Source organism: Saimiri boliviensis, chromosome 17 (genome assembly GCF_048565385.1).
Source record: "Saimiri boliviensis isolate mSaiBol1 chromosome 17, mSaiBol1.pri, whole genome shotgun sequence".
In the NCBI taxonomy this organism is placed as follows: Eukaryota; Metazoa; Chordata; class Mammalia; order Primates; family Cebidae; genus Saimiri; species Saimiri boliviensis.
Genome location: NC_133465.1, coordinates 1509110 through 1625494, shown reverse-complemented (window position 1 = coordinate 1625494; position 116385 = coordinate 1509110). Strand labels below are relative to the sequence as shown.

The window sequence follows — 116385 nt, the reverse complement described above, 5'->3', positions numbered from 1 at the left end:
ACCACTGCACCCCAGCCTGGACGGGCCGATACTGCACCACTGCACCCCAGCCTGGACGGGCCGATACTGCACCACTGCACCCCAGCCTGGACGGGCCGATACTGCACCACTGCACCCCAGCCTGGACGGGCCGATACTGCACCACTGCACCCCAGCCTGGACGGGCCGATACTGCACCACTGCACCCCAGCCTGGACGGGCCGATACTGCACCACTGCACCCCAGCCTGGACGGGCCGATACTGCACCACTGCACCCCAGCCTGGACGGGCCGATACTGCACCACTGCACCCCAGCCTGGACGGGCCGATACTGCACCACTGCACTCCAGCCTGGACGGCAGAGCAAGATCCTAACAAAGAAACAAACAAACAAACAAGATTTGTTTTATGATCCAGAATGTGATCTATTTGTTCTAATGATGACTGACAAAGGCAGGCTGGGTCTCCAGCTGTAATTGCTGATTTGCCATTTCTGTTTTCAGTTCTGTCAGGTTTTGCCTCATGGATTTTGATGCTGTGTTGTTAGGTATATAGATGCTTAGGATTGTTACATCTTCTTTGAAAATGGACCCTGTTACCATTATGTAATGTCCCTCTCTATCCTTGGCAAATTTCCTTGCTCTGAAGTCTGTTTGGTCTGATGATATAGAGCTAGTCCAGATTTCTTTTAATTAGCATTTGTGTGATATAACTTTCTTTTGTCCTTCCATTTTTAATCTATACTATTTACTTAAAATGAGATTCTTATATAGTTGAGTCTTGAGTTTTTTTTAGTTTCTTACATTCAGCAATGTCTTTTTATTAGCATATTTCAACTTTTTAAATTTAATGTAATTGTTGGTATCTTTGGATTGATGTTTAATATTTTGTTGTTTTCTATTTGTTCTCTATTTTTCTCTACATTTTTCATTCCTGTTTTGACTTTTCTGCCTTCCTTGTGGATTTGAATTTTTTTGAATTCCGTTTTAATTCACTGATTTTTAAAGCGTATCTTTTTGTTTAAGTTGAAAATGTAGTTGCTTTAGGGATTACAAAACACCTAGCTTTTCATAGTCTATTTAGGATTAACACTTCAGTGCTTCAAGAGAAATGTAGAAACCTTACTATCATATAGAGCCCTTTGTCCTCTTTATGTTGTGATTTTTACATTTATTGCATCTACAGTCATTGAAAATTCCATCAGTGTTACCTTCTGTTTTCACTGGTTACACATATTGTAAAGAACTTAAGATGACAAAGATAACCTATTATATTTACCAAAATATTTCTCATTTCTGTTGCTCTTCATTTCCAAAGTTTAAAATTTCCCTCTGGTATAATCTTTCTTCGGTCTGAATAAATCCTTTTCCTTTATTTACAGCAGGTCTGATGGTCACAAATTCCTTTAGGTTTTCTTCGACTGAGAATGTTTTATTTTGCCTGAATTATTAAGAGATATTTGCGTTGTATATATAATTGTGGCTGGAAGTTCTTTTCTTCCAATCCTTTAGACATGGCCTGCTGATCTCTGGCGCCTCTGTAGTTTCTGAGGAGTTGTTTGAATAATCGTTCCCCTACATGTGATGTGATTTTTTTTTTTTTTTTTTTTTTTTTTTTTTTTTTGAGACAGAGTTTCGCTCTTGTTACCCAGGCTGGAGTGCAATGGCGCGATCTCGGCTCACCGCAACCTCCGCCTCCTGGGTTCAGGCAATTCTCCTGCCTCAGTCTCCTGAGTAGCTGGGATTACAGGCACGCGCCACCACGCCCAGCTAGTTTTTTGTATTTTTGGTAGAGACGGGGTTTCACCATGTTGACCAGGATGGTCTCGATCTCTCGACCTCGTGATCCACCCGCCTCGGCCTCCCAAAGTGCTGGGATTACAGGCTTGAGCCACCGAGCCCGGCGATGTGATGTTTTTCTCCGGATGCTTTTTAAGATTTTTCTTTGTTTTCGATTTCTAGAAATTTGATTGATTTGTCTGGCCATGGGTTTCTTTTATCTTGCTTAGGATTTGCTGAGATTCTTGAATCTACAAGTTTGGATTTAGCCAAATTTGGAAAATTTTCATCCATTATTTCTTCAAATATCTTTTTCTGTGCGACATATTTCCTCCTCTCCTTATGGAACTCCAATCACGAAGATGTTAGAACTTTTGTGTATTGTTCTGTAAATCTGTGAGGCTCTCTTCTTTTTCCTAATATTTTTTTCTTCCTCTTGCTCAGATTGGACAATTTCTGTTGATTTATATTCAAGCGTAGTGACTCTTTCATCTGTCATCATTGTCCTCCTATTGAGACTATTCAGTGATTTTTAAAAATTCCATTTGTCTCATTTTCAATTCTGAAGTTTCCATTTGGAGACTTTATTCCTATCTTCTATCTCTGCTGATGCTTTTTAAAAATTTGTTTCACAACGGTTTGTCTTTACTTCTTGGGATATGATTTTAACATATAATATTTTTTGTCTCTACCGAGTGCGGTGGCTCATGCCTGTAATCCCAGCACTTTTGGGAGGCTGAGGCGGGCAGATCGCTTGAGCCCAGTACGAGACCAGCCTGGGCAACATGACGAAACCCCGTCTCTACTAAAAATACAAAAATTAGCCGGGCATGGTGGTGGGTGCCTGTAACCCCAGCTGCTTGGGAGGCAGGTTCCTGTAATCCCAGCTACTTGGGAGGCTGAGGTGGGAAGATTCTTGAGCCCAGGAGTGTCTTCAGGAAATTGTGAGGTTCTCTGTTCTTTACAAGTCAAGTAATTATGGATGATATCCTGAACATTCGAATTCTGTGTTATGAGAATCTGGGCCATGCTGGAATCCTCTGCTTTTGCCTTAGCAGGCAGTGGTCCTGGTTAGGTTCAAGCTCCCACCTGCCTCCTGCGGGTTGTGGGTCAGTGTCAGTGAAGCTTCAGATCCGTCCCGTGTGCGCACCACCCAGTGGCAGTGATTTGTCCCACGGTTCAGTTCTCAAAGCCTTTGGTCAGATCCACACAGGTAGAGCCTGGGTGTTAGCCCAGGAGTTTATATACAACTTTAGGGCATCATTGCCTTCTTACCTTCCCTCATTGCGAAATCTCAACCCTTTACAGTCTCAGGGGTGTCTCTTTCCAGTCCTCTGGCGGGCAGATCGGTTTGTCAGGGTTGTAACTGTACTGCTCTGCCCTACAGTTTCTGTGACTGTGTCTGCCTCCACCACCAAGCACGGAAGGACGTATAGAGAAGAAAAAAGCCATGGGTATGCTTCCCTTGCTGCTGGGACTCTTCTTCCCCTGCCAGAGAGATGAGTTTCCTTCCCTTGAAGTTCTAGGCACCTGCCTGGCTGCCACTGTGCAGCGCAATTGCTTAGGGGCCAGTGTGGAGAAAATCGACAGCAAACAGGACTTCCCTGCTTTCTCTGACATATCGGGGTGCTGCACTCTCTCCTAGGGTCAGGAACAGAGGCTCAGAGCTCTTTGTATCTGCATCTAGGATGCAACTCCAGGTTTTGGCACATCTTTAGAGTCCAGGCCAGGGGATCCCAGAGGGGGAATAAAATGGCAGATTGCCCCTTTGGTGGTGTTTCAAGTTCTCTTTTGCTTCCTTGATCTTCCTGCTACTATTTTGTTTTCAAAGCTAACTGCTCCATGCCTGTGGTCCAGGATTCATAGCTGCATTCAGTGGGAACAGGATGGAGTATGACTGGAATGAGAGATGGATTTTTATTTAAAAAACAAAAGCATGGATTATGTGACCACTGGTAATGTTTTTTCTCACAATCCTTGCATAAGCTTGGTTAAATTTATTTTCAGGTATTTTATTATTAAAATTTTTATTAAAAATCAAATTGGTTATTGCTGATATACAGAAGAGCTACTGATTTTGGCATATTTACTTTGCAGCCAGCTGCCTTACAGAACTTTTATTGGTTTCATTACTTTCTGAATTGATTTTCTTGGTTTTCTGCATGCAATAATTTGTAAATTCACTCACTCACTCATTTTCTGCAAATGATAATTTTGAAGCTCTTTTTGAAAAAGAAACTCTGAAAATTTTGATTCTGGTTTATTGAATCACATGGCCATTAATTCCGGTAAGTATTAGATATATTGGTGGTATCATTCTTGCCTGTCTTGGTTCTGAGTCTTTTAGGGAAGTCCCTGTTGAGATAGATGTATTTTATTATGCTAATGAATTATCTTTCTGAACTTTTTCTGCCTACTGCTCTGAAAATTCAAGGAAATAAATACCTGACATTTACCGAGTGCTAGAAGCTGTTCCAAGAACTTTCTATGTATTAACTAATTCAATCATCGTAACATCCTTATGAAGTAGGCACTTTTATCCCCATTTTACAGATGAGTAAGGCATGAAGGGGTTAAGTAACTTTCACAGGTAGGAAGCTGCACAGCCAGGATTTAAACCCAAGCTCTTAACCACTGTACTGTATCAATGAAGCAAAGGCTGAATGAGCCAGAGTATTTGATTTACTTAGGTCTTACGCTGGAAAGATGGTGAGGTTTTGCTCATGGCCTTTATTCACACACAAATGCCAAAATCAAGGACACCTTTGCATCAGTGCTCTACAGGAGGTTTTTTTTTTTTTTTGTTCAGAGAGAGGGTCTTACTCTGTTGCCCTGGCTGGAGTGCAGTACTGCAATCACAGTTCACTGCAGCCTCAAAATCCACAGCTGAAGCAATCCTCCCACCTCAGCCTCCTGAGTAGCTAGGACTATATATAGGTGTGCACCACCACAGCCAGCTAATTTTTAATTTTTTTTTGTAGAGGCAAAGTCCCATTACATTGCCCAGGTTGGTCTAGAATTCCTAGGGCTCAAGTGATCCTCCTGCCTTGGCCTATTGGGATTACAGATAGGAGCCATGGCACCCAACCTCAGAAGAGGCGCTTTTCTGGAGTTCTGGAAGCAGGTAGGAATCAATGGTTTTATTTTTTACTGGTGACAAAAAAGGTTCAAAGAGCAAGGTAGGCAATGTCTCATAATGCTCTAATGGCCAAAGGCCCTAGTCATCTGTGCCTGAATGACTCTTCCTCCCAATTTTTAAGTAGTTAAAAACTAACTTAGAATTTGGCATCTGCATTAGAATTATGAATCAGTGGGGCTATCTGCTGGTTTTCATCAGCAGAAGTTGTCTTTACTATCTGTGGCTTCCTTTCCCAACAGCTGCTTTCTGGAGGCACCTGTGCAGGCATCTGAGAGGAGCGCCTGTCCGCTGGTGTCTGCGTACCTGCAATGCTGGAGAAGAGAATCGGCATTCTGTCCTGGTTCTTCTTTCGCACATGAACATTAACATCCACATCAGGATCTGGAAACCTTTAAGGGGCTAAAGTTTTAAAAAGAAAATGAATGGGATTTTATTCAAGATAAGCAAAAGCTAAGAGTGAATCAACAAATGAAGCCATGAGGCCACAAATGTTTTATAAAAAACTCACCTGAGACAACTCAAAGAATCATAGTAATAAGCTATATATGCCATATTTTTCCTTTTCTGAAAATGCCAAGAAGCTACTACTACGATGTATTCAAGAGAAGGGAGTTCCAAGACTCATCACAGGGTCAGGCGGGCCCCACTTAGTTTCCTGGGCCCTCTATAACACTTCATGTCCACAGTCATCTCCAAAGAAGCAATTTAAAGGCATCCAATTTGGGCATCTTTGCTGTGCTTACAGAAATTATTTCTGTGGAAACCGATATTCTATCAATGGAAAACTGAGCCTCTAGTGAACTTGAATACTGTTCCCCATCACTGCCCAGAGAGCAGTTTCTGAGCCTCCAACAATAGATCAGAGGCAGGAAAAGAGCAACTAAAAGGCAAAGGAGAAAAACAGAAGACACATGCCTTTAAGCATGTATTTTAAGCTAAATACGACGATTAAATATCACCAAAACCCGTTTTTTCTATCTTCTTAATTAATTGTCCCACATCAAAGATAAGTATGGAAAACTTTAATTTGTTCTTACATATCCCTAAATTCCAAATTGAAATCAATTCCAATAAACTGTAGGTGCTTTAAATAGAGAAATGTCAAATTTAAATATATGTATTCAGTAGAAATTACTTTCATAACTTTTGGGGGCATTATCAAAATATAATTTGAAACCCCTCTTTGTAACCAACTAAATTAACCAGATCATCTTTTCTTAAAGACACAAATTAAGAGGTGGCAAAACAACCATAATTTAGTGTGTGGGCTCACATTCTCCAAAAGGGCATCAGGAAATTCAGGAAGTCGATGTTGTGGCCTAGGCTAAAGGGCCCTGCTTGCTGGGAGTTAACTCTGGTTATTGGATTGTGGGAAGGGAGGTGTGGCAGAGAAGGTGGTCAGTGGGAGCATGGGCACTCCAGAAGCTCAGAGCAGCAGCTCCTTATCAACTGTGAGGAACTGTCAGTAACCCAGCGTCCAGCACGGCTGTGCCAGTACAAACTGGCTGAACCGCAGCTCTGCTTGCAGCTTTCTAGAAATACAACTTGGTGACAACAGGAGATTGTGGTCACGCTATTTCTCTTTAGTTTATTACACAATTACAGACATAATATACAATACTCTAATTCCTAAATCCTTTTTTTTTTTTTTCCTTAGACTAACTGCACTCAAAGCCACCCCGTCTGCTTGGCCCATAATACAATCTGACTCCTGGGCTCCTGGATGCACAGGTCAAAGGTTCCAAGAAGCCTGACCATGGCCAGTGCTGTGGAGCCACCCTGTGAAAATTTAAATCACTGCGAAGTCATTCTAAATAAATAGTGAATGGATTATTTCTGCCCCTAAGATGAAATCCCACGTATCTTTTGCTCAAGCTCAGGTCTTCCTATTGCCACCTTTGACATCTATAAAGTATGGTGGGATCTTCACTGATTCGTTAACCCTGGGAGTGCCCCTTGTGATCCAGATGAGTCAAAACAAACAGCCAGGATCTCTTCTAAAAAGCCCATGATGGCCCTTCTTGCTGTGTCTCCAGTCGGTGCCTGGACATTGCCCATGTGCTTCAGGGCCATCCTGACCATTTGGTCTCTTTCCTGTAGGCTGGGGGGTGCTCCGGTGTCCTCTCCCTCCACTCCTGATTTTAAAAACTGTAGGATATAGGATTGGACCATATTCCCATTCAGTTCAAGGGTTTCTTTGATACAAGGCAGATCCGAGGCACTGGCCAAACTCAAGAGGTGAATCAGTGCCTGGCAGATTTGGGTCCGTAGGCTGGCACAGTACTTGAATTCCAAAAAGTCTGTGGTGTCTTCGCTCTTCTGTAAGGCAGTGACCAATGCGTTCCAGATCCGAGCATACTGGTCAACAGACCCGTACTGCTCTCTCTTGCCCGGGATAGAAAGGGCAGCGGCAGATCTGATGCGCACTTTGAAGTTCTTGCATGATGTCACGACCGATGTCAGGGCATTGTAGGCCTGGGAGGTCCATGCGGCTGTCCCTAGAAAGAATCCACAGTCATTAAAACATATGCAGGCTTAGAAATAGAGGGGCAGAAGGAAGCATAAACACTAGTGCTCAAGACAGTCATTTCATGTGTTCACTTCATTCTCGCAATCATCCTGTAAGATCAGGGTGGTGACTGACTGTAGAACCCCAGGTAAGTGCCCAGCTGTCAATCCCCAAACCTCCCTTTTTCCCTGTGACCAGCCCGCCACATGCTTAGAGCCTCTGCTACCCAATGTAGGGCCTCTGGTGATCCAGAAAAAGGCTTCTTCTCTGGGAGGATTCTGTTCCATGGGGTAAGGCTTTGTGGCAGAGCACGGACTGAACTGCAACCCCACCTGTCTTCTGAGCTGGGCACTTGTGAGCAGTGTGCACACCACACACTGCATGTGGCAGCCCTGTTCATACAGCAAAAAGAATTATTTCCTCACTCGCAGCAGCTTCCAGACACTGCTCTGGCCATAGCAAATCATGTATTTTATTGCAAAGAAAAGGAAAACTTACAATTTCAAGAATAAGACGCCCAGATTTCTATCTTTTCTCCATTCCTGCAGGCCCTAGGAAACGAGCCTGCTTTCCTCCTTACCAGAGCTACTGCTATTCACTCCATTTTGGGGTGTCCTTACTCCTCAAGATGGGTGACACAGTAGAATGCAGCTTCTTTTAACTCTCCCAGCCCTTCCCTGCTTCTCTGTTGCCTCCGAAGACAGGCAAGCAGGCCCTTTCTACTTGGTAGATGCCACTGCCATTGCCAATGGGCCACTGCTAGAGCTGTGGGACTCTCACACTCCAACCTGTCAGTCACAGTCCTGTCAGTTTCTGGCTCCCGTTTTTTATGTGGCTCCTAATAGCTCTGCTATGATGCTTTCTAGTTCTCAGACTTCCTGCCTCTGGGGAGCTTCCCTTTTCTTCCAGGTCATGCAGTCCCCTCTCTCCAGGTCAACTTCTCTCTCTCTAGCAGGCTGAGGGCAAGAGCCAGATAGGAAGGCAGGCAGGAGCCAATCACCACTGAGGTGCCCTGGTTTCAAGGACCTCTTGGCTCTCCAGAAGGCAGACATCCACCTCAGTGAGCCCCAACCCCAAAGGTCACCCTTAGGTGACTTCCTCAGTGGAAGAAGCCAGGAGGCTACTTCTCCACATGCTCCCAGCTGAAGGGCCTGCCTGGATGCTCTGGGCAATAATGGGGAGCAGAGCAGAGCCAGACTCCCCTTGCTTGATGCATGCTCTCCTCTCCAGGAAGACATCCTTAGGTTTCAGATCTTCTGAGAGAGAGAGAGAGAGAGAGAGAGAGAGAGAGAGAGAGAGAGAGAGACGCAATAAAGTGAATGCTGGCATTCAAAGTGAGCAAGATTTGGAGGCTCTGATCCATACAACTAAGCAGCTGCTGGTCCTGAATGACAGCTCTAGGTGCACGGCACGCCACTAATTAGAGACAGATACCCTCCTTACATTTATTAATGGCATCCACTCTGTACACAGTTCATATGGGATTTCCAATTTATATCCCCTCTCAGTCCAGTTTTTTCCTTTATTTTTTCTTGACTTTATTAAAATAATATATGCTATTGTAGAGAACTGGGAAAATGAAAACAGAAAAAATTCTGCTCATCCAGAGGCAATCACTGTTAATAATTAGGACAATTTCCTTTCAGTCTTTTTTCTATCCATCTATAATGACTTAATATCTATTTTCGTTTGTTTAACATCAGAAGTATTTCTCCAGATTATCAAATTCTTGTAAGTAATTTTAAATGGCAATAAAATATCCCATTATACATCCCATTATACATTACCCATAGGTAATGATGTATTTCAATGTTCCCCTAAACTTGTTTTCAGTATGTCTCCATTTTTTCCTAATACTATGACATATAACATGTGACTAACGTCTTTAACAACAATGTAGACTGATGTGTGCTGTCCCAAGAGGCTTTCCACCAGGGAGAAAAGGGAAACTTTCTTACCTAATGGAAGGGCAGGATTTTTAAAGACATTTCCCATTGCATAACAAGCATTCCATCGGACTTTCATGGCAGCTTCTGTTAGAACAGTGGAAATTAGGGCCTGGATAGACTCCTCAATGATTTCTGCAAATGTGGGTTTTTCTATATGAGAGGGTTGCAGAAAATGAAGCAAATTTCCAAGGGCCCGGACAGCATTGCTTTTTACCTAGAAAAAAAAATGTAAAAGCTTTAGAAATCTGTTAAGCCAGAGAGATGTTTCCAAAAGTCTATATTTCAGCTTCAAAAAAACCCCAGGAGGTCTGAGACTTTTTTTTTTTTTTTTTTTTTTTTTAAGACGGGGTTTTCACCATGTTGGTCAGGCTGGTCTTGAACTCCCGACCTCAGGTGATCCACCCGCCTTGGCCTCCAAAGTGCTTGGATTACAGGTGTGAGCCACCACACCCAGCTGTTTTTTTTTTTTTTTTTTTTTTTTAAAGGTCCTAGACTTCTTAAAGCAAGTCCTTGGAACTCTTCAAGGTCTTGTCTGCTTAACATTCTGAACCATCAGAAAGGTGAAGGTTCTACAAAACTCTTCGGATTCTTTAATGATTTTATTTCGTGTTGGGACCTCAGAGAGGGCCATCTTCCTTGTTTCACTGAGATGGAGTGTAAGGACCGAGGACAACAGGACAAGGCTGGTTTATAGCTCAGCGAGGAGGAGAAGCTAGGTTCCATAATTCCAGCCCGAGACTTTTCTACTGGACTAGCCCACCAGAATCCTTTGGGGGAGGTTTTTCCTTTTGTTTTAAAACCAATTCACAGGCCCTAACCTCAGAACTTCTGAGTGAATTACTCTGGATAGGGCTTCCTGGGTGATTACCAGATTTTCAGAAGTAGTATTAAAAGTGAGCACATAGTATGGGTCAGGTACTGTGCTAGGTGCCTTAACGTAAGTCATCTTTATATTCAGTGCGGTATATGCCACGACCTCCGTGTTACAGGTGAGGAGCTGACCTTCAAAGAAGTTACATATAATATATCAAAGTGACCCAGGTACTAAAGGGCAAGCCAGGGATTGAATCCATGTATGTCTGACGTAAAGTTCAGACCTATGCTTTTTGAACTTAGTAGTTTAACAGGTGATATTCAAAGCCAGGAGCTACTCATCTTTCTGATTTGCCAATTCTACTTAAAGATATTTTTTTTGTTTTGAAAAAACCAGTTAATTTTAAAAGGAACCTGAATATGTCCTATAGTATGACGATGGGCACTGATACTTTTCAGAAGGCAGAAAACAGTGAAGAAACTGTACATGTGTGGAGTGGGCCATTTATAACTCTGAGCACACACTCAGTTTGAACAGGGGTGACATTTGGTGAGATAGTCTGAGGAACATCAAGCCACACTAAGCCACCACACTACAGCTACAATACATTAAGTATCTATTTGAGAGATACTGGGTTTTGTTGTGAATTTACCTTGTCTTTATCCTTGGATGCTTCTATAGCTGATCGTAACATTTTCAAGAGCAGGAGACCAGAGAACTCTTCCTGGAAACTTGGGTCTGGTGTTTCCCTGTTCCACCCAAAGCAGGCAAAACATGTTAAAAGGTAAATACACTTAAATATATATATATATATAAATACATTCACTTAGTATAACCATACAAATTTTAAGAAAACAGTTTAACAAATCTGTTTAGATTCTACCAAGAAACTTACAGTATGTATCTTTCAACCCGATAGTCCCATACCTAGGAATGTCTCCAAAAAATCTCAAAAATCTCAAAATCCAGATATCATGCACAAAAATATTCACTGAATATAAAAGCCTACAAGCATAAAGCCTAAAACAAACGTTCAGTAATAGAAAAATGGTTAAATCATCATCACACAGTGATAGTTATGTAATCATACATAAGGATTTATAACAAGTCAATAATAAAAGAGAATGCTTACACATTTTACATGTCACTTACACAGTGAAATGACAAAAAGCAGGACACTTGTGCATGAATAACAAGCTACCTCTGGGGAAGGGAACCAAGGTGTCAGGGTAGAAGAAAGGCTTCACACTGAACACTGCTTTGTACTATTTGGATTTTTTTTTAAGTCTGTGAATATATTACTTTAAGAAATTTTTAAAAATGTATTTTAAAAGTACAGTAACCATTACTAAGGTTTTGCTTTTACGTTTTCTATAATGTGGACATATTACTTATATCAGCATACAGTATTTTAAATACATATATGTCTTAATATATTCCTAATATATGTTAAGAACAGCTTATTAATTTTATTTTCTGAAGGAATATAAACTAAAACAAAGCAAGAACAATGACTGCGCAATATGGGGGAACCACTGCTGATTCTTTCATAGTAACGATCCAGGACATTCTTTTGGGATCTTAGTCTCAGAAATCAGCTGGGGAAAGCAAGCTGAGCCACCTACATGTTGACAATCAGAGTGTCTGTCAAGTTGCCCAGGGACCAGGCTGCTTTGGCCCGAACATTCAGAGACTTGTCTTCAAGTGACATCAATATTGCGTTTGCTGTGTCTGCAACAAATATGACATCCTATAAGACAAAACAAAACACTGCAGTTACTTTAGGAGGTCATGCTGCTACCTTTGAAATTCTCAAACTTATTTTCAGATAAATCTATAAGCATTCACCGCAAATTTCTCCTTGGAAATCAAAATTCATCTACTCAATCAACATACTGTTCTTATATTTTACAATTTGGACACTCAAAAAAATCCCAGGAGAAGCTCCCATGATTTTGGTATGTGCCATGGACACCCGAGGAGTCTATGGATTTTGCTCTTATGAACATGGAATATATAACCTGGCCTGGGGTAGGTATCCAGACACTCTGTGCTTGGTTGATTATCATCTCAGGAAGTAATGTTCTGAGAAAGAAATGCATTTCCAAAACATCCTCCAAAACACACCTCCCAGTGAGATAAATGTCACGAGAAAGAGAGAAAGAGGGCATTATTTCCTTCTTAGTAAAAACTGTATCAGCTTTCTAAATGATGACTACCACCTGGTAAAGCCTCATTTCATTTTTATTAGATCACTCATTAATTTAAACATTTATTGGGCACCTAGGGTCCCAGGCACTGTGCTAATTAAAAATAAATGAACTACAGGCATTACCATATATATGGTAATAAACATATATGGTATATATATAGTAATGCCTATAGTTGTTTATATAGAAACAATATAAACACTGCTGGAGTGTAATGGTGCTCACTCCAACTTTCACCTCCCAGGCTCAAGTGAGCCTCCCACCTCAGCCTCCCAAGTAGCTGGGACTACAGGTGCGCACTACCATGTCTAGGTAATTTTTTATATTTTTTGTAGAGATGGGGTTTCACCAAGTTGCCCAGACTGGTCTCAAAGTCCTGACCTCAAGTGATTCACCCACCTTTGCCTCCCAAAGTGCTGGGATTACTTACAGGCATGAGCCACCATGCCTGGCCCATGACCATGTTTCAGTAGCAATTAAAGAAATCAGATTACAAAGCAATTTAGTTTCCTTTACCATCCAATACAGGAGCTCTATATTCACAAAACAGGGGTGCCATGGACTACAAAAGGGGCACAGAACAGCTAAATAGGCTCACTCTGACCTGTCTGAGACAGGGAAAAAGCACATAGACTCCCAGGGCCCGCGAGGTTGCAGCTTTCACTAAGCGATTCTTGCTGTCATTCAGCCCGAGCAGCACTGTGATGCACAGGATCTGCCTGTCATTCTGCGATGAGAAGGTTGACAAGGGAAAAATGAGAATGAAATCACTGTAAGCCAAAGGCTTCCATGAAAGATGTGAAATATCTGTGTCTGAGAACATAATCAGGAGTTGAACACCACTGCGACCTTGAGGCTCCCCTGGTAAACAGCAGGTTCAATTCAGTTTCCATGATTACCTGAGCACCTACTTTGTGCAAGACACACACAGCATCTCATCATGTTTAACCTTTATAGCCATGTGAATTAGGTCATTTGTATTCCTCTACCTCATGAAAGTTGCCTTCTTTATAGAAGCTAATTTATGTAAACAAGAATAGACACAAATACCACTGAGGACTAAAGAAAAAAAGCAGTCTGAATTCTGCTATGATCTGAATGTTTATGCTCTTCCCAAATTCCTATGTTGAAATCTTCACTCCCAAGGTGATGGTATCAGGAGGTGGGGCTTTTGAGAGGAGATTAGGTCATGGGAACAGAGCCCTCATGAAAGAGATAAGCACCTTTATGACTGAGGCCCCAGAGAGCTGCCTTGCCCCTTCTACCACATGAGGACACAGCTCATATGGTGCCATCTGTGAGCCAGAGAGCGAGCCCTTCTGAGGCATGAAATCTGTGTCTGTCAGTGATTTGTTCTTAATTTCAGCCTCCAGAGCGATGAGAAATACATTTCTGTTGTTTAGAAGATACCCAATTTACGGTATTTTATTATAACAGCTCAAACAGACTAAGACAAATACCATATGTGTTGGGCACAAATCTAAGTATTTTCACATACTTTGTTATTTTTCACATGACTGCCATCTTATTGATGGTAACACCAAGTTTTAGAGAGGTTAAGAGTCAAAGAGCTGGCAAGTCGAAGAGCTGGGATTTAACTCAAGGCCTTTTTAACTTTGGATATGAGATCTTCCTGAAATCTCTCTGCCTTCCAAACTTCTGCTACCCTTGCCTCTACTACCCACATTCCAATGCACAGGGGGAAACAGCTTTCCTGATATACTAAGGCTTCAAATTTTCCTATTTGCTGTTCCCCAGTGCCCTCATCCCCAACTCAGGTAGAACAAATACCTCTTCATCAGAGATAATGCTGAATACTGGTTCAAAATGCACACCCATCAAATTCTAGCTCTGGTGCTCAAGCCATGATTCAAGGGTGAGAAAACACCCTCACGTTACCGGCAGACTGCTGAAGGCCTCTGGCAAGATGGAAGACAGGGCGTCACAGGCGCTCGCCTGGAGAGTTGGGTGCTCCGAATTCTGCAGGGCTCTGGGTAAAGGCCCATTCAGCATCATAGTCCAGAACATCACCACCTGGAACGGAGGCACAGGAAAAGCTGCAGCCCAGGACATAACAGGGGAACCAACTCAGAGCTAAGCAGAGCAGAAATGGCCTTAGCAGTGAAACGCCTTTCCTTAAAGTAGCAGCTTTCTGTAAAAGTTTTCATTGGTTCTTCTTCCACAGTGATGAAAAGGGCGTTAGAAAACAACCGCAGTGTGTAAGCCTTCCATTCAATACCTGTTGATTAGGAGACTGCAGCTTGATAAAGTCAGGCAGCAACAGTGATAATAACCAAGAGGAGGCTGCAGATGGTGATGACAGTAACAGCAATAGCAGCCGCAGCTAATGCTCTTCAGAGCCCGTCTCGTGCCAGGCACTGTTGTTCTAAGTGTTTTATAGTTACCGATTCATTTCATTCCTTGGCACAAATAAATGGAGCCTGTACCATTATCCCTACTTTTTCACACAAGGAAACTGAGGCTCAAAGAGACAACACAACTTGCTGATCAGCAGCAGGGGTGAACTAGAATTCAGATCCGTGGACACTCGGCTAGGGCTTTTTCAACTACTTTGCAGAGTCTGTTGATAATAAAATGTAATACTTTGTCAGGTTTCCAGCATGGGGCCTGGTACACAGTGGACACACTTAAACTGGGTAGGAGGTTCTGCTTTAAGCACTTTGAAAAACTACCTCATGTCATAGCCTCTAACACAGCCACGTAAACAGTTTCCTTTCCGTGCTTTATACGTATCCTGTGATTTCATGTTCACTTGCGAGTCTCTGTGGTTTTCGCGTGTTTTCTGTTTCTGTTCCATGGACCTAGTCCTGGGTTTTGCTGTGTATTTCATGCACCAGTTCGATCTTTCTCCTACTTTAGCTCCTGGAAACTCGGTCTGGGCCCTCCCTGCCCTACTCCAGAAGAATGTGGACAGAAAGTGGTTGCCAGTCTCCAGGATGGCCCACAATTATACTCACCTACTAATATTTACACCCTTCTGTAGTCCCCTCCGCATTGAACCGGCTGACCTGGGTAACCAATAGGATGTTGTGGAAATGACAGCATGAAACTACTTCCAAAGCTAGGTCATAGTAAGCATCACAGCTCTGGCTTGCCTTCTTTCCCTTGGATCACCTGCTGTGAAGGAACCTGGCTGCCATGTCAAGAGGATACTCGAGCAGCCCTCCGGAGACGTCCTCACAGGGAGGAAATGAGCTGAGGCCTTCTGCCAACAGCCAACACTAATTTGCTAGGTCTACAGGTGAGCCACCCTGGAAGAAGATCCTCCAACTCCCGCAAGTCTTGCAGCCCGTCAGTTGACTACAACCCTGGGGGCATCTTGATCCCAACCTCATGCAAGAACTAAGCCAGAATCACTCGGCCAAGCCACTCTTAATTCCTGACCCACAGAAACTGTGAGAAAATAAATGTATGCTGGTTTAAGCTGCTAAATGTTTAAAGCAGGCGTCCCCAAACTTTTTACACAGGGGGCCAGTTCACTGTCCCTCAGACCGTTGGAGGGCCGCCACATACTGTGCTCCTCTCACTGACCGCCAATGAAAGAGGTGCCCCTTCCTGAAGTGTGGTGGCCCCCCTGAGGTGTGGTGGGGGGCCGGATAAATGGCCTCAGGGGGCCGCATGCGGCCCGCAGGCTATCGTTTGGGGACGCCTGGTTTAAAGTTAATTTATTACTCAGTAACAGACAAGCAATACAGAAAACTTTTTTTTTTTTTGAGGCAGAGTCTCGCTCTGTCACCCACGCTGGAGTGCAGTGGTACGACCTTGGCTCACTGCAACCTCTGCCTCCAGGGTTCAAGTGATTCTCCTGCCTCAGCCTCCTGAGTAGCTGGGATTATAGGTGCGTGCCACCTCGCCTGGCTAATTTTTTGTATTTTTAGTAGAGACGGAGTTTCACCATATTGGTCAGGCTGGTCTTGAACTCCTGACCTCATGATCCACCTGCCTTGGCTTCCCAAAGTACTGGGATTACAGGTGTGAGCCACTGCGCCTGGCCATGTCTTTTATTTTATTTATTTATTTATTATTTTAAAACAGATGAACAATACCTGAATGTGAACAGTTAAGAGATTTGGCCAAAGTCACCTGTCTAACAAAGGGAGAAGTCTGGATTCAAACCTAGTTCTGTCTGATAGCAAAGCTCAACTCATCTCCCTGCGCATGTTATATGAAAGTTTTAGTGGCAGTCTAAGGCAGGGACAAGGATTAGAATTTTTAATACACTGCAAGGATGACAGAAATTGTGAAGGGAAAAGAACAGGCCAAATGGGGAGGGCAGAGGGGGCAAAGATCACCGACACTGAGATGATTTTGCTTTTGGCACTAAGTAGTAGCCTTTTTTGATGGGTCACATGCCCGTCATCCTTTAGAACTGGCACAGTGTGGGGGTAGCAGAAACAACCCGAAATCACAGGAATTTAACAGAATCAGGGCAGGGCAGGGTGGGGGGACACAGGTAAAGGAATTACCTACTACGTGTTAGCATCTGTACACGTCATTCGATTTTTCAACAGCCTTGTGACTGAAGGGTTATATCATGCCTATTTACAACTAGGAAACCAGGCTTACAATCACATATCCATTAAGTGGCTGGCATGGTTTGGATGTATGTCTCCTCCAAATCTTATATTGACATGTGACCTCCAATGCTGGAGCTGGGCCTAGAGGGAGATTTTGGGTGATGGGGAGGATCCCTACTGAATGGCTTGGTGCTATCCTTGTATTAATAAGTGAGTTCTTCCTCTACTAGTTCATACAAGAGCTAACTGTTTAAAAGAGCCTGGCATCTCTCTATGGCTTCCTCTCCCACCATGTGAGACACCTGCTTCCCCTTCACCCTCCACCGTGACTGGATGCTTCCCAAGGCCTCACCAGAAGTAAAGGCTGGCCCTATGCTTCTTGTATAGCCTGCAGAACTATCAGCCAGATAAACCTCTTTGGAAAATAAATTGTCCAGTCTGAGGTATTTCTTTACAGCAGCAGCAAAGAGATTAACACAGAAAATTAGTACCAAGGAATGGGGTGTTGTTATCAAGATACCTAAAAATTTGGAAGCAGCTTTGGAACTTGGTAACGGCAGAGGTTGAGAGTTTGGAAGGCTTGTAAGAATCGTAAGATAGGAAGACAAAGGAAAGTTGAGAGCATCTAAGAGACTGATTAAACAGTTGTGACCAAAATGCTGATAGAAATATGGACAGTGAAAGCCAGGCTGAGGTCATCTCAGTAATAAAAAAAGTCTGGAGAACTGGAGGCAAGGTCACCTTTGTTACACCCTAGCAAACGACTTGGCGGTACTGTGCCCATGCCCTACAGATTTGCATAAGGTTAAAATTAAGAGTAATGACTTCGGGTATCCGCTGGAAGAAATCCTAAGCATCATTCAACAGGTGACGTGGCTGCTTCTCACGACCTATAGTCAGACATAGCAAAGGAATGACTTAAGGTTGGAACTTATCATGAAAAAGTTAGCAGAGCATAAAAATTTGGAAAAATCCTGTAGCAGAGAAGGAATTCAAGTGGCCTGCAGAGCAACTACTTGCTAGACAGATTAGCATGGCTGAAAGGGAGCCAGGTGCTAACCAAGCTGTTTTCCCATAGCCAAGACTATGGGAAAACAGCCTTGAGGGCACTCCGGAAATCTTTGAGGCAACCCCTCCCATCGCACACCCAGAGGCCTAGGAGAAAAGTTTTGGGGGCCAGGTCCAGGGCCCCCCTGCCCTGCACAGCCTCGGGACACTGCTCTTGGCATCCCAAGCCTTGGCTCAAAGGGCCCCAGATACTGCTTGGTTTGCTGCTTCAGTGGGTACAAGCTGTAGGCCTTTAGTGACTTCCACGTGGTGTTAAGCCTGCAGATGCACAGAATGCAAATGTGAAGAAGGCTGGGGAGCTTCTACCTAGATTTCAGAGGATTCCCTGAGCCTGGGTGCCCACACGGAAGCCTGCCACAGAGACAGAGGCCCCACTGAGAGCCTCTACTAGGGCAGTGCCAAAGGGAGATGGGGGTTGGAGCCCCCACACAGCATCTCCACTGAGCACTGCCAATGGAACTGTGGGAATGGGACCACTGCCCTCTAGACTGAAGAATGGTAGAGCCATTGACAGCTTGCACCCTTAGCCTGAAAAAGCTAAAGGCGTGGGACTCCAACCTGAGAGCAGCCACATGGCCTGCACCCAGAAAAGCCACAAGGGCAAGGCTGCCTTGGAGGCCCACCCCGGCACCAGTGTGCACTAAAGGCAGGACATGGAGTCAGGGACGATTTTGGAGCTTTAAGGTTTAATGTCTATCCTGCTGGGTTTCAGATTTGTGTGGGGCTTCTTGCCCCTTTCTTTTGGCTGATTTCTCCCTTTTGGAACGGGCAAGTTTACCCAATGCCTGTACTACCATTGTATCTTAAAAGTCAGTAACTTGCTTTTGATCTTACAGGCTTACAGGTGGAAGGAACTTACCTTGAGTCACAGCTGAGATTTTGGACTTTTGAGCTGATGCTGAAAAGAGTTAAGACTCTGGGGAACTATTGGGGAGAGATGACTGTATTTTGCAACTTGAGAGGAACATGATATTTGTGGGAGTCAGGGACAGAGTGATATGGTTTGGATGCGTGCCTCCTCCAAACCTCATGCTGAAATGTGACCTCCAACACTGGAGGCGGGCCTAATCGGAAGTGTTTGGGTCACGGGGGCGGATCCCTCTGGAATGGCTTGGTGCTGTCCTTGCGGTAATGAGCTCTCACTCTATGAGTCCACATGACGGCTAGTTGTTTAAAAGAGCCTGGCATCTCCCTGTTGCCATATGACATGCCTGCCCCCCCATTTGCCTTCCACCATGATTAGAAGCTTCTGGAGAGGCTTCATCACAGGTAGATGCCGGCACCATGCTTCTTGTACAGCCTGGAGAATTGTGAGTCAGATAAGCCTCTTTTCTTCACAATTGCCCAGCCTCAGGTATTCCTTTATAGCAACACAAAATGGACTAATACAATCATGTTCCCTAAATTTGATCCCATGGCTTTGGATAAAAAAATCCTTGGCTCTTCCCACCATTCTAGTTTGTCTCTTGGGCAGACTGAGTAACCAGACTAGGTTTTATGCAAAAGAAAGAATTAGTTTTACCATTGCTATATGTTATACATAAGCCTACCACATTCTAAATTGCAAACAAACTGAAATGTAAAAAGAAAACCTATTTATACTAGTTTCATGTTTTCCTGGATTATAAAATATAATTTTTGACACTAGAAGAAACCATATCATCGACTCCACTTATCACTGAGCTTCAAAATAAAACTGCAACTGAAACACTAATAAAAGAAAACTATGAATTGACATTTATTTACCAAGAAGACTGGTATTCTCTGATCAGGTGCCACGGTAGACTCCGGTTTATACTGTTGTATTAAACCTGTGCCCAGTTCTTCCAGAAGCTGCCAAGAAAAAAGAATTATCAAAGCAGAGTATTAGAACTAACAGCTTCACTTTAGTTTGGAGGTCACCTGGAATCAAGGAGAAACATAATTTGCAACTAAGGTTCTTTCTTTTTTCAGTCACTCTTTTTTTTTTTTTCTTTTCCTTTTTTTGAGACAGAGTTTCGCTCTTGTTACCCAGGCTGGAGTGCAATGGCGCGATCTCGGCTCACCGCAACCTCCGCCTCCTGGGTTCAGGCAATTCTCCTGCCTCAGCCTTCCGAGTAGCTGGGATTACAGGCATGCGCCACCATGCCCAGCTAATTTTTTGTCTTTTTAGTAGAGACGGGGTTTCACCATGTTGACCAGGATGGTCTCGATCTCTTGACCTCGTGATCCACCCGCCTCGGCCTCCCAAAGTGTTGGGATTACAGGCGTGAGCCACCGCGCCCGGCTTCAGTCACTCTTTTAACAGAGGCATTCTTTCAAGGACTGAAATCAACAGCTATATATTGTTAATGTGTTACTGAATTAATTCTTGGGGTTTACATGTAAGAGCTGAAAACAGAAGAATGTATGTCTTCCTTACCTGAAAGCTCTTTAAGAAATCTCAGAATTGAAGGACATGTGGCAGAAGAATATAAAGTGAAGTAAAGGAAGGATATAAAGTGAAGAGAAGGAAAAAGCCCTGTGGCTTTGATGAAAATTACCTTTGCTCCATGAAGCTGAATGGATGGATCTGCTTCCCCCATGCACTTGCAAATCACCTCTCCAAGCTCCATCAAGTAGACTTGAGTCATTGAAAAGTAGCCCCTTGCCAGAAGAGCTAATACCTGCAAAGAGAGCATGCAATTAACCCTCTAAGACACAAGTGCAAGGCTGCAATATCCAGAAAAGTGTTATTAGATTTCAGACACTGCTTATAACAGGGCTCAAATCTACTGAATGAAATTACGAACCATCATCTTTCTTTCATAACATCAATTGACTGTATCATAGTTTTATGGTGCTTTAGTATAGGACTGTTTTTCAGTAATGTAATCTCATTTAAGTCTTGAAACTATTATTTAAAGTAGGTATTAACTGAATTTTACAGCTAAAGAAACTAAGCCCGACAAGGTTAAAGGACATGTTTCATGTTGTCCAGTTAATTAGCAGCAGATCCCAGGACCAGGCCTGGTCTCAGATCATATTTGTATACAAAAAGCAAACCCTTTTACTTAGAATTTCTTCCTTAGAAGGAACAATTATTTTGTTTCTCTAAGCAGATACAACACCAAGGAGAAGCTTAAAGAGAATTAAACATTTAAGTTGCAAAAACCAAAAATTAATTGTGTACTTTCTCCCAGAATTGTTCTACAATCTATTACATCCACCTGTCATATAGTAACTGAAGTGAGTAAAATAATTTGCAATCAAAGAACAAAAAGGAATGAATCTGCTATTTTACAACCAAGGAACACCTCCCAAAAACAAAACAACAGCAAAAACAAATACACCACCCATACCTAAAATACACCTCCCACCAACGTGACTGACACATGGCTTGGTTTTACCCGCTCACTCCTCACGGTCCCTCTGGAGGAGAATGGTTACTTACATTTCAGAGATGAGGAAATGAAACCTCCTACCTGTAAGGCCTCCAGTCGCATGGGGGATGGTTCGTAGGTACTTCCTGCTGCGGAGCTAGCATCGCTACCTGAACAGGAATCCTCCTTGGGCAGTATGACAGTGGAAATGCAGAATCGAATGAGCCAGCAGGGCTCTGAAGACCCCTTAGGTGAGCTAACTGATGTTTCTTCCAGAGAGGGTCCTGCAGGGGCCTTCTTCCACCAGTCAGGAGGGCTGAGGTGAGGGGTTGCTGAATTGCTACTACTGAGTCCAGAAGAACACGGCTGCTGCAGAAGTAGCTGGACTTCAGGTAAAGGTGCATGGGTGGACACTATAGCTCCCAAGAGTGTGAGACTTGACACACGAACATTAACATCTGTCAAAGGAAAGCAGAAGAAACTTACCACCATGGGAACAGCTACCATAAAGATGGTAGTTATCCCTGCAGGCAATTAAGAATTAGTAGTTCCTTGTGTAACCAGAATCTAATTAAACCTCTAGACCTCATTTCCAGTTTGGAAATACATGGGACAGAAGAATAAGTTAACACCATAAAGAAACCATCTGACAAATGGAGAATGTGATTTATTTTGTTACCTTTGGTGACAGAACTTAAGAGTTTACAATCTATAAGACAATTGGCTTGGATTCTTCCATAAATCAGTTTGATATAAAAAAAATGGGTGGAGGGACTCTAGATTTAAAAAGACTTACAGTGACATAATAACTAAATTGCAATGCATGCACCTTGATTGAACCCCGGATTTTAACAAGAAGCTATTTTCAAAAAACTAAAAGCTTTGTGTCTAGACTCATTTTTTTTGCATGTGATATCCAGCGGTTCCAGCATCATTTGTTGAACAGTGCCTGCTCCTTTGTTGTAGATCAGTTGACTATACTTATGTGGGTCTATTTCTGGGCTCTCTATTCTATTCCATTGATCTGTTTGTCTCTTCCTCGGCTAGTATCACATTGTCTTAATTACTGTAGTTTTATAGTAAATTTTGAAGTCAGGGAATGAATGTCAGTCCTTGAGTTTTGTTCTTCTCTATCAATATTGTGTTGGCTGTTCTGAGGCTTTTGCCTATCCACATAAACGTCAGAATCAGTTTGTTGATATCTGTAAGATAACTTGCTGGAATTTTGATTGAAACTGCATTGAATCTATAGATCAAATTGGGAAGAAGTAACATCTTTACAATATTGAGCCTACCTATCCATGAACATGGAATCTCTGTCCATTCATTTAGTTCTTCTTTATTTCATCAGAATTGCACAGGTTTTTTTTTATACAGATCTTAAACACATTTTGTTAGACTCATACATAAACATTTCAAGTTTTGAATATTTTAACGAGAAAAAAAAAGTTACTTGAGGATAAGGTCAGATACTTAAAAGGAACCTTTGACACAAGGTACACTATCCTCAGCTGAAGACGCAGATAATGAAAAGCTGGTACAGTGGAATGACCAGGGGTTGTTGAAAACAACTTGGATTGTTTTCATCTTACTTCTGCCATGAATGTGACAGGAAACCTTAGGGTAAGACTTATCTTTCTGAGTCCCTTTTTTACACAATGGTGTAAGCAGTGAACTGGACTTATTTACACCTCAGTATCTGATTTGAGCCCTCATAAAAATCTTATGACGTAGTTATAATTCTTGCTATTAGGAAGAAATCAGGGTTCAGAGAGGGCCATGGCTATCAGATGGCAAAAACAGGGGTGGACTCCAGACCCTTGGGTTAACTTCAGGTCCCATGTTCTTCCCACAATGTCACAGAAAACATCCACTCTTCCTTTCTTCTTATAATTCTGCCTGAAAAACTGAACTCATTAGAATGTGGTCTGATCTGAAAGCTTGCAAACAAAAGAAAAGCAAATCTTCAAAAGCAAGGTATTTATAGTACATATACATTATGTATGGGAGGAAATAAGAAATAAGACTCTGTAGTTAGTAAGGATTTGAAGTTCTGGGATTTTATCTGAACTTCACTGGAAATAACGTTAAAGAAGTTACATTTTGTATTCTAGTTTTTCTTTCCCAAAAGTAGATAATATCTATCTGTCTGTCTGTCCATCCAACCATCCATCCATCCTTTACCTACGCCGAAGGGATATAAACTATTATACGCCTGAGGGGGGCTGCCTGCACCTGGCTCAGCCCTAATTCTAAAGGAATACTCTGGTCACTGCCCTGGGCATTAAACAGGCATTAATTTTTACAATTAATTCCCTAGCTCTCTTCCACTGTGGCTTGAGGGGTCAAAAGTGGGATTCTTGCCAACAGCGAATACCCTGAAAAGTTGAGAAGAATAAGTAGAGATCTCTTAAGAGTTGTAAAACTGCTCTGAATATATACATATATCTAAATATTTTTGCTAATACTCTGCATCTGATTGATAAAAAGAAGCAATCAGTTTTAAGCCACTACCAACCTTTGTGGCGGATATAAGGCTTTATCTGGTTCCAGACTTTGGTCAGCAGGCTGAGTTTTAGACGATTATAAGGTGCATTTGATACTAAATTTGCAAGGCACTGTAAAACACAAAAAGCAGCTCATCAAAAGGCTTGATTAAACCACAGCATAGAAACAACTTTTACAGCATTTAATTTAAAAAGTTTTCACACAACTAAAAATCAGTCCTTTTTTTTTCTTTTAAGTAACACTTGCATTCTCATTGGTACAACTAAAACTAAAGATGAAGTATTTTTAGCAAATCATTTATTAGGACATACAGAGATTACAGGTAACATCAGACAGACTTCCAAATAGGGTATTTTAAATAAAATTATTGGCTAGTTATATTTTAAGTCAAGTCATTTTTGGGCTATGTAAAACAGTCTACAAAATTAAAACAGAGAAGCCCCCTCTGGAACCCACAGTTGGTACATTACCTTAATTATCTGAGTAAGGGTCTGTGAGGATGACTCTGCCACCAAAGCTAACAAAAGACATCTGTGCAACTCTCTAATGCTAGAAGCGATCATTACGGAGAAGGGGGTAAAAGCCCTTCTGTGGTCACTGGTATCTTCAGCAACAGAAAGAAACTGCTTTGAACCTTCCAAGACGGCAGATAAAACTTGCAGAGCACAGGCACGTGTCTGAAATTTTGTGATGATGCACATTGATTAGTTAAAAATCAGGAGTCAGATTCCCTTCTTCAGATACATATTTAATTTTCAAAGTATATGGAATCATTTTAATTGGAAGAATAAAGGCAATGGGATTATCTGTTAGTTCCTAAAAACTATGCCACTTGCATCCCACACCAAAAAAAAAAAAAAAAAAAAATCTTAATTTTATTTTTATTTTAGGGACACAGTCCCACTCTTCCACCTAGGCTGCAGTGCAGCGGCGCAATCACAGTTCACTGCAGCCTCAAACTCCTGGGCTCAAGCAATCCTCCCGCGTCAGCCTCCCAAGTAGCTAGGACTAAAGGTGTGTGCCATCACACCTGGCCCAAAAAAAAAAAAAAAAAAAAAAAAATCCAGGAACACATCGCTGTTAGGTTTCTCACAGTAAGAAATAAATCCAAGCTATATCATACCACGAAGATCTGAAATCCTAAGTATGAGAATAATTTAAGGATTAGAGGCCTGGTTTATTCAAGCAGAATAACTGAAAAGTCAGAACTAAACAGCCCATGGGGTTAAAAAAAAAATACACGTACCTAGAGTATGTTTCATATCAAAGTTCCTGGCCGGGCGCGGTGGCTCAAGCCTGTAATCCCAGCACTTTGGGAGGCCGAGGCGGGTGGATCACGAGGTCGAGAGATCGAGACCATCCTGGTCAACATGGTGAAACCCCGTCTCTACTAAAAGTGCAAAAAATTAGCTGGGCATGGTGGCTCGTGCCTGTAATCCCAGCTACTCAGGAGGCTGAGGCAGGAGAATTGCCTGAGCCCAGGAGGTGGAGGTTGCGGTGAGCCGAGATCGCGCCATTGCACTCCAGCCTGGGTAACAAGGGCGAAACTCCGTCTCAAAAAAAAAAAAAAAAAAAAAAAGTTCCTGAGAGCACTGTGCCTCATATTCCACTCTGAAGCATGTGTGCTCAATGTTAACTTAAATAGGACTTCAGGAACTTTGCGTACATACAACTTGGCAGGCATCATTAGTAATTCAACTTTTAAAAACAGTCTTAGGTACAGGAAATAACACTGCCTGGAGTGACGGCATTTGGCAATTAAAGAAAGGAAGACCATTAAAAACAATCTTATGCGTGGAAAGGACACGGACTGTGTATTTGTTAAAAAAGGTGTCGCTGGCACCGAGATTTTCTTTGTAAGGTTGAAAGATGACTTTCAATTGGAACTCTGATGATTTTGCAATACTGAAAATCAGAAATGAAAAGAAAGCCCAACTTAACACAAAAACGGAATACAGGTGATAAGCACAGGACTATTAATATGAAATAATACTGTACTCTCTTTGGCCAGATCATCCGAAAATGAAAATTAACATTTTCGATAAAAAAAAAAAAAAACAGGAAATCAACATTAGATTCTAATTCTAGAATCTAACCTAAGTAGTTACTCAATATGAAGCATATCTGAGTTTGGAGCAAAAAAGGTTTTCCGGAAAGCCTTCAATTATATTATCTCCAAACAACCAGGTAATAAATCACCAGGCAGGCCTTTTACAGAGTGGAATCGCAGAAATCTAGACTTACTGCTCTGAAAACAAATTTGAAGTACAGTAGCATCAGAGTTCAGAATGAAGCATAATCCCCTAAGGTAGGACATTGACAATGTATTAGGTAACAGTGTGTGTATGTGTGAAAGAACAAGAGAGTGAGAGCACGAACACAAGTCAGCTGATCCAGGAAGGCCTTAGATCAGGGGCTGGCAAACTTTTCTGGGCGTAGTAGTTCGTGCCTGTAATCGTGGAACTTTGAGAGGCTGAGGTGGGCAGATCACAAGGTCAGGAGTTCGAGACCAGCCTGACCAACATGGTGAAACCCTGTCTCTACTAAAAATATAAAAATTAGCTGGACATAGTGGCATGCGCCTGTAATCCCAGCTACTCAGGAGGCTGAGGCAGAATTGCTTGAACCTGGGAGGCAGAGGTTGCAGTAAGCCAGTATCACACCACTGCACTCTAGCCAAGTTGATAGAGACTCCATCTTAAAAAAAAAAAAAAAAAAAAAAGAGCCAGTAGTACGCATTTTATATTTTAGACTTTGCAGGCCAGTCTCTGCCACAACCACATACAGGAATAAATGCGGCTAATGTTCCAAAAAGACTCGATTTATGGACAATGAAATCTGAATTCCATATAGTTTTCACATATCATGAAATATTATTGTTTTGATTATTTTAAAACCATTTAAAAGTATAAAAACTGTTCCTAGCTCACAGGTTATACCAAAACGGGTGGCCAGATTTGGCCTACAGGTCATAGTCATTCAATCTCTACTAGAGGCTGGTCTGAACTCAACAAGACAGATCTTATGCCAAACCTTCATTTCTTTAGAAGACAATCAAAAACCACAATTCCAACAGCTCACAAACCGAATAAAATTAAAAACTGAGTTGTGAAAAGAAATGAACTAATTTAAAAGAGTCAAAAAATTTAGCACAGTTTTGGCATCTTAACAAACGAAAACAAATGTCATTGAAATTGGTTATTTTTTTTCCACTAAGATATAAAATCTATATAGAAATTTGATACTATGTCAAATTATACTTTCACAGTTCTGAGTTAATTTCCTTTAAACTCTGTTTAACATATCTTTGTTATCATTGTTACTTAAGATACTGAATCTGGTACGAGTTTTGCTTCATTTATTTTTACATCAATATTTAATATCTTGTTTACCAGTTCTAATCAGCACTTTCCAGAAATTACTAATGTGCAGACAAATCGTAATAGGTGCAGCTCTCCAGAGAGCTCATTTTGTTTATTAAGTTTTTATTATCTGAATATTTAAAATGATGGAAGAAAGGCTTTTCAGTCTTACAAACGTCAGTGTGCTTGGTTTTACTAGTGTATAGTTTCATCTCCTTGGACATGAAGGCTTGTCTAAAGCTAATAAAACAGAAGGGTACTTTTCCTTTTTTGCTACTTAAGAATGTAGCAGAAATGTTTGCTGAGGTAGCTTAGTCAATCCTATTTTTTTTTTTTTCCTCTTTATGTGTGTTTGGTCTCAGAATATTTCTGGAAGGGTGACAAAGAAGTCCCTGATGGGAGTGGGTACCACTGAAGTTTCCAGGAAGGGCACCTGGCTGTCCACGTTTCAGGGTTAATTTTATTAGATATCACTTCCAAAGTCAGTTGTCTTTTACGTAAAGGCATTTCAACATTGTGTCAGGGACGCTGGATCAGAAGTTACCTACGTGATATGGTTTGGCTGTATCCCCACCCAAATCTTAATTCCCATGTGTTATGAGAGGGACCCACTGGGGTGGGAGGTTATTGAATCCTAGGGGCTGGTCTTTCCCATGCTATTCTCGTGATAGTGAATAAGTCTCATGAGATCTGATGGGTTTATCCGGGTTCGCGCTGTCGCTTCTTCCTCATTTCCTCTTGCTGCCACCATGTGAAGAAGGGCCTTTTGCCGCCCACCATGATTCTGAGGCCTCTCCAGGCATGTGGAACTGTAAGTCCAATTAAACCTCTTTTTCTTCCCAGTCTTGAGCACGTCATTATCAGCAGCAGGAATGCAAACTAATGCACTAAGCAAAGATTGCCTGTTCTTGACTGGCCGTATGAGAGAAAATTTACCACTCCATAACAGTTAACAATTCCAACCTTTCATTCTCTTTTCTTCTTCTACCATCTATCATGTATATTTTGATTTGTTTCACTTTTTATAGTTATCCAAAAGAGTATCATCATCATGAAATAAATCATCATCATGAAATTTGTAAATCAGGATAATTCTCAAGGTACCAAGACAAAGGTTTGCCCTGTAATTTGTTCCTTAGACAAGTCTTGAAGATACTCTCCATAATAGGCCTTTATAACAACTAAGAAAATCATATAAAAGAAATTCTTAAATTAGTCCTGTTCTTTTTATTGATAATTTGCTCTGTCCCTTTTGGAAGCATATTATAAGATGTGCTTTCTGAAGCACATTTCCAACACAGAAGTGTGATTGTTTCCTAAGTACCACAACACTGCGAAATCCTAATAGACATTTCTAAGTTTTCTTCTCCCCACTTAATCATTCTGGCAGATTATGTTTTCAAATTCCCAAAAGTAGCCTCTGTTTATTGTTGGCACTCTGACTGGAAGAATCTAATCACCTTTTCTCCTGTCCACTTCCCTTTGGAAAATTTCTGAGCAAACCAGCGAAAGCTGCGCTTCCAGTTGAGTATGCCATGGGCCATATCAGACCTATCATAAACTCAAAACTAATCAATCACTAAGCACTTCAATGACAAGATAAACTACTGCTGTTTTGTTTAATCCTGGCTAAGAGGAAATCCAGCCATCTAACTCTAGATGCACAAGGAGCCCCTGAGGTGAACACTTGGCCTGGAGTCATGGCAGCTCTTTCAATCTGGTCAATCCAGAATGCTGTTCCATTCTAATCAGATAATCTGCTATTTTTAATTTTAATGCACGCACCTTTCTAGAAGGCTTTATTTAAAAAGCCTGTCCCACTGACATCACCTATCACAACACTTTCTTCTGGCATGTGTCTTGGTACACAGTCAATTACACTATGGACAGACTGTAGAGGTATGCTCCAAGCTTTGCTGTGAACAATAATCACCACACTTATTTATACCCTTGCAAGCTAACACTTGATTAAAAAAAAAAAAAAATCTCCAAGTACAATCATTTCACTTGCCATTATATTGAACTAATTTAATTTCTTTCATCTTTTAAAATCCTCTTTAAGTAGGATGACTGTTTTATTTTTTTCATTTCTCCAGGATTTTCAGGTGGCTTTCTGTGCTGGATCTAGGACATTTCCACAAGGAAGTTCTGTATCTTTATTCTTCAGTACATCTCTTGCATTCACCAAAGTTAAACAGCAAGAACATGTCTAAAAGGTACTTAAATCAAGGAGCTGGATAAGACCACTTTGCAGTATGTGAAATTTCTCATGGCATTTTAAGTGAAATGTAAACATTTAAAAAAAAATGAAGATATAAGTATCATGAAATTATTCCAATTCATTTTTATCAGCGATGACCTCATAACCCCCAGGGCCCACAGCCCCTTGGCTGGGCAGCTTTGATGCAGGGAATGAAGCTGGACCGCCTCTTGCTCCACAGCATCATCTCCTGGGCCACTGCTGGCAGCTCCCCTAGCTGGAGAGTCTTCAAATACACATTTTCAATATTTTTAGTAGTTTTTATTTCAATTACTCTAATGGCTTCACTACTGATTTATTTGCCACCACTCATTTTCCATTTTTCTCTCAGTTTCTCATTCACTATTGGTTTAGTTAATTTGTAAAATTTCTGCTGATTTAATTTTTTAGGATAACGAGTATTTGAAATACCCCACAAGTCATTTGTGTGTGTGTGTAGAATTGAGGCTAACTTATTTTTCTTTACTTGTAAAAGCTTCTGATGGGTCATCCAGAAGTTTTCTTACACGGTAATTAGTTACTCAAGGAGATGACTCATATGGAATTCCAATGTATATCGTGAGTTACCACCCCTGACCCCTTAAGAAATAATCTTAAAAATAGGAAAGGAACGATATGCTGTTGGCCTAATTAAAACTTCTCTCTTTGTGGGTAGTTGGTTACCTGAAGACACCCAGATGCCATTCAGCATGGCTTTTTACTGTTCACTATTGTAAACAGCAGTTTTGTTTCCTTACTTGGTTAAGCGGCTAACTTCTGGAGAGGAATTAACATATTCAAGCAGAGGCAAATATTCGATCAGCCATGAGATATCTTGCTATAGGTCTCCATGCCTACCAAATAGTTTTTTCTTTTTTAAAAATAAGTTTTTCTCATTAAAATATGTAAATATTTATTACATATGATTTGAAAACTATGGAAAAATTGCAAGAAAAAAAATTTGGGATCCTACTATAATATATAATTCTATATCCTGTGTTTTCACAGAACATTTTGAGCATTTTTCTAAGCCTTATGCATCCTTCAAAGCCATTATGTACCATGATATTCTACTGAGTTGTTTAAGCCATTTCTGATGTTTTCTTCTTATAAATACCACAGCAATCAACATTTTCATAAAAGGAAGAGAAGCATGGCTGCTTCAGTGCAGTTCAGGGGAGACATCAAAGTTATAATTCAGGGTGCTCAGGCTTCAAGCAAGCCCTGGAGCAGGAAGCGATCCTACATGGTCACCCTCAATGCATTATTCACATAAGTCCACTTCCTATTTTCCTGCCTCTCTAGTGGTTCTCAAGTCAGAACTTGGGTCGGTGTTACTAAGAGCTGTATTCAGATCAGATAGGACAGGGCAGAGAAAACAGGAAGCACAGAGGCTCACGCTTGTGATCCCAGCACTTCGGGAGGCCCAGGTAGGAGGTCAAGAGATGGAGACAATCCCGGCCAACATGCTGAAACCCCGTCTCTATTAAAAATACAAAAATTAGCTGGGTGTGGTGGTGCACACCTGTAGTCTCAGCTGCCACGGAGGCGGAGGGAGGGGAATCGCTTCAACCTGGGAGGCGGAGGTTGCAGCGAGCGGAAATCGCACCACTGCACTGGTGACAGGGCGAGACTCTGCCTCGAAAAACAACCACAACAACGAGGAGCTGTGAATTTTTTCTTCCTATTATAAAGCTTAGAATCTAAATTCTCTTACCTTTGGAGAAGGATCTTTTAATATAAGAGTCATCAAGGACACTGACTGTGGGCTTCCAAGTTCAGGCGTATCGGGAATAAAGGCTGACCAGTAGCCATAAAGAACTTTCTTTTCTATCGATTTTATAGTAGAAAGAAAACAAACTAAGGCTCCTTGGCGAACTTTGGCTTGGTAAGACCTTTCACATCCAAGAGAAAAAAGAAAACAAAGTTTAAAAGTAGCATTTTTTTTTTAATGCAAACACGAAATGGTATTTATTTCCACCAATTCAAATGATACATTCAAAAATTAAACATTCTAAATAATCTCTAAAGATGTCAATGTGTTATTAAAAATTTTTCTTTCAAACTACAATTAAAACATCTTAAGACAATTTGTTTCTATAACAAGTTATTAAGGCTGACAATTAAAAAACACAACTGGAGAAGAAGAGGGCACCATTTTGATATCAGGAAGCCAGTGTTAGACACAAAACACTGCCAAGTATCCATCCAACCATCCATCCAACGAATATCCACTGAATGACCTAGGTATGTCCCAGGCATCATGCTAAGGCTGGCAGACATAGAAAAGACCCTGCCTTGACAAGGGTCTTGGCAGTGGGGGGCAGTTAAGGAAATAACTATAATAATACATTACGAATAACCCTAAGGCAGAAAAGGCTTTCCGGGGAATATGATTTCTGAGCCCATATCAAAGATGAGTAGTGGTTCTGCAAGATGAAAAGGCACAGAAGTAGTCAAGAATATTCTAAGGAGAGTAATGACATGTGGAATGGCAGATCAAGAAAGCAAGTCATGCCTCACAGAAATGAGGCTCTTCAAGTTAAATCACATGCAGCAGTCAGGTTTTTCAGCAAAGTTATAAACTTACATGCAACTTAGAATACAAGGTATAAAAATGTAACAAAATACTACTACCTCATTTTACTCTGCATGCCTCCTTCAGCATCAGAATAGTCTGACTCACTACTGCTGACCCTTTTCCAACTGGAAGAACTGAAGGGTGAGGAGACTCCATCTCTTCCTGCAGCTCCACTTCCATCTAAAGGCAAACTCTGGACACCCAGGGAGGAGGGACACCAAGTGTTCCCTTCATGCAGGCTCACTCTGCCTGTGCCAGTGACTGGGGCTGCCTCTACTTCACCACTGGATTCCTTTTCCTCCTCCTCCTCTCCTTGCTGGATTTTCTTTGGTTTTACTTTGGATTTTTTCTTTTTATTCTGATTTTAGGAGCAAATGAAGACATAAATAATAGCTACTTCAGAATGGTTTTTAACTGAATCGTTACTTGTTCATTTGAAAGAGACTAAATATGTCCCCAACATGTAGTTTAAAGAAGACAAGAGAAAAGAAAAAAGTGGAACTTCTTTAATACCCTAGCATCAGGCACGATGCTAAGTGCTTACTCTCTCCTATAAGAAGGAAGGTATAAGATACATGAGATAGAGTAAAACATGTGGCCTGGGTTCAAATTGTACCTCTGTGACTTGGGTCAAGTCATTTAGCCTCTCTGAGCTTGACCTTGCTTATCTGTAAGTATGAGGCTAATACCACCTACCTTGCACAGGTGTTGTGAAAATATTCAGCCTTCTCAACTGGAATTCCTCAAGAGCACTAAAGTCTATAGAAAATGACTTGAGTGTCTACTTTATCTGTTCTCCAAGTATCATACATAGCTAATACGATCCTACATGCCTGCACAGGAGAGACGGTAATCCATTACATACAACGCATATTTTGGGGCCTTGGGTCTCCGTAGAAGTAGATTCTAAGTAGAAGCCAGTTTCTTTCGTTCTCCCTTTCTTTCTGACATCCAACTCTCTCTGGAATCTGTGTCTTCCTCCACGTTCTCAAAGTCCGTGGCATTGAGGAAGGAAGTTCCCATTACTTTTACCTTGGACTACGTACTGTGGCCCCAGAGCCATACTCTTTTATTTGCTACCACAATGATTTTTCTAAGATGCAAATCTGATCACATCATTCCCCTACATACTATTCTTTAATGAATCTCTATTGCCTACAAGATAAAAACCCCAACTCCTCAGCCTCCTGTACAAGAACCTCATCATTCAGCCTCTGCTACACAACAGCTCCACTCTTCCTCTCCCCTTTCTGAAGCTCTAGACTGACTAGTTAACGAACGGGCGATATATACTCTCGCTCTGTGTGTCTACGCACCTTTTGTTTTCTCTGCTTGAAACACTCATCCCTCCTTCTCTGTACTGCTACTCACTCTGAAGTCTGTTTAGCTACTACATCTTTTAAAAAGCCTCCTCTTTCTCCTCCATTTAGACTGGGTGGCCTCAACGTGTTCCCAGAGTACTCTGAGAATATTCTGATGAGAGAAACATAATAGTGCATTGTAGCTGCTTATTTATCCATCTTTGCCTTCTCTCTCAAACTCCTAAAAGCAGTCGGAGTCCATATTCTTGGTGCTTAGCGCAGTGTCTGGAACACAGCAGATGTTGGGTAAATGCTGATTGAGTGCATGAGTGAAATCATTGCTAATGAGAAGCATTTTGATCAGGTGTAACACTTCTGGATGTGAATCCTTGGCCATACTTCTGTTTGCTTCAGGTTCTCCAACTGAAGCACGAGGGAGATGGCAGCGATCTGGAAAGGCTGGGAAATCAGGTGAACGTGAGGAGTGTGGAGATGGAGCACTGACTGATAGGTGGGCTTCCAATGGTCTAGAGAAGGGCTGGCAAATTATGGCCCAAAAGCCAAATCCAGCCCAGCACATAGCCTGCTTCTATAAATAAAGTTCTAGTGAAACAGTCATGCCCATTCATTTACATGCCATCTATGGCTGCTTTTGCCCTACTACAATAGAGTTGGTAGTTATGACAGAGACCTCAAGTATTTACTAGCCTTGTAGAGAAAGTTTAGAAAACGTTTGTTCACTACTGGTCTTGAGCATCGTGGGGATGAAAATGCTTGGTGTGGGGTATAAAGTGAACGCTCATTTTTACAGCTGTTAGACTGACTATACCTCTAAGAGGTCTAAGATGCTTTAACTGGTACTGGTGAGTCTCAGATGAATTATGCTAGCAACACTAGACTGAAATAAAATTCAAGGTAGGCTTTTAGGATAGTAGTGATGAAAATTATATAAAACGCACACAGCAATCTATTAAAAATAAGCCATAACTTAAATCCAAATAAACATAAATGTACCAAAGTTGGTCGAGAAGTACTGGATTCTGACTGCTGTGGTTTGATAGGTGTTCGCCCATCATACTGAGGAAGTGGAGTTGGGTATAACACTGTGGGCATCTCTATGTTTAGTCCAGGGAGTCCGTGAAACATAGATTTCTAATAATGATAAATAAGGACACACACACACAGAGAGACACACAAAACAAAAAAAACCCATTAATCATAAAACAGAACTATTCACCATGTCTGGATCAGAACACTAACAGATTAATGTTTAAAAGCCAACTAAGGAAATAGAAATGGGACAGAAAATAGATACCTCGAAGGCATAGGGCTTAAAGAAGAGCTTCAGTTGATCTGGCCTCCAGCTGAATCTGGTTTGGTCAGACCAGATCAGGTCTGGTTTTAGTTTCCTTATTTATTTATAAAGTTTATCCCTATCTATCTATACTTTTTAAAACCAATTTATCATTTTTATTTACCTATCTCCACATCTAGCTATCTCTCTCTCTTTTTGATGGAGGAGCAAGAGCATGGCACAAGGAAAGAATTGCTGCTTCTTACTTCGCTGGCTGAAGAAGCTGGGTGCCCAGATGCTGGCCTGACTTTCCGACTGACTAGCATGCTTGGAAGCTGCCCACTGACACACGTCTTGTCTGACCTGCCTACTACTTGGAGGAGAAAGGCAAGGAGAAGCACTGGCTCTTCTTGCAAGTACAAACAGGTACAACATAATCTATAATTAAATCTTCTACAGGTAACATCCCCCTATCTATTCCCTTCCTAAGATTCACAGATAATTTTAAAATTTTGTCACATTCATTAAATGGAGATTTATTATTTTCTGTTCTTAATATTAAGCATCTTTGAATGTGAACATTTTGGTCTACTCTCTCAAAATATATATAAGAACTTTGAATATCTTAAAGTTAGCCTTAGAATAAGGGTGTGAAGTGGTCCTTGTATCACGGGTTGAAACAGGAAAGACAATGATCATATGAAGACTTGTCTTACCTTTAGCACAGCTAAAAGTGCTCCGAGTTCATCAGTCTGTGTTAGTTTCATTCTCCCACCATTTAGAAGTGACTGTATACCTTTTAATGCATTTTGCAACAACTAGGGAGGAAAGAGAGACCCAGTTAGAAGGCAGAATAAAATCTGGTTGTCCAGGAATCAGCTTACTAGCACCACTTAGGATGGAAGAGAGACAGTCTCTGGATGATGAAAAAACCTTTAGACATACACACAAAACAGAGATGAAGATCCAAAGAGACCTGATAAACTACCATGAATTCTTTTCTAGAAGAAAAGAGTAATGAAGTGGCCTTAGTGTACATGTTTATAAATCAGTATGTACAAACGGTGAGTAAGAAAAAAGAGGAAAGATATTTAGCAAGAAAAATGTGATGAGGGATTAAAAAAAGAGATAGCACAGATCAGAAGCGGGGAAGCTCTGTAATATGGCCACCCCGGCAGCTCTTAAAGGCAAAGGGATGTATGTGGGAACAGATGATGAATGATAAAAACTTGGTTTCTGGAGGGAAATTCTGACCAACATTGATTTCTTAACTCAGTAATCTCAATTCTAGAACTCTGTCCTTAAGAAATACTCCCTACATTGGGATGATGTGAACTGTAGCCTTGTTTGAAATAGTGGAAAAACGGGAAAAACTTCAATTTTGATGATTATAATGATTATAAAAGAAGCTAACCCTCTGCTAAATGGAATACTCAACAACAATAACAGCAGACCCTTTGAATGTTTTATTTCATATACTTCTCATAAGAACCCACAACGTGGTTATATCAGTCCCTTTTCAGGGAGGAGCATGGAGGCCCAAGAAGTAATCTGTCCAAGGTTTTCCGGCCACAGCAGTTAGAAAGGATGAGGTCTATTAACAGGTACTGAATAGATGTCCCAGAGATATTAAGTTTTAACAAAACCAGAAAGTTACAAAACAGCATGTTAAATATGATCCCATTTAAAGTTGTAAAACGCTTATTTACATATAGAAAAAAAATCTGAGGGCACATAGCACAAATTATCTTTAGTGACTATATCTGAGCAGGAAACTAGAAGGAACTTTATCTTACATTTACAATATTTGAAATGTGTTACTCTAAAAGATGTTAAACTGTCATTTGCATTTTTTTAAAAAAGAAATAAAATATTGCAGATATTGTTGAACTCTCTCTTCCCCTTCATCTTAAAGAAAGTCACTAGCCTGCAACTGTATTGCTTTTATACTCAGAAGAAAAAAGAATAGTTTCCTCTAAAAACCAAAACATAATGAATAAAAAGCTTCATATAATTTAAATCGAAATGGTATGATTTTAGTCTTTTTAGGTTACAAACATTTCATGTATGTGTATTTCTCTAGACACAGCTAATAGCGCAAATTAAACTTGCTAGTAACACTCTTCCACTCTGTTTGTAGACACATCCACAACATTCACCAGATAGTGATGGTCCACTTACCATGCAAAATGTGATATCATCCATATCAGATGATTTTGGAGATTGTAAGATAGTCAGGAAAGCTTGGAAACAGATATTTTGGTAGGGCTCCTCCAAATACGGCTGTCCTGGCACACTAAACGCATACAGAAAAAACAACTCAAACTCAGTCTCCTTTGAAATGAGGCTTGCAAAAGACTAAGAATTAAAAACAGCAGTAATACACACTATTAGAGTTGGAATATACCCTTGAATGCAACTGTGCTATGGAAAGTGATTATTTGGGTTAATTAGTTACTGGTGGGGGACAGGCGCAGGGCCAGAATGAATATGGAGGAACAGTGCTTTCCATACTGAAAGGTTACAGATGTTTGTGGTAGAAAAAGCACGGAGAAAGAAAAACCTTGTTTCAGTTCTGCTGTTGAGTCCTAAGAGGGAAATAATGCAGACAGGTCTTGTCAAGCTAGAACCACACGGCTGTACCTGCCTTCCTACTCACTGGCCAGCACTGTGTTATGCAGAGACAAGTTCACATTTGTGCTGCTCGTTTTCTATTGCCCACTGTGATAATCTAGGGTGAGAAGCTGGGTCTGTTTCCACCTTCTTCAAAGAAAAGAAATTGCCCTTTACAGATACATCTCACGACTGCTTAAATCTGCATGAATATATCCTTCTAAAAACTCAGTACACTTAGAATTTCTGCCAATAGAAAACAAATTTTGAAAGACTGCACATTATATTACTATTACCATATTTTAGGAATATGGTCCTAATCTATTTTTTCCTTCTTTATAAGCAGTATTAAAATTAACAAACAATATATGATGATTTTATTAGTAAAGTACATGGGAAATGCAAAGTTAGTTATTTTTCTAAGTTGGCTCTGGCTTCAGGCAGAGGGAATTACCTACAAAGGGCCCAACAGAGGCACTATCTTATTACCATTGAGAAACTTGACTGGAGCCACATACCTGAGACATAAGTTTGCCATACAATGTACTGCAGCTCTCCTGACTTCAGGATCAGATTGAGCCAAGTCACTCAACTTCAGTAAGAGCCCGGTCTTGCCTAGTAGCTCTGGGAGGTACTAAGACAAAATAATAGTCAATGTAGGTCAAAGAAAAGCCTCTAGGAAAAGATTATGTTTTAGACAGATTTCTTCTTTTTTTTAACTAAATGGCAGTCAAGCACCAAAACACTAGCTATTAGGTAAATGTCACAGATGGCTATGCAAAGATATGCCAAAAAGCATCAGTAAGGAACATTACTCCCAGCCTAGGTGGCTGCTGATGCTCTTCAGTGTGGCCGCATAGCTGATAGGTAAAGGTAATAGTAAGAATAATGGTTACTACTTACTGAGGGCCATGAACTTGACAAGTATTTTCTCACTGCATCCTCAGGGTAACTATTTTATACATGAGGAAACAAGGCCCCGAGTGGTTGAATAAGAAATGCTAGAGATTAGTGGCAAGATAGAAACCTGAACACAGTGTTGGCTCCAGAGCCTGTACTCTTAGCCTTTAAAAGGAAGCATAGAACAGTTTAAACTACCTTTTGACATTTTGAGCCATTGCAGTAAACCAGAGCTGCCAGGGCTTGAAGAATTTCCATGTATGTCCAGGAACTACATTGATGAATAGCCGAAATAGTATATGCCAACAGGAAATCCAAGTGCTGTTCGTCAACAATTACCTAACAGGAGAGGAAAAAATATCTTATGATTTAAGTTTTAAAAAATTTAACGCTTTTATGGAAATGTATGCTCACCTGAATCAAGCTGTATAAAATAGAGAGTGTGTGTCTGTCATTTAGGTGTCAAAAGGATCACCTCTAAAGGGCCTGAAAGTTTGGTCAACATAGGTGCCTTCTCCCTGCCCCAAGGTCTTGCTTACTTCTTCCTCTTTAGTATAAAGTAGAACTTGGTAAAGTCCTTGTAACTTTTCTTTGAACTAACCAGACACTGGCAGCTGTGAATACACAGATGTAAGCATTTCAGTGCACCGAAATCTAATTCAATTAAACTGCCTTATACATAATAAAGACTCAACGAATACACAGTGATCCAATATAAAATGATGTGAGAAATACACCATGAAGAGAGGGCACATCCCTGCCATCAAATAGCTGATAATCTTGTTGGGACAGATCAGGCTAATCCAAGCATCGATTCATGGACAACTGAGACAAACTGTCACCAAATGCTAGAAAGCTGGTAAAGGGTTCTAAGCGCCACAGGTGATCAGGAACATCTCCAATTGCCAGTGTTAGAAAGATGATACACCTGAGAATAGCAAACATGCAGACGCTACCCCTTATTAGTTTGAAGGATTCTAATCTGAAAACAGCCTTACTCCATGCAGCAGACACTGTTGGTTACGCACCAACATCCATTTCTTCCTTTCCTGCTGGCAGAGTACTCATTTAATTTGTATGTCCACTTCTCCCACGTGAGACCCAAGGGTAAATGCTAATTAGTTTAAGAGAGTGGGTCTCGCCGGGCGCGGTGGCTCAAGCCTGTCATCCCAGCACTTTGGGAGGCCGAGGCGGGTGGATCACGAGGTCAAGAGATCGAGACCATCCCGGTCAACATGGTGAAACCCCGTCTCTACTAAAAATAGAAAAAATTAGCTGGGCATGGTGGCGTGTGCCTGTAATCCCAGCTTCTAAGGAGGCTGAGGCAGGAGAACTGCCTGAACCCAGGAGGCGGAGGTTGCGGTGAGCCGAGATCGCGCCATTGCACTCCAGCCTGGGCAACAAGAGCGAAACTCCGTCTCAAAAAAAAAAAAAGAGAGTGGGTCTCAACCTGGAGCAAGTCTTAACCCCCAAGGAACATCTGGCAATGCCTGAATACATTTTTGACTGTCACAATTGGAGAGGTGCTACTGGCGTCTGGTGAGTGGAGGCCAAGGATGCTGCTAAACATTCTACAATGTGCAAGATAATGATCTGAGCCAAATATCAATAGTGCTGAGTTTGAGAAACATTATAATCATCTAGGGAGCTTAAGTCCGCCTCCAAGTGATTGTAATGTGTAGTGAAGGTTGAAACTATTGGCTGAAGCCATTCACAATAAGATCATTCTCCTGCTTAAAGACTGGTTTAGAGAGGTATTTAAATGACCTAAGTTCTCCAGCAAGATACTGGTAGTCTATTAGAGAGTTTTTGGGACAAGTGTCCTTACTCTTAAGTCCAAGCAACACAACATAAAATAAAGTTATGTAGCTTCTACTGAACATTAACCATTTCTTTGGCATGGGCTGTCCAGAATCGGCGAAGCCATCTTATGACTGTGAGAGATGCTACCTGAGGGTAACCCATGTGCTTAGGATGGTGAGGGAAAGATGAACCTTTTATTATTAAAGGCTATATATGCCTCCCTTGGGACTTGGGACATGTGATGATTCCTTTTTCTTTTTTTAAAAAATTGTTTAGTGACTCTGGGATTGCTTTTCTGTTTCTTGCAGCCAAAAGCATCCTAATTCACATAATGCTAGTTGATATGTTTTGTGCTCTTAAATATATTCACGTACTCATGTGGTAACAGTCTTAGATAAATAACTAGGGTCTTTTTATCCTGGCCCCAAACGACTTCTTATGTTTTAGAAACATCAAAAGTAGACCACAAAAATGGTAGCTGCAAGTGAGGGGAAAAATATTGATGGGAAAGAGGTAGAGGATTATTTCCATTTATTCTTAGATATATTTTGTTCAAATATATCTTCCATAAGAAATTATAAGGTTGAGGGGCCTGAATGATACTGGTTTACTGAACCAAACCGAAAGTTATACTTCTAATAGACAAACTTCTAACATTCTACAGAATAATCTATTTTTGGATCAAAGATATATTTATTTTAAAAGCATTTTTATTAAGGCATTTGCTTTTCCTATAGCATCTCAAAAAAAAACAGCCTGTCATATCTACTACAGATGTGGTATTTCAATCAAAGTTCATGACCTGAATTCTAAAGTTACACACATTACCTGTAATCTGTTAAGTAAATGGTGGATAAGCTGGGACACTTTGCTGACAAGATGATTCTGATTAAGAGGCACCAGTTGGCAAGCTTGGACAAGAAGCGCGCTAACGTCCTACCAAAAAAAAAAAAAGATAAAGAAATGGTAAAATACTTATTAGCCAAGTGAAGATCCTCAAAACACAGCCAAATGGAAAATGAAAGTGAATATTCACATTCAAAATGGGGAAAGAAAATGTGAGGAAGAAAGGAAAACGAAGTGATAGCAAAAAAATATGATGTGCTAAAAAAGGGAGGAAAAGGCCCGGCACAGTGGCTCATGGCTGTAATCCCAGTTCTTTGGGAGGTCAAAGCTGGAGGATTGCTTGAGCCCAGGAGTCCAAGACCAGCTTGGGCAACATAGTGAGACTCCATCTCTACAGAAAAAAACTTTTAAAAAGAATTAGCTGGATACGGTGGCACGTAGTCCTAGCTTCTTGGGAGGCTGAGGTGGGATGATGGCTTGAGCCCAGGAGCACAGTGAACTATGATCTTGCTGCTGTACTCTAGTCTGGATGACAGAGTGAGACCTTGTATCTTAAAAAAAAAAAAGAAAGAAAAAAGAAAAAAATATGGAAAAGATTCAGTATGGTTTTGGTCAGGCTAAGACTCTGGTCTCTATATATGTAAAGACAGTATAATTAAATAACCAAAGAAAGGCTTCTAGGGTACACAAGCACAAACTGAAGTTAAAAATATCAAAAAGTAACTGAACCAGATTTTCAATGGCATTGGAAAAAAATCAGACCTAACACTTCTATGGATTTTATGCATAATTAGAAAATTCTTAAAAAAAAAAAAAAAGGGACCTATGTGCAAGTCACTCATTCATCCACTGATGTGTATTGAATAACAGTGTTCTGTGCACCTACTATGTGCCACAGTGTGCTAGGTCCTTGGACTCCAAGGAACATGTAAAAACAAACATGTTCCTGAACCTCAAAGAGCTCACAACCTAGTGAGAGAGAAAGAAACACAACAAATAATTAAAGTAACATGAACTAAGTGCTGAAAGAATAAAGTACAAACTCTGTCAAGAAACAGTAATTAGGGAGGCCCTGGGGAGGTGATTGTAAAGCAGAATCTGGAACGATTTGAAGAATGAGGAGCCATTTGTCAGATAAGGCATCTAAAAACACTGCGAGCAAAGTAGACAGAGCATGCAAAAACCTGGAGATGTGAACCACCAGTAGGTGCCTGAAGAACAGCAAGTTTTAAATGACTGCACACAGGAACAAGAGGGGGAGTAACAGGAGAAAACGGAAAGGTACAAAGTTTCTGTTGCAAAAGTATCAAATTACACAAATAGAGCAAAAGTCCCCATGACTATTGCCTTAATCTCACTCTGCTTCCTAATGACATACACTATTATTCTGTTGTGAATTCTTTTAGACCTTATCTTTGCATATATAAACACGCATATTTTAAAATCCCTCCTCCAGCTCCATATTGATCTCATTCTGTATGAATTGCCCTGCAACTTGCTTCAACCATTTACCAATATGTATCGAAGATTTTTCCAAAGCAGATTTAAAATGTTATGATCAATCTGGAGAGAAGCTAGACAGGAGGCAGGACATCAGTTAGAGGAAACCAGCGGAACAGTCCAGGTATAAGTCACCGTGCCTGAAGTCTAAGGCATTGGCTATGGGAATAGACAGGAGGGCATGAACTGAAATATATATGAGACACATTCTGAAATATCTGGATTGGAGAGGGCCTGGGATGAAGGAAGGAAGAACCGATGTTTATGTCTTGTGTGACTTGGTGGATTGTGCATGCGTGTGTTGGCAGGTGCGATGGGCTGGGGATGGGAATGTGTGTTTGGAGCGAATGAACTTCATCTTTAGGAACTGTCTAGTTTGAGATGCCTGTGCAAGCAGGCAACCTGCACCACCTCCATCTTTCCCACGTAGGGCCGAAAGGCCCTGGTGTCAACAGTTCAGAGAATTCATTAATTCAAGGCCTGATGTATGTAAGATTACTCCGAAAGACAGCAGAGGGGAGCAGCCAGTGTGTAGAAACAGAAAACGTTAGGGGTTTTGTGGCAGGCACGTTAGGGGCTCTGTGGGGCACGGAAAGGTGGTACCAGAGATGACACCTGAGGCATCATCTGAGCAGAAGTCCTCAAGTGGGTTTTGAAAGACGCGAGCGTGCCGAGCACCACAAGGCATTCCAAACGGAGAACTAAGACGTGCCACGGTGGGAGTGAGCATGCCAGCCTGAAGCTACATCATCAGGCGCAGGGGTGGGAACAGCAGGGAAAGGCGGGCGGAGGCAGCCAGCCGGGTTCCCGGAGGCGCCGGGCCGGGGCCGGCAGGAGCCGCACCCGCTCCCTCCCGCGCTCGCCGCCTACCTCTGCAGCCACGCAGCTGCCCTCGGTGTAGTTCTCGGAGATGAGCTGATCGAAGAGCAGGTGGATCTCGGTGCGGGCGGAGCTGCTGTCATCCGGGCGCAGGGCGCAGAGCCTGGCAGACAAACGGCGGAATCCACTGCTTCCTTCAGGGGTTGCTTCCCGCGGCGTCTCCCGCGGCTGCCGGCAAGGCACGGAGCCCGCGACTTGCACGGCAGCCATCTTTCCCAGGTTGGGTCTCACAGAAACACTTCCGGGGCATCCTCCCGCTCCGCGCGCTAGTTCCGGAAGTGCCGTTTTTAGGCGGGACTGAGACGCTTCGGGGTTTCCATGACTACGAGACCCCTCCACAAGTACCCTGCAAACGCTCGTCAGAAAATTGGCTTGGAGATTTTTCGCCGGCCACACCTTCTTGATCCCTGACTGAAGAATGAGTTGTCAATTTTGTGCTTCCAGAAGTTTGTTCCTGGGCAGGGCTGAAGTCACTCTGTTGAGTGCTCGTTTCAGATCGGGGCTGGAGTTGGAGAGTCTGTGCTGGGGTTTCGGACCGGGGCTGGAGTTGGAGAGGCTGCGCTGTGGATGGCAGTAGCAGGAACGGCTCATTCTAAGACACCTTTCTAGTCTTTCAAACTCTTTCCCCAGGCACAAAACCACCCGGGGTAAAGACTACATTTCCCAGCATTCCTTGCAGCTGGCTGTGGCTGTGTGACTGCAATGGGGCCAGTGGAAGACGGGGCAGCTTTCCTTACTTAAGTGACAGCTAGCTGCCTTTTTGTTCCCTTTTCTCCTCTGTTCCCAGTTTGCATCCTCTCGTGGATCACGGGGCACCTCGCCCCACGAGAAGAGTACTTTTGGAGTTCAGCTGAATTATGTAAAAGTATCTGCCTAAAGGTGACTGGGTTGAGATGAGACACCCTAAGATTTTCTGAAACCTTAAAGTCAAGAATCTGGAGAATAAAATAGACATTTAAAAATCTGTGTTCAGTTAGTTTTCAGTCATCCAGGAAGTCAAGGCTTGACTTTCACAGTTAGGCAGTTTGGGAACACCATCTCTAGGGCCTTTGAGTTATGCAAATATAAAGCAAATCCTCACCCCTGGCTCTTAGGGAAAACCTTGAAGTCACCTGAAGGTAGATTTTATCCTGAGAATAAAACATTTTTGTTCAGCAATGAAAATTGGGGGTATGCCTTAGCTGTGCTAGTTTTCTGAAGACTTTGGGCTTAGGGAGAAAGGTTAATTTTTTTGTTCGGATTTAGATTCCATTTTTGCTGGTAAATTATTTCCTATTCTTGGACTGTGTATATATGTGTGTTGTATATGTGCATATATGTGTGTGTATTCATGTAAAGAAATTTATTCAAGCATTTGTTCAGAGATCAGAAGCTAAAACCTAGTCACTGGATATTTTAATCTGGATTCCCTGAAAGCAGAGCCTCTGATGAGGTTGATAGGTGAGGGGTTTATCCAGGAATGAACAGGAAAGGAAGGAGAATCAATACCAGTATGTGCTATTGAGTTGGCCATTGCAAACGGTGACTGTTCAGTCCTCAGGAGTTTCTGAGAAGCCTTGTGAAGCTCTCAAAACCCTTCTCCGGAGAGGAACAGAGAGGGGAAGCATTTATCTGTCAGCTTTTGATTTCTGTTATCAAAGTTGTCCACCAGGCATTAATTCACTGGTGTTCCTATGTTGAGCATGCATCTTGCTTGGTTCCAGCAGGAATCCTATGTTGCATAGTCAAGAAGCCCTGAGGCAAAAGTAAGGAGACAAGGGTGCATATCTGAGGCAAGGCTCTTACCAGTTATACCTGTGCTAAGCCAGTAAGTGCCTGAGATAAATTAGTTGCTGTAGCAGTGGCTAGAATAAGAATGTAATACCAAGAGTAGGTGAAGTCGTGCTAAAGAGATATCTAACACATTGGGCTAGAAGGATGTGATGCCTGGTCATTTCCACAATGGAGGTGGTTTGAAGAGACTGTGGGAAAGATCTGGCTTTGGTGTGGTTCATCTTAAGTTGCAACATGGATGACATGCATAGTGAGTTATTCAAGGTGGAATGGCACAGGAATTGTAAAATACGGTATACTGATGCTGGTCTGTTGAGTTCCAGTAGAATATACCCTTGTGGATTAGTGTGGTTCCTCTAAGGAAATGGACATCCCTGCTCTGCAGTGATCACCAACTGAAGGAAACATATCTCAAGCTCTGAGAGGGGGCTTTGAAGGCACTCTGCATTAACTTGTGTTTAGAGAGTAGCACTTCTACTCCCACCTCCTACCCTGAAACTGTGGAAACACAGCATGGCAAAAGCTCTCTCCCAAGAAAATCTCCTGTCTCCTCCTAAATTCTCCGTATTTTCATAGTCCTACAGTAACTGAGGGGCTTTAAGGGGTGCTAAGCACTTTCACAGTTATTTCCTTTGTTAGATTCTGCATCGGATGATCAAGAACCTCAGTGGAATTACACTCCTTTCACGTTTGGAAACCTCTCAGGACTTCATTTTTATCCCTTCATGAGAGTCTGGTCATTATAACTCACGTAGGCTTGCATGCCCCCACTTCACTCTAATTCACATCTTTGATTGTTTCCTTCAGAAAATTTACCATAGCCTGTAGTTATCTTATTTGCTTACTTTCTCATTTATTGCCTCTAGAATGTTAACTTTATGAGGGCACAGATCCCATTTTTCTCATTCACTGTTGTATCCCAGGGCTAGCACAGCCCCTGGAATGTGGTGGGTACCCCCACAATACTTGTTGACAGAATGAATGAATTCACTAATTATTTATTCAGGGTCCCGTATTTGCAATTGGTTGATGTGAAAATCAAATGGGATTTTTGTGAAAATGCTTTGTAAACTCTAAAGTTTTATACATCTTAGCATCAAATGAAGTAGATGTGATTATTTCCCCCTTTCACAGTTGAGAAAATGGTGCCAAAGAGTGTAAATGGTTGGTCAGGTCTCCACAGGCAGCAAATTGGTTGAAATCAGATTGCAGCCCAGGCTGGCTGTGATTGTGAAGAACATAGACAAGAAATTTATAAACCCATTTTTTTTTACCTCCCACATTTTGTAATGGGGAAAACCAGAAGAGAGGAGCTTGATTTCAGTATCCAGGTGACATATGGAACCAGGAGAGGCTAGGAAGGACGCTTGGCCTTGGGCTCTGTTTCAGGGTCATCAGCCTATTTGGTAACATAGCAGTCCCCACTTATCGGTAGTTTCACTTTCAGCCTTTTCAATTACCCGTCGTCAATCACAGTATGAAAATATGAAATGGAAAATTCCAGAAATAAACAGTTCATACATTTCCACTTGCTGCTGTTCTCAGTAGTGTGATTAAGCCTTGTGCCATCCCACTTTATTCTGCCTGGAATGTGAATCATCCTTTAGTCAAGCGTATCCATGCCTTATATGCTACCTGCCCGTTAGTCACTTAATAACCGCCTCAGTTATGAGATCCACTGTCCCAGTGCTTATGTTCAAGTAACCTTCATTTGGCTTAATAACGATCTCAACGCATGAGAGTAGTGATGCTGGCATATTGTTCTATTTGTTCTATTTTATTATTAGTTATTGTTAATCTTTTACTGTACCTAATTTATAAATTACAATTTATCACAAGTGTGTATTTATGGGAAGAACACAGTATATATAGAGTTTGATATTATCCACGGTTTCAGCATTCATTGGGGGTCTTGGAACATATACCCCGTGGATTAGGGGCACTACTGTGCTAATAATTGTAATTAATACTTACTGAATGCTTTCTGTGTATCGGCACTATATGTGACCCTCTTATCTTTGTAGCTTTGTGAGGTACTATTATATATATATGAGGAAACTGAATCACAGAAAGATGAAGACTCTCACTGAAGTCCCCATGGCTGTGTGGTGGGCCTGGGTTTGAAATTCAGAGTCAGGGCTCCTGACCACTATGCTGTAATGCACAGGCCTTATATGGCATTCGACGTGATTATAGTTTAGGCACTGACACTCATCTGCTATATGACTTACCCCAAAGCTCAGTATCCTCAAATGGTGGTGAGAAGAAGTGCAGTCAAAAGATTGTTAAGTTTCCTTAGATAACGCCTGGGGAGAATTTAACACGTCCTTGTCGATAGTCAATACTCAAAAATGTCATCTGTTCGCCTCTCCCTCCTCCTCACCTTTAACCAAATAACTAAAATATAGTGAGTGCTCTTAACAGTGATGATTTATTAAAAGGAACAACCTCTCTCCCCTTCTTCCCGTATTCCTTGTAGTCTTCATCCACAGGCTTCCCATTTTCATCCATCTTCCTAGTTAAGGAGCGCCAGACAGTCACATCTTGGAAGACAGGAACTCCAGGAAGGAATGATGATCTTAGAGAAAGATGATCCTTAAAATAACTCTTCATCTGAGAAAAAGACAAAAAAATTATGGCCGAGACCTGCTGTTTGGGGGACCCGGGTCCACAGAATACAATATAGAAGGAACGGTTCCCAGTTTGGCAAATCACACCTGCAAAGAGCCAGCCAGGCCCTAAGCACCTGGGTGTTGCAGGTGGATTGGCCAAATAATCTGTTCTGAACACAAAGGGTTTTTCTTTAAAGCATACGCTGATTCTGTTGTGTTTAGTGCAACTTAATTTAGCATCAAAACTGAATTATGGTAGCTTTTTATTATACTTTTTTTTTTCAATTAATGGCTACTGAAAACAAATAAATTTTCATGTGAGGCCCCTGAGATGTTTTCACAGAAAAGAGGTTCTTATAAGTCAACATGGCAATGTACATCACAAACTTAAAATGAATATACTCTTTAGTCGTCAATTTTACATCTTAGAATTTGTCCCAAGGAAGTTAATAAGTTTACATACACCAATTTAGTATTTGTTAGACTCATATTCATAATATCAAAATAAGAGATATCTTAAATGTGTATCAATGGAGGTTGCTAAGTATATGAACATAGATGATAAACTATAGGCTATCAAAGATGGTGGGATAGAAGCATTGGTATTAACATTAAAAGTTGTTTGGTAGCTATTTTTAAGTGAAATAAAAAATAAAAATAGACACAAAATTATCTCATTTTTGTATAAATATTATATATTTGTGTGTGCATTTAAAATATGCACCGAAGTGTTAGACAAACATTGTTTTGGGATGGGGGATTATGTGTGACTTTTATCATTTTGCTTAAATAAATAGTCTGATTTTTCTCCAGTATGTGCTGGGTTAGGGAATTATTTTAAAGGTCTGGAAACCACCAGCCTGTGATGGATGCATCTTTTTCTTGGGAAGGGTGGGTGAAGACGGAGACAGGTAGTTTTCTCTCCTACTCATTTCTGAGAAGTCCCATTGAAGCCAAGGGCACAACCTACCTAGACCGGACAGTGTTTGGGAAAGCAGGGAGGGCCTGGTGTTTCAACCCATCCTTACTGTGCAGCACACACATGGCCACACCCATTGCTGACACAGGTCTCTCCTGGGTCACAGTCCCAGTCACCGCTGCAGAGCTCAATGCAGATACCTACGGAAGAACAGACGGGCTGAAAACCACCCTACTTTTGGCACAGGTGCTGGGGAGAACAGCCCTTGATTGAGAAGTCGATGCCACATTTTTCTTTTCATTTAATATGCAATGTAATTTATTACTTGCAGAATAATACTAACATCTTATATATTCTAGTTAAAAGCAATGCATTCACATAACCTCAAAAAAGTAAGGCCCACTTTAGAGATGGGGAAAATCGTGTCTGTGGAGGGGAAGTGCAAAGAAGCCCACTTAAATAGCTTCACTTTCCACACGGCAGGGAATTGAGTGGAAAAGAGACTCACATTTACCAAGTGCCATTGCAGGTCCCTTGCAGTCACCCCATGCAGTGAGCCTTAATAGGCCCACTTTACAGGTGTGGCAGCTGGGGCTCACAGCGGTGACTTCCTAACCAGTGGGTACAGAGGTGAGATTCAACTCAGATTGGCCTGGCCCCTTGGTCTGAGCACCTTCTGCTGTCCCTCGTGGTGAAGCTCATCCTGACATAAGTGCAGACCTCTACATTTCAAGGAGCCATTCCTGACCTGAGTGGAGGCTCCTAAGCTCCCAGAACCTCAAGCTCTTTGAGGACCAATGAAGTAGGTTCAAAGAGTTGGTTAAGATCGCACAGGCTTCGAGGAAAACACACAGAACTCCGGATGGATATGTACTGTACTTTGATAGGCTCCTCAGCTGTTATCAGGAATTTCTTTACCTGATTATGTCTCTGGACCTTTCTGGGACTTTTCTCATCTGTAAAAAGGGGCCCCAGGGTTCAGCAGGGGTAATGAGTTTTATTCTCCATTGTCAACTTCAGTCAATAGAAGTGGCTTTCTGATGCTGTGGTGAGAAGGCTCAGACACCTTCTCCAGGCTGAAAGAGAAAGAGTGCTAGGACTGATGAGCAGTATCTGAGGGCTGCAAGAAGGGGGCCTGGTGGGATATCTTCCATGTAGTTATAGACCTCAGGGAAAATCAATACCATCCCCCCATGCTTCCTGTAGCCTTTTTTAAAATTTGTGGTGAGAAGGCTGAAGACCCCTCTTCCCCACTCACAGCAGCGTGACTTATTAAGTCAAGAATATATACTTATTAAGTATATATATGTTGAGTTCTTACTATGTATAAAACAGAGGAAATTATTCAGCAAATACAAAGATGTAAAACAAACAGCTTAGAGTCTATGGTTAAGACATATTCAAAGTACTAAAAACAAAGCATCATGTGACAAATGTCCTGAGAGAGGCATAGCTGAAGAATTAAAGCATCTCAGCTGGGCGTGGTTGCTCATGCCTGTAACCCCAGCACTTTGGAAGGCTGCAGTGGGAGGATCACTTTAGTCCAGAGATTTGAGACCAGCTTGGGTAATACAGTGAGACCCAGTCTCTACAATTTTTTTTTTTAATCAGCCAGGCTTAGTGGCACATACATGTGGTCCCAGCTACTTGAGGGGCTGAGATAGAGGATCCCTTGAGCCCAGGAGGTTGAGGCTGCAGTGAGTCATGATCATGCCACTGCACTCTGGTCTGAGCAACAAAGCAAGATCCTGCCTTAAAAAAGAAAAAAAGAAAAAAAAAAAGACTCAGAGAAGATGACATTACTTCCAATTAGATTAATTAGAAAAGGTGAGTTTTGAAGTGCAGGAATGTTTTAAAGACAGAACTGAGGGGCATGGGTGGAGTGTTGTGAGAAGAAAGAAGGATCACTAGCAAAAGTTCACGAGGGAAACCGCAACAGGGCCAGGATTAGGGTGAGGCAAGTGAGGTGCCTAGGGCACTCGATTCCAGGAGGCCGTTGCACAACCCTGACGGTGAGCACCCGTTTAATGTTTGCACCCTGGGTACCTCATCCACCTCACTCTTCACCCTGACATACAAGGAACACAGGCAGAATGGTAAATGGAGGGCTGGGTGAGTGTTAGGGAACAGCTGGAAATGAAGCAGGAAAAGGAAGCAGAGGACAAAGGTACAGGGCCAGGAAGATCTCGAGGGCCTCAGGACTTGGATTTCATTTGCTAGATCAAGAGAGGGATGTGACTGCTGTTCAATTAGGAAGATTATTCTGGTGTGAGAACCTAGAGTGGAATAGAATTCAACAAGCAGAAAGACAGGGGCAGGGACAGCCGTCAGGAAGCTCCTGGGATGGCCCAGACAGAGGTCATCGGGGTTGGAAACACTGAGTAACAATGGGAGGTGGCCAGGGAAGGAAAGAACATATGTAAGAGACACTTTCAGAGAATAAACAATATTTGGCAACCAGTTTAATGTCGGGGCAAGGAAAGCAAAGAAGAGAGGAAAGTAATAACCGAACCCAATAATGTTTAGAGAGAAGAGTAAAATACCATGAAAGATAATGCAGGGGAAAAGAAAGTTTGAGGACCAAGGTGGTGGCCAGCAGTGCCAGACACTGCAGAGGTGAAAGACTTGACATCTGAGGAGTCATGAGATTTGTCCACAGGATCTGGGGGGACATTTCCGGATAGTGATGGGGCAGGGGTGGAGGGATCAAGGAATGACTTACGGGGAAGTGGGGGCAGAGAACTAAGATTACTCCATTGAGAATGTTGGTGAAAAGAAAAGAGATTGAGATGATTAATGTTTAACATGATTCAGAAAATATTTTCTCTAGGTGATCCAGTTTATTTGTAGCAAGAGAGAAAGAAACTGATGGAAAGGGAGTTGGTGGGAGTCAGAGGGTGGCTGATGAGGGGGTGAGGGGAGAGGTGCAGAGAGTCCAAACGGAGCAGTGACCCAGGGGAAGGACTGGGGGAAAGTGGAGGTGGCAGAAAAGAGATTCTGTTCTGGGGAGCAGAGTAGCGGCAGTGGGGGGGTCCGTGCAATGGCCCTTTAAGATCTTTTCTTCACTCTTTTCTTCCCCTCCCCTCCCCAGCACCCACCGGTCCCTGATGTGCTACTTTCTAGCCCCCCTCATTCAAGGAAAACTGAACAGCGCTGTCTTCTGCCTGGACTCACCAAAAACCTCCCTCGATCTCAGTGCAGCCTGAAGCTCTTGTACCTCTAGGCTGAAGATGATAAGGATCACAAGGAGGAGGAAGGCTGCCACGTTCATGTTGCTGTTGGAAGGCCTTGGAAAAACACAGCAGGGCTGAGAGCAGCTGAAATTTATACCTTTCACCTGCTGAGCTGGAATGCAAGGCCAGGGGTGGGACTAGGGACTGCAGAAGCCTAAGCCCTGCCCAGAAACTGACATGTCTGGAGAGCACTCACCCATCCTGTGTACCCTGGCTCCTACCACGTTACCTAAGCAAGGTTCTGAGCCAAGGGAGCACCCTCCTCTGACAGACAAATAAGACTCCTACACCAGGTTGGGTGCAGTGGTTCACGTCTGTAATCCCAGCATTTTGAGAGGCCAAGGCAGGAGGATCACTTGACCCCAGGAGTTCAAGACCAGCCTGGGCAACAAGAGCAAGACCCTGTCTCTGCAAAATAAAATTTAAAAAAATTTAAATAATGAAAAAGACTCTTAAATCAAAAAAGCTGTGAGTGACTGAGAAAAAGGGGTGGGGGTGGGGAGGGTGGAAGGATGAGTATTAACTTTTATTATGTCATTCATTTTCAACATAAGTATTGAATGTCTGCTCTGGGCCAGGCGTGGGCTAGGCGTGAGAGAATTCTAAAGAGAAATTACAATCTAGGAGCTAGGTGCCAGGTAGCAAGAGTGCAGTCTGCTCTTTCCCTTCTTCTCCCAGCCCACCGCACGTGCTCACCTCCCACCTACAGCTTCCAGGCCTAGCACCTCTAGAAATGAGGGCAGGGAGAAATGGTACAGAGCAGGCAGGCCTGCTCCCTTATCACCTGCTAGTGGTGGAGACGTGCCCTGAGCCTCCCTCTGCCTTGGTCTCATTCTCTCTCCTGCTGGGCTCCTATAGGTCTTTGTCTATAGGAGCTATGTGATTTTCTTGGGCTAAAGCTCTGCTTTATCTCATCCAACTTCATTTCTGAGAACCCACACTTCTGTTACGCATGTTAAACTCCTAGGATGTCTCTCATCCTGTAGGTCTGGGGTGAGAGTGGGGGTGGGACCAGAGTGAGGAGTGAAGTTTCATTTCCTCCTCCTCCTAGCACTCCGAATCGAGATGAATGATTTTCTTAAACACACACTCCACTTGTTTTGTTTTGTTTTGTTTTGGTGGAGGAGCCTAAGGGGGAGGGAGACATATGCCCTCTTCCCTCCCCAGTGACAAGGATGGGGAGAGACATGTATAACTTTTGGCTAGGTGCCCTGTGTCCCACAAGATACGTTATATAATGTGAAATAAGGAGGATACCTGGGCTGGTTGAGGGTAGGGAGACAAATTTGCAACTTTGGGAAAGGCCCTTGGGCCACTTTCTAAAGTTGACTTCACTTTAGAAAGTAGAGTACTCGATGTTTCACTTCTGGTTCCTAATTCAGGGGCTACAGGGAGAGACCCACTCTGTTTTACTTCATATATCACAGTTCCTGAAATGCTACTAGTTAGAGGTCCTTTGGGCAAACAAAGGACCTTTTGATCTTTTCTGCAAGTCCTTATTTAACAAGACCCAGCCTAAATATCACCTCCAAAACATTCCTCAACCCCTACTTCTAGGACAGTGACATTCTTTTAGTACTTATCTTGTCATAGAACTTATCAGACTATATTGCAATTAATTATTACTGTCATTTTCCATTTCACTCCTGTATCTTGATGGCTAGGATGGGGTCTTATTTATCTTTCATCCTCAGTGCTCAATAATGGGATTTATTATCCTCAATAATGTGTGTTTTGAGGAGGATGAGCAGCATTCAGAGAGCTATTGTCATTAGAAAGACACCTCACATACTTTCCGGTACAGATAGGCATGGTTATTGCCATGGGACAGTTGAGGAGAATAAGCCACAGAGAGTTTTAGTAGCCCCAAATAATAGTTAAATGGCAGAACCACGATCAAACTCCAAAGACAGTGGTCTTAACACATTACTGTCAGGCTACATCCAAATTCTTAGAAAATAATTTGGACTTACCTCTGGCTACAGATACATGAGCTTTTGAGGTCACAGAATTCTGCTTTATCTCATGTGGCATTGGCAATCATGATTTCATTAGCATGAAAAAAAACTGCTTTGAGCTAAGCAACTCACTGTAGAGGCTTCTGAGTGCTCGATTAGATTAAAAGTAGGTATCATCCACCCAACACTGTTACTTTGGCTTTAAGTGAGCCAAAGCCCGTGGCCCTTATTGCTGGCTATTTACTAAGGCTGTTTCAAGGTTGTGAAAATAAGCCTGATTTAAGTATAGGACAGTGACTGAGAGTGAAGACCCCAGAGAATGACATATCTGGTTTGCATCTGGCTCCACTACTTGCTAGCTGTGTGACCTTGGGAAAATTAACTTCCCATTCTGAGCCTCACTTCTCTTTTTTGTAAAGTGGGGATCATAATTCCTACTTCAATGTTGGACAGAACAAATTACCATATATGTACACATCCATACCCCTGGCACGGAGCCCTTAGCACTAACAGCTACTATTCTTATGAATTTCTATGAAAGGGGATGCACGTCTTTCTATTCCCTAGAGCAGGGCTCCTATAGACAGCTCATGCAAAAGTGTATCATTTCGTTAAGGAAATATTTCAAGATAAAGACAATCAGAACCTGTCCCTATTTTATTCTGCTGGATATTGGAAACTGAACCATGAAGAGACTCTAAGGCCGAAGCTGGTATTACTGTGACTTCCATAACTCTATGAGGGCTCATGATTCCCATATGGAGGTCAGGAAGTTTAGTATGTGACCAATTATGCCTAAAGAATCATTAGCCAGGGGAAGGTCAATAAAATCACAATCTTATATAATTTCCTCACCAGGTGACAAAGAGCATAGCAATTGTCTGCAGGGGACTGTCACCACCTGAAGGGCTCCTACTCCCAATGAGAGCCTTTACAACATAAGAGGGTCATTATCAGCAATGACTTGTGAGGACTCAACTGTTCCAAATATCAGCTCCGCTGCTCCCAATGCTCTGAAACTAGAGCGTGAGACCAAGGCCTGGGTTTCTGGAAGGGGCCTGCCACAGACAGCTAAACACTACGATAAGCAAGTGTCCTTCCACCTACACCCCTTCATCTTGCACCAGATCTAGATAGTGTGGCAGGTAAGCCTAAGAATCTGAGCTCAGGCACCAGATCACTTGGACTCAGATCCTGACTTCAACTTAGTAGCTGCATGACCCGGGACAAGTTGTCTAACCCCAACATCATGTTGCTGGGTGACATTTCCTTAGATGACAACATAGATGGGCAGAGATGGGCTAAGATTTATGTCTTCCCTCCCAGCATGTACATCCTGTGTCATGACATGGGTATTTGGAAGCTTAAGCCCCAATAGGAAGCTGACCTTTCTGGATTCTATAGACCTGTGCTTAGCATTAAGTGTTTTCAAACAAGCTCTCTAAGCCAAGGGAAATAGCTTCTTCCTCTTAATAATTCAGACTACTAAAAAATGGTGGCCACTTTGAATGACAGAGAAATGGAGAAGGGAGCAAGGAACTAGCATATACTGGGCAAGTCTATGTGCCAGATTTTAGCCCCTCCCCCCATCTAATCTCTCCACCTCCTTTTAAAGGTCAAAAACATTATCAGAGGTTGTCTTCATTTCACACATGGAGAGACGGTAGCTTGGCCAGGGTTATACAATTTAATTCCCCAAGTCTTTCTGACTTCAAATTCCAAGCTCTCTCCCTCACAAGACACTGTTTATGACTTTTCTTTACACACCCCCATTTACCAGATTTTAGATCCAGATACGAACGTTCCAGGCCTCAGGTCTTGGCCTAGGAGCAAGGACTGGCATTCTCTCTTCTTCCCCCAGTCTTCACAGAATTCCTCATTCAGTCACGCTATCTGAAATGTTAACAAGTGGAGCCTTCCCAGGGTAAAAAGCCTCCTGCCGTGTTCAGATGTGTGGGGGAAATCCCATATTTGATTATAATAACATTTGACTTCCTCCTTCCAACTTGAAAAAATCTCGAACTTCTTGTATTACAGGTTCTCAGAAGGGTTGATCCGTCTTTTGTAACTAAGTTTTTATTTCTCCTTTTGCAAAAGCTGCAGTAAATACCAGCTCTGCTGCTCCGTAGGCTCTGAATGTTCAGAATGACATTCGCCTTACGAGGATGACTCTGTAGAATGCTTGACCACTAAGTTTGGTAAATAGCTGGTCAGTCTTTTTCACTTTAGCCACCGTTGGGGAGGCAAGCCTCTGTGTGAGTGGCGGAGGCTGCTGGCTCTTTACCAGACTCATTGCTTCTTTCCGAGGACACAGTAGCTTTCGCTTCCTAGCTTCCTTTGCCATTGGTTTGCTACGGCCATGCAATGGAGTTCTAGCTAATGGAATATAAGCAGAAGTGATGCACTTCACGTCCAGGGTGAGGTCCCTAACTCCCTTGCTCCCCATGCACGACCTTCCGCTCTCTTCTTCCTACCGCTAGCATGAAGCATAAGTTCTCTTGGAAGCTACGTGTGGAAGCTGGTGAAGACTCCAAGATGGAAGGAGCCTGGTCCCGGAATCACCACTTGAAGGAAACCTGCTTGCTGTTCAAGTACACTCGTTTTGGATTTCACACAGGGAGGGATAACCAGTTACACCAGTAAGATCTGGGTTTGCGACCCCTTAGCTGACTAACAGAACAACTGACCCTCTTATGATCCCCTAGCTGACTGACAGATTCACAATAATGATTGTTGTTTTTAAGTCACTGAGCTTTGGGACAACTTACTTTTGTTGCAGCAGCTAATTAAGACAATGCAAATTCTCATTAGTTGGATCACATTGACAAGTCACTCTAACCTCTTTCTTCTACCAACACCACCACTACCACCACTGCTGCCGCCTGCCACTGTACTCCTAAAGAGAGTGGCTACTTTTGTGGATCCTTCATTTCTTGAAGTCACTATGTGGAAAGCAACTCCATGTTGGATGTTAACGTGCCGTGTTGACTTCAGGTTAACCTCTGCTCCGGGAAGGCCATTAAGATTTCCAGTCTGTCTATTGTTCCTTGTGTAAGAGCACATGCTTACTGTAAATCAGGCCCTTGGGTCAAAGCAACTTTGATGTTATCATACTTTAAATTGTCCTGAACATCACTTCTGAATCACATATGCCCTTTCCCTGTGGTATATAAACCCTGGGTCTTTGGGATAATGGTGCAGGGATCCACCATCTCGTCTCTCCACCACCAGAGGCACAGATATGGCTTCTGTTTGTAAGTCCCTATTAAATGTTAGTTTCTAAGAGATAGCATTTGTGAGCCTCTTTCTTCAGCCTCTCAGCTTCCTGGTACTTTGGGTTAGGTTTGCATAGATCTGCCTGCCATTGAACAACTATGAATTTTTTCTGAAGAATGGCAGTGTTACGGTTGTGGAATACTGAATACTATATTTGTATTACGTTAGGGAGTGCCAGCTCATGCCGTATTTCAGATGTAATTTCATTCCTTCCTGTGGGCTGGGGAGGCCGGAAGACTTTGGGGTTACATCAGTGTGTGTTTGGTTGGCATAGGTGGAGGGAATATTTGTGAATCTTGGGGTTTCAGCATGAAACTGAGAAAGGGAAGCTCAGTGAAAGGAGAAAAAGGGTAGAGTGGACACTTTTTTTTTGGAGTTGAACCAGCCTGAAATAAGTAGAGATTTCTGAGGCACCAATGACTATCCATTGCACAGATCCAAGCATACCAGTCAGAAAGCAGCCATTTCCCAGAGAGCATCGCGTAGCTTTTAGATTCCAGGGACACCACAAGCCACTGTCAGGTGAGAGGTGCTATTCTTACAACCCAGCAGAGCGGTCTCTTTTTTATTTCTCAAAGTTTTGAGAGAACCCAAGACCCATAGCCTTTATTTTAGAGACTTGGCCTCCTCATCTGTAAAATGAGGGAGATAAAAATGCGAAGCTCACCCAGAAATAACCCCCCGCATTTATGATCAACTAATCTTTGACAAGCGCATCAAGAATACACAGTGTAGATTCTTTTATTCCTTTACTTTCTTAATAGACTTGCTTTTAGTTTACTCTAAAAAAATTAGAGAATATAGAAAGGAAACTCCAGTAAATGGTGTTGGGGAAAGTGGATATCCACGGGCAAAAGAATGAAATTGGACACTTGTTTTACATCATATGCAAAAAATTAGCTCAAAATGGATTAAATATTTAAATGTGATTTCTGAAATCGTATGACTCCTAGAGGAAAACATAGGGAAAAATCTCCTTGACATTGATCTTGGTATTAATTTTTTTTCATGTAACACTAAAGCACAGGCAACAAAAGCAAAAATAAATAAACGGGACTACATCAAAGTTAAAAGGTTTTACACAGCAAAGGAGACGATGACAAAATGAAAAGGCAGCCTACGGAATGGAAGAAAGCATTGGCAACCCATGTATTTGATACAGGGTTAATTGAAAATATAAAAGGAATTCACACAACTAAATAGCAAAAAATAAGTACATAAATAACCCAATTAAAAATAGGCAAAGGACCTGAATGGACTTTTTTTTTTCCCCAAAGAAGACATACAAATGGCCAGCCAGTATATGAAAATGTGCTCAACATCCCTAATCACCAGAGAAATGCAAATCAAAACCACAATGAGATATTGCCACATAGGATAGGATGGTTACTATAAAAAAGACAAGAGATAACAAGTGTTGGTGAAAAGTGTGGAGAAAAGACAACGTTTATACGCTGTTGGTTGAATGTAAAGTGGTATAACCTTTACTGAAAACAGTATGGAGTCACCTCAACAAATTAGAGGCGGGACCACCATAAGATTTAGCAATCCCACTTCAGGGTATGTACTCCTCAGAAGGGAATTAGAATCTTGACGAGAGATCTGTGCCCCATGTTTATTGCAGCATTATTCACAATAGCCAAGATACGGAAACAGCCTAAGTGCCCATCAAGAGATGAATGGATAAATAAAATACATATAACCAGTGGACTATGAGCCATTAAAAAGAAGAAAAGCCTGTCATGGATCATGGATAAACCTGGAGGATATTATGCTAAGTGAAATAAGCCAGACACAGAAAGAGAAGTTTTGTATGATCTCATTTATACGTGGAATCTGAGAGAGTCAAACTCGTAAAAACAGATAGCGGAATGGTGATTGGCAAGGGCTGGGGTCGGGAAAATCAAAGGGTACAAACTCTCAGTAATAAGCTGAACAAATTCTGGAGATGTAATGTACAGCATAGGTGGTAATGGATGTAATAAATTTGATTGTGATAATTAGTACACAGTATAAGTATGTACATATATGAAATCATCATGTGGTATGTATTAAATATATACAATCCTTGTCAATTAAATTTTCCTTTTTTTTTTTTTTTTTTAAGACATGGTTTTGCTCTTGTTGCCCGGGCTGGAGTTCAAAGATGCGATCTTGGCTTGCTGCAGCCTCGACCTCTTGAGTTCAAGCGATTCTCTTGCCTCAGCCTCCCGAATAGCTAGGACTACAGGCACCCACCACCATGCCCAGTTAATTTTGGTATTTTTAGTAAAGATGGGTTCCACCATACTGGCAAGGCTGTTCTCCAACTCCTGACCTCTGGTGATCCACCCGCCTCAGCCTCCCAAAGTGCTGGGATTACAGGCATGGACCACTGCACCTGGCCAACTAAATATTTAAAAAATTTTTTTAAAGCCTAGCTCATAAGAATTCTGAGAATTAACTACAATAACATATATGAATGGGCCTGCTACAGAGAAGGTGTTAAATAGGTTTGTTTTGTTTTGTTTTGTTTCAACCCTGGCAGATGTAGACTTATTGTGAAAAAATGTAGAATACACTTGTGTACAATGCATTATCTATAGGATGACTAAATATCCTGCATACATGCAATGTCATTTCTATTCTTCATTTGGTGGATTAAAAAAAGCAGAACCAGCCTTCTGGTGGCCACAAAGCATTTCGACATGAGAGAGTCTCATCATGAGCAATTTAGCAAGGTACATGCCAGAGCATGCATGCCCTTCGACCCACAGCTACCGTGATGTCATGCCTCACAATTAGTCCTAAGGAAATCATCAGAGAGGTGTAAAGAGGTTTTATTCCAGTAGCATCCTCTGTAGTGGTACATGTCAGGGACTGGCAAACCATGGACAGAGGAACAGGCTACATCTGATCCACTACCTGTTTTGTAAAGTTTGTCAGAAAACATTCATGCCCATTGACTTACAAATCGCGTATGGCTTCTTTCCCTGCGACAGCAGAGATGAGTGTTGCAACAGAAACCTATGGCCTGCTGAGTTACAATATCCACTCTTTGGCTTTTTGTAAAAAAAGTTTGCTGACTCCTGGTGAGTATATAAAGAAAAAGTTGAAAAAACCTAAATCTTCAAGAATGGAGAATCAGAAAGTAAGACGTGTTGTATATGAGAGACGGTATGTGTGCGCATTTATTTGTAAATATATTGTTTGGAAATAAGGTTCTCAGCATAGGTATACTGCAGGTCTTAAAAATGTTCAATGTATGGTATTAAAAAACCAGGCAAATTATGAAATGTAAGCAGAATGCGATTGTGTATTTTGGTCATACACCAACAGAAAAAGATGCTAGGAAGCCTGTGGACCAACATACTAAATGTAGCTCTTTTGATGGTGGTATTATGGATTTTTCAAAATCGTCTTGGTTTTCTGTAGATTCTGACTTTCCTCTAATGAGCGTGAATAAATATGTATTTCTTGAGAAATGTAAAAATAACTTTATCTTCTCAGATTTCTAACTGAAGATGTTGGAATAAATGGTCCTGGGACAGATCTTTCCTTTGAGAAGTGCAGAGGGGAAGCCCTGGGGATTCAGCTGGGTTTCTGCTGCATTTCTAGCCACACACAATTGTAAAAGGCCAGTGTTGGCCATATCACAGGAGAGACTGGGGTAGAGGAAGTCAGGACTTAACTACTTGAGGGACTGGGGAACAGATGTGCCCACAGCCCTTCCTGACTCACTGTCTTCTCTTCACTGATGCATATTGATGCCTGACCAGAGGAGAGACTTAATTTTCATCCGAGGACTATCTGTCATGTTGCAATTATGAAATTCCCATAATGTTTAAACTAAGACACAATTCATTTCATTATCTCCACTGTGTATGGCTTGATAGAAATATATTCCATGATGTAGAGCCTTAAATCCAGATAAAACATAAGAAATTTCTATTCCATGTTTGTATGATCAATGTTAATAATATTTAAAAAATCTAAAAAGAAGCTATTTCCTATATGACAGTATGAAATAAATATGTTGAATGATTTTCTTGGTGTGGGCGAACGCGTAAGACTGAGGAGAGTGTCTGTGGGGAACAGTGATGGGAGTCCTTCCTTAAGGGATGGGTTTTATATATGTCTTTTAAAATAGATGATATCATTAATAAGTTATCTGTGGGCATCATGAAACATGTTTACAATGTACAACTTTATGAGCTTGAGAGTTGGTAAAACACTTTTCTGTTTAAAATTTTATTTGACCCTCGCCATGTAGGAGTATTAGGGTAGTTCCAGTAGTGATGCCTCAAAAGAACCGGGAGGTAGAGTGTTGTCTAAAATGTGGACTCAGGAGCCAGACTGCCTGGCTGTGCAACTAGGCTTGTCAGATATGTGGCAAGTTAATTAACTTCTCAGTGTTCTTATCCGTAGAATGGGGACAATCATAATATTTCTCAGGGTTATATTAAAAACTGGAAAAGTTAATTTTGTCAAGCACTTAGTATCTGGTAAATAAACGTGTTTATAAAAGTAAACCCTATAAAAGTGTTTACTCATTAAATACAATAATCTGAAACCATTAGTGATTTAAACATGTGTGGCCGACTTGATAATATTTAAGAAAATAAATACTATGTTTATAATCTTTGACCTTATTTTACTCCTAAGACTTTCTTGTACAGTAAGCATTGTCACAGGCAGACAAAAATATTACCCAGGTATAAATGTGTACCTTTATACATTATAAAGGTATAAAAGGTATAAAATGGCCTCATGAGGCCATTTGAAAGTATGAATCAAAACACTTAAAGATGTGCAGGACCGTGAGTTTGCATGAGGCTTGTCCGTGGACATCCAGGATGAAGACAAAAGTAATTGTGCAATTTCTAGTAGAATGATTTGCACTTAAGATCTTATTTATTTCTCAAAGGACCCCGTGAGGTAGGAATTCTTATCCTCAATTGGCAGAAACCAAGACTTTGGGAGCTTGAGTAACTTGCTTGACACCACAGAGCCAGGAAAAGGTGGGCATAAGATCGTCACCAAGTCTTACTTCCAAAGGAAGATTTGAAAAGAAACCTCCTTGCTACCTGCCAAATCTCTGTAGAGCCAGCAGCCATGTTCACACATGAAACGAGACAGTGACAAAGGCACCAGGAATAGCTGCCCCCAGACAGACGCCCTCATGAGCTCAGACCTGCAGGATGGGGCCCCTAGGCGCTGCTTAGGGAAAAGGACGGGTATCTGTAGAGGAAGCCCAGCCAGCCAGCCAGCCAGAGATAGGAAGCACCCATTGGGAAGAACTTGTTGGCTCTAGCTGGGCTTTGCTAAGAACAGCAAAAGATGAGTCTGAACAGACAGAAATGGTCCCGAGTGGGGAGCTTGGCCATGAGCATGACTCAGGGTATGGTCAGCAGCTGCCACACCAGGACGCACGGTATGCAAAGATGCTGGCTGGTTGGTTCTGAAAAATTTTGCGCCTTGAGAAAATTAAAAGGATGCAGACATGGAAGAAGGTGGCTCTTTGAAAGTGCTTCATGCAAGGATGCAGTATTGCCTGGTGGAAAGTGGTCTGGTTTTTGAGTTGAAGAGACCAGCCTTGCCATTTATTTTTGAGCAGATCACTTCACCTCTGGGCCCTAATTTCCATGTCTGTGCAATGAGAATAACATTATAATTAAGTTGTAACAGAAAATAAAATCACAGGTATAAGATCTCCCCATACTTTCACCTCATTCACTCTAGCCAGGGCTGACATGTATGATTTTACAGGTTGTACACTGAACAAGTATATCTGGTGGCCAGGATAAGTGGGACCATCATCCGTCTCCAGTGTCTTTTCTGAAGTGCTACACCCACCTAGAGGGAGAGGCACTTTTCCTAAATAGGATAAAGGTGCTGTCTGTTTACCCATGGGACTCTGTCTACTGGAAGGGGCCCTTTTTCTCATTCTCACAGAAGCATCATTTGAGCTAGTGGTGGTCTTCAGCCAGCCTGCCATGACTTTCTGCATGCTACTGCAGGCTGTTTAAATGTACATTTCTCACTCTCTGTAGAGCTGAGGCTGTGGTTTTCCTGTCTGGAACCAACTACTCTTTAGTACAAAATTGGGAACAATAATAGGCATGAAAACCTAATGGGACTCTGTTTATTCTGGGAATAAGGTAGAGATGAATACTGCCTGGGATGTGGGAAAGGAAGAAAGCTTTTGACTCATCCCTTTAAGAGAAGGGGCTTTTTGGCAATGTGGGGTCTTTATCTTTTCTGAGCTCCTGACTGCAACTGATGTTTCACAGGATAACACCATTTAGAAGGTCCAACTCCCAGGGTGACCATTAACTCCAACCCATGACACAAGCACCCGGGAAGCCAGGGTTGGACCCCACAGCCGGGCATAGGAGTGGCAGCGCAGGTTGGCAGGAGCCAGGTTCCTAAGCCTGGTGCATGTCAGGCAGAATCAGACAACACCTGTCCTGAATGTGCTGGAGCTGGGCAGCCCTGGAGGTAAAGAATCATACACAGAAAGGAGCACCCAAGAAATGCCCTCAGGCTAGGAGGAGAAACTCACATGACTGTTGTGGAAAGTGTGGGTTTTAATGTACAGTTTTTGGTCACCACTGTGGGCCAAGGACCTGCCCCAGCCCCCAGATATTACTCCAGACAACGAGTCTTGCAGCTCCCAGTGACTATTTTCCCTCTTCAGCTGCTCTACTTGGGAGGCTGGCTCTGTTAGGAAGTTGCGGGCAACCCTGCTTCCCCGCCCCAGAGTTGAAGCAGGACTAAGATGTATCCAGGAAAGCCCCTGTGGCCAGCCTGAGCATAAGAGAGACTGAGACACCCTGCCCAACGGCAATACACTATACTGCAAGATGCCGGGACTAAGGGCACCCACGTACAGGGGTGGGGCTGGCACCCAACACCGAGAAGGTGCATACCTAGGGCCAGCTTCACACTACCATGTATTGAAGACTTGCTATGTACTCAATAAATGAGCAATGAGAGCTAAGTGATTGTACAATCTTATTCAAATCTCAGAACAAGCCTACAAGTAGAAACTACTGTCTCCACTTTAGGATGATAGACAGAGGCTCCGGGGGTTTGATTAACTTGCACAAAGCCACAGATCTAGAAAAAGGAGGGTGCAGGGTTCGAGTCGAGTCTGTCTGACTTCAACCCCCCTCACAGTGCTAGACTGCTGCCAGCCTCTGTGGGGTGGGACAGGACGTTCAGCCACGAGCAAGGACACGATGGTGGCCCCGGGAGTCGCTGGCCCAGTCGGAAGCTCCCATGAGCTCATGTCTCGCTCAGCTCCTGCTTGGAGGTCGAGAGAGTGCTTGTGCAGGAAGCCCTGCCAGCCAGCCGACGACGGGAAAACCCCGCTGGGACGGACGTTGCTGGCTCCGGTTTTCGCTTGGCAGAAACGCTCGGGTCTGAGCTGGAAGAAACGGTCCTGCGAATGTCAGCAGCTGCCACGGCAGGACGCACTCGTGACCGCTCTGTGCAGAGACGCTGGCCTGTTGCTTCGGCTGTGACCGCACAGTTGGAGCGTCCGGAGGAAAACGGGAACCGCGGACGGCGCCTCCTGGCGATGACCTCATGCAGGGAGGCCGCGCGCGGCGCTGGAAAGCGTCCGGGCTTTGGCGGCGGAGAGATCGGCTTTTGCCAGCTACCGGCTGCTTGATGCGGGGCCCGTTTCACCTCTCAGAGAGCCAGTTTCCGTGCATGTGAAATGACGGTAATAATCGTGACCTCGGAGAGGCGTTGTGACGAGTCCGTGCAGACGTGACATTCGCAGGTGTCTCCGCCGCACCTGCTCCAGCAGGTGCGGGAGGCCGTGCACTGCGCGGCGGCTGCCAGCAGAGGGCGCGCGGGGCCCGCCGTCCGCCCAGGCTTTGCTCTGAGCCCAGCAGCAGGGCGGGGACGCGGCCTTCACTGCACACTGGGGGACACCGTTAGCTGCAGTGGCCCCCCGAGGTCACCATTTGCAATATAGTCCCAGTGACTTAAAGGAGAGAGTAGAGCGGAATCATGGTAAGGTGAGCACCAGAAAAAAAAGGTGTTCATTCCTCAGTTTCCTCATCTGTCAAATGTGGGTGCTATAAATAAATCCACACATCATAAAGAGCGCTCAAGATTAAAAACGATGTATTTGAAAAGCCTGACCCTAAGAGGGTGACAAGCATGTGTTTCATTCATCCTTTACCCACGCTGGGGGATTCCAACGATTACAAAAGATTGTTGAAACATCCCTCCAAACAAGAAAATATTTTACTAGGGGTTTTTAAAAAATATATGTGACTTAAAATTGTAAATTGATATGAAATTATACCTACTGTCAAATAGTGAAAAACTGAACTATATTCAGTACTTGGAGGTTGATCAAAACTTTTTGGCATAAAAAATGTACAGCGGCATATGTCTGCAATCCCAGCTACCTAGGAGGCTAAGGGGGGAGCCCAGGAGTTTGAGACAAGCTTAGGCAACAGGGCTCCCTAATTTTTTTAGGAATCTCTAAAAAATTAAATAAAATTAAAATGTAAAAAGTGCATGCTTTTGGCTGGGCACGGTGGCTCACACCTGTAATCCCAGCATGTTGGGAGGTCGAGGCAGGTGGATCACAAGGTCAGAAGTTCAAGACCTGCCTGGCCAACGTGGTGAAACCCTGACTCTACTAAAAATACAAAAATTAGCCAGGCGTGGTGGCATGTGCCTGGGATCCCAACTACTCGGGAGGTTGAGGAAGGAGAATCGCTTGTGCCCAGAAGGTGGAGATTGCAGTAAGCCAAGATTGTGGCATTGCACTCCAGCCTGGGCAACACAGACTGTTTAAAAAGAAAAATCATGCTTTTTCACCCAGAAACACAAGACATTTTTAGGTTCAATGTTTTGCTAGGAGGACTCACAGGACTCAGCATATAGTCATACGTATGGTTCTGATTTCTTACAGTAAAAGGATTCAAAACAAAATCAACAAAGGGAAGAGGTGTATAGGCAAAGTCTGGAGGAAAGTGAAATGTTCACCAGGAAAGTTTTGAAGTTTGCTGGAGCGTAGGAGCTGATTTTTACTGGAGGCACTCTTTCTACCTAGCATGTACCAACATTCCAGATTCCCAAAGTAAAACATGTTTCAGCCTAAACCATACTGTTTGCCCTCACCCCATCCATCAGGGAGCAAATGTGAAGTTTTTCCCAGTGTTTATGATAATTGTTTTAAGGATGGGCTTCCATGAAGGGAAGGAGATAAAAGGTTCTAAGACGCAGACCAAAGGCTTATGTCCCACATGAAAGTGGTTATAGGAGACAGGATAGAGGACGCTTGCCAGGCAGGCAGAAGGAATTTCCCCGATTCAGAAACTGCCTGCCTTGAGTGGAAAGTGACTGGTAGGTTAAGGATTCAGAAGAGTAAGTGGGAGTGATTGATGAAAAAGAAAAATACTGTCCATTATGAGGGGAATAATGGTGCATTTGCTGCCTTCTCAGCTGTTTCATTGGCAAACGCATTTCCCTGGGCAATGGGATCTAAGGTTTTTTTAGTGTCCTTTACAGTGGATGACTCCAGCCTTGGCTGGGAGGAGAGCAGCTTTAAGGAGAGCTTTTACTAAAGAAGCATTGATAACGGAAGATCCCTGTGTAGTGAGAAAGCCCCTTTCTGCCCATATGGCAGCATGGTGGTGTAGGATGTGGAAAGCACATTTCGAGTTAGTATAGATATTTACATGCAGTCCCTTAGCAAGAGTAAGAACACGGTTAAAGTAATTAGTTCGGCTTGCTGCGAAGTGGTAGGGGGAGGGAGTGTGGCAGCCTCAATGATAGAGAGTGGGCTACAATCCCGTAACCAGCCTGACCGGGCTTTGAAGAACTGGCATTAATAAACCAGGCATGGTCTGGGTCTGGAAAGGGAAAGAGAGAAAGATGTGGAAATGGGGAGGATGCTATATGTATTAGGGAGATACAGTCATGGGGTTCAGGGCTTGCGTTTATGTTTAGTATTAGAGGAGAGGCTGGATTAAAATCGGGGCCGTGTGTAATCGTCACAGTGGGAGTTTCAATAAAGAGTGAATACAGTTGGAAAAGATGTGGGGCAGATAACGGATGTGGAAGTTGCAAAGAGGATACTAAGGCCTGAAGATTGTCAGAGCTGTAGAGAGTGAGTGAGGCATAACCCACGATTTCGAAAGCCTCAAGAAGGAGTAGAGCAGAGGTAGCTGCCGCACACAGGCATGAGGGCCAGCCTAGGACAGTGAGGTCAAGTGCTTAGAGAGGAGGGCAGCAGGATGGGAAGCCGGCTCTTGTGTAAGACCTTCAACTGCACAACCCCGAATTTCAGCAGTGTGGAAGGAAAAGGGTTGGACTGGATTGGTATGGCAAAGAATGGGTTAAAGGTTTTGTACAGGGAGTTGGAAATAATAGGTGCAATGATGCGGAGCAGCCAAGGGAGCAGGAGGAATAGGCAGAGAAGTTACGTGGGGTACCTTGGAAAAGAAGGTTACTAGTTTACTTTAGAAGAGAGTCAGGGGTGGGAGCTGGGGATGGAACCAGGAAATGTCTTGGCACGCAGCGTGAAGGAAGAGGCAAGATGGACAGGAGCAGGGCATATAAGGTTCCTCAGGAATTCGGGTGAGTTTTAGAGAAGCTGGGGAGAGGACAGGGGTTTGGCATTATGGATGGATGGAGAGGTGGGGTCCCACACCCCCCCAGGGTTAAGGGAGGGAGACTTAAGGGGATCTATGGAGGGAGCCATGGGTTCGGGGGGGAAGGCAGCAATTAGGGGTGGCTGTAGCCCAGGAGTAGTTCAGGAGGCAGACAATTTCGTTAGGCTATCTTGGCCTAAAGGGAACTGGATAAGTGGATATGATTAGGAAAGAATGTGGAAAGGCGTGCTGGCCGAATTGACACCAGGCTTGGGGAGTTGTGAGAGGCCTGGAGGCCTCGCTGTCAATTCCTGCAACAGTTATGGAGGCCAAGGAGACAGGTGAGAGTGGAGTGCGGAGCCCCTGTATTGATTAAGAACAGGATGGACGACCCTCCACCGTAAGAGTTACCCAAAGCTCAGTGTCCGTGATGGTCCAGGGGGCCTCCGAGATGTTTGGACAGTGTCGGTCTTTAGCTGCCAAGCAGAGAAGCAGTGACGTGAGTCAGACAGCCCAGCTTCCAGTGGATGCCTGCAGATAGGGCAGGGCTTAGGAGGAATCCTGGGCTGCAGGCATTCCTTGACCCAGTGGCCAGGTTTCTGACACTTGAAGCAAGGTCCAGGAGGGGCGGCTGGACGCTGCAGTCTTGGCGCTTTGAAGTCTCTGTGAGCCAGTAGTGTGGCAGAGGCAAGCAAGCAGTTTAGCACGTGCCCAGACTAAACCTTGTCTGTCCCTGGGGTGAATCGGTCAAAGGAGGCATCCCCTGCATTGATCCATCACTTGCTTCGTCTACAGAGACTTTTCCCAGCAAGAGACTGTCTTCTGTAAATGGCTCTAGACGTAGAGCTTCTCGGGAGATCTGAGGGAGCTCTGCCACTTCCTCACCCGAGGAGCCAACTAGACCCAGAGTCTGCATCTTGTTAATGACTGGGTTAGGCCTCAGTTTTCCCAATTAAAAATGGGTCCTAGCCCTCTCCTGCCTTTCAGATCTAGATGAGATATCTAAGTCCTTGGAAAATAGCCCAGAACACTTTGAACCCCTTTGAGAAGTTCTCTGAATTTACTTAGAGAATCTTAATCCACAGGAATTCAGTGATATGGCTTATATGTCTGTCCAGAGCATAGAGGAAACAATTCTAAAATGAAGAAAGGACAAGGGTCAAGAGAGTCTCATGCGACAGATAAGACTTGTGAGCTGAGGGCCATGGGGAGGAGATGGTTGTCAACAAGGGCACCAAGGGAGACCTGTTCAGCGTTGGCCAGGCAGAGGAGGGTGCGCAATGTCAATACAGGACTGGGCATTCACTGCTGCCTATATCCTCCTGGGGTCCAAGCTGTGTTCCCATTTCTTTATAGGCAACTCTAAACCATGAGGAGCTGGAGGCTGGGGATGACCAGAGGGGAAGATGTGAAGTGCATGGTGCCATGCTCTGAGCTGCACATGTTGGGGTACCTTGAGTCCCCCAGAGGTTCAGGATGTACAAGAACAGCTCAATTGCTCACTTCTTGGGGCTGAATGTGCAGAAATGTTTTTGATAGTGAGAGAAGGTGAGATGTTAGTGTTGGAGTCATATGTACGCGGAGAGATCTTCAGATTAATGTTTCCTCCACAGAGCAGATCCTGTGCTGCAGCTCCTTCGACCACATGGTGTGATGTAAATGGTGATGCCACAGTGTTCTGGGCAGCACAAGTCACACTTAAACCACACCCTGGACCATGACATCGTGTTAATCAGAGTGCTTCTAAGAAATGGTTAACTCATGAGGGGGAAGTCAAGAATTGATGTCACCAAGAGGCCAAGCTTAGCTGGTACCTTCTGTCAAGAACAGCTCTATTTGTGAGTGGTCCTATGGTCATTTCCTCCTATGGAACAGATATTTCTAGTGTTGTGTTTCAGTTACACAGAAGTGACATATAAGACAATGTCACAGAATCTTGAGTAGCTAGAGTTGTGTTTGATCCAGACCCAAATGGGCAGAATGAAATAGGGAAAGTCTGGACTACAGGAATAACAAGAATGATGGGACCAGTCTTTTAACAACTGTTTGATTCATTGAACATTCATAGGTCCCTGCAATATGCCATCATTGGGTTTGACACTGGGTGATAGACATGAATATGCATTAAATATGGGGTATCTATATAAATCAAAAGCCTTAAATGCCCTTATTTCCCCCTGCCCCAGGAAGCCTACAGCTAGAAAAATATGCTATAGAGATAACCTCACTTAGGGATAGTTTTTTGAATAAGATGTTTGGCACAATTTATAACAATGAAAAATTGGTCAGGTGCAGTGACTCACACCTGTAATCCCAGCACTTTGGGAGGCCAAGGCAAGTGGATCACCTGAGGTCAGGAGTTAGAGCCCAGCCTGGCCAACATGGTGAAATCCCGTCTCTACTGAAAATACAAAAATTAGCTGGGCGTGGTGGTGCATGCCTGTAGTTCCAGCTACACAGGAGGCTGAGGTAGAAGAAGAATCACTTGAACCTGGGAGGTGGAGGTTGCACTGAGCTGGGATCACACCCCTGTACTCCATCACGGGCAACAGAGTGAGACTCCATCTTAAAAAATAATAAAAAAAAAGATAAAATGGAAACCAATCCACATATGGTACAGTTGTGCATGATCATATCAATGTACTAGGTTGGGTAAATTAGGTAGCTGTCATGTGCTGCGTAACAATGATTTAGTCAATGACAAACCACATATGTTATACAATGGTGGTCCCATAAGATTATAATTCTGTATTTGTACTATACCTTTCCCATGTTTAGTTACACAAGTACTTACCATTATATTACAGTTGCCTACAATATTCAGTACCGTAGTATGCTTTACAAGTTTGTAGCCTAGGAGCAACAGGCTATACCATACAGCTTAGTTGTATAGTAGACTACACCATCTAGGTTTGCTTCAGTGCACTCTATGATATTCCCACAATCGCAAAACCAACTAGCAACAAGCTTCTCAGATGTATTCTTGTCATTAAGCGATGCATGGCTGTATAAATAAAAAGATACAACATTGAAGGCTATGTCATGACAACAGTAATGTCTTCCCTCACCAGACACAGTAAGAAGAAGGAAAAAAGCAAATAGTACTAGCACGATCCCAGAAAAAAACTGCACTGGAAAGCAATATACAGAACTGTTGAAAACAAAAACGTGGCTAAGTTTGGGTACTAGAATTTTTCCTGCCTTCGACAGAATTTTTTGTTCAGATTTTGCATCAGAATTCATATATGCCACAATGGGGAATGCGGAGGAAAACTCCCACATCCTCACTTGCATTTGCCTGTCACCTACCCAGCATCGAGATCCTAAATGAGTTTTTATTCTTTTCTGTATTTTGTGTGTTTTCAAAATTAGCTTTTACTACTTTTGGGTATAATCTATAGTTCACACTACAAACCACATAAGAAGCTATTTGAATTAAAAATACTAGTAACATTGCTCTTTCTGTATTCCGACGAGACCCCCTCGTAAGCTTGAGGATGAGACATTGTGAAGATGTGATGACCAAGAAAGCAGCAGCCATTCTGTGACCACGAGGAGATAAGCTCAAATAAGAAAAGCCAACAAAATGATGGGGAAAGGGGACATGTTTTAAGAAGCCTGAGTTCTTGATGACACAATTGCACTGTTAAATTCTGGGAGGACTACCTGTTTAAATGTTTGTATGTATGTATGTATGTATGTATGTATGTATGTATTTGAGACAAGGTCTCACTCTGTTGCCCAGACTGGAGTGCAGTGGCATGATTACAGCTCACTGTAGGCTTGACTTCCTGGACTGGAGCAATCTTCCTACCTCAGCCTCCCAAGTACCTAGAACTACAGCCATGCCCAGCTACTTAAAAAACTTTGTAGAGACAGAGTCTCACTGTTACCCAGGTTGGTCTCACACTCCTGGGCTCAAGCAATCTTCCCACCTTGGCCTCTCAAAGTGCTGGTATTACAGGCATGAGCCACCATGTCTGGCTCTAATTTATCTACTTTCTCAGTTTTTAAGGATTAATTAATATTACAAGAGGTGAATATGCCATAATTTATTTCATTGTACATCATCTTTTAATGGTAACAAATAAGCTTTCGTGCATCTTTATGTTTATATCCATAGGCTAGAACCCTGGCAGAGCACCTTGCTGATCGAAGGGTAACAACTTTTAAAGGCTCATCATTCATACTGGCCCCCAGCTGACCCAGCTAACCCAGGGACTGGGATACTGTAGAGGTTCAACAAGCCAATGTCTGGAAGGCAGCCTCCTCCTTGCCCCTCTGGTAGCATTTCCTGAGTTCTGCTCTCTCCAGCCAGGGCATGGTTTTTTTCTTGGGTTGTGCTTCTCACGACTCTCCGGCATTACCATTCGTGGCACATCTATGCTGTTGGAACAGCGGGGGGGGGGGGGCGCTATCAGAAGGTTCAGCTCCATGGGAGAAAGCCTTTATCTACAGATCTGCCCTTCTGAGAAGGCATCAGCTAACCCAGTCTCAGGGTGACACCGACGTCTCACCCCCTCTCACTTTGTGGTGAGCTGAAGCTCTCCTAGTTTGTACAATGCACAGCATGACACCAATCTCATGATGAAAAAATTTCCCCTTCGGAGAGGATCAGGTAAAATAACTGATGGGTACTAGGCTTAACGTCTGGGTGATGAAATAATCTGTACAACAAACTCCATGACGTGAGTTGACCTATGTAACACGCCTGCATATGTACCCCTGAATTTAAAAGTTAAGAAAATGAAAAAAGAAAACAAAATTCCTCCTCGGTCTCCCCACGTTTGTATCTTCTAATATCCCTGGGCTGCCTGTAAAGAGAAGAGATGGCTGAGACCCCAGAAGGAGGCAGCAGCTACAGTCCCGAGTTCAGCTCTACCCGGCTGCCAGGTGAACTCACAGTCTGCCCAGCATCCTGGGGACCCCCGCAGCCGCCCCTGCTGTCCTTTCCTTCACTGAGGCCCTCTGCCCCCAGACCCGCTCTTGTGCCCCCACTCTCTGGCCATGGCTTGGACCCCACTGCCCAAGTCTATCCCTGAGATCTCCAAGTAGAGAACTTCAGAGGAATTTCAGGGACCATTTCCCGAGGAGAATTTTTCTTCCTAAGGGGTTTCAGCAATTCTATTCTCCTGCTCTGGAAGACAGAGGGACAGTGAGTCTCATTCCATAGATGAGAAAATGGATGCCCACAGGGATTTGGACAAGGCGGAGGATTTGGGTCCAGTTGGTTCTCAGTGGTGTGGCCTTGGCTCTCCTTAAGAATTCAGATGGAAGTCCCCAAGGAGAGATGGGATGAGAAACAGTTTGTTCAGAAAAGTAAATTTCCAGTAGAGAGACACAGAGACCCAGAACCAAGATAGAGAATGAGAAAGAACAAAAGAGGGAAAGATGCAGAAATTAAAATGTCAGGGAAAAGAAGACACGCCAGCTGCCTTCTGGATCTCTATTTCCCCACATCCCCACCCCAAGCAGTGCTCTATCCTAGTTCTTCCTGACGCTCAAGGAAAGGGACCCGGGCAGCTGGCCTGCCTTCTGAACAATGACTTGGGATCTTTCCGTCCGCTCTCTTGCAGTTGACACCACGTACAGCCGGTTCTGCTGCTTCTCCTACACCTCCCGTCGGGTTCCGCAAAAATTCATAGTTGACTATTTTCCAACCAACCGCTATTGCTTCAATCCAGGTATCGTGTAAGTGCCAGCAGTCCTACCCACCGCTCGGGAGAAAGGCTGGGAGTTCTGGGGTGAGGTCCCCTCAGAGTACTCAGCTCTCTAGGGCCCATCAAGGTGCTGGACTATGGGGGAGGCCCCTGCAGTGTTTTCTGACCTGGCCTGGGGCCCGCAGAGTCCTGAAGGACCACCCCTGGGCAGAGGGAAGAGAGCAGAGGTGACAACAGGAGTTGGCCTTCTGAGGAAGCCCACCTGAGACCCCTGGGGAAGGCCTGGGGACCCCAAAGTGAAGGGGAGATTTTACAAGAATGAGGACAGGCCCTGGGATGCCTGGGACAGAGAAGGATGGAAGGGCCACAGGATCCCCCTGCTGAATCCGGCAGCGCTTAACGCTTCTTCCCTTCTCCACAGCTTCCTAACCAAGAAAGGCCGGCACATCTGTGCCAACCCCAGTAAGGAGTGGGTCAAGAAATACATCAAACACCTGAATGCTCAGGGGCCGCAGAAGCTGTGAGGACCCAGTGGCTTTGGTGAGGCCAGGAGGGAGCAGGAGCCTGAGCCAGGGCAATGATCCCACCACCCTGGAGACCACCTCTTCTGAGAGTTCCATCTGCTATGCCCAGCCACATTAACTCACTTTAGTTTTAATTTATGCATCATATTTCATTCTACTGCATTATGAAATTAGTATTTTCTCTGACATCTCATGACATTGTCTTCATCCTCTCCCTCCGACTCTTCACACATTCACTACGTGGATCAGACAGTGTGATTTGCTTTCTCCGCAGACACGGTACCATATGTATCAAATGACAAATGCTTATTGAATGGTTTTGCTCAGCACCACCTTTTAATATATTGGCAGCACTTACATAAAAGGTAAACCAGCATTCTCCTTGTGACGACTCTATTGATTTTGTTTCGCCTAATCAGAATCACAGATTGACAGGAATTCTGGGGCAGGAGTAGGGAGATAGGAAAAGGGGCAGAAACCACAAGATAGGGACTGAGTACTTCTAGAGTCATGCCAGACGTTTCCCTGGAGATACTTTCCTGAAAAGTTGAAGCAGACACCATTATTTTACAAACCATATTGTCACTGAAATGCCATAGGAAAATTTTCTACCTAAATGAATACCAGAATGAGACTGCGAGGCCTATTTATGCACACAAGCTCATTTTCATAAATAAAGCTTTCCTCAGAATGATGGCTAACATCTGTTGAGGCCTTACAAAATGCTGGGTTCTGGACTGGGAACTTACATTAGTGAAAGTCTAGCAAACACCATTCGCATCCTGGCAAGGACTCCTTACCTGGAAGTTGGCTGAAAGCCTCGGTCATGCTATCTTTGTTCTCCACTCTGCTTTTCGGGAGGACGTTTCCCATGACTACCTGAGATGCGGCTTGGGGTTGGGGTGGCCAGAGTCAGCAAAAAAAAAAAAAAAAAAAAAAAAAAAAAACCAAAACAGAATAGATACTTTTTTAGTGTAAGTATATCCCATGCAATATTTGGGACCTACTTGTATGAAAAAAATTATCTGTTCTTTATCTGAAACTCGAATTTAATAGGGTATCCTAAATTGTATCTGGCAACCCTCCAAAGAAGGAATACCGCTTATAGAGTCATCTATTCCCGGTTGGAGGTGTCTGTTGATTGGCTTAAGTGTAGAACAGGGCTTCTCAACCTTGAATTCACATCAGAATCGCTTAGGAGAGCTTTGAAAAATTCCAGCGCCAGGGCCTCACATCCAAAGTTAAGAATTTAACTGGGCTTAGGTGGGGCCTGGCGTCAGTAATTTAAAAACTCCCAGGGGGTGTTAGCACACAGCCGAGTTTGAGAATCACTGTTGGTGTGTGCTCGTAGGGTGTTTTTAGCGAGCCTTAGGGTTTTGGATGCAAATGCAACTCCGTCCCCATTTTTGAAGGCATCTGAGCTAGTTATTTTGGGTTCATTCCATTGGATGGTTAGTCATAAGCAGAGACTCTATCAGATACAGTTATTTCTAGAAGTGGGTTTTTAACACCTCTCCTCCAGCACAGCACCGAGAGCTCTGTGGTCATCTCTTCCACTGCCGACCGGCTCCCCGTTGCATTGACACCGCATCGCCCCCGGCTGTTGAAACGATGCCACAGGTGTGAAGGCCACTCTCTTTAGCTCCCAGCCTCTGATGAATACGGCTGCACCTTCACAAAGATCACGACTGTTCATTGCGATGGTTAATTTTATGCGTCAACTGGGCTAAGCTAAGGGATACCCAGATAGCTGATAAACATCATTTCTGAGTGTGTCTGTGTGGTGTTCTGGAAGAGATTAGCATCAGAAGACTAAAGAAGATCTGCCCTCACCAATGCAGGCAGGCACCATCCAATTCACTGAGGTCCCAAACAGAACAAAAAGCCCGAGGAAGGGTGATTCTGCTGTCTGCATTTGAGCTGGGACATCCATCTTCTCCTGTCCTCTCACAGTTACGGTCCCAATTCTTGAGCCTTCAGACTCAGACGGGGACTTGTACCATCGCCTCCTCTTTCTGACCCCTTCTCAGGTCTTTGGACTTGCACCAGCACTGACGACATCTGTTGCCCTGGTTCTCAGGCCTTTGGACTGAATCACACCACTGGCTCTCCTGGTTCTCCAGCTTGCAGATGGCAGGACTTCTTGGCTTCCATAACTGTGTCAGCCAATTCCCCTAATAAATATCTCCGTATTTATATCTGTATCAACATTGACCATTGATAGAATATATATCTATATTCTTCGAGAGAAATAGCCTATTGTTTGTGTTTCTCTGGATAACTGACTAATACATTCATTTTATCATCGAGGTAAATATTTACAAGGAGGGATCTGAGAAGGAGGTGGACAGGGTGCTTCAGGACCTACTTTTCCCCTCCTGTCTCGTCTTTCACCGCCTCATTTCTGCTTATGTTAACATTAGCTTGGAGTGGGGAACTCTGCTCTTGTAGTCCTGCAAGCTCCACATCACTGGTTTCTTAATCCGTTTGGTTTTCAGGCAGCAAGCAGAAAATATACTTCTCTTAAAAACTACTTTTTCTCCCCCTTCTCTGCCATCAGAGTCAGTTTCAAAGTAAATTTCTTTCTTAACGGGTCTTACTAAGACTGATGCAAGAAACAGTCTCCAATACCTTGGGTTTTCGTTTTTATTAAAATCTTGGCTGGCAGATGGCTTTAGAATATATAACAGGCGATGGGGTAACCAGCTGTTTTGCTAACCAGAGGTGTCCCCACGGACTTTGACCTCAGCTACTACCCTCAGTCAGTTCTACATTTGGGGACCTATGACTTATAATATTGCAGTCAGTCTGTATTAGTTAGGGATGGCTTAAGTCACAATGTCAGAAAAAGTAACTCGATTTGGCTTAAATGATAAAGGGAACTTGTGAGTTCACGTAACTGAAGCTTCAAGAAATAGAATTAGCTTCCAATAAAACTTGATTCAGTGGTCCTTGTTTCTCCACAGACTATATATGTCTTTCTGAATTTCTGATCTCCCTGCATTTGAGAACTCCATTCTAGAACAAAGCTATAATATATTTGTCCTACTCTATTGGCAGAATAGCTTCCGAAAACTTCCAGAGCAATGTGGATTGGGAAGAGAATGTCAATCTTGAGCCAAGAGCCTGAGGTCCACTTTTATTGGTCTGGCTGGCTTGGATTAAGAGCCCATCTCCATCTCTTAACCCACGGATCAGCAAACTATGGCCTTTGGGCCCAATTTGACCGACTACCTGTTTTTTTTTGTTGTTGTTTGGTTTTGTTTTTCTTTGAGATGGAGTCTTGCACTGTCGCCCAGGCTGTAGTGCAGTGGCACAATCTCGGCTCACCTCAACCTCCGCCTCTCTGGTTCAAGCAATTCTCCTGCCTCAGCCTCCTGAGTAGCTGGGACTACAGGCATGTGCCACCATGCCTGACTAATTTTTGTATTTTTAGTAGAGACGAGGTTTCACTATGTTGGCCAGGCTGGTCTCCAATTCCTGACCTTGTGATCCACCCACCTCTGCCTCCCAAAATGCTGGGGTTATAGGCGTGAGCCACCGTGCCTGCTGACTACCTGTTTTCATATGGCCTGCAAGCTAGGAGGTTTTTACATTTTAAGTGATTGAAAACCAAAAGAAGAATATTTTGAGAAATATAAGACTTGTATGAAATTTGAGTTTTAGTGTCCATAAAAAAGTTTTATTGGAATCCAGCTGGGCTCCTTTGTTTGTATATTGTTTATAGCTATTTTCACACAACAAAGCAGAGCTGAGTAGTTGTGAAAGAGACTGTATGATCCACAAAACCTGAAAGAGTTACTATTTAGCCTTTTACAGAGCAAGTTCGCCAACCCATATCTTAATTAATCTTAATGGCTTAGGGAAGCCACAAAGATTTACTGATTTGTTTGAGCCGATCAATGTCTATAATAAGCAACGTTGATGGGCTTAAAATACCACGAATTACCAGAGGGGTTGCTTTTCCAAAGAGTCCTTTAAGGTTGAAAGAGAAAGAACTTGGAACCCAACTAGTATCTATATCTAACTTTCTTATGTAATAACTATGTGGTAATATAGATGTTGGTATAGAGATACACATTTGGAATGTATGTTCTGTATACATAGTTTTGCATTAATATCATAGCCACCTTTCATTTCAGTATGTATATCTACTTCATTCTTTTCAGTAATTTCGTGCTTATTATGTGGCTATACCATGATGGTTTAAACTGTGCATCGTTTAAAGAATTTATTTCTATTGGTTGTTTTTACAAACAGAGCCGCAAAGAACAGCCATGTGCCAACACTTTGTGTCTTTTTGTTTGTTTTTGAGACACAGTCTCACTCTGTCACCCAGGCTGGAGTGCAGTGGCACAATCTCAGCTAACTGCAACCTCTGCCTCCCTGGTTCAAGCAATTCTCTTGTCTCAGCCTCCCAAGTAGCTGGGATTACAGGCACCTGCCACCATGCCTGGCAGATTTTTGTATGTTAGTAGAGATGAGGGTTCACCATGTTGGCCAGACTGGTCTCGAACTGCTGACCTCAAGCTATCCACCTGCTTTGGCCTCCAAAGTACAGGGATTACAGGAGTGAGCCACCGTGCCTGGCCCTAGTTTGTTTCTTTAGATAGTGTTTCTTGAAATAGATTCCTAGAAATAAGCTAGATTGAAGAGTACGTAAATTTAAAATTTTTCTGCAGACTGTGTCATTGCTCTTCAAGAATGCTAATTACCAAGATTTCACTTTTTGATACTAAAAAATAGATTGTTTAAAACACACAAAGTGGTGCTTATCAAAAGGTTAATATATTTTGCATTTCTCACAAGTATGTTGAATTTCTTCCTGTTGCATTTTACAGAAGGAATCCTGACTCAGTCTAACTTTCTTATACTTAAAAATATAACAGAGGCCAGGAGTTAGAAAACGTTTTCTATAAAAGGCCAGATAGTAAATATTGACGTCTTTGTGGGCTACACAGCCAGTGCTCGACTTATGACCACGATTGGGTCCGACAGACCGGTCGTAACATGTTTTGGTCGTAAGTTGAGTAGGGCATATGTACAGTACTGTGAAATGATGTTACAAAAATCTTTAAGTCATATTTTATCATAGTTTTCTTTCATTATTGTTATATATCATAATTTTCTTTGTTCATTTTATGCCATTTGTATCATCTCTACACCATTTTGTTTCTTATTTTTACATTCGTCAGGTTTAAGTAAAACACTGCATTACCAGTACAACTGGTTTAATATTTGCAAAACATACAAAATTACAAAATACAGGTGCCTACAAAAATACAAAATACAGGTGTAAAAAATACCATAGGAAACATTTTCCCAATTGCAAAACATATCAAAATATATAAACATGTACGAAACATTTTATTGGCAATTCCTCTTGGTAGACATCTTGGGAGGGGTTTGATGAAAAATTTCCAAGACACAAAACACAAATTGCTGTACCGAGTCTGGGATAACAGTGGAAATGGTGCACGCGGAGATGGTAGTGCTGCCGGAAGCTGGTCTGCATTGTCCTACGCCCAGCTGGGCAACGTTTGTGCTGCCAGACACGGAGCACTTGTGGCTAGTGATTGTGGTCATAAAGTCGAATGGTTGTAAGTTGCATAGGTCGTAAGTCAAATAATACCTGTATAATGTCTGTTGCAACTATGTGACTTCACCTTTGTCTTGGGAAAGCTGTGATAGATAATAGGTGAAAGAGTGGGGGTGGCTGTGTTTCAATAAAACTTTATTTAAAAAACAGGGGTCGTGCTAGATTTGTTCTGAGGACCATAGTTTCTTCACCTCAGTCGAGGCAATCCGTCAAATAATTCTGCATTCACAATAGACGTCTTGTTGTATATACTGTCTGACCGTCTTTCCTTTCTCTAATGTTAACCACTGATTTTGTGGAGCATGGATTCTAGGGAAATAATACCCAGGTAAGATATCTATTACCATGTGCATCTTATTTCTAAAAGAGTGGTTAAATTCTTATTGAGGCCAGGTGCAGTGACTTGTGCCTGTAATCCCGGCACTTTGAGAGGCTGAGGCAGGCAGATCTCTCAAGGTCAGGAGTTCAAGATCAGCCTGGCCAACATAGTGAAGCACCACTTCCACTAAAAATACAAAAATTAGCCGAGTATGGTGACATGCACCTGTAATCCCAGCTACTTGAGAGGCTGAGATAGGAGGATCACTTGAACCTGGGAGGCGGAGGTTACAATGAGCCGAGATCACACCACTGTACTCCAGCCTGGGTGACAGAGTGAGACTCCAACTCAAAAAAAAAAGTCTTATTGGCAAATTCAGTAGTTTTTGGTCTTTAGTCTGCATATATATCACTTGGGGGTTTGGTAAAAATCTAGATTCCCACATACAAACCCAATTCTCTTGTGAGCATTTTAATCAACAATCCCAGATGGCCTTGAGATGCTCATAGGTTTGCATATTAGTTACACTATTTATTCGCTGCATGACCATGGATAAGTTGTTCTAACTCTCTGAGATAACAGTTCCTCTTCTGCCAAATGGGAATATTAATAGTACTTAGCCCTTGGAGGCATTGTTAGAATTTGAAGGACAATGAATAATTTTCAAGAGAGCTTGATTCGTGAGAAAAATAAACTTAAATGCATGAATATATATATCAAGCATGAATTTACTCAGTGCCTATGCGTTATACACTGGGTGCATAATATTTTATAAAATAATCATTGTTTTATAAAATAGTGTTTCATTATTGGGGAGAGGCATTACTGCCATTTCCTTCCTGTTGACTTCCCCTCTTCAGACTTCTCAACTCTTCCCTCCTCCCAGCACACGCCCTTGTTTTGTCACAAAACAAAGCCAATAGAATCACCAACATTTTAAGACTGCTTTACTCAAAATGAACTCATTGTTTTACATAGTGGAACACAGAAATGTTAAATCATGTTCTATAAATATTTGTTGGTTGACAGCTTTGGAACAATGTCCTATAGAAAAAGCCGAACGTAGCCACCCACCTTGCATGAGAGCTGCAAAGAACAGCCATGCGTCTGAATATGTGTCAACCACTGTGTGACGGTGACGCAGGGGCCAAGGAAGGGGTGTAGAGAGCGTTGTGGGGTCCCTTCCAATAAGCAGTCAAGGACACACAGAAATACATCACAAAAATTAAATAATCTAGATAAATTAAAATGCATGCTAAGAAGAGTCCCAGGGTGTTATTGCTTAGATAGGAATTGAAGGGGTCCCTAGGGCCCGGGTCCCTGCTTCCTAATCTGCCCACAAATGTAACTGTGTCTTTTTGCTTCCAGGTCACTCAGGAATTTGACTCTGAAGTCAATGATGCACTTGGCACCGGAACTGGGGTTGGCACAGACCTGCCAGCTTCAGCCACTTTCATTCTGAAAGCTGTTAAAAAAGACAGAGTTGTAAAAATTGAGGAATCAGCAAGGGAGTTCCTGGTCCCATGCTGGCTTCCCCTCTCTGCCTTGGCAAGCGTAAGGCCTGTCCACTTGCTCAGGACTCTTTGCCCAACCTCAGCTCCCTAGACCTTGCCTCAGTGGCTCAGGGGGGCTCCTCAGGCAGCCTCCTCCTGCTAACACTTCTTCCTCTCTTCCCTCTGTGGTTCCATGCAGACCCCGGGTCAGGCAAGAAAACACCCCTATGGCCCTTCCCTGCTTCCCACCACCACATAGGGCCTCAAAGGCTCGAGGTCCCCAGGATAACTCTCATGCCAGCTGGTGCCCTTGCAGGCTACCCCCCCCCCTTAGCCCTGCCTCTCTCTAGAGATGGGCAAGAGCACCAGCCCTTACCTGGCATCAGCTGTTAGTTTCACAATGGCCATCTATCATCTTGCTAGGGGTCTTCTGAGGGTCATAGAAAAAGCAGCAGATGCTTGGGTGTTTGGGGACCTGGGTATTCTCAGGGAAGGAGCAACAGGACCCTGAGTCATTTTTCACTGGGGACGAGTGAGCCAACTCCTACCCAGTGATAAAATCAGAAGAAAGTAGATGGATACGGCACTGTTCAAGGGATGATTTGGGGATGAGAAGAACAAGAAGGAAGTTGGGGATGTGGGGGGAGAAGAACTGGCAGGAAGTTGGGGATGTCTTGTTTCACTACGTTTCCCTTCCGTTTCTGTTTGAGTCTTAGATTTGGTCTCCCTCTGCCTCTGTAGGAATTGCAGCTAATAAAATAGTCTGCCTCTTATTCCAGCTCTACTTGGGGAACATAATATGGTCTAAGAAGAGATTTTTCCAGCAAGAGACCATCTCTGCAAATCCCCTGTGAGGCAGATCTGTGGCGATTTTATGACTCCACTGGCCACTGATGAGCCATTATAGCCGGGTGCTGCCCCTTATGGAAACCTACTCAATCTTCTCCTTCCCTAAGTAGGATAAGATCGTACCCTGCTTTTAAGGTTTATCAAATAGACAGTGAAAACTCTCGAGGGAAGAAAATCTCCCTGAGCAGATGGCCCAGGGCATTTTGAAAATCCCTTAGGAAACTCTCTGTTTCACTTGCGCACCTCTGTCCTTGGACTTTGGTGATGTGCTTCGACCCCGGCTAGAGAGTGAGGGAAACAACAGCAAAAGGCAGAAGGAAGACAGACGAGAGAGGAGGCCCGGGAACAGGGGGCCGTGAAGAGGGAGGAGGATGTGAGGGCCCAAGAGTGTGGGCAGAAGAGGACAGGGCTTGGGCAGTCAGTCGCCAGCCCCCTTCTCGGGTCCAAGCGGTGTCCTCTTCTCTTACGAGGTGAGCCCTGAGACATGAGAAGATGGAAACTGGGGCTGATGCAAGAGGATGTTTTTGAGCACAGTGGTGTCTTGTTGACTTGCATATGCAAGGGGGTCTTGGGTAACCACAGGGCTCAGGGTATCTGCAAGAGTATTCAAGGGTTCGCTTCTTGTCTTGGGGCTGTTTATGGGGAAGTGGTTTCCACAGTAAGAGGAGGTGAGATAGTGGTGTCACCCCTGGACCACACTTAGCTAGTTCTTTCTCACTAAAGCTCTGTAGTCATAGTTTCCCCTGGCAGAGCAGAAACTTCTGTGTTATCCCACAGCTGTTCTAATGGTGTAGACCTGACTTATGCAGTAATGCCAGGAGTCCCGAGTAGCACAGCCCAACTTAAACCACACACAGATGGACAGAGCTATAGCGAAGCCTGCGCTACAGAGCAATGACAGTACAGCTAGGCTTTCAGACATTCAGACTGTTCTTTCAAGACAGATATGCACTAAGCAAAGGACCTAAGGATATGTTTAATATGGGTGCTAATATGCATAAGGAACCTTGAAATAAATGTTCTGAGCCTTTGACCAAGAGGGTCCATGTCTAGGAATCTAGTCTCTGTAGAAATAAGTTCAAATATCAAAAAAAGAACCATGCATAAGTGTATTTGGCCCCTAGCATATTTATAACATCTTAAAATTGGACCCAATTTAAATTACCTATGATATGGAAAATGGCTAAGAAAATTATGGTATCTTCCCTTGATTGGCTATTAGGCAGCCTTTACAAACAATGCAATGATATGGGAAATGCTTAAGTTATGGTAAGTTTAAAAACCTCAGGATGCAAATCGGCTTGTTTTAATCATGATCCAGGATGCGGTCAATCCCACTTCATGTGTTTTTGTGGGTGCAGCTCCCAGGAAAGAGGAGGAATAAAAACTGCAAGTATGAAGTGTCCTGTTGGCGTGCAGTCTTCTTGTCTACCACTTTGTCGATCCACCATGTAAACACTCCCCTCTCTTCCTTAATATGGGCAATTTCTACTGATGACTCATTGCTCTAAGAATTCTGTCCCCTCCTCCTGCATCCTCAGTGCACCATCTTTGGCTGGTATGAAGGAAGGTGTGCTTGTGGCAGGGCCGGTTCTATCTCTCTCAGTATGTTCTGGAGTGGGTATGTAGCCCCATTTTCTAGTGGTTACCTTGACATCATGAAGATCTTATGTCTCTTTTGCTCTAGATTTGGGCAATAGTCGTTCATTGGGCAACAGGAAATAACACAAGTCAGCATCTTCTTAAAAAGAAAGTAATTCAGGAAGGTGGACAACTAATAGTTTCTAATCTAGAGAGCAAAGGAGAAGAGATGTTTATCACACACCAAGTACTAGTGCCTTTTACTAATCAAGACAAAAATTAACAGGAAAAAGACAAACACATTGTAGTGAAACATGTTTTCATTGTTAGTGAAAGACAAATACATAGAGTGAAAATGTGAGTTTCTGGCGTCAGGAAAACATGCAGAATAGATGTTGGTCATCTATTTTCTCGGGGGAAATTCTTCCCCATAATTCTCAGGCTTTAAGTTTTTGTAAAATTCATTAAACCCAAAGATTCAACTTATGTGCCTTGATTAACTTAAGCAAATCAATGAAACCCATCCCCATGATCACAGCGATTGGTTAGGAATTGGGTTCCTAAGTCCGTCAAATCCGAAAGGGCCTAGTGATGTTTTTTCCAATGGAAACACAGACTCACTCTTCCCTGCAGACAATGAATAAGGATTCATGTAACACTGGCAGGTACTGGCAGCCACCAGGGGCCTCCCACAGGAAAGGCAGATCAGAAAGAGAAGCAAAGCAGACCCACGAGATGCCACAGGGCTGCTGCGTCCAGCCTTGCTCGGCACTAGGGCCACTTTTATACCTCACAGTCTTGGAGCCACAAGGTGCGTTTACTCAAGCCTCTTTGAGTTTGGTTTGCTTATTTGTTTTCTGCCTGGAAACTGCCAGCATTCTGAACGATAGAGAGATCTGTATCAGTACAGAGATGCGGGATCTGTTAAAAGTCACAGGTCCTGACTGAAGTGTGGAACTGGCTGAAATGAGAAAGCAGGAGGTAATTTGGTGAGGACCTTGTTAAATGGAAGTGATTTTTAAAACTTACATGCATCAGAATTACCTGGAGCCTTGTTAAAACACAGTTTGCTGGGCTCTGGTCCATTAAGAAGTGATGTGGCGCTGAGAATGTGTGTTCATACCATGTTTCCAGATGATATTCACGGTGCTGTCCTGTCTGGGCACTACGTTGTGCGATACCCATTAGCAGGTATTGCACATGCTGGCTGAACTATGGTCTGTCTCACTTTGGTGCTAAAAGCCTGTGCCAAATACTAAGTCTGCAGCATTAAGGAATTTGATAGAAAAGATTCTGAATATTGGAGTTTAGTAGCTATGTATTACAGCAGTAAGGTCCTTTAAGAAAGAGTTTAGGCTACTTGGAAATGGGCTCATTTGAAATTGAAAAAGGAAGAAATTCAACTTGCTAAAAAAGGCCCTTCCAACCTGTTGACTGAGAACCCAGTAATCCGCAGACCTGAAGGACTATAAATGCAGGATTTTCTACTCTAAGATAAAGTTAGCATGAGCAGAGACAGGAAGATGAGAGACTTAACAAGACCAAGGGTCAAATATTCATCACCTCCACATGGGCCAAGATGCAGGCAGAGGTCTGTCATCAGGGGCTGGGAGGTAGGGGTGACAACCGTGGTGAGGTCTGTGCTGGAAAGTGCATATCCCCAACTCCAGTTAAAATGCAAATGCAAACTATGCAACTGGCAACCTCTCTGCTTCTGGCTACCTAGCCCATACATTGATGAGAAGCAAATAGTAGCCTATGAACATTAGAAGGGAGTCACATTGCCAAAGAAACCGTAAGATTGGCTCCAAACAGTCATGGATTACACAATACCTGAGGCAACCTCAGGCTAACTCACACAGACAGGAAGTCAGCAGTCTCCAGAAAGCAGCTCCTCCACATTGCACATCTCAGATTGTCCATGGAGGACATTCCGCCAAAGAGAAGAGCTAGGGACTGCCAGACAGGCTGAACTGCTTAAAAATGGAATTCCCATTCTCCCATTCCCTCACAGGGATCTTCATTCAACTTGTTCTGCTTGTATTAACACTTGTATTTAGAGAGTGTTGGGCATGATTAAACTTTGGGTTTCCGGATCTTGAGAAACAATTCAGTGCAGGCAAATTTTGTGTGCCCCTATATTTTTTCCTGAAAGCCAATAAAAAATGAATGATGACACCTTCACTGCATTTATGAGGACAAAGGCTGCTCGTGTGTGTGTGTGTGTGTGTGTGTGAGAGAGAGAGAGAGAGAGAGAGAAAGAGAGAGAGAGAAAGAGAGAGAGAGAGAGAGAGAGAGAGAGAGAGAGAGAGAAACCTTCTCCAAAGGATGTGTTTGCTGCTGTACCCTCATTATATGAAAACCATCATGGCATCAAAACTCTGTAAGCCAGGCTGAGCTCTACCCTCTCTGCATCAGCTCAGAATCCCTACCAGAAGATGGTTTTGGTGGCTAGAATATCACCCATCAAAAAATAGGATAAGATGAGACCGGAGATGTAAGCTATGCAAGCTAATCGGAAAACAACTCGAAGTTTTTTTTTTGTTTGTTTTTGTTTTTGTTTTTTTGAGACAGAGTCTCGCTCTGTTGCCAGGCACCAGGTTGGAGTGCAATCGCGCGATCTCAGCTCACTGCAACCTCTGCCTCCCGGGTTCAAGCAATTCTCCTGCCTCAGCCTCCTGAGTAGCTGGGACTACAGGTACCTGCCACCACGCCCAGCTAATTTTTGTATTTTTAGTAGAGACGGGGTTTCACCATGTTGGCCAGAATGGTCTCGATCTCGACCTCTTGATCCGCCCGCCTCGGCCTCCCAAAGTGCTGGGATTACAGGCTTGAGCCACCATGCTCGGTCCATAACTCAAAGTTTTAAAAGTGCAGAACATAAAAAGAAAAAAACCTTCATTCTTAAAAAAAAAAAAAAAAAACTCATTTCCTCAAGAAATGACAATAATTTGAAGTGTATCTTTCCATAATTTGCCTATGTAAATATATATGTGTATATGGCTTTTAAAAATAAAAACAAAATAATGTCCTTTATAGATAGTTCTGTAGCATGTATAGAGAGTATATATAAATATGCTGAATGTAAACAGATATACCTTTTGCATATAATATTATGGACACTTTCCATAGATTTAGATGTGTGTTATTTTTTTTTACTGACTGCAGAATATTCCATTGATGGACATCTTAATCCTCTGCTAGTTAATCCCCTACTGATGACTGTTTGCATTTGCTTGCTCTTTACCAACCATACTGCAAAGAATACCCTCATGTCTACATATTCTTATCTTTTGGCAGCATTTCTGTAAAACAGATTCCTAGAAATGGGACCAGGTCAAATGGGATGTAGGTCACATAGTATGTGCATTTTAATATTTGCTAAGTAGTAGTGTTTAGTTATGCTTTAAAGAGTTTGAACACTGCTATTGTAAACATGTTTGGACACAAGAATTAGACTATTTTGAACAAAATGGAATAAGCATAGCTCATAAAAACACATTTGGTTTTCACACAAATATTTTGAATCTCTCTTCCTTCTGCAAAAAGGACCCTAGCTTAGTATGCATTTATTGAACTTATAATGCAAGCAATCCATCTGTTAAATAACATACCTTCCACAGTAAACTTATAAAGAGAATTCTGCTCCACACAGAAGCTGGTTGTCCTCTCCTTTTTAAACATTAGTTATTTATTTTGTAGAGTGCAGATTCTAGAGAAATGATGTATAATACACCTGCTGCCATACACAGATAGTTACCATATTTAGAGAATAGTGGTGAATTCTGTTGACAGTGGTTCTCAGTCATTAGAATGCTATGGAACACTTCATAAGCTTGATAAACATGTCAGCTTCCAGGTCCATACCTAAAGATTCTGACATAGTAGCTTATGTCAAACACTCTACACTCAAACACTCTATGTCAACTCAGAATCCTGACCAGAAAGTGGTTGCAATGCATGAAATATCATCCGTTAAAGAATAGGGTAAGATTAGAATATGGATGGATCATCTTTTGGGAAATAATTTGGTCAGTGGCTAAGAGCATGGTCTGTAGTTCAATAAAAGCCCAGTTTTGGAACTCAGTTGTACTGTTTACCTGCTGTGTAACCTCAGCCAAGTTGCCTAACCTTTCTGAGCCCTGGGATACTTTTCTGTCAAATGGAGATACTAATAGTACCTAAGCTGTACTACTTACTGCATTGGTAAAAATAAATGAACAATGCATAAAAAGCACTCAGTAGAAGGAAGCCTCAAAAATGTAGGTAATTGCTATTAAAAGCTTGATTCATCATGAACAGACACTTCAGAATACTCTGCTTAACGGTGTCCATTCAAGTAATAAATTCTCCTAAAGCAGAGGAATTCTCCTAGAGCATGCATATTACGATTTAACTTAGAACATGTTCGTAGTTGCAGTGTTCCAGCACTGTGCCCCCATTGTAAAGCGGATGACTCTGGGCCTACTGCCCATCTCTCCCAAGTTCCCTCTGTCGCACATCTTCCTAATCTTTGCCTGTGATTCCTCTTAACCGGTGGTTTTGACTTGCCAGAAAAACAAAACCCAACTCAATACTGGTTTATCTTTTAAAAGAGCATCTTTATTGTTTCAAATATGATAACAAAAGCAGCTGATTCATACTGGTACCGTGGTGGCTTTGGTACCATGACCGCCTACAGCAGGCCAATGACAGCCACTTGGTTGTCACCAAACACAGTGTGAGAGAAGAGGGAGGGGACAGGAGGGATTCTCGGAACAAGCAATCACAAACATGCTGTGCACTTGAAAATAAATTATAAAACTAAATAGTATAAATAAATTAAAGTTTAAGTTAAGAAGAGTCCCGTAGTGTGGCTGTTTGGCCACAACCAGTCCATAGGAGAGGTAGCTGTGGAGGCCACAGGGATGTTTCCAAGACTCAGGTTCCTGCTCCCCACTGGGCCCGCCGAGGTCGCTGGGCCTAGAAGCTTCTGGGCCCCTCAGGCATTCAGCTCCAGGTCGCTGACGTATTTCTGGACCCACTCCTGGTTGGGGTCAGCACAGACCTGCCGGCCTCTCTTGGTTAGGAAGCTGTGAAGAAGGGAGGAATTCAGCAGGGGAATCCTGGGCCCACCATGGCCCCTTCATCCGTCTCTCTGTCCTGGGCAGTTCAGGGTCTGCTTGCTCTCTCCGGGAACCCCTGCCTATCTCCGTCTAGAGAGCTGCTCTCAGTGACTCACAGAGGCGGCCCCAGAGGGTCCTGCTTCCTTCTTCCTGTCCCTTTCCTCTGAGCTGGGGAAGCCCTTCCTGACTCTGTAACACCCACCCCACTCCAGCCCCAAGTCAAGGCACACCTTGGAGCCCTGGGTCCTGTATCCCTGATAGGCTCTGGGAGGCTGGCCCTTTCCGGAGTGGCCTTCTGACCCATCTCGGCCTCACCCAGACCCTCTCTACCTCCCTAGAGGTGAGCAGGAAGACTGGTACTTACATGACACCGGGCTTGGAGCACTGGCTGCTGGTCTCAAAGTAGTCAGCTATGAAATTCTGTGGAATCTTCCGGGAGATGTAGCTGAAGCAGCAGGCAGTCGGGGTGTCCGCACCAGCTGTGGAGAAAGGCAGAGAATGAGTCCGAGGTACAGCTCACAAGAAAAGGCCAGGTAGCTTCTGATCCCCAGGCAGGGGAGGAAGGTAGCCTTGCTCAGACCAAGTGACTGGATGGCATTTGGGCATTTTTGCTGAGAAATGTCTCTGTCTTTGTTTCTGTCTCTATTCTTCCTTCCCCTGGACTCTTCATAGTGGGTTCTCTGTTTCTCTGTGTGATCCAGATACCTGAACGGACTGTTCTCTTAGCGCTCTTCAGAGAATTTTGTCTGGTTCAGGAAGTCATACCCCAGCCCAAGAGAAGCCTTGGACATCTCTCATAAGACATTCAAGGGACAGAGCTCCTGGGAGATCTAAGGTGAGCTGGAGGGTGAATAACAGACCTCAATGGGAAGTAACCAGCCCTGGATTCCGCCTCTTGCAAACTGATTTGTTTCGAACCCTGCTTTTCTATCTGTACAAGGGACTGTACTTCCCCTGCCTGTGCCTAGAGTCTCATATCTGGAGACTAGGATGGCTAAGACAGCTTATAGAGATGAAAAATAAAGTCCTGAAAAGAAAGACCAAGATGTTAACAAGTTCTCTCTTTTCTCTTGGAGTCTCTCAGGCCACAAGAAAAGACTGATGTGGTCTAACCGTGGCCAGAGAGTGGTGATAGCCACAACAACATGGACTCACGTGGTACAGAGAGGACCTGGCTGCAGAGAGCCATGACGCAGAGTAGGAAGGCCAGGGCAGCAGCAGAAACCTTCATGATTCTGAGCAGGTGATGGAATGTGGGCTCGAGTGTCTGCAGAGCCAAGAAGGGACTGGCCACTCTCTGCTGCCTGCGTCCTTCTGAAGTCTGAAGCCATCTCTTCTTCTCTTTATAGGCAACCCTGGCAGATGGGGAAATGGAATCTGGGGGTGAGGAGGGAAATTTTTAAGCATAGTGATGCTGTCATGCTGAGTGTTGCATAATTCAGGGCCTGTAGTGACCACAGGGGCTCAGGATATCCAAGAATAGCATCTCTGAGCTATTCTCTAACTCTCAGCTCTCAACTCATGACTGGTTCCAGCTTCATGAGGAAATGGTTTCTCCTGTGAGTGTGAAGAGGAATGCATGTCAAGTCTATTTTTAGCTGGTCCCTTCTTATAAGAACTGGTCTATGCATGAACTCTCTAGCTCCATTCCTTCGCACAGAGCTGCAATTCTGCTTTCTCAGCCGCTCTGACCACAGGGATAAGGTCGATGGGCTGATGCTGTGGAGGGCTCCACAATCCTCCCTCCTCCCAGAGGCAAGGCACTGAATGAAAGTCAGAGGAATCGAAAGCATGAAGTCACGTTTCAGTCATTTGTCTACTTCTTAGTCACAGAATGACTAGGGAACTGGGTTAAACACTAGTTGTGGATCATATAAATACTTTAGAGGTGGGTGTCAGTATGTCAAGTGCCTAGAAATATTTATAGTTATTAACCAAGAAAAAGCATTTCTAGTAAGGAGTTCCGTGGAAACAACCCAAATATGGTACCACCTTTGAACATAAAGATACCTGATCTAGCATCATTTTTAACTCTAAAATAAGCAAAGCTGAACTTTTCTGTATCAGGGAATGATCAAATTATGGTATATCCACTAGATGACATATTCTTAAGTCCCTAAAATGAATGCAGTGGTACAAATATGTTTATAACGTTAGTGGTTAAAAACAAAGCAAGATACAACATTATACAAATTCTACAAAATTTGAAGAATTGTACAAATATATATACACACACACACACACACACACACATATATATATATATATATATATATATATATATTTCATGCCAACCCTAGACATGGAAAAAATAAAAAGTCTTGGAAATACATGGCTTAAAGAATGAATAGTGCTTATATTTGTGTGATAGATCCATGGGTGATTAATTTTCTTATGTTTTTCCTTTTTCTGAATTTTTCTCATTTTATTTAGTGAGACTATATTACCTTCTTGGCCAGCCCACGAATTTGTGAACTAATTTTGTTTTAAAACATTCACAACATCACTGGCTGAAAAGTGGGTTGTGGTCAGTAGTTTAATCTGAAAGAAATCATTGATAAATTTGCTAAAGTTTCTGTTCAATGGCCTTTGCCAAAATGAACTCTTGTTTTCCCAATTCTTTGAACCATTTTAAGGATCTTATACTATATTTACATAAATCATGCCAAACTGAAGCAGGTTTTTCCTTATTCTTTTCAAAATGTAATTTCAGTGGTATGGAAAGGTCTTTACCTTCTCAGCCAGATTATATGCTTTTTTTTTCTTTTCCATACTTTATTATTTTATTCTTTCATAATCAATCAGCATACCTCACTTTATAATGAGAAATAGATTTAGTTGGTTTTAATGGCCTTTGCTTCTGAGCTGCCCCTGGTCTCATAGGGGCAGGTAGAGTAGTACGTGGACAGGTAATTGTAGCACTTAGCATAGTATGCTAAGACTCCTGGTAGAAAAAGAAATGAAAGCTCAGAACCCCACGAGGGGAAGAGGTGACCTTCCACCAGAGGGCGGAGAAGCCTTCATGGAAGGGATGGAACTTTAGCTGTGTCTGGATGACTGCCCTGGATTCAGGCATCTATAGAGGGGTGGGCAGTGGAGGGCTAGCTGATGCAGAGTCCTGTGTGTGACATTATGGGCTTGGAGGAAAGAGGGGCTGCTTCGGTGGAGCTGCAGAGCAGTGGGGGTGCATATGGACGATAAAGCTAAATTGGGACCAAACTAAGACAGGACTTGAACTCCCCCAAAGGGGTTAGAGTTGATATGTTTGATACTGGAGAACGACGGAGGGCGGAAGCCAAGTGGGGCCACGCCTTTAGAATTCTGTCCTTCCTGTGTCTACGTATAGAGTTTAGGTCTTTTAACACACGTGAGCTCTGTTTCCATCCTACCCCAATGAGTGCTAATGCCAGTCTTGAGGTAGGAGAAGCAGAGGCAAGATCAGGGGCCATGATAGGTTTCACTGGCGTTTCGGCATCCACGTATCTTCCCATATTGCTACCAATTCCAAATAAAGGCGACTTTGCCACCTGTTTCATTAGAAACCCACATCACAGGCAACGCCTCCTTCTCCCCCCACCCTCTGCCTCCAAGCTCTCGGTTGATACCCCAAATTGCGTTCCCTTACTCACTTGTTAGGGGAACCCCCACCGTACTCGTGATTCCGTTTCTGAGAGCTGGCTTCGATGAGTTGAGGAGAGTGAGAAAAGGAAATGGGAACTGCTGAATCAGTCAGTTTTCTGATACGGGGCATCCTCTACCTCCTGTGATCACAACCCAGTGTGTCATAATTAGTTTCCGATGTCATTTGCTCTTCAAAAATCTAGACCATGTCCCGTTGATTTTATTTTAATTTATTTTCTCGAGAAGTTTATAGTTTAATAAAGGCAATGTGGGAGTTTGAAAACAAACTTTTATTTCATGCTAATGATAGATTAGTAACTACACAAATTTTAGTTCACAATAAGTAATACTTATCGAGTGACCACCATGTGCAAATTTTAACAATAGGGATTTACATGTTTGAACTCTTTTTTTTTTTTTTTTTTTTTTTTTTTTTTTGAGACGGAGTTTCGCTCTTGTTACCCAGGCTGGAGTGCAATGGCGCGATCTCGGCTCGGCGCGATCTCGGCTCACCGCAACCTCCGCCTCCTGGGCTCAGGCAGTTCTCCTGCCTCAGCCTCCTGAGTAGCTGGGATTACAGGCACGCGCCACCATGCCCAGCTAATTTTTTGTATTTTTAGTAGAGACGGGGTTTCACCTCGTTGACCAGGATGGTCTCGATCTCTTGATCTTGTGATCCACCCGCCTCGGCCTCCCAAAGTGCTGGGATTACAGGCTTGAGCCACCGCGCCCGGCCATGTTTGAACTCTTAATAGTCAAAACAACCCTACGATTTAGTTACTATGATACTTCTTCAGCTGAACAGGTGAAGAAACCTGTTCAGCGGAGAAAACAGTTAAGCAATTTTCCTGTGACCGTAAAGCTGATGACTAGCAGAGCAGGGATTCACATCCAGGCAGTCTGATTCTAGGTACCACACGCTACACATCTTGTACCACAACTTATTATATTTGATTCTCACAACAATCCTATAATGGCTGATTTTTAAAGAGTGTTTTCTCAGATTTTAGACCAACTTTAGACCATGTCTTGTCGGTTAATTTAAACCAAATCCTAGCACATGATGATTATAACATGATGAAGCTCCTGATCTAGCCTCTATTTCTTATCATTGTGTTCTTTTTAATAAAGATGATTTATTGAATGTATAATTCTATCTCAGTGTTTATATATTTGTAAGACTTTCCCTATCAATCCACAAACCGGGAAATAGCCCTTTGCTATGTGTTTTTGCTTGGATTGAAATATAGTCACAAGCATAGCATGTGCTCACTTAATATATGTTGAATGAATAATGTAAGGGAGGCATAGGATGGTTGAATTGGGAGGGTCTTAGACATTTTCCAGGTGGTAAATTAATGTTCCCAGTTGAAGTGACGTGCCCAGGGTCATACAGATGGAATTGGTCAGTTTTATATTCTACTGTCTGTGTTATTTACCAATGTATCTCCAGTGATAACCACAATGCCTGATATATAGTGAAGCATAATAACATATATTTCATGACTAAATAAATAACCGATTTGACTAACAATATGTGTTATGCCTGAACTCTCACTATGGAGTTGAAATACTAATGGGAGAGGTAGGATTAAAAAAGGCCATGGTGAGAGGGAGGAGGGAGAGGATGAGGAAAAATAACTAATGGGTACCAAGCTTAATACCTGGGGGACGAAATAATCTGTACACCAAACCCCCATGACACAAGTTTATCTATGCAACAAACCTGCACGTGTATCCCTGAACTTAAAAGAACACACACACACACACACACACACACACACACACAGAGAGAGAGAGAGAGAGAGAGAGAGAGAGAGACAGAGAGAATATCAACATACAAAAAATTAGCTGAGTGTGGTGGCACATGCCTGTAGTCCCAGCGACTCAGGAGGCTGAGGCAGGAGAATTGCCTGAACCCAGGAGATTGCGGTGAGTGGAGACTGCACCACTGCACCCCAGCCTGGGCAACAGTGAGACTCCATCTCAAAAAAAAAAAAAAAAAGACAGAGAGAGAGAGAGAGAGAGAGAGAGAATTGAGGGTGCTGATAAAGATGCAATTTGGAAGAGAAATGTAAGTTAAACTCATACAAAGAAGTTTTCAGTAACTTGAATCTAAAAGGTTATGATTTGCTTTAAATAGAAAGAGAAAGAAAGAAAGGAAAGAGGAAGAGAAAGAGAAAGAAAGAAAAAGAAAGAAAGAAAGAAAAAAACAGAAAGAAAGAAAAAGAAAAGAAACAAAGAAAAAAACAGAAAGAAAGAAAAAGAAAAAGAAAAAGGGAAGAGAGAGAGAAGGGCTGTGTCGTCACAGTCTTGATCTTTGGGAAACCGAGCACCCAAGATTCCTTAGGTGGTGGTGACGGAAATTAGCCAGCAGTCAACAGTGTGGATCCTTCAGCACGGAGAGAGGTGATTTGTGCCCCAGAGTTCTGGCTCATTTCAGCCTCTGGGAGGCCCCACCTCAGTCCAGCAGAGCACCCCAGTCTCGAGTGCAGGGAATCCTGGCTGAGCAGTTTGTCCTCTGCGGTGTCTTGGCCTTGCACTGCTCCGCCGGCCTCCCTACTGTGTGCTGCTGCCCATGCTTTGAGGCTGGGCATTACTTTCCTTCCAGATTCTGGTCCCGAGGCTCCAATTTCCCGAGTGTCACCCTCTGCTATCTTCTTTGGCAGCAGGTGCCCCAGGGATGGGTTCACTGATCATGACACCTTGTTTGGCCCAGCTTTGGCCTCCTGTTCTCATAGATGGTCTTTGTGGTCAGGTTTCAGCAGGTGTGGGCCCTGCCTTTGATGCCGGCCGAAGCAGCACCCTGGAGTCTCCTGTCTAGCATCCCAGACAGACAATGTCTCATTGACACAGCCCCTTCTTTCTGCAGCCAACCCCTTGTTTCCTGCCCTAGTCCTTGTCATTTGCTCTGGCCGCTTCTTGCATGTGGCAGTAGGTCAGGGCATATGTCTTGATACTAGAACAGCTCCCTCCCCTTATTCCTTGCCTCTCCTTCCATATTCTCTACCCAATAAAAAGTGCCTCTTGCTATCAACCTTCCAAGCTGCGGCCGGGTGCGGTGGCTCAAGCCTGTCATCCCAGCACTTTGGGAGGCCGAGGCGGGTGGATCATGAGGTCAAGAGATCGAGACCATCCTGGTCAACATGGTGAAACCCCGTCTCTACTAAAAATACAAAAAAGTAGCTGGGCATGGTGGCGCGTGCCTGTAATCCCAGCTACTCAGGAGGCTGAGGCAGGAGAATTGCCTGAACCCAGGAGGCGGAGGTTGCGGTGAGCCGAGATCGCGCCATTGCACTCCAGCCTGGGTAACAAGAGCAAAACTCCGTCTCAAAAAAAAAAAAAAAAACAACAACCTTCCAAGCTGCAAAGCTGAGAGTCACCCTTGCCTCCTCTTCCTCTGTCATCTCCTATACCTATTCAATCGCCAGCCCTAGTCTACCTTCCATTTCACATGTATGTGCCTCTCACCAGTCCCGCCGTCTCTGTCTTAGGTCAGGTTCTTATGGTTTCTCACCATGACAACTGGAAGAGAGTCCTAGCAACTGTTTTTTCTTCTAGTTTTGTCATGTATGTATTTATTTACTTACTTATTTCGAGACAAAGTATCACTGTGGGGCCCAGGCTGGAGTGCAGTGGCTTGATCTTGGCTCATGGCAACCTCCGCTTCCCAGGCTCAAGTAATTACTGTCCCACAGTCTCCCAAGTCGCTGGGATTACAGGCATGTGCCACCATGCTTGGCTAATTTCTTTGTATTTTTCGTGGAAACCAGGTTTTACCATGTTGGCCAGGCTGGTCTCGAACTCCTGACCTCAAGTGATCTGCCTGCTTCAGCCTCCCAAGTGCTGGGATTACAGGTGTGAGCCACCATGCCTGGCCCCACCATACAGGATCCAATATAATTTTGCTAAAGTTCAAATCAGTCTCTCTTTCTCTCCTTTTAAAAGCTTAAAGCTTGCAAGCATTCTGCATAATTTCTTTTTTTTTTTTTTTTTTTTTTTGAGATGGAGTTTCGCTCCTTCCAGGCTGGAGTGCAATGGCGCGATCTCGGCTCACCGCAACCTCCGCCTCCTGGGCTCACGCAATTCTCCTGCCTCAGCCTCCTGAGTAGCTGGGATTACAGGCACGCGCCACCACGCCCAGCTAGTTTTTTGCATTTTTAGTAGAGACGGGGTTTCACCATGTTGATCAGGATGGTCTCGATCTCTCGACCTTGTGATCCACCCGCCTCAGCCTCCCAAAGTGCCGGGATTACAGGCTTGAGCCACCGCGCCCGGCCGCATTCTGCATAATTTCTGGCATGAAATGGATGCTTCTCTGTAACCTGACCCCTGTTTACCTCTTTGGCCTCATGGCTTTCCATGTGCAGACTTCCTGAAAACCAAGACTCAGCCTTTTTGCGCTACCTGTGTTTCCTTAAACGTGCAGCTCTCTTCTCTGCTTTTAATGCAGGCGGCGTTGACTTGGTAAGGCAGTTTCCCCTTCTTGTAAACCACAGGACAGAGTGAAATACTATGAATGTGGGCACATCCCATGACGGTTGCCGAGATTAATATTTAAAACAGTTAAGGGAAAACACTACATAATTCCCGAAATTTTCTTTTTTTTCCTTTTTCTCTTTCTTTTTTTTTTTTTTAGATGGAGTTTCACTCTGTTGCCCAGGCTGGAGTGCAGTGGCGCAATCTCAGCTCACTACAACCTCTGCCCCTCCTTTCTCTGCCCCCCGGAGTTTAAGTGATTCTACTACCTCAGCCTCCTGAGTAGTTGGGATTACAGGTGCCCACCACCACACCTGGCTAATTTTTGTATTTTTAGTAGAGACGAGGTTTCACCATGTTGGCCAGGCTGGTCTCGAACTCCTGACCTCGAGCAATTGCCCACCTTGGTCTCCCAAGTGCTGGGATTACAGGCGTGAGCCTCTAAGCTGTGGCCAAATTTTCTAAGAAAAAGAGAAAAATCCATGGAGCTTGGTATTCAAAGACATGCAAAATGCAAAACAGAAAAGACATTTTACATCAGAATAACAGAAACTCTGGCTGTTATGCGAATACAGCACACTTCCCTTTTCTGATTTATTCCTGTTCTAGAGCCAGACATCTTGGCTTCAGTTTCAAATCTGTTGTGTGTCAGCTGTGTGTTTTTCTATAGGTTACTTATCTCTCTGTGCTTCAGTTTCCTCGAGTGTAAAAGGCGATAATTACAGCATCTACCTCAGAGGGTCACTGTGAGGATTAAATGCATTAATATCTATGAAAGGCATAGAACATTACTGGTTCATAGTGAGTGCTATGTTAAGTGCTATCTACTGTGATTACTATTACCATTTTATTATTATTGAAATATTTTAATACATCCGTTTTACATAAAAAATAAGTGCAGGTCTCTTGTTCTTTGCCCGTATACTGCTGTCCCTGTTTTTGCCTGGCTAATCTCAGTTCAATCTATAACAGAGAAAAGCTAGAGCAACTTTAATGGACTAATGTGACTAGCAGAATGATTAAATACAACTTTTGGTGTATCTGTGCAATAAAACATCATGCATATATTTATGCCATTTTTGAATAATGTTTAAGTTTGTAATGACACAGAAGAAAATTAAGTAACAATAATAAGACATATTAGTATATGAAAGAATATTAAGTACCAATCGTAAAATGTAAAACTAGGTACAGAATGATAGGGCAATTTAAATTTTCTAATTTATGCTTCCCTATATTTTCTCAATTTTGTACAACGACCATGTGTATTTTCTGTAAAAGAAAAACAAACTAATATAATTTTTATTTTTTTGAGATAGAGTCTCACTCTGTTGCCCAGGCTGAAGTGCAATGGTGTGATCTTGGCTCACTGCAAACTCTCTCTCCCAGGATCAAGAGATTCTCATGCCTCAACCACTCGAGTAGCTGGGACTACAGGTGTGTGCACTACCAAACTAATTTTTTGTATTTTTAGTAGAGATGGGGTTTCACTCGGTTGGCCAGGCTGTTCTTGAACTCCTGACCTCAGATGATCCACCCACCTCAGCCTCCCAAAGTGCTGGGATTATAGGTGTGATGCTCGGCTTATAAATTAAAAAAAAAAAAAAATTAGGGTCTCACATTTTTGGAAGCTTACCTTAATACTTCACTACCACCATGACCTGCATGGAAAGAGGCCAGAAACAATTTGAAGAAAGATGCTTCATAAGGAATACTGAAAGTTGGCCATGCACAGTGGCTCATGCCTGTAATCCCAGCACTTTGGGAGGCCTAGGCAGGTGGATCACCTGAGGTCAGGAGTTCGCGACCAGTCTGACCAATATGGTGAAACCTCGTCTCTAAAAAATAATAATAATAATAATAAATACTGAAAGTTTTCTTGACCTCATGGATGCTGATGAGGCTTTACCCCTCTCTGAGGAATTGAACATCCCCTGAAGTTCCTGACCTCTACCTTTCACAACCAAGAGCAGGCTGTGGCAGATGACCAAGGTCCGTTTCCACGGTAAGAAGAGTGGGGCAGGCCAGCTCCGTAGTCAGAGTGTGGCAGTCACTGATAAGCTGCTCCAACCAGCTCGCTGTCCTGTGGATTTCACCCTGAAGAATGCTGCACTCTGGATAATTATGTGCTTGCCTCTTCAATCCACAATTCAGCTTCTGCTCCCATTTCCCCCAAAGTGACTTGGATGCCACCCTGGCAAAACCACAGAATTTGCCTCTGCTTGGTTTATTATCTCGGCAAAATGACCCTATGTTCCAGCTCCCCTTGGCTTCCCAGTCTCCACATTTGCCCTCCAGGAGCTCTCTAGTTCTAGGCATCCCACCTCCTAGAGGTCACCTCTTTGCCCCAACACCCGGTAGTCTCCCCAACACTCTAGGAGAGGCCAGGCTGTCCAGACCGACAGCCTTTCTTCCCTGCTCCTCAGCACTTTTGTGATCTCTTCTGAGAATCTGTTACAATCAGAGATTGTGTCATCTCAGATGGTCATACCTGTAGAGGGACTCTAGTCATCTCTGAACTGGGAGTTGAAGACCTTAGGGGTCTTTTAACTTTTCTACGTTTTGCTTTCCAAATCTGTGCAGTGGCAAAACCGATTGGGATCAGGTAAAACCACAGGCTGTGGAGATGCTGAGGAAAATGAAAAATACCAGGACATTTTCAAGATCATGTCACTGCTGTGGCTGCTGGTCCTGCTTGCAGCCTGGAAAGTTGAAGGCAATGTGACAAGACCAATGTAAAAATGCCCAGAATGGAGTTATGAATATAGTGGTGGTCAAGGTTGCGGAGGGGGAAACCGGTATGTGACCACAAGTAAGCGGGAAAGAAGGGCTTCCCTGCTCAGCGGTGAAGGGAGGCCCTCTGAATGCCCTCTGAATGGAGCTCCCTGGAACCATGGATGACCCTTGCCGTCACTTCTTGCAATTCTGAGCCATTTTGATGAAACTACTGGATGTGTGGGTTGAGGGTGTGGGAGAAGGGGAAGTACCACACTTTAAGGGCTGAGGAATCACCTTTCGGGTGGAATGTCAGAACAACCAGTGCATTCATACTTGTTTTACTCATTTGGCTGTATAGTGGGCCACATCTCGAGTCCATATTACTCATCACATCCCCTCCATGGAGATAAGCATAACAGTTTCTGCATCAAGGAGCTCACTTTCTAGTTGGAGAGGCAACTTAACAGAAATAGATAAATATGTGACAGGTGATAAGAAGGAAGTAATTCAGAAGACTGTAGGGAGTACAATGAAGGATACAGAATTTACTTGGGAAAGAGGTCAGGGAAGTTTCTCTAGAGAAGATGAGCATTTTTTTTTTTTTTTGGTCATGTATATGAGAGTCATTTGTTATCATTCTTTATTGGCCCCCCTTGACTTTCCAGTTTCCACATTGCCTTCCAGGAGTTCTAAATGGCACCAGTGCCTAAATCTTGGTGGGGATAGTGAATATGGCTAAGCCAAATGATACAAGTCCTTTTTGATTTCATTGTGGACTTCTACTGGTGCAGACCTAGTATTGTTGTTAGGATCTTCACGAAGATCCCTCAAAACATTTTACCTCCATGAGCCAAAGATCAGATCAAGGCTAGGAAGCAAAAGTCCACAGACAAACTCACTGTATGGCTCAATAATGACTAGTCACCCATTTTTATTAAGAATCATTTTCCTGAAGCCCCAGAATGGGCATCCTCCGAATCTCTACGCTTCGCTCATTCAGACAGCTGCTCTAGTGGGGACTGAGACTTAACTCGGAACTACTCATCTACAGCGGATACACAGCCTTCTACAGCGGATACACAGTCTTCTCCAGCCCTCAGGCTTTCTGACACTGTTTCTTCCTCTGACATGACACTTAGCTTATTCCACCTCTTGGGATGGTTATTTCTGTCACTGTCAATGCTGTCACTAGATATGGAACTCTTCGAAGGCAGGGATGGGGCTTCATTCAGCTGTCTGCCCTGACAAACAGCAGATGGTAGTACATTGGGTTGAATCCAAATGTCATAGGTAATGAAGTCTGTGTGGATTCAGAGAACAGGAGACACATTCTGCTTCCCTTAAAGTAAGGTCCCTGATGCATGAAGATGAAACTGCACCAACCAGCAAAGACCAGGAGAGGTACTAACACATGTGCTATCAGGGAACATGGAATGTTACAGCCAGGGGTGAGGATCTTGGAGTAGATCAGAACATTTCAAGCAAGAGCTGTGCGAAGAAAAGGGGATGACGGAGAGAACAGAAGAGAGAGGCTTGTGTGTGTGGGTCAGGGGGCAGGGGAGAAGGCTGAGGTAGGATGACCTTGTACTTTAATGACCCTGAAGGACCTGGGACGCTGCTCCAACCCCTCCTATGGCTCCCAGATGCTGTAGGTGCCTTTTGTTCTTGACTTGTATCTTAGGCGCAGGAGTACACGTGCAGGTTTGTTATATAGGTGAATTGTGTGTTGTGGCGGTTTGGTGTACAGATTATTTCATCACCCAGGTAATAAGCATAGTATCCAATGAGTAGTTTTTTTTATCCTAGCCCTCCTCCCACCCTTCACCTTTGAGTAAGCCCTGTGCCTGCTGTTCCGTTCTTTGTGTCCATGTGTATTCAATGTTTAGCTTCCACTTTTAAGTGAGAACATGCAGGATTTGGTTTTCTGTTCCTGTGGTAGTTCGCTGAGGATAATGGCCTCCAGCTCCATCATGTTGCTGTAAAGGACATGATTTCATTCTCTTTCATGACTGACAAGTATTCCATAGTATATATATACCACATTTTCTTTATCCGTTCTACCATTGATGGGTATTTAGGTTGATTCCATGTCTTTGCTGTTGTAAGTAGTATTGCGATGAACATACACGTGCACGTGTCTTTATGGTAGAATGATTTCTATTTCTTTGGGTATATATCCAATAGTGGGATTGCTGGGTTGAATGGTAATTCTGTTTTAAGTTCTTTGAGAAATCGCCAAACTGCTTCCCACAATGGCTGAGCTAATTTACATTACCACCAGCAGTGTGTAAGTGTTCCTTTTCTCTGCAACCTCATCAGCATCTTCTGTTATTTTTGACTTTTTAAAAGTAGCCAGCCTGACTGGTGTGAGACGGTATCTCACTGTGGTTTTAATTTGCATTTCTCTAATGATGGGTGATATTGAGCAGTTTTTGCATGTTTCTTGGCCGCGTGTATGTCTTCTTTTGAAATGTGTCTGTTTATGTTATTGCCCACTTTTTAATGGAGTTCTTTGTTTTTTGCTTGTATATTTCTTTAAGTTCCTTATAGATTCTGGGTATTAGACCTTTGTCAGATGCATAGTTCGTAAATATTTTCTCTCATTTTGCAGGTTATCTCTTTACTCTGCTGATAATATCTTTTGCTAGGCAGAAGCTCTTTAGTTTAATTAGATCCCATGTGTCAGGTTTTGGTTTTGTTGCAATTTGCTTTTGGCGTCTTCATCATGAAATCTCCGCCAGATCTTGTGTCCAGAATGGTGCTGTCTAGGCCATCTTACAGGTTATCATGTTTTTATAGTTTTATAGTTTTCGGTTTTACATTTAAATCTTTAATCCATCTTGAGTTGATTTTTATATATGATGTAAGGAAGGGGTCCAGTTTCAACCTTTTGCATATAGCTAGTCAGTTATCCCAGTACCATTTATGAAATTGGAAGTCCTTTTCCCATTGCTTGTTTTTGTTAACTTTGTCAAAGATCAGATGGTTACAGGTATGCAGCATTATTTTCTGAGCCTCTATTTTGTTCTATTGGTCTATATGTCTGTTTTTGTACCAGTACCATGCTGTTTTGGTTACTTTATCCCTGTAGTATAGTTTGAAGTCATGGCTCCCTCTTCTTACCTTCTTTTTTTTCTCTCAGAGAAGAGCAGGTAACAATGTGGGGTTAGGAATGAGCATCGGGGTGAGAATAGTAGAGCTAAAGGCTGATAGACATCTTGATCCAATCATCCTCACTCCCTTCATTTGCCCAACTTCACACACTTCTGTATTCAGGGTCTTTGTAAGCTTCACCTTCTGTACAGGTGCCTAGCAGCTATCAAACCAGTCAGGGCTTAACATGAACATGAGCATTCCCTGTGGACCAGCTGGGACACACTCACATCCTTAGATTACACATTTTGTCTGTAACATAGAAAAACTCATTACTAGGTATACTATTCTGTTTTGTTTTGTTTTGCTTTGTTTTTGAGACAGGGTCTTGTTCTGTCATCTAGGCTGGAGTGCAGTGGCGCAATCACCACTCACTGCAGCCTGGACTTTCCTGGGGGTGATCCTCCCAACTTAGCCTCCTGAGAAACTGAGACTACAGGTATGTATCACCACTCCCAGCTAAATTTTTTTCAATTTTTTTTTTTTTTTTTGTAGAAACAGGGTTTCACCATGTTGCCCAGGCTGGTCTCAAACCTCTGGGCTCAAGCAGTCCACCTGCCTTGGCTTCCCAAAGTGCTTGGAATACAGGTGTGAGCCACTGTACCCAGCTCAATTCTGTTCTTATACTAGAAGAACATTCTGTATCTGGGTCTTCTAAACTTGATTCTTACTGGTTTCTTTGAACTGTTCTTTTATTGATCCAAGAAAATATCCTGAACTCTTCATTTCTCCTCCATTCCCTCCTTGTTCTAGGACAGACTAGCCCAATCCCTTTCCTGAATTAAGTCCGAATACCGTCAGTCTTTGAATGTGGAATTGCTCCTAGCAGTCTATCAGTCAACAGTTTCTTTGTGGTCACATTCTATGTTTATTCTGGAGACTACAGCGTGGGAAGAAAGTGGACTTTGGAGTCAGATGAATCTTGATTCAAATGTTGGCAGTGCCACTCAGCTGTGTGGCATTGAGAGCATCAGTGAACCACTCTCTGATCCTCAATTGCCTTGTCTATAAAATGAGATTACACACCCCTGCTCGGGGTTATAGTAGGATTAGATATAACATGCGTAAGACAGCTTTCCCAGCACCTGGCATTGATAAGTGTCCAATAAGAAGTTACAAATGTTCCTGAGTCACTCTACTGGGTCCTTCTGCATATCCAATGCTGGACTCTTCATGCTCAAGGAAACATACAGGGCACAAAAGTCAGTGGCACTCAGCTCAGCAGAAGAAGGCACAAGAAGGGTACGGGGGAGTCCTGGCTCCCCCTGTGTTCTTAGAGCCAAGCTCGTGGCAAGCCTGGGAAGACTGACGCGAACCCTCCAGCTTCTGGGGGGTGCCAACCACCAAGAGCAGCACAGTTCTTGTCTATAAGCCACTTGCAGCAGGTGTGAACATTTCATCTTTTCCCCTGGGGTTTGCAACTCTCTCCCCAGTCTCGGTCACTGCCTTGGGTTGTACCACTTCCCTCTTCTTCTCCCCTGCACCTCCCTCATCTTTCCTCTGTGATGACATCGTCCCGGGGAAGAGAAGCTCAGAGGAACTCATCACTCAGCTAGCTTCAGGAGCCATGACATCATCTCTACCATGGAAATTCCACTCACTCTCCTGTGCCCCCACATTTGTCCCAGGCCTCGGAGTCCCTATAAAGCGAGGTTCCCAACTCAGTATCAGCACAGGACACAGCTGGGTTCTAAAGCTTCTGAGCTCTGCAGCCTCGCCTCTGAGAAAACTTCTCTTTCACCAATACCATGAAGCTCTGCGTGACTGTCCTGTCTCTCCTCGTGCTGGTAGCTGCCTTCTGCTCTCCAGGGCTCTCAGCACCAAGTAAGTCTGCTTTTGCAGTGGCTATTTCTAGAGTCAAGGTGTAGGCAAAGTCTTTTCTAGTTGTGGCTGGTCAAACAGTGGGATCTGGGGATGGCATAAAAGACAGCTAGGATGATTGTCACGTAGTTTGCTGCCAAATGTAGAGTCCAGTAGATATTCAATAGCATTCAAGTTCCTGTTTTCTTAAGAATTAGCAACGAGTAGAGGAAAAGGATGGGCTGGAAGTCAGACTGTTGAATTGGCTCTGCCTCTACTTGTTCAAGCGAGCCCCTGTCCCTCTCTGTGCCTCGGCTTCCCCATCTGTCATATAAAGGGAGTGAGATGTGTTCTAAGACTCAATCCAGTTCCAATCTTCTAGATTTCTTTCTTGCCCATCTCTGAAGATCCACTATTCAGAATAAGACTCCTGCTCAGGTTAGGTGGGAATGGATACGAGGAACCATATTTGAGGCTCTGGTAGCTCCACAGAGATGCTCAATGAAGATGCAAAATTAGAAGCCAAACTTAACAGCTCCCAAGTGCAGTGTTGATCTCACTCCGGCCTTTCCTTTCAGTGGGCTCAGACCCTCCCACCGCCTGCTGCTTTTCTTACACCGTGAGAAAGCTTCCTCGCAACTTTGTGGTAGATTACTTCGAGACCAGCAGCCTCTGCTCCCAGCCAGCTGTGGTGTGAGTATCAACCCCTGGGCTATTCTGGGAGGCAAGGGTAAGGGCTGGATTTTAAAAGAGGGTCTGTTTCAGGGAGTGGGTGACTGAGCAGTGGGGAGGCAGCTCTCAGGGCTGAAGCCTTCCCTGAGAGCCATGAGGGCACAGGTCGTGAACTCACTTTTCAAGTGCTGAAGGCAGCTGGGTGGGAGCCAAGAGAGAAGGGGGTTCCTGGGGAGGAATTCATCCAGAGGACAGGAGAGCAGGGGAAGTCAGAAAAGTCACATGAGCTATGGACCGATTTCTTAAACCATGCTAGAAAGACATGTGGCAAAGTCACTGCCAGGCTGACCGGGAATGGGGAGATCCATTCATATTGATTGCAATGCCCACTGGTTCCTAATCCGGGCAACCCCTGGGGCCCACAGTTAAATTCAGTGGGTGGAAGTTACAGGGAGTCTGGTTCCAGTGCTGCCCCAGGAAGGATTCCATCCATCCGAGCTGCCCTGCACAGACCATGGTCAGGCAGAGGATGATGCCTACCACAGGCAAGGGCTAAAGCCAGGTGGCCTCAAAGGTTCCATGGGATTCTAATCTGTCCACTCCTTGTTCTACAGATTCCAAACCAAAAGAGGCAAGCAAGTCTGTGCTGACCCCAGTGAGACCTGGGTCCAGGAGTATGTGTATGACCTGGAACTGAACTGAGCTGCTCTGGGCTCAGAGACAGGAAGTCCTCAGGGAAGGTCACCTGAGCCTGGATGCTTCTCTGTGAGACGCATCTTCTCCGTACTCACGACTCCTCTCCGCAGCTCCTGTTCCTTCTCCTAATTTAATCTTTGTTGTGTGCTGTTTTATTGTATTAGGTATTATTTCCATTATTTATATTGTTTAGCCAAAGGATAAGTGTCCCCTATGGGGAAGGTCCATTGTCACAGTTTCTTTGCTGTTGCAAATACATGGATAACACTGTTGATTCCCTGGGTTTCCATAATAAAACTTTGAAATAAAATGTAGACAGTTTCTTTGTGATTTCAATTTGATTTCGGGGTAAAAGGAATTGCCTGGTACTATTGGGAGGGACAAAATAGTTTCTCAAAACAGTAAAAATGAGCAATTGCTGAGTCTTTAATATAAGCTCTGGGCTGAACACTCTTAATACATGATCTCACTGCATACTTTCAACAAAGGTTTTAACACCGTTATGAAGGAGGGACTGGGTGGAGTGACTTGCTGAGGCTTGTAGGTCTACTTGGAGAATGTCATGAAAGAATCCTCCCAAAAATGATAGCTTGATAATAAGGGTTATCATTTCAACATCTTGACAGGAAGTCGCAACAGAGGCAGCAGCACAGCAAAGGGGAAAGAAGAGTGAGAAAAATGACTTCATCATCTTAGCACAACTTTGGGAAAGGCATTTTGCCTTATTAGACCTCAATGCTCACACCTGTGAAATGGGGATAATATTAACCACTTTGAAGGACTGTTATCAGGTGATATGTAAAGCACCCATCCTGGGTTCAGGCACTTGGAAGATTTTCTCCTTCCCTCTCTGAGCCTCCATCTTTTCACTTGAACTGGACCTAGCAATTATCAGAGTCGTCATGAGGATCAGATTAGTTGATGGATCAGCACTCTAAAGCCCGAGCTAATGTGAGGTGGTGTTATGAGGACAGAAGGATGGAATCTGGTTTTGTTTGGAAGTGTTGCAGGAGTAAATTAAGCCACTTCGACTTAATAATCCTTCCATCAGAACTGCCTGGGTCAGAGACAACATGGCTCTGAAATAGAATTGCATGCACAATAAAGGCTGATCCATGGGACACAGACTCGTCGTCTACTAAAGCTAAAAGGAAACTTTACACCATCTGGTCCAACCCGCCCATTTTTTAGAAACTGAGAGCCAAGGCCTGGGCAGTAACTTGCCACATGCCACTCAGCAAGTGCATAGCAGAGCAGGACCCTGGCCAGTGCCAACCCCCAGGCTCATGCCCTTTCCTGCACACCTTCCCTAGTGACACACCTCTGTGGTCCTCAAAAGGGAGACCAATTGAGTAAGGACGAGGCAGAGACTACCTTGAAAATCATTTGAGTGTTCTTAGTCCTGTGCAAATGCAGAACTGGGGCCCTGTACCTCTCTGGGGTCAACAGACCCAATTCCCTTCTTTGTCCTGCCCTCAGTCACCCTGTCATTCTAGAGCCCCCGTGGAAATCTCCTTCAGATTCTGCGGGGACTGCAAGAAGGAGGTTAAGGGGGCAGAGCTGATCCAGAACAGGTGTGAGAAGAGGCTAGCAGCAAAGGATGTGCCTGGCAGCAGTTTCTGCTTTCATTTGCCTAGATCTGAGCTGTTTAATACGTTAGCCATGGCCAAAGTGGCTAATTAAAATTTCATTACATTTAACTAAAATGAAATAAATTTAAAATTCAGTTCCTGAGTCACGCTAGTCACATTTCTAGTGCTCAGTAGCCTCATGTGGCTAGTTACCATGTTGGACAGCGCGGATCACGGATGATGGACTTTCTGTCCATCGGCACGGAAAGTTCCATTGGAGAGCACACTCCTGGAATGTTCTCCGAGCCTAAAGAAAGTGAAGGGAGGGGCGGTTGCGGTGGTCTGGAAGATTAGGCTGTGGACATGGAGAAAGGTACACAATTCTATTCTGAGGGGACAGAGTGGAAGAGAGAATGGATGCTCCCAGGGCCAGAGGCAAGGTATAGATCACTACGGTAGCTGAATAATGGCCCCCAAGATGTCCACAGCCTATTCCCCAGAACCTGTGAATGTCACTTTACACGGCCAAAGGGACTTTGGAGATAATCAAGTTAAGGATCTTAAGATGGAGTAATTACCTTCAATTATCTGGTCAGGCTCCAAATGTAGTTGTAAGTGTCCTTACAAGGGGGAGTACGAGAGAAATCCAGCAATAGAGGAGAAGGTAGCAATGTGCCAACAGAAGCAAGATGCTATGCTGCTGGCTTGGAAGATGGAGGAAGAGGCCAGAAGCCAAGAGGTCGTTAGGATGCGGCTCTCGAAGCGGGAAAAGGCAAGGAAATGGTTCCTCCCCCAGAGCCTCCAGAGAGAACGAAGCCCAGCGAACCTGATTGCAGACTTCTCACCTCCAGAACTTTAAGAGAATAAATATGTGGTTGTAAGACGCTAAGTTTGTGGTAATTTTTTGCAGCAGCAAATGAAAACAAATACAACCACCAACTGATGAGTCACCGATAGCGACCCCCAATAGCTCAGTGGCAGGAAAGGGAGCATTTAGAGGGTGAGCCAAACCTCTCTGCAGGAGGAACCCAGGGTGATAGGAACACGCCTCAGGGAGATGAACTACCGAGGAGAGGCATTCCAAAGGGAGACCTGTTTCAGCAACTGAGTTCTGGGGCTAAGGCCTGACCCAGAGTTCAAGACCCTTAGGAAGCGTGCCTCTTCTTGAGACACCTAACGTGCTCTGAGGGGTCCTAGATTCCTGTCTGGGAAAGAGTCCATCCTCTTATCTGTCAGATGCAGCCCAGAGCAGAGCCATGACCTGTCTCTGGTTCATTACTAGTGAGCAAGCAGGGTTAGGGCAAGAATGCCGCTCTCCTCCCTCACTCTGGAGTCCCTTTCCCACTCCTCCCTGATCCTCAGCAAATAGAAAGGGAGAGCTCAGTTCCACAGAGGCAGGACCACCAGGGAAGGCTGAAGGACGCCTGGGAAGCCTCATGAAGAAATGCTTCACCAGGGATTACAAACGGCAGCATGGAATCCTCAAAGTGGGGCAATGTGGGACTTCACCTGTTGCACAACATGAGACTGTTTTTTCCTTTCTCTTTTTCTCATTTAACTTCCTTTTCTCACCCTGGGCCCCGAGGGCTGGAATCTGCTTACTTGATGTTCCACTTGAGGTTTCTCCAGATTTCTGGGTCGGGGCAGAAGCCAGAACAGACGAAGCAGTACACTTGAAAGGAACTGCGGATTATGGAGCAATTTCTAGACATCCGGCCTGTTCTCCTGCTCCTTTCAGCGCCCACCTGAGCCAGCTCACTCTCCAGATGGGAGTCTGTTTCCTTATGTACATATTCCTTTAGGGCATGTTCATGCAAGCGTGTCCTTATCCCCCACCCCACTTCAGCGTGGAACCCCCCCGTCATGCTCCCATTGACACACGCATTTTCCTCCAAGGAGGCCAGAAGCCGAGCAAGCAGAGGCCGGGATCAAGGGAGCAAGACGAGCTGAGGTTGCTGACAAAGCCACAGCTCTTCCTGGCAGCTGAGACCAGCGGTCAGGTGGCAATCCTGTGCTGCAGTCTGCATTCACCCTTTACAGGCTCGAGGGACTCAGTACCCTCTCTTTCCCACGTATCTTTACCTGTTCTCCCTTCTAAACTCTTTTCCTCTGGGGTTCCTGCTGAGCCTAGCATACAGGAAAATGGAAGAAAAGGATTGAGCGACAAAATTGTGGCTGCATTTTTCTACCTTTTAAAAAGTTTCATTTTTAGCTACAGTTGACGCTTTGTATATGTGGGTTCCATTGTTTCCATCCCAGTGATGGATGGAAAATGTTTGGGGAAAAAAAAAACATAATAGACCAGCTGTGGTGGCTCACACCTATAATTTTAGCACTTTGTGAGGCCAAAGTGGGAGGATCACTTGAGCTCAGGAGTTTGAGACCAGCCTGGGCAACATGATAAGACCCAGTCTCTATGAAAAAAAAAAAAATCCAGATGAGCTGAGTGAGATGGCACATGCCTATAGTCCCAGCTACTTGGGAAGCTGAGGAAGGAGGATCGCTTGAGCCCAGGAGGCAGAAGTTACAGACAACTGAGGTGAGTTGACTGCACTCAAGCCGGGGAGCCAGTTGATTCTAGGGGACCCAAAATGTCACCGTGGTCCTCCAGTTAAAGTAGGGGCTTATGGAGGTCAGGTAATTGATGGAGTTTTAGCTCAGGTCCAACTCACAGTGAGTCCAGTGGGTCCCCGGACTCATCCCGTGGTCATTGTCCCAGTGCCAGAATGCGTAATTGGCATAGACGCAATTAGCAGCTGTCAGAACACCCACACTGCCTCCCTGACTGGTAGAATGAGAACTATAGTGGTGAGAAAAGTCAAAGGGAAGCCATTAGAGCTGCCTCTATCTAGAAAAAGAGTAAATCGAAAACAACGTCACATCCCTGGAAGGATTGCAATTAGTGCTACCATCGAGGACTTGAAGGATGTAGGGGTGGTGATTCCCTCACCCCCTTTCAAGTCTCCCATTGGGCCAGTGCAGAAGACAGACGGATCTTGGAGAATGACGGTGGATTATCATAAGCTTAACCAAGTGGTGACTCCAATCGCAGCTGCTTTACCAGACGTGGTTTCATTGCTTGAGCAAATTAACGTGTCTCCTGGTACCTGGTATGCAGCCACTGACTTGACAAACGTCTTTTTCTCCATTCCTGTCCATAAGGCCCACCAGAAGAAATTTTGCCTTCAGCTGGCAAGGCCAGAAATGTATTTTTACTATCCTACCTCAGAGGTATATCGACTCTCTGGCTTTCTGTTATAATTTTGTTCAGAGAGACCCTGATCACTTTTTGCTTCTGAAACATGTCACACTGGTCCATTACACTGGAGCCATTATGCTGATTGGATGCAGTGAGCAAGGAGTAGCAAGCACACTGGACTCACTGGTGAGCCATTTGCATGCCAGAGGATAAGAAATAAAACTGACTGAAATTCAGGGACCTTCTATCTCAGCAAAATTTCTAGGAGTCTGGTGGTGTGGGACCTGTCAAGATACTCCTTCTAAGGTAAAGGATAAGTTGCTGCATTTGGTTCCTCCTACAGCCAAGAAAGTGGCACAATGCATAGCGGGCCTATTTGGATTTTGGAGGCAACACATTCCTCCTTTGGGTGTGTTACTCTGGCCCATGTATCGAGTGATCTGAAAGGCTGCAAGTTCTCAGTGGGGTCCGGGAGAAGGCTCTGCAACAGGCCCAGGCTGCTGTGCAAGCTGCTCTGCCACTTGGGCCATATGACCCAGCAGATCTAATGGTGCTTGAGGTGTCAGTGGCAGAGAGGGATGCTATTTGGAGCCTTTGGCAGGCTCCCAAAGGTGAATCACAGCAGAGGCCTCTAGGATTTTGGAGCAAGGCCCTGCCGTCTTCTTCAGATACCTACTCTCCTTTTGAGAGACTGTTACTGGGCTTTGGCGGAAACTTAACGTTAGATTACGCGTCCTCAAGTCACCATGCGACCTGAACTGCCTATCATGAACTGGGTGCTTTCTGACCCATCTAGCCATAAAGCGGATTGTGCACAGCAGCATTCCATTATTAAATGGAAGATGTGATCAGCCTCGAGCAGGTCCTGAAGGCTCACGTAAGTTACCTGACGACATGGCTTAAATGCCCACGGCCTCCACTTCTGCCACCTTGCCTTCTCTCCTCCAGCCTGCACTGATGGCCTCATGGGAATTTCCCTATGATCAGTTGACAGAGGAAGAGGAGACAGATGTTCTGCACAATAGGCAGGCACCACCTAAAAGTGGACAGCTGCAGTACTACAGCCCCTTTCCAGGACATCCTTGAAGGACAGCAGTGAGGGAAAATCTTCCCAACTGTGAGTAGTGCAGAACTGTGAGTAGTGCACCTGGTTGTGCACTTTGCATGAAAGGAGAAATCGACAGATGTGCGATTATATACTGATTCATGGGCTGTAGCCGATGACTTGGATGGATGGTCAGGGACTTGGAAGAAGCATGTTTGGAAAATTGATGACAAAGAAATTTACGGAAGAAAGTATGTAGATGAACCTCTTTAAGTGGGCAAAAACTATGAAGATATTTGTATCCCATGTGAGTGCTCACCAATGGGTGACCTCAGCAGAGAAGGAGTTTAATAATCAAGTGGATAGGGTGACCCGTTCTGTGGACACCACTCAGCCTCTCTCCCCAGCCACCCCTGTCATCACCCAATGGGCCCTTGAACAAAATGGCCATGGTGGCAGGGATAGAGGTTACGCATGGGCTCAGCAACATGGACTTCCACTCACCAAGACTGACCTGACTATGGTCACTGCTGAGTGCCCAATTTGCCAGCAGCAGAGACCAACACTGAGCCCTTGCACCATTCCTCAGCGTGATCAGCCAGCCACCTGGTAGCAGGTTGATTATATTGGACCTCTTCCATCATAGAAAGGGTAGAGGTTTGTCCTCACTGGAATACACTCTGACTCCTGATATGGGTTTGCCTATCCTACATGCAATGCTTCTGCCAAGGCTACCATCAGTGGACTCGTGGAACACCTTATCCACTGTCACGGTATTCCACACAGCTTTGTCTCTGACCAAGGCACTCACTTTATGGCTAAAGAAGTGAGGCAGTGGGCTTGTGTTCATGGAATTCACTGGTCTTACCATGTTCCCCATCATCCTGAAGCAACTGGATATGACTGAATGATGGAATGGCCTTTTGGAGTCACAATTACAATGGCAACTAGGTGACAATACTTTGCAGGGCTGGGGCAAAGTTCTCCAGAAGGCTGTGTATGCTCTGAATCAGTGTCCAATATATGGTACTGTTTCTCCCATAGACAGGATTCATGGGTCCCAGAATCAAGGGGTGGAAGTGGAAGTGGCACCACTCACCACCACCCATAGTGATCCACTAGCAAAATTTTTGCTTTCTGTTCCCTTGACATTATGTTCTGTGGGCCTAGAGGTCTTAGTTCCAGAGGGAGGAACGCTGCCACCAGGAGACACAATAACGATTCCATTAAACTGGAAGTTAAGATTGCCACCTGGATACTTTGGGCTCTTCCTGCCTTTAAGTAACAGGCTAAGAAGGGAGTTACAGTGTTGACTGGGGTGATTGACCCAGACTGTCTAGTTGAAAGCAGTCTACTGTGCCACAATGGAGGTAAGGAAGAGTATACTTGGAATCCAAGAGATCCATTGGGCCTCTCTTAGTATTATCATGCCCTGTGATTAAGGTGAACAGCAAACTGCCATAGTCCAATCCAGGCAGGACTACAAGTGACCCAGACCCTTCAGGAGTGAAAATTTGGGTCATTCCACCAGGGGAAAAAAAGCAGGCAGAAAAACATGAAAAGGAGAGATGGGTTTAGCTTCCCAGCCTACTTCCTTCTCCCATGTTGGATGCCTCCTGCCTTCGAACACAGGACTCCAAGCTCTTCAGTTTTGGGACTTGGACTGGCTCTCCTTGCTCCTCAGCTTGCAGACAGCCTATTGTGGGACCTGGTGATCATGTTTCTCTATCATCTATCTATCTATCTATCTATCTATCTATCTATCTATCTATCATCTTTCTATTATTTATCTGTCTTATTAGTTCTGCCCTCTTAAGAGAACCCTGACTAGTTTACTTGACACTAGCTTTTGGTTTTGTATATTGGCTTCACAACACTGAACAGGGAAAGACTCCATTTGTGTGGGGACTGACTTGGTTGGTAACATATCCAGTTCCTTTTCCTAGAAACAATGATTAACTGCTACCACTCTTTTATGAATGCATCTGGAGATTCTCTGCCTTTTGGAAGCTTCAGAGAATGGAACAACAAATGCAATAATGGGGGATTGCCCAAACGATCAGGGCCTTAGGCTTCTAGCCTTTATCCTGAAAGTACTTTAGACCTCTCCTCTTACAGGTCTAGATTTACAAAGCTCTTGACAGCTGCACTTGGGGACAAATTGAATTCTAACATAAAATACTTCCTTGAGATTTGAAAATGCTGCCTTCTCTCCCCTTTACTCAGTTCCCTAAACAAGGGTTGCTAGAAACATCCTTGGTAAGTTTCCTAAGATTTCCTGTTTCATGTGATACTTGTAAATTTCATAGTCAACAACTTTGCTGTGCAAAAAAATGTAACTTTATTTTCTCCATAATTAACCTTAGCTTTTTGATCTCAATTTTTTTTGGTGGCAGAAATGTAATCTGACCAACAAAGTCAACAGAGTTGCTTGCTGCTGTTTTTCTTCCAGTTGAGAATCTTCCATCTCCCATCCTCCTTCCTTTTCTCTCCTCCCGTTCTGCCCAGCATCCCCCTGCATTCTGGAAGGCTGGAGTGTGATTGAGCTGTCAGGGGATGCAGGATTCTCACTCACATTGGCCCCCGACCCCTGCTAGCCACTGATGAGGTGCATTTCAACCTTTCTGGTCATTGCCGGGTCACTTGTCCTGCCATGCCCTCCTGGGTCAGGGCTGTGACTCTGTCTCCTTTGTCCCACCCGAAGCTTCTCTGAGCCTACCAGGCCAGGGGTTTCTTGGAAAGACTGGTAGTACTCCCGGGCACACCTCCCTCCTGCTCCCCTGCACCTATAGTCCTCCCTCTTCCCAGGCAGGGCTGATGCCCTATTGGGGTCATCCTCAGATGTCTAGCTTTCTGGCTCGCATCTTTCACTTTATTCTCCCATGAATATCTACCTGCTTTTCTCTCAATACATAGGAAACTAGCTCTTAAAAATTATATTTAATGTTTTTAAAATGTGTATATTAAAAATGGTATCATCGCTATCCCCAGTTTCTTTGGGGGTTTAACCTTAGGAGCACTTTCTCCCTCCCACACTCAAATCATTTTCTCTCAAAAAGTCCAGATCCTGAAATGCACTTTCAGAACTATTATGTCTGTTATGAGTTAAAAAAAAAAATGTACTGAGGAACTCAACTGACTTGCTCGTTTAAACTCTATCCACCCTCCTCTGCAGGCAGTGAGTATGGATGATAGTGATTGCCGGCAAAACAGGGAAGTGGTAATGAAGGTCAGAAAGCCAGGGACGGGGGATGCTTGTGCTGCTGGGGTGTTTGAGCAGTGATGCTGCTCATGGTGAATTCGTATTCACCTCCAGATGGGTTTCTGGCTTTGCTGGAGAAAAGCTTTTATTGAGTGTCGTTAGTAATTCTGTCAAAGGTGGCGAGGAGGCAGGGGAACCTTCCCTTGTTAGGAATCAAATCAAGAAACCCTCTCTGGGGATTGATATAGAGCTATGTTCTTTCTAATGTGATATGATAGCACTGAATATTTGCTATTGCGTTTATGGAAATGATTGATTCTCAATCTATGTCACGAAGATTCTCAGCCCTGATTGTGAGATGACAGCATTGGGAAATGGGCATCACTGCATGAAGTTGCTACCTCTTGTGGAGGACTTCCTGGTGGCCTCCTTCATTGTCGTGGGCTGCAACTATTAGATTGCGAACCCCACCCCTTCCCCCAGGTGTGGGTCAGGAGCTGGAAGGCAGGGTCCACAGGGTGGCGTGGAAAGGGGCACTGTGCAGCTGGAAAGAAATAAGCTCCGGGGAGGGCTGGAAAAGCAATGAGATCAGCTCAGCAAAATTCAGTGCAGCCACAGCTTTTAGCTGGAGAGCATCGACCAGCTGTCCCAGGATGAAAAGGGGGTCTTAGTGAAGAATATCACCTTGGTGAGAGGCTCATAGGCGTCCTTCAAGATTAGCTAAAGGCCACGTAGGTATCACAGCAAGCCGTAGCAGGATGGCCTTCAGTTTCAGAAGGGCTGGACCAACTTGGAGAGTGAGGCGTCTGACCCAGTGCACTGATCGAATGAAGGAGGCAAAGGAACCATGTGAGGAACCCACAGAAGGGAAAGTCACCAGGAAGGGAAATAAAGTGGTAGCTTCCAGACACCTGAGTGGAAAAAAAAAAGACCAGAGTCAGCAGCTCCAAGCCTTCAGCTAGCCTCAGCCTGGATGGCAGGATGCTGGCTGAGGTGCCACAGGGGAAGAAACAGGCCCAGCAACAGTGAGTCCCAGACACCAGTTCCGAGGTGGCTTTAGATTCAACGGGACAAAGTGAGAAAGAGGAAGCCAATGAGATCCAGGTGGTCACTGAGGAGCCTTGGAGGAACTGCCTGGCCAGGAACAGGTGGTGGAAGACGTGCCTGTGTCGGGAGAAGCTTTGGGTAAGCTGCAGCACTGGTCCACACCCAGCAGGTGCCAGCTGCCCTGTTGGCAAGCCAGGAAGCTCAGGAGACTGGAGGTGCTGAGCAGGACCAGCCTGCCCTCCCCGACAGGCAGGAGGGGGAAGCTGCCAGGGAAGGGAGAAAGCAGCAACCACTAGGAGGAGATGAGCACAGCGTGGATGAAAATGAGGCAGAATTAGAAGCAGACGATCAGGCAGCCCTTACAGAGAATGATCAAAACTTGCATGCTTTTAATGCCAAAGATCAGAAAAAAAGACACCAACATGATCATGACCAACTTTTCATGATCAACATTTCACATGGAATCTCATACTCTGAATCTAAATGGAATCACGCATTTCACATCAGGACTGAGCAGCGATC

At 43.5% G+C, this 116385-nt stretch overlaps 3 protein-coding genes, 2 long non-coding RNA genes and 1 pseudogene across 12 annotated transcripts; 3 read left to right on the top strand and 3 right to left on the bottom strand.

Moving 5' to 3' along the window:
• Positions 1-6459: 6459 nt before the first annotated feature.
• Positions 6460-43371, bottom strand: HEATR6 (HEAT repeat containing 6). 7 transcript variants are annotated; one of them, XR_012514490.1, is made up of 21 exons: positions 43144-43371; positions 40756-40863; positions 38323-38463; positions 37743-37858; positions 36793-36907; positions 35328-35429; positions 34332-34469; positions 32073-32374; positions 31153-31330; positions 24305-24511; positions 23845-23944; positions 21429-21784; positions 20508-20630; positions 19732-19818; positions 14279-14413; positions 12984-13106; positions 11795-11919; positions 10822-10918; positions 9365-9569; positions 7633-8662; positions 7321-7395 (listed from the first exon to the last, which is right to left on the bottom strand). XR_012514490.1 is itself a non-coding variant. In XM_003929061.4 (20 exons), exons 1-20 carry the CDS (start codon positions 43360-43362, stop codon positions 6824-6826), a joined length of 3549 nt encoding a protein of 1182 aa, XP_003929110.2. In that variant the 5' UTR covers positions 43363-43371; the 3' UTR covers positions 6460-6823. The 7 variants fall into 7 exon arrangements, 4 of the variants coding, with proteins under 4 accessions (XP_003929110.2, XP_074244138.1, XP_074244136.1 ...); XM_003929061.4 differs by lacking the exon at positions 7633-8662 and having other exon boundaries at positions 6460-7395; XM_074388035.1 differs by having other exon boundaries at positions 7302-8662.
• Positions 43372-47337: 3966 nt separating this feature from the next.
• LOC101029149 (uncharacterized) lies at positions 47338-51908 on the bottom strand. The gene is made up of 3 exons (XR_745011.3): positions 51631-51908; positions 48508-48656; positions 47338-47538 (listed from the first exon to the last, which is right to left on the bottom strand). It is a non-coding gene; the product is annotated as an uncharacterized LOC101029149 (long non-coding RNA).
• Positions 51909-67379: 15471 nt separating this feature from the next.
• Positions 67380-74083, top strand: LOC104651567 (uncharacterized). The gene is made up of 3 exons (XR_745010.3): positions 67380-67516; positions 73107-73214; positions 73612-74083. It is a non-coding gene; the product is annotated as an uncharacterized LOC104651567 (long non-coding RNA).
• Positions 74084-88135: 14052 nt separating this feature from the next.
• On the bottom strand, positions 88136-89980 carry LOC101028834 (C-C motif chemokine 3-like 1). The gene is made up of 3 exons (XM_003929059.4): positions 89816-89980; positions 89025-89139; positions 88136-88627 (listed from the first exon to the last, which is right to left on the bottom strand). Exons 1-3 carry the CDS (start codon positions 89889-89891, stop codon positions 88537-88539), a joined length of 282 nt encoding a protein of 93 aa, XP_003929108.1. The 5' UTR covers positions 89892-89980; the 3' UTR covers positions 88136-88536.
• A 14064-nt stretch (positions 89981-104044) lies between these two features.
• On the top strand, positions 104045-106815 carry LOC101028297 (C-C motif chemokine 4-like). 2 transcript variants are annotated; one of them, XM_010339668.2, is made up of 3 exons: positions 104045-104455; positions 105010-105124; positions 105539-105697. In XM_010339668.2, exons 1-3 carry the CDS (start codon positions 104380-104382, stop codon positions 105657-105659), a joined length of 312 nt encoding a protein of 103 aa, XP_010337970.2. In that variant the 5' UTR covers positions 104045-104379; the 3' UTR covers positions 105660-105697. The 2 variants fall into 2 exon arrangements, with proteins under 2 accessions (XP_010337970.2, XP_003929106.1); XM_003929057.4 differs by lacking the exon at positions 105539-105697 and adding an exon at positions 105718-106815 and having other exon boundaries at positions 104054-104455.
• A 795-nt stretch (positions 106816-107610) lies between these two features.
• On the top strand, positions 107611-115273 carry LOC141581928 (uncharacterized; annotated as a pseudogene).
• Positions 115274-116385: the final 1112 nt, after the last annotated feature.

What these genes read in the sequence shown, in the direction of transcription:
- LOC101028834 (XM_003929059.4), bottom strand. Translation starts at nt 89,891, where the DNA reads ATGAAGGTTTCTGCTGCTGCCCTGGCCTTCCTACTCTGCGTCATGGCT. An exon ending in CCAGGTCCTCTCTGTACCAC is followed by an intron (nt 89,140 to 89,815) that starts GTGAGTCCATGT and finishes CTTTCTCCACAG; the next exon opens with CTGGTGCGGACACCCCGACT. An exon ending in TGCTCCAAGCCCGGTGTCAT is followed by an intron (nt 88,628 to 89,024) that starts GTAAGTACCAGT and finishes CCTTCTTCACAG; the next exon opens with CTTCCTAACCAAGAGAGGCC.
- HEATR6 (XM_003929061.4), bottom strand. Translation starts at nt 43,362, where the DNA reads ATGGCTGCCGTGCAAGTCGCGGGCTCCGTGCCTTGCCGGCAGCCGCGG. An exon ending in ATGATATCACATTTTGCATG is followed by an intron (nt 35,430 to 36,792) that starts GTAAGTGGACCA and finishes TTTCCTCCCTAG; the next exon opens with TTGTTGCAAAATGCATTAAA. An exon ending in TTCAGCTTCATGGAGCAAAG is followed by an intron (nt 19,819 to 20,507) that starts GTAATTTTCATC and finishes TTTTCTTGGCAG; the next exon opens with CTTCTGGAAGAACTGGGCAC.
- LOC101028297 (XM_010339668.2), top strand. Translation starts at nt 104,380, where the DNA reads ATGAAGCTCTGCGTGACTGTCCTGTCTCTCCTCGTGCTGGTAGCTGCC. An exon ending in TCCAGGGCTCTCAGCACCAA is followed by an intron (nt 104,456 to 105,009) that starts GTAAGTCTGCTT and finishes CTTTCCTTTCAG; the next exon opens with TGGGCTCAGACCCTCCCACC. An exon ending in TGCTCCCAGCCAGCTGTGGT is followed by an intron (nt 105,125 to 105,538) that starts GTGAGTATCAAC and finishes AGTTAAATTCAG; the next exon opens with TGGGTGGAAGTTACAGGGAG.